We start from the raw sequence: 138,818 nt of genomic DNA, 5'->3' as shown, positions 1-138,818 counted from the left end.
TGCGTGTGTGTTGGGTGAAACATGATTGAATAGGAAGGTAACACACAAGGGAGGATCCCCATAGGAAATCCAAAGAACTGGGACGGGAAAAGGGAAATGGGGTTGGGGAGGGTTGGGAGAAAGGTGATCTTGTCTCCTTCATCTTCCTGACTGGAGATACTGGGGGAACGGTGTACTAAGTTCTTTCCCGTGGAAGATGGGAGCATCTTCCCGGGGAGCTGGCCTAGTCCAGCTGCCTCGCGGCTGTGTCTGCCCACGCTGGGCTGAAGTGGTCAAGAATGTCCGCTGAGGATTTTGCACATAGCCCCTTGTGCTCCTCCTTCACCAAGGCCCTTTACGTGGTCTTTGCTCCCAGCAGGTCATGCCTGCCATTTTCCTTGATGATGTCCAGGCTGGTTTCCATCCAGGGACATGAAAGGTGGCCCCAAAGCTTCCAGTGTGATGACAACTTTGATGTGCAAATTGCTCAGGCAGAAATTGTCAGCTTGCCAGCCAGGGGCTTCCCAGTCCTGAGGGGTCACTGATCCCCCAGCAGTGTGGCCTGGGCAGGGGTGGAGAAGGGGTGACAGCCCCCGGGCAGGACGGCCACCACCGCCATCCCCCTCACATCGCCTGTACTTCCAGCCTTATGCTGCCTAAGCCCTTTACTGCTTTCCCTTAAAAAGCCAACAGAAACCTAGCAAAAGGTTAATAGGTTCTTTTGGCTAGAAATAATTAAAATACATCAATCCAACTCAAAAGCACCTTGATATTCCAAAAGCGGTATTTTAAAAACCAATCAAGAAATTGGTCAGCTGCAAGGAAAAGACTTCACCTTTTTATTAGCTCTTATGTAAGAAAGAAGCCTTATTCATCCCTACAGCCTAGGTGAGAAGCTAGACTAGGAGGCCCCTGTCTAGGCCAAGGGAGACAGGAGGGTTCAGGTGCACGGACTGTGCGGGGAAGCCGGTACCCTGTACTGAAAAAGCTGTGGAATGTCCTCACTCCCAGTGCAAGGGGGTACTTGGGGAAGCCACCCTCCAGCCTGGGCTAAAGATGGCCGGTCTGTGTCCTGCAAAAAGGGCCTGCCTTGGTGTCAGCCCTGGGCACCCCAATGCCCCTTCATCCCTTGTCGGGGGCCCTGACCTGCTTATAGGCCAGGGTGATCATTTGAAGGGATGACAAGTCCTGCCTCGCCAAGCCCCATCTGAAAGGGCCTCCCAGGTGCACGTGAGCGTCTCCTGGCTTGATTTAAGCCCACAATGTCTGTTGGAGCATGAGAGGCGGCAGGTAGGGGTGGTAGAGCCACGGCCACCTGCGCTTCCTCCCCCTGTTTTGCAGGTGCTGCCCCTGAGTGTCTCCTCTGCGTGCTCAGCCCCAGGCTGTGTTCCTCTAACTCTACACGCTGGTCCTCATCGTGGACTCAGGGCCAGGTGGCCCTTGAGACATTGCGGCAACTCTCATTTTCTCAGTGATGAACCGCAGTTACCTGCACCATGGCTCTCCATGGGCGGTCCCCGGACCAGTAACATCAGCACCACCTGGAAAATTGTCAGAAATGCAGGTTCTCCAGCCCCACCTGTATGCCTTTCTTCAAGTTGCCTTAGCCAATTACCGCAAACGTGGATAGCTGGAAACAAATGTATTCTCTCAAAGCTTTGGAGGCCAGAAGTTCAAGGTCACGCGATGTTGTCAGGGCCGCGCGCCCCATGAAGGCTCTGTGGGAATTCCCTCCCACCTCCTCCAGCCTGTGGCGGCTGCTGGCGACCCTTGGTATTCCGTGGAGAGGGCCTCCAGTCTCTGTCTCTGTCATCACGAGGCCATCGTCTATGTGTGTGTGTCCAAATGTTCCTCTTCCTATAAGACCACCAGCCATTGGCTCATCGCTACCCTCATCCAGTGCAACCTCATCCTAACTTGCTTGTATGGACAGAGACCCTATTTCCAAATAAGGTCACATTCACAGGGACATGGGTTAGAACTTGAACATATTTTGGGGGGGACACAATTAAACCCACACCACTACCACAGACTATTGAATAAGGATGCTGAGAGCCTGGGAGGGCCCTCATCCCACCACCCCGGCCAGCTGCAAATCTGATGGTAACTTCTCCATCTGCGTGAGGGAGAGACTTCCACCCCGGGGCATCGGGATGGCTGCGCACCCAACACCTGACACTGGACACACTATCAACAGTGGTGTATTCACCACATGCACTCACAGCCCAGGAGGAGGCCACTGCCTGCCACACAGACCACAGGGGGAACAGTGTGAACAACCAGGACCTGGGAGAGAGGCAGGCTCCGTGGTATCGAGAAGATGGGGTGTCCCCACTCCATCTCCATAGGAAGATACAATCGGCTCGTTAGGAACATTGCAGGGGCTGGTGGGCCATGGAAGCCGCTCTGCAGGGGTAGCAGGACTGCGTCTGGTCCAGCGACAGGAGGGCAAGTTGGTTGGGGGCCGTATCCATGGCAGCAGAGCAGGACAGGGCTGCATCTGGTCCTGTAACAGGAGGGCAGGTTGGCTGGGGGCCGTATCCACGGCAGCAGAGCAGGGAGCACAGCGCGTGGTTGGACCACTCCATTCTCTCCTGGGTTCACCCAGTGTCAGGAGCAAAAAATCTTGAATTTTAATTTCAGGCTTTATATTGTATTATTTGTAAAACAGACCTCAAATCCTTCACCCATTCTCTGCTACCAGCCTAGCCTGAGCTACCATCACACCTCCCAGACAACGGCCTCATTCCACGTTCGTTCCCCGCAAATCCATCCTTCCCTTAATGGGCAGAAGGATCTGTTGAGAGTATGGATGAGATCCTGCCACTGTCCTGCTCAAAACCTGCCAGCAGTCTTTGGTTGCACCTAGAAAAACCACCCAGCCCCTGTCCCACGGCCTGGAGGCCCATGGGGTGTGGCCCTATCTGCTGTTCCTCTTCCTGCTTTCCCTGCTCAGCCTTCAGCCCAGTGTCATTGCTCAGGTCCTTGCCGGGCCCCCAGCTAAATTTAGCTCCCCTTGGGGTGCACTGCCCCCCGTCACCCTCCTCTTTCCTTTATGGCATTTTCTATACTCTTCTGCTTGGTGTCCATTCCCCGTGATGTGTCTGTCCCAGCACCTAAACTGGGCTTGGCCCACGGGAGTTGCTCCCTGGTATTGGTGAGCTGACAGAGAGGAGGGCCGGGGCTACTTTTTGACTTGGGCCTTGCGACTGAGTGGGGACCATGAGCAGAGCACAGCTCTCCACCCCAGGGCAGCAGCCTGGACCTCGGAGTCACGGCATGGCCTGTGGGTCAACCCTGCCCGCCTTGGCTGTGGGGCATGGGCATGTTATTTAATTTCCCATGCCCAGGGTCCTCATTTGTAAAGTGGGGATTGTAGGGTTTGCATAACAATTTAATTAAATGACAGAAATTCTACTCAGATCTTTAACGAGTCTGCTGCAGAGTTGGAGGCCACTAAAAGGTAGTTTCCTGCCTTCCTCTGTCCTGCTTCAAACTAAATAACAGATGACTACAAAATCCAGGACCGCCCAGGGTCATCTTCCAGAGGGCCAGTCACTGAGGCTGCAGGTGAGGGAGTTTTAACCCTCCCCCCAGCCCCTGTCTCCCACACCCACTGGCTCACTTTCCATCAGCTCTAAAAGTTTCTTGACTATCCAGGGGCCACAGCTGCGGCTGCCTGGGCTTTTCCATTCCTGAGACTAAAAGAATGTTCACAGCTGCAACCTGCACCAAACCCACCCAGTGACCCCAGATGAAAGCCCCCTGCACCCCATAGAGAGGCAGAAGCAGAGAGAGGGCCTCCAGTCACTCCGTGCTCCAGGGTCCAGGGCCCAGCTGGGGTTTCCGGCTCCCCTGTTGGCACCTGTTCCCCTCTGCGTCTCCGGCAATGACTCATTCCCAGGGACAGAGCTGCCTTCCCGGGGGATGAGCAGGAGCTGGAGGAAGCCAGAAGCGAGGCTGGGGGCAGTGGTCCGCCTCCTCACCCCTTGTGCCCAGGGGTCAGAAAAGTGACCTGCCACCAGCGGCCGCCTATTGGCATGTGGGAGGTGGCTGTCCTCCCAAATGCTGCAGGACATTGCTGATTAGGCTGCTTCGATGTGGGCGTTGTTTGACTAGGGGCATATTAAATGGCAATGGAAACCAGCGAAATCAGCCCTCCAGGAGACAGCAACGCGGAAAGTACCTGCTCCATTAGGCTCAGCCTGGCTCTTCTCCCAGAAAAGCAGACTGGATGAAGGCACTGGGCCAGCTTAATGAAACCCAGCAGCAGTCCACGTATTCTTTTTTTTCTTTCATTTATTTAATTAAAAAGCTAAAATATATATTTAAAAATAACTTTAAAACTACTGAAAGCACCTGTGCAAAGGTGGGGGAAAGTCAATTTGAGTAACCAGGAAAGCCACAAAAGGACCCACTGCCCTGTGTATTTTTGTAATTTTTGCTCCTATCTCTGCAAGTAATAACTCAAACATTGCGATCACATGCAACTAAGGTAAAATGAGGTAAACTGCTCTGCAGTGAGTTCTTCTACTCAGAAGGCAGTAGGCGATCATGCTGGAAGTCACATGATCAAGGCTGCATCTCCCATCATCCCTCTGGGCAGTGATATGGGATAGTGGGTCTCTTTGAGGACTTCCAAGCCTGAGCGGGGGATGGACAACATATGATTCATTGCTGGCTTGGATCCATGTCTGTGGTCAGCTTCACATAATTGGATGGGAAGAGCCCCACTTGTCCATTGACTTCTCCTTTCCACCAGTCAGGGTCCTCCTTGTTGAGGATGTTGATGATCTGGCCCTTGTTGAAGGCCAGCTCATCATCACTCTGCGCGGTGTAGTCGTACATCCCAATCACCTGGCACACTGCCGCTAACGCTGTTGACTTAGGTGGCTCTTTGGAGTGATTTTGCTCGTCCCAGGGCTTAGAAGCTTTACATAATTAGCTGGGAACCAGCCTATCTGGCACTTTTTCCCACGTGCTTGCAGCTCTCCTTCCCACCATCCACCTGGGTTCTTTTTTCAGATCAAAATCAGCTGACCAGGGGCGAGAGTGAGCTGCTCGGGGCCGGTGGCGGTGTATGAGGAAATAACCTGGGCAATTTCAGGTTTTTTTCCTAAACTCCCTGATTTCCCCAGCAGTTCTGGAGCCCTCTGAATCTTTAAGCCTCACATAGTTAGAAGGGAAGACTCCAGCCTTGTCGCCCACTGTTCCTGTCCACCAGTCACCATCTTCTTGGTAACCAAAATCACATCTCCTTGCTGAAAGGTTAAATCTCCTTGCTCAGAACTCTGGTAAGTGTACATGGCAATAAATTCTTCTCCCGAAATGACTGGCTTAGCAGTCCACGTATTCTAGGCTGTGTGAGAAGGGGGCTTCAGGGGCAGAGACGGGGTTCCACCCCTGGCTACACAGTTTCTCCAGCCTTGGATGCATACTCTCTGTGTGACTCTGACAGTGTTTGTTACGTCCCAGAGAAGAGCAAACTTCTGAATTCGCTGCACACCCTGCCTGGGCCAGTCCTGGACAGAACGATGCTGGGGGCCACTCTGAGCACAGACTCTGTGCCCATCACCTTGACTGACAGTCCTCAGGGGTTCTCCATCTCTTCTCTGCCTCCACACCCTCCCAGTGATCAGGAACAGTTCCCCAACCTCCCCCACCCCCCAGCAATTCTTGATGGAAGGTAGATCAGCATAATACAGCCTGCAGTGGGGTGTGTTTTAAAGCAGGGGCGCCAACCCCCGGGCTAAGGCCTGGTGCTGGCCAAGGCCACACAGCAGGAGGTGAGTGGTGGGTGGGTGAGCGTTACCGCCTGGGCTCTGCCTCCTGTCAGATCAGCAGTGGCATTAGACTCTCGTGGCAGCTTGAACCCTATTGTGAACTGCGCATGCGAGGGATCTAGGTCTCGCACTCCTTATGAGAATCTAGTACCTGCCTGATGATCTAAGGGGGAAGGAACAGTTTCATTCTGAAACCATCTGCTGCCCCCTCTCCGGCCACCCATCCGACCCCAGTCATTGGAAAAATTGTCTTTCACGAAACCAGTTCCTGGTGCTGAAAAGGTTGGGGACTCCTGTTTAAAATCCTTCTGAATTCTCACACCTTCCATTATAGGTCTTCCTCCAGGAGAATCAGACCACAGCTCTTTGCCCCAGGCCCTGTGTGAGCCCCGGCTCTGGTGTGTGGCCTTCCAGCAGGTGAAGAGATGCCCTCGCTCCTTGCCCCTAGGGCCATGCTGTCATCATGGTCTGGAAGACCCCGTGGTGTCCTCAGTACCAGCAACAGCGTCCCAGACCATCTGGGCCCAAATCTTTCCAATCCTGGTAAGAATAATCGGGAACCCCAGGAGAAGCCCCCCGCTTCTCTCAGAGCCTAGAGTGAGGCGTGGCGAAGAGGCCTGGTCTGGGGCCCTCTGAGAGGAGGGGACCCCTCTGGGGTGGATGGTGTCCCAAATCTGCTCTCCCACCATCCAGCCACTTGGAACTAGGAGAAAAGCTAGGGCGACAGGAAACATGGGCCTTCTGTGAAACAATGGAGCCTCTCCTCTCGGCCCCTTTACCCTGCAGGTGGCACCCAACTGCAGCCTGTGCTGGCATCCTCAGGGCTAGAGCTCTAGCAAGCATGGCCTGCTGCTGCCTCTAGAGACTGCAGAACACAGCCAATAGATGATTTCATTATGTCCAGGTTCTTTTCTCATCTCCAAGCGAGGAAAAATCATGCCGCTTTTGTAAGGAAATTACGGACACATGGGAAGCTTCAGAAAATCAGGGCTGAGAAAGGCATGTGACAACCTGCTCAGACACGGCCCACTGCCCCTGTATTTCTGACCAATGAAACAGTACGCAAGGGGGTCTTATTTGAGACTCCCTGCCCAGACTGAGCACAGAGAGTGGCATGCTCCTGACCCTTGGGCAGCATCTGCTCCCCCAAGAGAAGGGCCTTGGCCAGAGGCAGCTGCATAAAGAAATGGGGCTGAGGTGGCTATGGAGCCATTTGATGCCTGTGTCTGCATCTGTTTCCCAAAAAGGTTATGGGTGCACTAGGCACCCAGACTGTGAGGTTTCAGGAAATAGTTTCCAAGTCTGCCCTCACTTCTGACAGCAGCTGCAAGCTTGGAGGGTTCCCCAAGCTACCTCCTGCATTAAGAGTTTGCTAACAGGATTCACAGAACTCAGTGAAAGCTATTATACTCATTGAATACAGGGCAAGGGCACTGACAGAAATGAGCCAAAGGCAGAGAAGCATGGGGCGTCAGGGAGGATCTGAAATGTGAAACTTCCCACTGTCCTAAGGATGTGTCACCCTCCTGCCATTGATGTGTGACAAATGCATGGAGAATTGTCAACCAAGGAAGCTTGCCAGAGCTTCAGTGTGAAGAATTTGTATTGGGGCCTCACTACATAAGCATGAAAGAACGATTGATTGATGGATCACATGCGTAATTGAAATCAGGCACCAAGGCCACTGATATTGTGTAACTCAAAGCCACCATGGTTGGTCTTTCCTGCATGGCCAGCTCTTATCCTGAGACTGTCAGATGTGGCTGGCTCTATGCTAAGGTTCCATGTGGCCAGCCTTTGCCACCAACAAAGACACTCCTATCAGGTATGCCATCAGTCACCTCCTAGAGCTGAGGGAAATGGCCAGAACCCCTCTGTGGGCAAGGCCGCATTTTTTCCTATGTACCTGGCTCCAGGCTGCACTGGTAACAAATCCCATGAGGCCCACTGACATCCATGCAGACATACTTGATACTGGGTCTGATTGTATCCCAGGGTCATGCCGTGAGAACAGACACAGAGAAAATGGCAGAACCCGGCTTCCACAGCCAGTGATGCAGAGCTTACCAAACGAAGGTTAAAGAGGAGGTGAAGGATGAGTCAGTTACAACAGGCCCCACCCAAGGGGACAACTCCACCAACCCCCCTGCGGGGCACCCATGCTCCCTCTGGGGCCTCAGCCTTGACTTTTAGTCTCTGTATGTTTTCTTCCCTCCTTTGCCCCACACATCCTTGGAGATCCTTTCTATTGTCCACAACTTGAATGCTGACTTAGCACAATTGAACCAGTAGTTGGCTAGGTGGGTTATTTTCTGTTGCCCCAGTGTGCTCTGTCTTGAAAGTGGGTTCTGCTCTATTTTTTTGGAGACAGAGTCTGGCTCTGTTGCTCAGGCTGGAGTGCAGTGGTGGGGATCTTGGCTCACTGCAGCCTCAACCTCCCAGGCTCAAGTGATCCTCCCATCTCAGCCACCCAAGTAGCTGGGACTACAGGTGTGTGCTACCATGCCTGATTAGTTTTTGCATTTTTTGTAGAGATGGGGTTTCATCATGTTTCCCAGGCTGCTCTTGAATGTCTGGGCTCAGCTGATCCTCCCACCTTGGCCTCCCAAAGTGCTAGGATTACAGGTGTGAGCCACACGTCTTGTCGGCCTCTGTTCTTCTGAGCTCATGGTTTCACAGGGGAGCTACTGAAAGGTATTGAAGAGTAATGTCTCTTCCTTTGTTCAAGGTTCTGGAAAACCCATTCTGGCTTGGCCATTGTGAGCATATGTACCAGGTTAGGTTTACCTGCACATAACAGAAAACCCAGTAACCATCATTGTCACTGTCATTGTCATCATGATCATGATCATGGCCTATACTTATAAAAGTGCCTACCATAGTAGAACCCCAAGAGTTAGAGGAACAGTTAGGTCCTCTAATTGCAAGTCACGTAAACACGCCATAACATAGAGACCATTTCATGCTCGTTTTACAGATGGGGAAACAGATACAGAGAGGTCAAGTAACCTATCCAAGGTCTTGATACTAGTGAGTGAAGGTGCTGAGATATAATCCAGGGTGTTCAGCCTCAAAATCTGTACTCCAAACTTTTCTGTTACAACCAAGAAAATAGTGGCTTAAATACTTAAGGGTTTATGTCTCCATAAACAAAGTCCAGAGAGGCAGGCTGGGGCGATCATGGTGGGGCCACTGTCACCAGGGACCCAGGCTCCTTCTGTTCAGTCATCCTTGGAAGGGGCTGGTATTCCCTCATTGCCTCATGATCTGAAGTAGCTGCTGGAGGACAAGCCATCACACCTGTTTTCCAGGCAGGAGGAAGACGTGAGGGGGAAAAACAGGCAAATCTTCTGGATGAGTCAGCTCCCTTTAAGATACCATCCTTTTATATAGCCTATTAACCAGAACTCAGTCATGAGTCACACTTACTGCTAGGTTGGAAAACGGAGCAGTAGAACTGGGGCAATTGCTGGCATGGATATAACGCAGCTCCAGTCCAAAGACAGAGGGGAGAATGGACACTGGGAAGCAACTTGGCAGCAAAGCCAAGAAAATCAGTTTCTTAATTGTGTTTTCTTTCCTGAAACGTCTCCTGGGGGGCAAGAGGGAAGAGGCCCCATCCCTTTCTCCATCTGATTTTTGGAGCTCTTCATCATTCTAGACCTGCTTGCCCCATAGGACTTTCTCTTACAGTTCCCTGTTCCAGGGCCCCTGAAGACCAGCCCTGCAATGTGTGCATAGGGCGTCCTATTTGGTGCTGAGAGAGACAGGGTCTAGAGCATAGAGTTGGATTTCTGCACAGTGAAAGCAGGACTGAAGTCCGGTCTTTAAAGATTTCCTCCTTTTCATGATATGGCCCACTGTCATTGTCATTGTTATCACTGACAATGATGACATCTCTTCAAGATTAATAGGTTTCAGACTTATAGTGTTACCATCCTGAGAACAGGACCTAGACACCTGTGAGGTTCCAATTATTGACCTAAACGGTTGACAATTGGAGGACCTAGCTGTTCCTCTAACTCTTGGGGTCCTACTTTCACCTGAATGATGGACTGATTGGTTCCATCAATCAAATGTGTGAAAATGACAGTGGAGCTTCCTGCTCTTTAAAAGTTGGTGGTAGAAATCATAGCTGTCATATTGATCTTAGCTTTGCCACCTACTAGCTATATGATTTAAGTATGTTATTTTACCACACTAAGCCTCAGTTTCCTTACCTGTAAAACAGCAATGACGAAAATGTCTACCAGTAGGACATGTGAGCATCTAGCACATAGTAAGTGTCCAATAAATGTGAGGAGGAGGATGATAATGATGATCATGATGGTGGTGATAGTGATGGTGGTGGTGATGGTTATGATCATGGTGGTGGTGGTGATAGTGATGACAAATGGTGGTGGTAATGATGGTGATAATAGCAATGATGGTAATGATGGTGGTAATGATGGTGATAATGATGAAGGTGGTGATGGTGACAGTGATGATGATAATGGTAATGATGGTGGTGGTAATTACGGTAATGGTGATGGTGATGATGGTAATGATGATGGTGATGACGGCAATGATGATGATGAGGGTGATGATGGTGATGGTGGTTACGGTGATGGTGATGGTGATGGTGATGGTGATGATGGTGATGATGGTGATGATGGTGATGAGGGTGATGAGGGTGATGAGGGTGATGAGGGTGATGAGGGTGATGATAATGGTAATTATGGTAATGGTAATGACAATGATGGCAATGATGGTGATGATGGTGATGGGGATCACGATGATGCTGATTTAGGACCGGAATCTCCTTCAGTGGGAAATCTGTCTACTTCAACACTTTTGTGACTAATGAAAGAAAAAGTATAACTCTGGCTAAATTTATACGGGTTAAACAAAGCATTAATTAATAAATGCCCATTTGTCATTGTCTTATTATGTTCAGGTTAGTTAATTGTCCTTGAAGAAAATGCTGCTTTAGTGATCTAATGCTCTTTCTTAGACACTGCAATAGTGTTGCCCCTGAAAAGTAATAATCTTTTGGTTTTGTTATTGTTTCCTAGGATAACTTTCTTTGGGATCCTTTTGATATAACTAAGAGCATCTGTGAGGATAGCTGAATAACTATTAGGCTGAAAAAAAATAGTATTAAGGCAGGGAAAATACTTTAGCTGTGAAACTAAACAATACATATATGAAGTCCTTAGCATCATGTTAGGGCTGTTAAATATATGTGATGTGACATTACAAAGTAATTTGAGATGATTTCCTTAGTATGCATGATGGAAATGATTCATAATTACCCCAAATACCATTTCTTAGGTATTGTTTTTATGCATGTATTAATTATGGCTGTGGTTGTTTTTGTTTAGAGATGCTTTGTACTCCAGTCTGTCTTCTTAGGCACAGCCTTGCCTGTGATGGGGCAAGTCTCAGGATGTGGGTTTCTTGCATTGGCCACTGGTCCCACTGGGTGATGATGGAGGTGTCATTGGTATAGAAGGTAGAGAATTTGTGATGAAACTTGCATCTTTTGAAAAGTTTTGTTTTGTACAGTGCTCTGAAATTTGTCTTTTATATATGCGTGACGCAATCTAGTTGCACATGTTGCAGCTAAAAGCGGAACCAACTAATTGAACATTTTCAGAGTCTGACGGAAATGGTGGGTGCCAGCATTCCTAGTCTATCGTCCAGTTAGTTTGGAGGCTTGGGTAAGTGCCAGGTATGGTAAGAAATGACCACTTTCTCCCAGAACTCACATCTAGCCTTCACTCCTGTGATAGAAACAGGGATTTGTTGAGGGGCTGCGATAGGTAGGAATTCTGCTAGCAGACAGGGACACAGGACAAGGGCAAAGTCCCTGCCCTGAAGGAGATCTTTACCTACATGAGTTTCTTTTCATGCTGCTTTTCTGCAGACACACACATTTTCCTCTCAGCTATTTATCCCTTTGCCGTGCACACTGATATCTGGGAGGTTAATCAGCTTGAGGGACACATGGTTCATTTTGGAAAGCAGCTGCAATTGTTTGCAAAGAGGTTTCTAGACCTGTTTTTGAGAATATTTAAATAGCTGAGCCAAAAGCCAGTGTGACTGTCCTTCCTGCCCTAGGTGAGCGTGCTGGGAAGCCACCGAGGACATTGATCTTGGCTCTTCTTTGTATCAGTGATTGAGAAAACAACCACTATGCTGGAGAGCCGCTGAACGCTCTCCCTGAAGGCAAAGATTTGCTTTATCTAAAATTTTCCATTGCGTCCAGGAGCAAATCTGCATCACAGCAATTTACTATTTTCTGCTCCAGGAACTGGAAAACACAAACAAGCTTGAGCTACGTTAGCTGCTTCCACGAAACGTGCTATCATCACTGAAACCACATGTATTTTTTTTTTTTCAGGATTCCAGGTTGAGGGAAATTTGCTTTTGATTGTTTAATTGCATTATTATAGATTTTTAGTGGCATCTCTGGCCTCCATCTACTAGCAACCTCCAGACAGTGTCAAATGTTCCCTGGGGGGCAACATCACCCCCAGGTGAAAATCATTGCCCTAGAAATAATGAAGATCATTATTAGTCCTCTAAGCACATTCCATGTTCTCAGTACATCCCTATTTAAAGACTAACACAAGAGGGTTTCTGGTGACTTGCACAGGAAACTGAGTCCTTATGCTACAAAATGTTGGAGTCTTTCTTTTAAGTGACCCTTGGCAGTGCAGAATGCTGATGTCAAAATATAATCACAAACTCATTCCGGGCTTCTGGGTAGAGTTCCAAATCCTCCAGATTATATTAGTTCATTATAGCAGACCATGCTGGGGCTTTTCCAGTTGACAAATTAGATTTTTTTTGAAAGCATGGCAGTTGGATTTATGAAAATATTTAGGATTAAAGGGGAGGATGAGGGAAACTAATTTTCTCTTGTCATGAATGCCCTTAATTGAATTTTAGAAACTGTTTGGAAGAGCAAGGCGAATGCTAGACAGAAGGTTGTAAAGATGTGCAGATAGGTCGAAGTAAAAACATATCCGAGATGCTTTAAGGACCCAGAGAAAAATCAGCCACAATGAACACTTACTTTAGCTAATTTTATGTGTCAACTCGGCTGGGTCATGATGCCCAGATATGTGGTTAAACATTATCCTACATGTTTCTGTAAGGATGTTTTGGGATGAGATTAACATTTAAATCAGTAGACTTTCTGAGTCAAGTGGACTGTCCTCCATTATGTGGGTGGGCCACATCCAATCAGTTGGAGGCTTGAATAGAACAGAAGACTGACCTTCCCTGAGCAAGAGGGATTCTGCCAGCAGACAGCTTTTGGACTTGAACAGCAGCACCAGCTCTTCCTGGGCCTCCAGCTTCCTGCCATCCCTGCAGATATGGGATTTGCTAGGCTCCATACTCTCATGAGCCAATTCCTTAAAATAAGTCTCTTCCTATATGTGTGCATGTGTGTGTACACACGGATAAACATGTACACACACACACACACACCCTACTGGTTCTGGAGGACCTGGCGAATACAACTGTGATGAGGATGTCTCAAGTTCGCAAAGCCTCATGGTTCGCCACCACCAACCACTCCCTCCCTCCCTCCCTGTTCTTCAGGCGCATATGGCTGCAGGCACCTCCTGGGAGGGTTACAAAATGCCTGTTTTTTTGTTTTGTTTTGTTTTGTTTTTGTTTTTATACTGCAGAGGACAGCAGGATGCCAAATCTTAGGGGAAAAGTTTACTTTCGAATTTGTAAAAAGCAGCATTTAACCAGCACAGCAGCTGTGAAGACAAGAAAAGCTGCAGAACAGCAGAATAGCATGGGCTGCCGAGGCAGAGGCAGATGCTTTAACAATAACCAATGAATGACAGACCCACTGGGTCTGGCCATATCTCCCCATGGCTCTGCTCTCTCGCCCCAATCCCTGCCCTTTCTCAGGCTGCCTGCGTGGCGCTCATCCAGGCCTGGGTGTGCCCTCTGCTTGGCTGGTGGTCATTCCACGGTCTCCTTGGCCAGGTTCCTGTCCAAGCCATGGGCACATCACACCCTGTAGCTTCACTTCCTGATACACACACGGGGGTTCACCTGGTGCCCAAACCTAGTAAGTGGCAGGAGGCACCTGAACCTGAGCCCCGCCTGAGCTTCCGGGTTCTGCGGCCCAGGCACTGGCTCCATCAGGGGCCGGTTCTAGTTTGAAGAACTGGAGCTAAGGAGGTTCTTTGAAATGGTGTCAAGGTGGCAGAACTTCAGGACACATTCGAGTAGGGTCCCTGTTCTCCTTCCTCCCTGGACCCAGAAAGGAAATGTCCCAGGGATTCTCTCCCTCCAGGAGGGGTCTGCGGAGAGAGGGGGTGGCCCCAGGGACCTAGCCTCTGGGTCAGGGCGGGGCAACAGGGATGTCCCAAGGGCACATTGCAGGCGCAGGGAGGGGCTGCTTGCTTCTCGGGTGGTCGCAGGGGAGAGCTCAGGGCTTGTGGTCCATGGGGCAGCAGATGAATGAGTCAGGGGCACTGGAAAACGATGTACTCCTCTTGGTAACCCCTCCAGTCTTGGATCATTCCAGTAACACTTGTAAACGTTATGAAGAAATTTATCAGCGAAAACATTCAAGGCGCTGTGCTTTGTGCTGGGGCCACCGGAGTCCAGAGACTGCGGTGGATGGCATGCGGGAACCAGAGGCACGCACGCGCCACTGACCTCTGGGTGACAGGTAGCCCCTGGAGGGTCCTTAGGGCCCAGCACCCTCCTGCCCATCCCTGCTCCGCCAACTCTCACCTGGGCCCCTGGCCTCCTCTCCATCTCCTCATTGTTTCTGAACACAATCTTGATTGGCATTGATCCAACTATCCCTTTCTGGAATCTTCTTGCCAACTGCAAATCTCTGTACCCCTCTAGCACCCTTTGTCCATACTGGGACCCCTGTCCTCATGATCCCAGTCACGCCTCTCATTTACTGAGCATCTGTATTAACCATGAGGTTAGCGTGTATGACTTCTTTTCATGCTCACAAAACTGAGAATGCAGAGGTGCAATTGGGTAGGTGGAGACTGGGGTCCAGAGACGCTGATGGAGGAGCCTCTTGCTCCAGCAGGGCTGAAGTTTGAGCCTGGGCAGGGGTGACTCTAGAGCCTGTGCTTGCCCCGGTGCAGTGCCATCCCCCCTCTCCCTTCCTCAAGCCTGCCATTCACCATCTGGCCTTTACCACACATAGGTGCTCACGACCCTGTCTTCCCCGGCTCTGCACAGCAGAGGACAGCTTGTCCCCCCCACACTGTGTCCCTAATCCAGGGGCAGCAGCTAAGCAGAGCTTCTTGCTCCCTGTGGGGGTTTTTAGGTCACCATTTGTCCTCCTTACAGGTCTCCTTTCTCCGTGTTTTATGCCTTCTGTTTAAGCTCAGCCTTTCCCGGTCCTTACTGCTATCATCTAATCACCCCCGGGATGTGCTGCTTCCCTGAGGATTTCAGTATCAGTTTCATAGTCTCTGGGGTCTCAGCATCCACACTGACCCTTCCAGGTTTTCTCATTTCCTTGACTTTCCTCAAATGGCTCCTTGCCATCCTGCTGACTAGCTCCCCTGAATTTCTCTGACTGCCAGTCTCTCTTGCCTCCTTCAGACCCCCGAGCTGCCCTTTCCATGATATCTGTCCCTTCTGGGCTAGCAGGTGATAAGGTTTGTTTGGTAATTGAACATAAGCCTTTACGGTGACACTGCCTGCGTGCAAGTCCCAAGTCTTCCAAGCCTCAGTTTCCTCATCTTGTAAATGGGCATGACGATATGGGGATCCATCTCCTGGAGCAGATGGTGCGCGTCTGTGGCTCAGACAGTAACGCACGCCTGCACAGAAGGAGCACCTGGTGTGAGTCAGCCATCCCTGTCCCCTGGGCTGGGCCCCGGGCTCAGTGATTCTGGGCACTGTGGGAAGCGCTCTTGATCCTTCGGCCCATGGCCATGCTCTGGCCCCGTGTTAATCCCCACACTTCACTGCAGGCAGCCTCTACCTCTTCCAAACTCCCCTGGTCATGGCTAGAGAAAGTCCTAAGACTGGATGCATCACTTCCACTACAGATCCACTCTCCTGTCTCAGCTCAGTCTTTCCGGGCTCAGTAATCTTGCGAATCATCTGTTAGTGGCCTTGCATCTCAAACAGCCTGATCTTCTCAGCGCCCTATTCTGCAGAAGCTTTCTCATACGTCTGTTGAGAAGGCTGGCTGTACATCTGCGGTGAGTGCTCTCTGCTGTCCTCTTCCCAACCTCAGTGTGACTTTCCTGCGTCCACATTGACTTCTGTCCCTCTCGCCTCCCCTCAAGGGTGACCTTCCTGCTCTGGCTCATGAGCTCACCCTCTGTGGGGCCCCGGGACCTCTGCTGTCAATGAACATCATGCAGTTGTTCTCTTTCTTATGCCTTAAATCACTCTGGGGCCTTTGCCCACAAGCATGTCCAAGTCTCCCTGTAGCTCAGGCTAAAAACAACTTTTCTTCTTCAAACCTCCCCTCCCCTCCAGTGAAGGTCTTACCTATAGCCTCCCATTATAGGCAAACTTTTCCATTCCTAATTTTGCGAAATCTGGCTTCCTTCTCTCCACTTACCAGAAGCCCCTGCTCTAGGGCCACAGGGTGATGGAATGCAGTCACCTGTCTGCAGCTCCCTGTGTCCCATCTGCCAGAGCCCCTGGCATTTATGACCTTGTGTGTGCTGGTGTACCTCTCCAACCTTCCCTCACCTGGCACCTCTGCACTCACGCCTTCAGTGTGTCTCCATGGTCTCTCCATCAATGAGTCCCTGCCTTTATCAGCATCTGCAAGCAGATGGATCCCAGATGGCTCTCCAGCCCTGGCATCCCTCCAAGCAGTGGTCTCACCTTGTCAAAGCCCTGCACAGTAGCTCTGCTTGGAGGCCACGTGGGCACACTGGAGTCTGCCCGGAATGGTCTCTTGCTTCCCACGTTAATTCCTTCTCCATTCACGCTGGCTTTTCTTAACACCTTCGCCAACATCCTGGCCATCCAATCTTGAAACCGCAGCATGCTCTTGACCCCCTTGCCCTTCACATCAAACCACATTCTGTGTTTTCTGTTATTTAGTCCCTGGACCATGGCAGGGTGAGGTGTGATGTGTTGTGGGATCAGAATGATCTGGATTCAAGCCTCAGCTCTGCCATTTGCTAACAGTGACTTTTAAAAGAAACATCTTTATTGAGATGTATTTCCCATACCACACAATTCGCCTAAAGTGTATAATTCAATGGCTTTTAAAAAGCATATTCATGGTTATGTGCAAGTATTAACATGGTTGATTTTAGAATATTTTCATCACCTCAAGAAGAGACTCTGTACCCTTTGGCCATCACTTCCCTACTCTCCCTGCCCCCCACCAGCCCTAAGCAAGCACTGTCTCTACAGATTTCTGTGCTGTGGACATTTCATATGAATGGCATCACACAAGTCATCTTTGGTGACTGGCTTCTTTCACTTAGCATGATGTTTTCAAAGTTCATCCATGTTGTAGTGTGTATCAGTCCTTCATTCCTTTTCATGGCTGAGTGGTACTCCACTATGTGGCTATACATTTTGTTTATTCATTCTTCAGTGGATGGACATTTGTGTTGTTTCTTCCTTTTGGCTATTATGAATAATGCTGCTATAATCATTTGTTTACAAATTTTTGCATGGACATGTTTCATTTTTATTGGGTGTATATACCTAGGAGTGGATTGCTGGGTCATATAACTCTATGTTTAATTGTTTGAGGAACTGTTTTCTCACTTGAGAAACTGTTTTTCTCACTGTTTTTTCACTTGGGACTGTTTTCCCAAGTGGCTGCACCATTTTGCACTCCCAACAGCATTGTACGAGTTCCAATTTCTCTGCATTCCTGTCAGTACCCTTGTGCCATAGACTTTGGTTCTAGCCATCTTGGTGAAGTGGTATTTCATTGTGGCTTTGATCTGCATCTCCCTGGTGACTAAAGATGTTGAACATCTTTTGATGTGCTTATTGGCCATCTGCTAACAGTGGCTTTGACACTGGATGCTGAACTTCAGTCTCCTCCTGTAAAATGGTACAACCACCATCCATGGAGCACAGTGGCAACACCGCGACTCTCTGGGCTGAGGACACATGCGACAGCAAGTAATCCCACAGCCACTGGACCCAGAGACAGGCAGCCTCTGCAGCCAAGGGTCCTGTCCCTTCATGTCTCTGCTTCCAGTCTTTTCTCTGTATGTCCTGCAGCCAGGCTTGGGCTGCTGCACGGCTAGAGATGCTTTATCATGAAACCTGCAGCAGGTGAAGGTTCTCCCAGCAAAGTTTTTACAGAAAAGTGATGCACTAAGTGAACTGTTCTTCAAATGGTGTGAGCTGGGAGTGAGGTTTCTGGCTTTTCAGCACATGGGTGATGTTCTTGGGTGAACGATGTTTCCCCAAAAGATATGGTGAAGTCCTAAATCTCAGTGCCTCTGAATGTGACCTTAATTGGAAACAGAGTCTCTGCAGGTGTAATTAGTGAAGGCGAGGTCATAGTGGAATAGGGTGGGCATTCATCTAATGACTGGTATCCTCAGAAAACAAGAGAGATTTGGAGACAGACACACAGACAGGGGATGGCCATATGACAGCGGAGTCAGAGACCAGAGTGATGCTGCCCACAAGCCAAGTAACGCCAAGGATGGCCACAGCCGCCAGGAGCTGGGTGAGGCCAGGAACTCCCACTGAGTCTGCGGAGGGCATGTGGCCTGGCCAACACACTGATTTCAAACCTCTCCAGAACTGTGAGAGAATACATTCCTGTTGTTTTAAGCCACCCAGTTTGTGGCTTAATTTGTGACTTTGTTAAGGGAGCAATAGAAAACTGACACAGGATAATGATGTTCAGGAATGATGTGGAGAGCCCTGGGGTGGTTCTGTTCCATGCTTGTTGGATGCTTGGCATTTCTGTCCACCACAATGTATTTACTGAGAATGGACTCTCTGCCCAGTGACAGAAAATGAGTATGGCCCTGGTTCCTGTCCTCAGCTTAGCATGGGAGACAGGAGGCAGGAATACAAGCAGCAGCTTCAGAGGCAACACCAGGCAAGGCCAGGGTTGTTGGAGGCGTGGGCTCCAGCCACTCCCAAGCCGGGGCTCTGAATGTGGCCCCTGGTGCTCTCTCTGGTGCTCCCTGACAAATATGGCCCTGGGTGAGAAAACCTCAGGGCCCTCCCATTCAAATTCCGATTTGATTCTGGATTGCCAGTGTAATAGTTGTGATTATTTTCTCACAAGGGTTACAGGAGACCTTCTGATTAAGGCAAATGTCTTGTACATCAAAAGCTGCTCACTGTTACCCCTGGGCTTACTATTCATCATTCTCTCTTAAATCTGTTCCCAAAGGGCCTACCTGGCACAGGCCAGCTGCTGGGCCCAAGTAATATGTTTTAATCAATGGTATTAAGCTTTTTCCATGTTCTGACATTTTAAGTAGATAGACTCCAGTCACCAGGTGTCCAACAGTTCTACTTTTCTATCTGGAAAATAAGTTTTGAAAATACCTATCATGTACACATTTGTATTTCTACTGAAACCATCTGGCAACCCTGGTAAAATGTAAAAGGGAATCTCTGATCTATAAGAAAAAACAAAGCTGGAGAGAAATGCAGGAGCTTTATTATAAATCATTAATATTCTTGAAGTTAACAACTGATAAACTCATTTAGGCAAACATTTTGGATTTAATGATCTAAAGCTCACAGATGCATGCCACATCTAGCTAAAAGTACATAAAATGCACACCTCTGGAAATAACAGCCCTCCCTCCGGCTGAAGACTGAGAAGCATTAAGGATGCTTCTGGATTTCTGCAGCGGCAGGGCAGGCGTCTGCACAGGCCTGAGCTGGTGTTGCTGGAGCGTGGCATCCCCTCCTGGGTGCTGCTCCGAAAGGCAGGCTGGGAGGTGCTTGCTGGGGTGTTCCATGGCAGCGCTGCCGACCAAGTCTGGGTCTCTAAAAGCCACCCTCAGTTTATACCAACTGATCAGGAAATAGGTGGAGACAGGGCCTTGAAGGGTACATGCCGGCTTCCCTTAAGTTGATTAGATGGGAAACCAAACACCGTCTTTCAAGTGTGAGGCTGTGCCTTGCTCCCTCAGGACGGACGGGCGCTGGGTCTGACCAGGTCTGCCTCTGCCCTCACCAGCTGGCAGACGTGAACTGGAGAACAGCACCAGAAAGGCTGGTGGTTGGCAGCTGTTTATGGCACAGTTGCTGACCTGCAGCAGGTCGGCTGCACGTGAGCAGGACAGTCAGGCCCTCCACAAGCACTGTTCTGGAGTTTTGTCTGACTAGGTGAACCCTCTGGCTTTTCAAAGATGCAGGGTACCCTACTGCCACCAGCCAGTGAGCAGACTAGGACATCTCTAGACAGGAAATGCATCTAAAAATCGGAGGACAACCTGATGCACCCAAGTGACAATGGACCCAGGCAGCTGTGCACACCGGATGGGAGGCGTTTGGAACAGTTAGACTCATCAGCGGATAGGTTTTTCTAGCACAAATGGAATGTGGTATCTCATGTCCCTAGGGAGACAAAGGGCAGGTTTCTTATCTTGTCTTTCCAAGCTTTCAACTCTCTGGCTCAAGTGTCCCAGAATGAACTAGAAGTCTATTCCTCCACCCTGGTCCGTGGTCACTTCCAGAACTCTGAAGTGGCTCAGGAGGTGACTCCTGAAAGGCAGCCCTTGCTTGATCTCCTGGTGAAGCCTGTCTGGGCTGAGGCGATGCTGGGCTTGCCGTGCCGAGATCTCATGCCAGAAGTCCTCCCTCGGAGCTACCTGTATCCAGCCTCATTCTTTGGCATGTTGACTCCTGGAATTGAGGGGCTATTTCTAAGATGCATGCTTTTTTGGCTTTTCTCATGGGTGCCTCATCAGCCTGCACAGGATCCCCCATCTCACGAGAGAGGGAAATTTGGCATTGCTGTTCCCTGCCTCTAAGGTCCTTTCTGAGGGGCCGCCCAAACTCATTCCCTTAGTTCTTACTCTCCCACAGGTGTTAAGATTTTATTGACCCATATTAAAAAGCATGCAATGACTGAGGTTTTCTCTTAACCTTAATCTCATCTTCTCAAATGTGTGCCTTCTTGTTTTTAAGACCATAGACAAGGACGTCAGGTGACTGCTGAAATAGAACTAAAGCTAAAGTTTTTCTCGGATCTTGGCAAATTCTGCGAATGGCACCTCTAGGGGCACAATGATCCTCAAATGATATCCAACCGGACTCCCCATGAACAAGGTTTGCGCTGGAGCTGTTTCTAGTTTTAAACATGGAAATGTAAGGCAAAGGACAGAGCACTTGATTTTGCCTTAGATTTCCCAGCAGAGTAGGATTTGGGAGAAACTGCTGGTTCTCTCTGTCGGGGAAATACCAAGTGCAGCAGAGCCGGGGCCGCGGGGCAGGCTGGTGGGCTCCAGGCTCACTTGCGTGGCTGCTGGATGTGCTGGGTTCTTGGGGAAGGATGCTTGTCCATGGAGGCATGGGGCTTCTGGTGAGCCACCTGCGCAGCCGCCGGGGGGAAATCTTTGTCACCCTGTCAGGATACACGGAAAGCTCAGGTTAATCAATAGGAAGCATGGGGTTTGTGGGTGAGGAAGCCCCAGGCCAGCGCCCACCAGCGTCCTTGCAGGAAGCATGGGGTTTGTATGTGAGGAAACTCGAGGACAGCAGCCACCAGCGTCCCTGTAGGAAGCATGGGGTTTGTGGGTGAGGAAGCCCCAGGCCAGCGCCCCCCCAGCGTCCCTGCAGAAAGCATGGCGGCTGTATATGAGGAATCTCCAGGCCAGTGTCCACCAGCGTCCCTGCAGGAAGCACGGTGGTTGTATGTGAGGAAGCCCCAGGCCAGCGTCCACCAGCGTCCCTGCAGGAAGCATGGGGTTTGTATGTGAGGAACCTCCAGGCCAGTATCCACCAGTGTTCCGGCAGGAAGCATGGCGGTTGTATGTGAGGAAGCCCCAGGCCAGTGCCCACCAGCGTCCCTGCAGGAAGCATGGGGTTTGTATGTGAGAAAGCTCCAGACCAGCGCCCCCAAGCGTCCCTGTAGGAATCATGGCGGTTGTATGTGAGGAAGCCCGAGGCCAGTGCCCACCAGCGTCCCTGCAGGAAGCATGGTGGTTGTATATGAGGAACTCCCAGGCCAGTGTCCACCAGGGTCCCTGCAGGAAGCATGGGGTTTGTATGTGAGGAAGCCACAGGCCAGAGCCCAAGAGCGTCCCTACAGGAAGCATGGCAGTTCTATGTGAGGAAGCCGCAGGCCAGCACCCACCAGCATCCCTGCAGCAACCATGGGGTTTGTATGTGAGGAAGCCCCAGACCAGCGCCACCAGCGTCGCTGTAGGAAGCATGGGGTTTGTGGGTGAGGAAGCCCCAGACCAGCGCCCACCAGCGTCCCTGCAGGAAGCATGGGGTTTGTATGTGAGGAACCCCCAGGGCAGCAGACACCAGCGTTCCTGCAGGAAGCCCCAGGCCAGCGCCCACCAGCGTCCCTGCAGGAAGCGTGGGGTTTGTATGTGAGGAACCCCCAGGGCAGCAGACACCAGCGTTCCTGCAGGAAGCAGGGCGGTTGTATATGAGGAAGCCCCAGGCCAGCGCCCACCAGCGTCCCTGCAGGAAGCATGGCGGTTGTATGTGAGGAAGCCCCAGGCCAGCGCCCCCAAGCGTCCCTGCAGAAAGCATGGCGGTTGTATATGAGGAAGCTCCAGGCCAGTGTCCACCAGCGTCCCTGCAGGAAGCACGGGGGTTGTATGTGAGGAAGCTCCAGGCCAGCGCCTACCAGTGTCCCTGCAGGAAGCATGGCGGTTGTATGTGAGGAAGCCCCAGGCCAGCACCCATCAGCATCCCTGCGGGAAGCATGGGGTTTGTATGTGAAGAAGCCCCAGGCCAGCATCAACCAGCCTCCCTGCAGGAAGCATGGTGTTTGCATGTGAGGAAGCCCCAGGCTAGCACCCACCAGCGTCCCTGGAGGAAGCATGGGGTTTGTATGTGAGGAAACCCCAGGCCAGCGTGCCCAGCATCCCTGCAGGTAGCATGGGGTTTGTATGTGAGGAACCTCCAGGCCAGTATCCACCAGCGTTCCGGCAGGAAGCATGGCGGTTGTATGTGAGGAAGCCCCAGGCCAGTGCCCACCAGCGTCCCTGCAGGAAGCATGGGGTTTGTATGTGAGAAAGCTCCAGACCAGCGCCCCCAAGCGTCCCTGTAGGAATCATGGTGGTTGTATGTGAGGAAGCCCGAGGCCAGTGCCCACCAGCGTCCCTGCAGGAAGCATGGTGGTTGTATATGAGGAACTCCCAGGCCAGTGTCCACCAGGGTCCCTGCAGGAAGCATGGGGTTTGTATGTGAGGAAGCCCCAGGCCAGAGCCCAAGAGCGTCCCCACAGGAAGCATGGCAGTTCTATGTGAGGAAGCCCCAGGCCAGCGCCCTCAAGCGTCCCTGCAGAAAGCATGGCGGTTGTATATGAGGAAGCTCCAGGCCAGTGTCCACCAGCGTCCCTACAGGAAGCATGGCGGTTGTATGTGAGGAAGCCGCAGGCCAGCACCCACCAGCATCCCTGCAGCAACCATGGGGTTTGTATGTGAGGAAGCCCCAGACCAGCGCCACCAGCGTTGCTGTAGGAAGCATGGGGTTTGTGGGTGAGGAAGCCCCAGACCAGCGCCCACCAGCGTCCCTGCAGGAAGCATGGGGTTTGTATGTGAGGAAGACCCAGGCCAGCTCCCACCAGCGTCCCTGCAGGAAGCATGGGGTTTGTATGTGAGGAACCCCCAGGGCAGCAGACACCAGCGTTCCTGCAGGAAGCAGGGCGGTTGTATATGAGGAAGCCCCAGGCCAGCGCCCACCAGCGTTCCTGCAGGAAGCAGGGCGGTTGTATATGAGGAAGCCCCAGGCCAGCGCCCACCAGCGTCCCTGCAGGAAGCATGGCGGTTGTATGTGAGGAAGCCCCAGGCCAGAGCCCACCAGCGTCCCTACAGGAAACATGGCGGTTGTATGTGAGGAAGCTCCATGCCAGCGCCCACGAGCATCCCTGCAGGAAGCATGGTGGTTGTATGTGAGGAAGCCCCATGCCAGCGCCCATCAGCATCCCTGCAGGAAGCATGGGGTTTGTATGTGAAGAAGCCCCAGGCCAGCATCAACCAGCCTCCCTGCAGGAAGCATGGTGTTTGCATGTGAGGAAGCCCCAGGCTAGCACCCACCAGCGTCCCTGCAGGAAGCATGGGGTTTGTATGTGAGGAAGCCCCAGGCCAGCACCCATCAGAGTCCCTGCAGGAAGCATGGGGTTTGTATGACCGGAAGCTCCAGGCCAGCACCCACCAGCGTCCCTGCAGGAAGCATGGGGTTTGTATGTGAGGAAGCCCCAAGCCAGCTCCCACCAGCGTCCCTGCAGGAAGCATGGTGTTCGTGGGTGAGGAAGCCCCAGACCATCACCCACCAGAGTCCCTGCAGGAAGCATGGGGTTTGTATGTGAGGAAGCCCCAGGGCAGCGCCCACCAGCGTTCCTGCAGGAAGCAGGGCGGTTGTATATGAGGAAGCCCCAGGCCAGCGCCCACCAGCGTCCCTGCAGGAAGCATGGCGGTTGTATGTGAGGAAGCCCCAGGCCAGCGCCCACCAGCGTCCCTGCAGGAAGCATGGCGGTTGTATGTGAGGAAGCCCCAGGCCAGCGCCCACCAGCGTCCCTGCAGGAAGCATGGCAGTTGTATGTGAGGAAGCCCCAGGCCAGCGCCCACCAGCGTCGCTGTAGGAAGCATGGGGTTTGTGAGTGAGGAAGCCCCAGACCAGGGCCCACCAGCATCCCTGCAGGAAGCATGGGGTTTGTATGTGAGGAAACCCCAGGCCAGCGTGCCCAGCGTCCCTGCAGGAAGCATGGGGTTTGCATGTGAGGAACCCCCCAGGCGAGCATACACCAGCGCTCCTGCAGGAAGCAAGGCGGATGTATGTGAGGAAGCCCCAGGCCAGCACCCAACAGCGTCCCTGCAGGAAGCATGGGGTTTGTATATGAGGAAGCCCCAGGTCAGCACCCAGCAGCGTCCCTGCAGGAAGCATGGCAGTTGTATGTGAGGAAGCCCCAAGCCAGCACCCACCAGGGTCCCTGCAGGAAGCATGGCAGTTCTATTTGAGGAAGCCCCAAGCCAGTGCCCACCAGCGTCCCTGCAGGAAATGGGGTTTTGTATGTGAGGAAGCCCCAGGCCAGCGCCCACCAGCGTCCCTGCAGGAAACATGGGGTTTGTATGTGAGAAAGCCCCAGGCCAGCGCCCATCAGCGTCCCTGCAGGAAGCATGGGGTTTGTATGTGAGGAAACCCCAGGCCAGCACCCACCAGCATCCCTGCAGGAAGCATGGGGTTTGTATGTGAGGAAGCCCTAGGACAGCACCCACCAGCGTCCCTGCAGGAAGGATGGGGTTTGTATGTGAGGAAGCCCCAGGCCAGCTCCCACCAGCGTCCCTGCAGGAAGGATGGGGTTTGTATGTGAGGAAACCCCAGGCCAGCGTGCCCAGCGTCCCTGCAGGAAGCATGTGGTATGTATGTGAGGAAGCCCCAGGCCAGCACCCACCAGCGTCTCTGCCGGAAGCATGGGGTTTGTATGTGAGGAAGCCCCAGGCCAGCGCCCACCAGCGTCCCTGCAGGAAGCATGGCAGTTCTATGTGAGGAAGCCCCAGGCCAGCAGCCATCAGCATCCCTGCAGGAAGCATGGGATTTATATATGAAGAAGCCCCAGGCCAGCACCAACCAGCCTCCCTGCAGGAAGCATGGTGTTTGCATGTGAGGAAGCCCCAGGCTAGCACCCACCAGCGTCCCTGCAGGAAGCATGGGGGTTGTATGTGAGGAAGCCCCAGGCCAGCGCCCACCAGCATCCCTGCAGGAGGCATGGCGGTTGTATGTGAGGAAGCCCCAGGGCAGCGTCCACCAGGGTCCCTGCAGGAAGCATGGGGTTTGTATGTGAGGAACCCCTAGGACAGCACCCACCAGCGTCCCTGCAGGAAGCATGGGGTTTGTATGTGAGGAAACCCCAGGCCAGCGTGCCCAGCATCCCTGCAGGAGGCATGGGGTTTGTACGTGAGGGACCCCCAGGCCAGCATACACCAGCGTTCCTGCAGGAAGCATGGCGGTTGTATGTGAGGAAGCCCCAGGCCAGCACCCAGCAGCATCTCTACAGGAAGCATGGGGTTTTTATGTGAGGAAGCCCCAGGCAAGCGCCCACCAGCGTCCCTGCAGGAAGCATGGGGTATGTATGTGAGGAACCCCCAGGCCAACATACACCAGCGTTCCTGAAGGAAGCATGGCGGTTGTATGTGAGGAAGCCACAGGCCAGCATCCCTGCAGGAAGCATGGCAGTTCTATGTGAGGAAGCCTCAGGCCAGCGCCCATCAGCATCCCTGCAGGAAGCAAGAGGTTTGTATGTGAGGAAGTCCCATGCCAGAGCCCACCAGCGTCCCTACAGGAAGCATGGCAGTTGTATGTGAGGAAGCCCCAGGCCAGCGCCCACCAGTGTCCCTGCAGGAAGCATGGAGGTTGTATGTGAGGAAGCTCCATGCCAGCGCCCACGAGCATCCCTGCAGGAAGCATGGGGTTTGTATGTGAGGAAGCCCCAGGCCAGCATCCACCAGTGTCCCTGCAGGAAGCATGGGGTTCGTATGTGAGGAAACCCCAGGCCAGCGTGCCCAGCATCCCTGCAGGAACCCCCAGGGCAGCATCCACCAGCGTTCCCACAGGAAGCATGGCGGTTGTATGTGAGGAAGCCCCAGGCCAGCACCCACCAGCGTCCCTGCAAGAAGCATGGCGGTTGTATGTGAGGAAGCTCCAGGCCAGTGTCCACCAGCGTCCCTGTAGGAAGCACAGCGGTTGTATGTGAGGAAGCTCCAGGCCAGCGCCCACCAGTGTCCCTGCAGGAAGCATGGAGGTTGTATGTGAGGAAGCCCCAAGCCAGCGCCCACCAGGGTCCCTGCAGGAAGCATGGCAGTTCTATGTGAGGAAGCCCCAGGCCAGCGTGCCCAGCGTCCCTGCAGTAAGCATGGGGTTTGTATGTGAGGAACCCCCAGGCCAGCATACACCAGCGTCCCTGCAGGAAGCATGGGGTTTGTATGTGAGGAAGCCCCAGGCCAGCGCCCAGCAGCGTCCCTGCAGGAAGCATCGCAGTTCTATGTGAGGAAGCCTCAGGCCAGCGCCCACCAGCGTCCCTGCAGGAAGCAAGAGGTTTGTATGTGAGGAAGCCCCATGCCAGAGCCCACCAGCGTCCCTACAGGAAGCATGGCAGTTGTATGTGAGGAAGCCCCAGGCCAGCGCCCACCAGTGTCCCTGCAGGAAGCATGGAGGTTGTATGTGAGGAAGCTCCATGCCAGCGCTTACGAGCATCCCTGCAGGAAGCATGGGGTTTGTATGTGAGGAAGCCCCAGGCCAGCATCCACCAGCGTCCCTGCAGGAAGCATGGGGTTTGTATGTGAGAAAGCCCCAGGCCAGCGCCCACCAGCGTCCCTGTGGGAAGCATGGGGTTTGTATGTGAGGAAACCCCAGACCAGCGTGCCCAGCGTCCCTGCAGGAACCCCCAGGGCAGCATCCACCAGCGTTCCCGCAGGAAGCATGGCAGTTGTATGTGAGGAAGCCCCAGGCCAGCACCCACCAGCGTCCCTGCAGGAAGCATGGCGGTTGTATGTGAGGAAGCTCCAGGCCAGCGCCCACCAGTGTCCCTGCAGGAAGCATGGAGGTTGTATGTGAGGAAGCCCCAAGCCAGCGCCCACCAGGGTCCCTGCAGGAAGCATGGCAGTTCTATGTGAGGAAGCCCCAGGCCAGTGCCCACCAGCGTCCCTACAGGAAGCATGGGGTTTGTATGTGAGAAAGCCCCAGGCCAGCACCCACCAGCGTCCCTGCAGGAAGCATGGGGTTTGTATGTGAGGAAGCCCCAGGCCAGCACCCACCAGCGTCCCTGGAGGAAGAATGGGGTTTGTATGTGAGGAAGCCCCACGCAAGCTCCCACCAGCGTCCCTGCAGGAAGCATGGTGTTTGTGGGTGAGGAAGCCCCAGACCAGCGCCCACCAGCGTCCCTGCAGGAGGCTTGGGGTTTGTATGTGAGGAAGCCCCAGGCCAGTGCCCACCAGCGTCCCTGCAGGAAGCATGGGGTTTGTATGTGAGGAAGCCCCAGGCCAGTGCCCACCAGCATCCCTGCAGGGCAGGCATGGACTGTGAATGAGTAAAGGAAGGTGGAAGTCTGTCACTTGTGGGTGTTTGTTAGGGGTCCTTGGCAATCAAAACCAGGGAATAGCAGGTGGCACTGAGGCCCACACACTGGCAGGACAGCAAGAATGCTCACTGGCTCTGCCCCATGCCGTGAGACACAGTAACATGCGCCTCCCACAGAACTGACTTGGATGCTGCGAGCTTTCTTCTGCTACATCTGTATTTGTGAATATTTAAATTGGGGGCAGGACAGAACCAAATCCAGGATCTTAAGTTCAGATGTGCCACCACAGCTGTGAGCCAGGCCTGGGACGCTGGCTGGGAAGGAAATGCACAGGGCGCCTACGAGACAGAGCCAGGTTTGGCCTGTCCAGTCTCAGGAGGGACTCGCTATTTTCCAGAGGGATCAATGGGCTTCTGTGCCAACTGTGGGTGTGGCCAGGGTGGGGTCCACATGGGCAGGCTGGAGCCACACTTCTCTGGCTGGCAGGTTGGCTGGCTGCGGTCACAGCTCCACCAACAGTGGGCTGTCCCCAACACTGGCACTTTCTTCAGGCATCCTCTGATAAGAAAGTGAACGTTCTGAGAACAGCAGCCCTGTGGACGGCAATACTATGGGGTTCACTGTGGGGGTTCGCTGGCGGGGGTTTGCTGATGGGAGTTCACTGGTGAGAGGTCTGCGCTTAAGTCACAATGTTGGATCTCACCAGACGGCGGCTCTGGAAAGGTAAAGGATGCGATTCTGGCCTGCGGTCTGCAGAAGCAGCCTCTGGGGAAATGCGGCAACAAAGAGAGCCATGGCCACAGAGGAGATGAGCAGTGGTGCTGGGTTATTCCAGCTAGAGTTTAACAAAACCAGAAGCAACCAGGAGACTCCATGCTGCCATGCAAAAGCCTCAAACCCACCGCAGACGCTCCCAGACTTACCCGGGCGATGACCCCAGAGATGAACACAGTGGGTTTAGGTGGACTGGAAAAAAAGAAGGGAAAAGGCAGATTTAACAAAGCACTCCACAACAGGGGACACGGTGGCAGACAATGTGTATGTGGATGAGCCAGGCTGGAGGGTGCGGAGGCAGAATGGGAAGCAAACGTCTCCTCTGCGTTATTTGTTGTAATGATCACACTAGGAGCCTCCTTCTCCTGAGGCTAGTTCAGCCCCAAGTACGAGAGAGAAACAGACTGCAGCCAACTGCAAGTGAACTGCCTTCAAGCACTTTCTATTTGTGTTTTTTTAGAGACAGGGTCTCTGTCACCCAGGCTGGAATGCAGAGGCACGATCATAGCTCACAGCAGCCTCCACCTCGTAGACTCAAGTGATCCTGCTTCAGTCTCCCGAGTAGCTGGGACAACAGGTGTGCAGCATCATACCTGGCTATTTTCTTTTATTTTTGTAGAGACAGGGTCTTGCTATGTTGCCCAGGCTAGTCTCAAACTCCTGGCCTCATGCCATCCTTCCACCTTGGCCTCCCAAAGTGCTGGGATTACAGGGATGAGCCACCGTGCCCAGCTTATTTTTGTTTTTTGGTTAAATCAACACATTTTAACTATGGGCAAGCCCAATTATTTGGATTTAATGAGATCGTGAAACAGGCGCTTCCCTAAAGCAGGGGAGAAGTAGCTTTACATGGTGTGGACTTGGAGACTTTCTCACTGCCTCCTCAACCCTAGGCTTCCCCTTCCAGTGTCCTCACAGGGGAGATTCCAGAGCCAACACAAACCTCGGGTCCCCATCAATCCCTGAGCATTACAAATATAAGGTCCTTGGGAAACATGTCACCTCTTGACATGTTAACTCACACTGAGCTCACCCAAACTGTGGAGTATTGAGGGAATGGATGCAGTACCAAAGCAGTACAGCTCAGTGTGAAAAAACAGACAAGCCCAAACAGGCTCAAATCGCCAGCAGGTCTACCACCTGGAAACACGCACTGTTAACGTGGGGCTATCCTCCCAGGCTTTCCTTCTATGGACAGATGTACGTGCTTGTCTTCTTCTTAACTTTTTTCTTACAAAAATAGTTAAACTGTTTTGTAATCTGCCTTCTGAACTAAGGCTATGGCAAGCATCTCTCCATGTAATTATATACTCTTCTGTACATTTATTTTTTATGGCTACGTGTGCCATTAATTTAAAAACATCAGGACACAGTTTGAGGTAGTGGACAAGGTGTGTGCACTTCCAAATGCCTCCACCAAGAGGTACAGACACTCAAGACCAGGAGGTGAATACAAGGTCAGCCCAGCTGGGACAGCGCGATCGATCGGGGACACTCACAGAGGTGGGTGGAGGGGAAGCATCTCCCTCTTGGCTCAGTTTTGCTTAAGGCCAGTCCTGCTGGGCAGAGGGGGTAGAATTTATCCCCTGAGCTCACCAGCCTGTCTCTTCCCAGCTCTGCTTCTCCTCTGCTGCCAGTGGTCTTTTTTAAGGAATCCACTTGTCTTAGCTTTGTTTTGCTGCAGGCAAAAGTCCCAGCATTCCGAAAGTTCACTGACTGTTTACTTCCCCAAAGAGTTTACCAAAAACACCTGAAATTCCCCCAAGTAATTTCTGTTACTTCGCGACATTAAGAAACTTCAAGTTTTACTAAGCAGCACAGAGATGCCCCATACATTACCTTGGTTTTATTTAGTGTTTGTTGTGTGGTTACCCAGGTTGGATTTTTTTCCCCTTCCTTTACGTACATGATTTAGCTATAGGATTAATAGCCGACCAGAAATGAGTAAGCTCAGCTCAAGTTTAAAAGTCCCACCACGTGGTATAACTGAATTCATTTGGATTCTTAAAGCACATCCTGCTGTGATGGCTGATACCATCCACAGGGGAGGGCTTCCAGGGATTCAGGGCCAAGGAGTTTGCATCCAAAGCTCAGGAACTGTGGTCTGAATTCTAACATTTTAGAAAAGATTTGGAAAGGAATACACAAATGGCAGCACAAAGTTTCTTAACGTCGTTTGGAATGTTCTTTTAAACATCTAGGAACAGCCTGAAGCAGGGATGGCCCCACTCTGGTAGCGAATCATACAGTATCATCTTCAACAAGGCACAGCCGTCTTTCCGTAGCAGGAGTGCACAGTGGCTTCCACTGTCTCCATGTCTTATTTGTTTTTTAACCTGTTGAGGCTCTGCAAGGCGGAAATGCAGGACATCACCCCACTCCAGAAACTTGATATAAAATGTCATCCATAGAGAGTCAATCTAGTAAGAATACATGCATAATAAAGGGAATTAGCTTCCTCACCAAACTGAGCCCTAAAAGGTGGCTGAGGAAGCTTGAGTAATTATATACATATATAAACACCCTCCCCTCTACAGACACACACACAAACACACCTTGTTTTATGGCATCTGCTTATTGCACTTCACAGGTAATGTGTTTCTTTAGGAATTGAAGGTTTGTGGCAACTCTGCATAAGCAAGTCTATGGGTGTCCATCTTCATTATTATTATGTCTGTTATGGTGATCTGTGGTCATTGATCTTTGATGTTACTACTCTAATTGTTTTGGGGCACCATGAACCGTGCCCATATAAGATGGTAAACTTAATCAATACTTGTCGTATGTGTTCTGACAGTTCTACTGACCAGCCATTCCCTGTCTCTCTCCTTCTCTTCAGGCCTCCCTATTCCCTGAGACATAGCAATATTGAAATTGGGGCAATTAGCAACTCTACAATGGTCTATAATGGCCTGGAAGTGTTCAAGTGAAAGGAAGAGTTGCATGTCTCTCACTTTCAATCAAAAGCTAGAAATGACCAAGCTTAGTGAGGAAGACATGTCGGAAGCTCAGACAGGCTGGTCTCTTGCACCAAATAGCCAAGTTGTGAATGCAAAGGAAGAGTTATGGGAGAAAATTAAAAATGCTACTCCAGTGAGCACTGGAGTGAGTGACAAGGAAGTAAAAGAGCATTATTGTTGATATGGAGAAAGTTCGAGTGGTCTGGATAAAAGACAAGCCACAACATTCCCTTAAGCCAAAGTCTAATCTAGAGAAAGGCCCTAACTCCCTTCAGTTCTATGAAGGCTAAGAGAGGTGAGGAAGCTGCAGAAGAAAAGCTGGAAACTAGCAGAGGTTGGTTCATGAGGTTTAAGGAAAGAAGCCATCTCCAGAAGATAAAAGTGCAAGGTGAAGCAGCAACTGCTGAGGAAGAAGCTGCAGCAAGTTCTCCAGAAGATCTAGCTAAGATCATTGATGAAAGTGGCCACACTAAACAACAGATTTTCAATGTTGACAAAACAGCCTTTTATTGGAAAAAGATGTCATCTAGGACTTTCACAGCTAGAGAGGGAAGTCAATGACTGGTTTCAAAGCTTTCAAGGGCAGGCTGACTCTTAGTAGGGACTAATGCAGCTGATGACTTTAATTTGAAGCCAATGCTCATTTACCATTCCAAACATCCTAGGGCCCTTACGAATTACATAAAATCTATTCTGTCTGTGCTCTATACATGGGATGACAGAGCCTGGATGATGGCACATTGGTTTACATCAAGGTTTACTGCTTATTTTAAGCCCACTGTTGAGACCTACTGCTCAGAAAAAAAGATTCCTTTCAAAGTATTACTGCTGATTTATAATGCTCCTGGCCACCCAAGACCAAGTATAGAAGGAGATTAATGTCATTTTCATGTCTGCTAAAACAACATTCATTCAGCAACCCATGGATCAAGAAGTAATTTTGACTTTCAAGTCTTATTATTTAAGAAATAAGTAATTCCACTGGTAGATTTGGGCAAAGTAAATTGAAAACCTTCTGGAAAGAATTTACCACTATAGATGCCACTAAGAACACTCATGATTCATGGGAGGAGGTCAAAATATCAGTATTAACAGGAGTTTGGAAGAAGCTGATTCCAACCCTCATGGGTAACTTTGAGGAGGTTCAAGACTTCACTGGAGGAACTAAGTGCAGATGTGGTGAAAACAGCAAGAGAACTAGGATTAGAAGTGGAGCCTGAAGATGGAACTGAATGGCTGCAATCTCATGATTAAAATCCTCAGGGATGAGGAGTTGCTTCTCATGGATGAGCAAAGAAAGTGATTTCTTGAGCTGGAATCTACACCTGGTGAAGATGCTGTGAACACTGAAATAACAACAAAGGATATAGAATATTACATAAACTTAATTGATAAAGCAGTGGCAGGGTTTGAGATGACTGACTCCATTTTTGAAAGAAGTTCTACCATGGGTAAAATGCTATCAAACAACATTGTATGCTGCAGTCTTTCCTGAAAGGAAGAGTTGATCTATGTCACAAACTTCATTGTTGTCTTTTTTTTTTTTTTTTACAGAGGGAGAGGGTCTCACTCTGTTGCCCAGGCTGGAGTACAGTGGTGTGATCTCTGCTCACTGCAACCTCTACCTCCCAGGTTCAAGTGATTCTCATGCCTCAGCCTCCAGAGTAGCTGGGATTACAGGCACACACCACCATGCCTGGCTAATTTTTGTATTTTTAGTAGAGACAGGGTTTTGTCACGTTTGCCAGGCTGGTCTCGAACTCCTGGCCTCAAGTGATCTACCCACCTTGACCTCCAAAAGTGCTAGGATTGCAGGCATGAGCCATCACACCAGGCCTGTTGTCTTATTTTAAGAAACTGCCACAGCCACTCCAACCTTCAGCAACCACCACCCCAATCAGTCAGCAGCCATCAACACTGAGGCAAGACCCTCCACCAACAAAAAGACTGAGCCTCACTGAAGGCTCAGATGATCATTAGCATACAGAATTTTTAAATTTTTAAAATTTTAAATTAAGTTATGCATTGTTTTTTAGACGTAATGCTACTGTGCACTTAATAGGCTACAGTGGAGGGTAAACATAACTTTTATATGCACTGTGAAACCAAAAAGTTGTGGGACTCACTTTATCACAATATTTGCTTTATTATGGTGGCCTGGAGCAGACCCTGCAATATCTCTGAGGTCTGCCTGTATATATTCATTATTGAAATGCAGACAAGCAAAACAAGTTAAAATCACTCGTACTTCTGTATTACTGTATGTATGTATTTATAAAGATTGACACACGCACACAACTACTGTCCCATCACAACTGCTGAATGGCCAGGGAGACTCTGGAGGCTAAAGGAGATCCCCAGCAATGAGGGTGGTCTACCCTGTGAGTATGCCACCCTTTGTAGAGGTGGAGTGGAACTCCAGGACGCAGAGGCGCCATCCAGCAGCAGGGCGCCAGCCTGGAGAGGCCTCCATGTTGGGTGTTCCTGACAGGCTCCTTGGTTGAGCCCAGCCCCACTGTGTAGTAGCTGCCACGTGAGGCTCTCGGGGGACCTGGCTATCAGGAGTCTGTCTCCAGCACTGGTCCCCTGTGTGCACTGAGGACGGGAGTCTGGAGCCCAGGGGCCTGCCACAGTCCCGCCCTTCCTCCCTGCCCTCGGTGCTCCTCAGAGGTGGTGTCCTCTGGGCGTCTCCTGCATTGATCACGACAAGGGTGGGGTTTTATGCCTCGAGTATGTCCCCGGAGAAATGTGTGTGAACAGTGATGATATGAGATCATGACAGCTCTGCTCTAGCCTGAGTGCTGGAAAACACACACGGAAGCCGAGGCCTAGAAACCAGCCTCTGACTCCCAGGGCACGCTCTTTCCTTTCCTAAACCCACATTTAGCACCTCACTCCCATGTGAGCTGCTCAAGACACTGTCCCATCGCAACTGCTGAATGGCCATGGAGACCCTGGGGGCTAAAGGAGACCCCCAGCAGTAAGAATGACCCTCCCCCCACAGGCCCAGCTCATTCCAGGAGTGTCCAGGGCCATGGTTGCAGGTTGCAGAGTCTAAGAGTCCACAGGAGGCATTCACAGATGGCGCTGTCCTTGTGAAACCCCAAATTCACGGAGATAGCTCCTTTGTGGTGAGTCATGACTGAATCTGCTGAGCTTTAGTGGCTTGGTGGATTCTGCTCATAAAGACAGAGGATGTCAATGAAAATCATGCTAGGCTCAGCATAAGAAATGTGCCTCTGCCAACCATTGGGTGGCGGGGGGTGAGGTGAGGCCCGCGGGGTGCGGCGATGAGCCAGGGACTGGTGTGCTTTGTGCTGCATCCTATACAAAGTGGCTAGTCATTCTGCTGGATGTGGTGCTGGTGACTTGGCTGAGTGATGGCAAGACTGAGGGTCTGGTGCCGCAGTCAAAGGGACTCAGGATGGAAAGGCCGTGAACTTGCCCTTGTGCACACCCTGAGGGCTGACCCCGAGCTCAGGAGCAGGGACAGGGAATGTCACTCAGTGGCAAGCTTAGGTCAGAGCAGTCTTTTGGGGCACAACCAAAACAGTGTGCATTCCACCTAATTAACTTGGGGAAGAACAACATAAAGGCCTGAGACTTCATCCTGCACTGCTGTGCTCCAGCGCCCCCATCTGTTTGGCACTGGTAAGAAATAAGGCACTGAAAGAAAAGAACCCCGTGTGTCCAGCACTTCCGCAGGTGAGGTCCTTGCTTTAAGACTGCACTTTTTACACAATATTCAAGAATTGTGTTGCATGAGAAAATCTTATCGAGCTGCAAGAGGCGACTCGGCGGGAAGTGACAGGACACCAGACTGAGGGTCTCCTTTAGCTCTGGTCTGCTCAAGGCAAACGTTCTTCCTAAAGACAGTCCAAGCTCTCCCTCCCTTCTAACTTCGCTTTGAAACCCCAGCCAGCTCAGCAACTAATTACAAAAAAGTTATGTACCATTTTAGCCATTTTTAAGTATACAGTTCAGTGGCATTAAGTATATTCATATTATTATGCTATCATCACCTTTATCTATTTCCAGAACTTTTTCATCATTCCCAACAGAAAGTCTGTCCCCATTAAACACTAGCTCCCCATTCTCTCCTCCTCCCAGCCCCTGGCCATCACCGTGAGTTTAACTGCCCTAGGGATCTCATGTAAGTGGAATCATACAGTACTTGTCTTTTTGTGTCTGGCTTATTCCATCTAGCCTAATATTGTCAAGGTTCATTTATGTTGCAGAATGTGTGGGAATTCTGTTTTAAGGCTGAATAACATTCCACTGTATGGACAGACCACATTCTGCTTATCCATTCATCTGCTGATGGACACCTGGACTGCTGCGAATGGTGCAGCTATGGACGTGGGTGTATAAGTATGTGCTCGAGTTTCTACTTTCAATTATTTTGTGTGTAACTCAGAAGTGGAATTGCTGGGTTATATGGTAATTCTGTGTTTAACTTTTTGAGGAATCACCAACCTGTTTTCCACAGCGGCTGTTCCATTTTAGATTCCCACCAGCAACGCACATGAGTTCCTATTTCCCCATATCCCTGCCAACGCTCGTTGTTTTCTGTTTTGTTATATTCTGTTTTTTTGGATAAAGGCTCTATTCTAATGGGTGTGAAGAAGTATCGTACTGTGGTTTAGATTTAGCAACTAATTTTAAGAATAAGCTTCCCTGCCACAGAATAATAAATATCAATCTGTATTGATCATTCATTAAAGGTCTTTATGAACCAAAAGTCGCCCCCAAAATTCTTCTCTAAAACTGAAAAGGCCATAATTGGCTGTAAGGACATATGGCAGCTGCCCATGAAAAGATGGCAAAAGGCAGGCCTCTTCCAAAATGTCTAACAGCGATATGTATTTTCATGTAACTTGTCCCGTGACAGAGCGTATGTTGTGTTGAAGGTTTTCATCAAGTTTGGCCCAAAGGCTTCAGAGCCCAATCCTTTTTTCCAACTATAATGAACAGCAACTTAAATTGGCAAATAATTATTTATGACGTTTATAAAGTAAAAACAGTTACTAAACTCTTTGAGATGTGGTAGCTTAAACAAAATCTCACAAGCGAGAAACCCCAGTCAAAGGTCTGGGTGTAAGGCTGTACATGCAAAACACACCTATTTTAAATGCCATTAGGCTTCCATGCAAAGTATAACCTACATTTCTCAAGTCTAAGAAGTATGATAGCTGCTTTGAGGATTTATTTAATCTGATGAAAATCATTCTGACAGATGCTGTTTTGAAGATGCAACATTATTTTCTCTCAGGAAACAGAGAGTGAAAACTATCAACCCTGCCCGCCCCATATCCTCAGGCCTTTCCAGACGTTAAAAACTACACTTATTTAAATTTAAAGGAACTGCAAGCCAGGCAGAATTAGCCAGGATTAGAATCCAGATAACACTTCCTATACACTAGCAGAAACTGCAGCTTTTTCACACCCAGACGAAGCAGCCACCTGATGTCCGTGCATGTGGGTCTCTATTGTCCATCTGGCAAGGACCACATCAAACTCTTAAAAGGACCCTTTGTCCTTAACAAAAGTTCGCTATTACTTATTTTCTAAATTTTCTTAATGAAGATTTATACCTTATTGGCATTCTGTGGAAACTGCAGACAGACAGGATACAATGCCGGAAACGCTCAGTGACTGAGTAACCCTGTGGAATGCAGATATCATCAAGACTGAGTTCGATGGTCTCATCTTTAAAGGAATGTGGAAAGGGCTGAGAAACCCAAATTCATAGTTTTAAAACTTCCCTAAACTCCCAAACAGCAACTATTTAACTCAATATATTCAAGTTACTGCTACCCCAACATGTAACTCATATAAAAATTGAGAATACTTAACATTCTTTTGTGTTCTAAGGCTTTACACCCTCCCTCATCATCGCGGTGCTCTGACAGCCTGGTTTCTGCCCCAGTTCTGAGAGGTGTAAAGCGATGCACTCTGTGAGTTAGGGCTGGACAGGAGGTTCCCTACCAGGCAGACGGCTGCTGCAATCTATACCTTCATCCTTTCGCAGTTGAGAGCTTAAGGGCCTTCAGTGGGGGCCGCCTGGATGTCTCCCAGGTGGGCCGGATTCTGTCTCCCCGCACTTAGTCCAGCGCCCATCCCAAGTCTAACGCTCTTCCATAAGACAGTCCTTTGGTATTTGAAGAAGGCTACCACAAGCCCCCAGAACATCCCTTTCCCAGACTCAAAGCCATGATTTCAAATTCCTTCACTCTCTCAGCTATTCTCCCAACTGCATTCCAGTGTGGTTTCTAGAGTTTTGCCTAGAACTGTATGCGACACCCCACATGTACCTACTCAGTCCCCACAGGACACTGATATTGCAATAATACTTTCCCCTGGGCTACAGAGAGCAGGTCAGCCAGGAAATGAATCCGGGCTCCCCAAAAGGACCATTGCTAATAATATTCAAACAGGACTGCTACTGATAGGCAACTTGTGAACAAAGTAATTTGTATCTGCTGCCCTGCTCCAGCCTGGCTCACCACAGCTAGTTTTGTGGGGTCCTTACCCTTCTTCCCTTAACCCTGGAGAGCTTCTGCACTCTTAGAAAAATGCAGTGCCCTTCTTCACCCCAAAATAGGATTCTGTGCAACAGGGAGGGTCCGATGTGCATCTGACTGGTCAGCCTCTTCCTTCCCAAGCATCCTGGTAGGGATTAGGGTCAGCTTAGTTACCACGAAGGTGCATTCTGGGATGGGGAGAAACATGCACACACACACACACACACACACACACACACACACACACGTGCGTAGTAGTAGTGAAACTGGGAATCTGGTCAAATCTCTGATCCCGCTGAAAGTAATCAAAATGGCAGCAAAGGCATTACTGGAGAGTTGTATGTAACAGAATCATTTTCATGTTAGTTTTGACCTGGGTTCATGGAAGTCTACTCAAGTTATCCTCTGCAAATGCTGTCTCCTTTTCATGTAAATGTACTCTATCAGCAGGAAGCGTGTACACAGAAGGCAGGGACACATGGCCTTTAATAAGCCACTGGTGCTCTATTTTCCCTAAAGGATAGAAATGATCTCAGGTTGATAAAAGCTACTGTTTATCAATCACCACTATGTACTATGGACCAGGTGCTGAGTTAGGTGCTCCCGTTAGAAGTGCTGTATCTAACTCTCTTGGTCCTGTGAGGCAGGAACTGTCCATTTCACAGATTAGAATGGTAAATCAGAAAGGGCCAGTCATTTGCCCAAGGGTTGCACAGTAATAAGTGCTGGGAACCAGACTTGGAACGAGGGCCGTATAGTGCATGTAATCTTGGCTCCAAGCCCAGTCCCCTCATTTTAAAGGGCTCAGCAGCCTCGAGTTTTAGCTTGTCTTCTGTATATGATTTAGAGATGCAGAGTTTTAAGGTAAGCAATCTAAATGTAACCTGAGAGTCCTTTATTCAACCAGACAGTACAATATATTCAAATCTACCTAAAGATTTACTTTCTGACTTGATAGTGGATTTTTTTTTCTGAAAAATGATCACTTATGTCTCTAGCATTTAACTAGCATACAAAGCACTTCCACATAAATCATTAGCTCATCTGAGTTCCTTCGGCAGGTGATGTTCTATTTTATGGAGGAAGAAACGGTGCCTCAAAGAGGCTGGAACCTTGCTTGGGGTCCTGGGGGTGGAGCCCGGGAGGAAGCACAAGGGCTGTGCTCTTCAGTCGGGTTGTCTGAGATCTCCACCATCTCAGACGACTCTGTTCCTCAGTCTCGGGAACAAAATGCAGGGGAGGCTTCAAACCATTCAACAGATTCAGAGGCAGCCGACAGGGCCAGAGACGATTCAGAACCACAGAAAGGAGGGACCGTGGCAAATGGACACCATAAGTGTGGGCTAGAGTGTTGGATGATCCGGGTTCAAATCCTGACTCTGCCAGGGACAAGCTGGTGAGCTGGTGGTTGACTTTTCTGAGGCTTGGTTTCCTTGTCTATAAAACTGGACAGCAACAGACCCTACCTTCTTAGGTGACTGTATATATGTGCATACACACACACACACACACACACACACGCACACACACACAGCAGAAAGCAACAGATTCTAAACAGGGTCGAAACAGAGTTTCCGAATTTGCTTCTAGGCTGCCCGGCGGGCTATGTGCTTTCCTGAGGAGGGTGGGCAAAGAGACTGCTTTTCCAGGGTAATGACCTTGAGAACTGGGCCGCACCTCAAATCAAACCCTCTGTCAGTGCAGAAGAAGAGGCCCTTGGGCCTCACCCACTGTGTGCTGATGAAAGGTAGTCACAGTGTGTGCTTAGCACTTGTGTAACAGAGAGGACACGACACTAGAGCACTGCAGTGGGAGGACGGGGTACCCTCGATCAGCTTCTGCCCATACAAAGTGAATGGGGCCGGGGGCTCTTCTCATGCACTGATGAAGGGGGTGACTTAGGTTGTGGCCCAGCACATGCGCTCATTGACCGGGAAAAGCAGTCTCCTCAGAAAAGCACAGAGCCTGCAGGGCAGCCTAGAAGCAAATTCCAAAACTCTTGTTTTGACTCTGCTCAGAATCTGTAGCTTTGTGCTTCCAGCATTTACAGAAAATATATTCCCACCTGGGGTGACTTTTTAAACATTTCCTAGTAAGTCGATGGAAAACAAATCCGTTCCTGCCATTTTTAGTTCTTGAAATACCTTCTTGGCTTGGTCTTAATTTATTTGGGCTACTGATTTTCTGGACAGCAAAATAATAATTAGCATGGCTGGTGAGCAGAGGGAAACGTCTCACTCGACTGCACCCAGACATTTCTGGATAACGTCATTCTTCAGAGTGTGACAGTCGAGGCTGTCTCCCTCCTTCAGCCTGGCTTCAGCACTGACAACATTTCCACAAGATGGCACTGCTGGTCCTCTCAGCCCGCGAACGCTCTGGCCAGCTCAGCCACCTCGAGGAGAAATGGAAGCCGGCCGGGCACTGTGGGCGAGGGCTGCTGGCACCTGGGCACGAGGGTGCCCCTTCTCCCCAGGAGTGGCTAACTGTCACATGAGTCTGACCAAAGGCATATAAAACTCAACTCCAGTGTCGTAAACACAATTCTAAACCCGAGAGAAAATAATCTGGAACCTAATTCCTTCTAAATTTGGCATAAGAAATTTATAACATTTTTCAAAAGGGCACAACCAGAGGTGCTTTTCTAGGGGAGAATGCTTGAGCTCATGTTCACATTGGTCTAACAGCACCTTCTTTGCAGTGAGATGCTGGTTTCATACAACTGGAATCAGCCTTCAAATCCTTCAGTGAAGAGGCTGGGACAGCAATCTGCCCCTTCCTCAGAACTACTGCTTCCAGGACACTGTGATTTCAGGACAAAACTTCATCCCAACCTGTTCTTCTGGGTCTGGGCCAGGTCTGGGTCTGTGTGGGAAGGATGCTCTCATTTGGCGGTTCTGAAATATTTCTCTCCAGGTAGCATTCCACCCACAGATATTTGGCTAGCTGTTGATCCAGATGTCAAAACTTCACAGAGTTTTTTTTTTTTTTAGTTAGGAAAGGCTAAACCCCCAAGTTCTGAGTGTGTTGGGTGAATAGGGCTCATCAGTAGATGACGTGTTCCACACTCTGCATGTAGTGTGAAAGCCACAGACTGGGAGTCTGGTTTAAACAGGAGGGAACCTTCATTTTCCCTCTAGACACAGCTCCAGAAAGCTCCTGTGTGCCCAGCACTCTTCCCATCCCAGACCACTTCAGCTTCTGGCGTGTGGATCTTCCCTCCCCCTCCTCCTGCTCTTCCTTATTGTACCTCTTTCCCTGGATGCAAAGAAGGGGAAATAACAACAGGAAGTGTTAATTACCCTTCTCACATCTTATGGATTTAATACGTAGTGATGGTCCTGGGCCACTGAGAGTCTCAAAATTCATCACATATACAGGAGCGACCGCATCTGAGGGGCACAGCCCAGGCACCACTTCCTGAAAGTGAGCCAGGGAATAGGGGGTGTGGCGGGGGAGAGGCCTCAGCCTGCTGTAGAAATCCCAGACATTCTGCTGCCATCTCCACAGGAGTCATAGGCGATTCAGAACCACAGACAAAAGCAGTGTCATGGCACGTTTGAGGGCTTGGGCTTAGGAAATAGATGGTTCTGGGGTTGAATCTCAGTTCAGATGAGCAGCTTCTCAAAGCCTCAGTGTCCATCTGTAAGATGGGAATGATTCCTACTTTGTAGAATAGGGAGTTTAAAGAAAATAATGTATTCACTGTGCTTGGAATAGGCCTCCACTGACAAGCTCATGTTTAGTGGCAATAAGTAATGAATTAGTTTCCTATGTAAAGACAGTCTAGAAATTGCTTTTTGTCTTCTAAAGCATAACACTTCCTTTCTCTCTCTCTCATTTCTTTCAAGACTGGGGAATTTCAGAGTTTCTCAGGGCTTCTTTGAAGAATGCCAGCGGGCCCACCTTGAGTTTCTTCACTCCTTTGTTCTAAGCATTGCGCTGTGCCATGGCACAGGGTTTCAGGGCATTACTATGAGAAAAGGTTCCCCCAGCACCAAAAAGTGGGAATCCCTGTCCACCTCCACTGCCAGCAGCCTGAACAATTCAAACAGTATAAAGCAGCAAAAATGACTGCTTCCTTTCCTTAATGAAATGTTCCAGAGAAGGTAACTTTTAGGAAGAATGTAGGTTATCATTAAGGGCAAGGGGAAAATTTAAAAAAAAGGGTGCATGTTTAACTACATGGCAATGTGGAACACACTGGGGGGAAGCCCGCCTAGGCTTAGCTCTAAAGCTACATTGTTGGGAGACCTTGGCTGTAGGTGGGCCATCTCTAAAGACACTAGATCAGGCATTGGACATAGTCCTTTGCAGTATTCAGAAAGGCTCCTGGCACTGCCCTAGGAAGTGCCTGCTCACCGTGCTTTATTACATGGTTAGCTCGTTAAAAGACAGATGCGCGGCTGTCCAGCAGGGCCTGAGGACAATTGGTATGATTATTAGTCTGTATAACGATCATCTATGTATTAAAAACTTTACATGATGCTTGATTTCAGTATGTAACATTTACCCCAAAAACGGTTCCATCTTTGATTCTGAACACGTCCACGCTTTAGAGTCTTTTTTTGGAATTTCAATTATGGGGAGGTGCTGGTGACTGCTTAATGCTGATTAGACAGGTGCTTTAAAAATCACTCTATTTATTGTCTATATTTTGAAATGCAATCTTCAGGCTCAAGGGTCATGTTATAAATGGTATAATTTTTGGGAGGTGGGTGTCCATGGTTCAAAGTACAAAGTATTTTAAATAGGATAAAACTATGGTGGCTCTAAAAAGGAAAATGATCATGTAGGTAGAAAAAAATCCAACAAGACAACTGTCATTGGAATTCCTATTAGAAATAAGTACACATTAATCCAATACAGATACCAAAAAACTCATCTGGTCTGAGTCTACTTCCATCTCCAGAAGCACAGGTGGCTGACCTTAAATGGGACCAGCTGTCACTAGGATGTTTTTGTGTCGAACCCAGCAACAGAATTAGAGAGATGCCAGAGTTAACTTGCACTGAGGATACTTTCCAGGCAGGTGTCTCTTAGTCACGGAGCTACTCATCTAGCAAGAATCAAAGCGTGGCCTGTGAGAACCACGCACAGTGTGGACTCAGGTCAGGGACACTGCATCATGGACAAGGGCTTTCTGATTCCTCTGTGGCTGAATTCACCAGGAATTATGTCCTTAGTCCGCCTTTCCCACACACAGCAAGGGAGGAAGTTGGTGAGCTGAGAGCACAGCTACTCACCAGCCAGCCAGCCAGGCTGATGCAGTAAGTGTCCTCAGTGGTCTCTGGATCTGCAAATTCAACTGCTACCTGACTGGAAATGCTAGCTCTGGGGACCCTCCTAAGGCCCTTCCTCAGATCATACCAAGCACTTGGGCCTTTTCCAGACTTAGCAAAAAAAAAAAAAAAAAAAAAAAAAGAGAGAGAGAGAGAGAGCAGGGTCAAGTAGACAGAAAACTAAATTCACAACCAATTCTGCTTACTTTCCAAAACCAGCTAGTGAGTTGGGATAACTTACACTCAACCCAACAACCCTACCACCTTCACCCACGTTTATAGCAAACACCGCAGAGTATTAGAATAGAATGGGAGCACAGCAGGGCAGGCTGTGGTATAGACCAGCATCAAAGGCCCCTAAAGTTTGGGTTTCGAGAAATGCACTGTGAGCCACTAATTAAAGTCTTCACTCACTCCCTGATATTGACTATTCATGATGCCCTGATCTCTAGTGACTGGGTCTCTCCTGGGTAAATTAATATTCAGGGCCCTAAGGTTTATTGTGGTTTATTTATTAGTTGGTTTCATTCATTTATTCACACACATACTATACATATATATGTAGAGTGTCATTCTATCTATCTATCAATCATCTATCTATCTGTCAACAAAAGTTCTCTGAAAAAGGAATTTGGAGGAAAGAGACTTTATTCCAGTGAACAGTTTGCAAACCAGGGAGACATAGCCTCCAATATAAAATGAAGGTATGTTCCAAAGAACAAAGGAAGGCTTGGGTTTTAGAGCAAAAGTTCCCACCCAGGTTCCCAATCAGGTCTGTTTATTCAAATTAAAAAAAATGAAATTTGCTTAGTTCTGATTGGCTGATACGGCTGAGTACTGGTTGGTTGGTTCAGGTGAGCTCTAAAAGTCCCAAAGATAAAAAGGTGCAGGTTTGGGGGGGATCTCAGCATACCTGTATGACCCCTAGTCGGCAAATGGCCACTTGGCTCTATTTCAAATCTGGACCCAGTGAGCCACTAAGGATCTATATTGGAAGACTGGCCCTTCCAGGTTCACATTTGTTCACATCTACCTACCTACCTACCTACCTACGTACCTATCTGTCTGTCTGTCTACGGTGTTTATAAGTATCAAGCATGCCTGAAAATAAGGAAGCATTTGCACAATCTCTGGAGCATCTCCTACTTTTTCCTGCCTGTCCAGTTGCTGGAGGGACATAGGAGCTTGTCTCTGCTTCTTATCACTGTCACCTTCTTCCTCCTCTCCACTAACAGGCATTTGGTGTTCACACACTGTATAGGACGCTGGGTTAGGGACTGAGGTGAAGACTGGTCCCAGAGGGCTCCCTAAATAGCAAGAGGCCAACAGGCCACACCTGTGAGGTTTACCAGAAGCTAATGCGAAAGCAGGTCACCATGGGTTTCTGGAAAAGTGGGCTGTCTCTATTTTGATGTGGCCGGTCTCTGCGGCAACCACATGAAAACTAAGAATGTCCTTATTGACAGGAAAGACTTCCACAAGACTGATCCTCCATCAGGGATGAGAATTCCCCCAGAGCTATTCCTGAGGACATGCAGGGAACCACAGAATCTCTGTGAACTTGGTGAATGAGCCTTTCCAGAGAGGAATGAAAGGGCAGGGGCAGGAAGCAAGGGGAATGTCCAGAGTGTGCTGCACTAGGCCCCAGGCCCACGGCTCTCACTCCTTCCTGCTTCTCCCAAAGGTTCCCTGGGGTGTCCCCTGCCTTGAGGCAGCTTCCTTTGCTTTCCACGAGGACAGCCAGATAATATGCTTTACCGCCAGCAAATCTCACCAGTGAAGATATCTACGTGCCCTGTTATTCACGAAGTGAGGAGGCAGATGCTGGATGATGGACAGAGCAAGCTGCGACCCTGAGGGCTCCTCTCTGAGCTGAGATGCACCTGGAGGGCACAACCTCGAGCATGACGAGGGTAACCAGAATGGGGCCCTGGGTGGGCCCCTCCGCGGGCAGGACGTGACATACTTCTAGGGAGCATTAGGGCTCAATGGAAACTTTCCACTAAGACGTCAGACGGGAATTGATGTGTAGTGTATAATCCTCACTTTGAGGTGCTATGTACGCGTAGACATCTACATGAGAGCCTTCCTTCTTCCACATGGCTGGGCAGATAAGTCCACCCATCTGACTTCTGAGGCCCACTGAGAAGTGACAGAAAGTGCAAGAACAACACAGGTGCATTTCAGGAGAACTGCCGCCACCATCTCTAAGGACAGCTGTAAGCCACCCTGCAAATGTTAATGAATTAGAATGCAAACTAAGGTTGGGGCCAAAGGAGGAGCTGGAGGCTCTTTATTCTCCTTTTCACATCTGCTGGGACCTGTAGGAAGGGGAGTTGTTAGGGATGGGAGAAGGGAAGGACATTTTCAGCTGAGGCACAGGTTCTGGTGGGGAGTTCTCACTGGCACTGTGGAGCTCCAGGGGCAGCATGGATGTGTGGGGCATGGCAGTCAGCGTGCATGGATCTGTGCTCACCACCACTGTGCCTGGGCGCTTCCATCAGGTAAATATTCACTGAGCAACCACCCAGTGCCTGCCCAGTGCTGGGTGCTGGAGACCCAGGAGCAACCACCCAGATGGGGCCGGCCCTGCTGCGGCATGAGGGTGCTGGGCTCTCTGCAGCATTATAGGACTCAAGGCTGACTTGACCTGCTTTGCAAACTAACCCAGGGCCCTTGTTTCTCTGGGTCACGTGCTATAGGTAAGATGGCCCTACTGTTTTACATTCTGTTATCTCAAACCAGAACACATTGGCTGACCAGCACAAGGCAGAATGTGTGAAAACAGAACTTTCCCAGAAAATCTGGGCCATGGGGCCCCTACTCTGAATAGACGGGTGTGAAATGCCTGTGTCTGGGCTGTTCCATGCATCTGATGAACAAGCTGTCACCTTAGAAACCAGAGGGAAGAAGCCCACAGAGAGGTGAACACCCAGGAGGCAAACTGTGGCATCTGGCTGGGGTATCCGGGTACTTGGTCAAGACCTGAAGCAACCACTGGCTATGAGGGCTTATTTCCCAAGGAAACAAAAAACGCAGTGTTTAAAGTGAGATACATGCATAAAGCACCCAGAGAAGTCATCTGCCTCTGTGTTGCTTGTTTAATAAAGGCAGGTGAAGATGGAACAGGAGCACTAACTCAGAACACCGATTTAAAAGAAGTCAGCTGTATCATGGAGAACGCAAGTCAAAGAGGAGTTCTTTTCAAGCTCAAGATGCAATCTGCTGCTTTTCCTCAGCATTTGCCTCAATAAGGAACCAATTTGAATATTTTTAAACCCAGCATCTTTATGGTTCAGTAACGGGGCTGAGAGAGAGCCCTAAAATGGTTTTCAAGGATATAAGTACAAACATACTGTGCATTGTAGTTTCCAATAATGATTGCAATGTCAGATGACATGTATTTGTCTTCTATCAGTTTCTTAAAATAAATAAATAAAAAAAAGGTTGAGGGGGGCGGGGGCGGGGGGCGGGGGGTGGGGGGTGGGGGGTGGGGGGCAGTGGGTGGTGCAACCAATCCCCTGCCATCTCGTCTCTGACCAGTAAAGGGAGAATGAACTTCATTCAGGGCAGCAAATTAGGCCTCAAGTTATCCCTAGGATGATGGTTATGTCCCTGATTCCCTGGGACGGTCTGGGTTCAGGCATTGGTCCTGGTGTTATTACTAGCAGTGCTTTCTTTCACTCTCAAAGCATGTCAGACTAAATATGCTGCATGGTCACTCCAAGCTGAGACACAGAATTCTGGTATGATCCTCAACTTTTCCGGGACTCTTAAGTTTCATTTTTCATGGAAGAAATGCTCGGATTGCCTGTGCTTGGTTCCACCTTGATACTTGAGCCAGCTGATAAACAGCAACTTCAAGGCTGGCTCATGTTCTCTTTCCATCACTTTCCTTCCCCTCCAAGGGCAGGACTTATACTTTCCCAGCTGTGTTCCCATAAGAACTTCCCACTTATCACAACACGGCTTTAGGCTTCTGCACGCATGACTCCCCTTCAAGGTCAAGGACCATGGTAGAATTTGTTGTGTGCCCAGCGCCTGGCACATGGTCTGGTGCGCACACATACTCAACAAATGCTTTGAGCACCAAATGACATCACCGGTCAGCAACCCTCAGCTTAGCACAAGTTTGTGGTCATGGCCAGGCAGTGCATGAACCAGGGTGCTTAGCTGGAACTGTTTGTTGCTCATTTCTTAGGAATGAGTAACTGTCATGCCCTGCCGGCCTCAAAGGCTTGCAAAAGAGTGATTAGAGATAGTGGATTTATTTTTGTGACCCGACAATCTGGCTGAGCTGGATCTGCTGGCCATGGGTTGACATCTGGAGTCCCCACGCAAACGGGCCCTTCCTCCAGCTTTTGCCAGACTGACCTGGAAGACTGGCTTTTCTCCCTCTTCAGAGGGAGCTCAGGCTAACAGGTACTTCTTCAGATCTTTTCAAGGCAAACTTGAGAATGGTGATAGAGCCATGAGCTGAAGCGTAAATGATAAGCACAGTTAGCTAGAGGCGGTAAGGAAAAAAAAAGAGGGATGGGGTGTTATCAATGACCACATTCACGAGCCTGAATTAACGAATTCAACAGGAAAAACTCATCTACCTTCTTTATGGCAACTCCTGGCAGCTGCCAACAACAGCTGGATGGCTTTGCAGGACTCTTGTCTAAACCAGAGAAAGACTAAGGATCAAAGGTAGCTCATCTTGTTAAGAAAGCATGTCTTTTTAATAAAGTGCGATGTCACTCATGACCAAAAAAACCCTTGCAAAAGGGACAGTAACATGCAGACAGATGTGCACCCTTACCCTGAGCATAAACGATCTGGCATGCCTTGCCTCCTCAGCCAGAGTCTCAAATGCCTGAAGAATCTGGGTCTTAAGTTTTCAACTTTCGTCTCCTTACCTAAGGCTACTCCACAATTTCTGGGTTTAGTCATCTGCAAGTGAGTGCTGGGAAACAGCCTGTTTCTGTTGATTACCCTTATCACCAAGCACCTAGGAGCAGGAGCCAGCTGCAGGGCTCTGTGAGGAATGACTCACTCTGGGCAGTAGGACACACCTTACAAAGCAGGGGTGCTCCCAAAATAGGGAGCTTACTTGTTGGGACAGAGTAAGATGTTTTTCCCTTTAGAAACAATATGGATGATGCTTAGGTTCCTAAACTGTCTCAGAAGACACGTAATCCAAGCGTAGGCTGTGAAATGCTAGTGTGCTGAGTTGGGGCTGAGAGCTGGGCCTGGCTGGCTGTGGGCTTCTACAGAGTAGTTGCAGCTCTGTGCACATGAAGGGGGGTGTCACCGACTCGCATGTGGGCAGGTCTGTTTGCTGCGCATCAGGTGCTTTAAGCTTTGGAACAACTGTGCAGGATTCTATTTTAGTATTCTGGAAGCATCATTGAGGAAGTAGTCCAGTATAGTTAGCTCTAAAAAAACTCTTTACTCTAACAATTAAAAGAAATATACCAAAGGATCCATAAGGGATGAATAAATTATTAAACTATTAAGAAGTTGCTATAAATATGCAGTGTTAATTCAATAATTCATAACGGACTGGTACAACAAGATTTTTTAAGGCTCATAAAATACTGCTGGCTTTGGCAGTAGCTAGCGTCCTGGGGCTCATGCCAATTGCTTCTTTACACAGCAGCCTGGGTGTGGGGGGCACAGGGAGCCTTCCCCTGGCTGGCTGCCCGGGACTCCGGGTAGAGGACAGCGCAGGGCATGGCTTGTGAGGGATGTGCCTTCACTGCCTCTCCAGCCTTGCTGGGCGCCAGGCACTGGCTTGTCTCTATGGCTTCACAAAAAATGCAGCAGCGGTGAGGAGGGGGAGAATTCACAGCACCATGCTGTGGAGAGCAGCATCCCGAGGGCTGGGCAACCTCTTGCCTGAACCCGGGAACAGGGCGTCCTGCCTGTCAAATACCAGCCAGCCTGGTGACCTTCATCTCCACAGGTGCCTTTGTACCCCAGAGTTTCCTTTATAGTCCCTGATCTCTTTTACCTGGAGCCCTTGGGGCTACGTAGGTTTCAGAATTCAGGATTTTTCAAGTTTTATAAAGGCAATATGTTATAAAAATCATATATAGTGAACAGTTCTGGAGGGGCTTGGGCAGCACCCCATATTCAAACCCATTAATTTTTCTACAGCAAAATGTATGGATATTACACTAAGTAGGATTTAGGGACCATAAATATCCTCACATCAGCTCAATTTTTGCCACCATGAGTTTCAGTGTGAAAACATAAAGCCCTTTGCAGTTTTCTGAGTGCTCTGGAATGTGTATTTGCCTTGGAGACATGGGCACTTTCCGCTCACCACTTCCTATGTGTCTCTGTGCTGTCGCCCAGTCTGCTGCCAAGAAAGGGAAATGGATTAGAAACAGGTAAGATGGTAAAACTGTCAGGAGGTAAAAAGATTACTCCTGGATTACATGGAGATGCCATGGTCAGCTCTATACACTTATCTGTATAGAGTAAAATTGGATTCATTCAATTAAGTGAAACCCTTGGCAAAGCAGAATAGAACAAATGTAATCAGGGAATTTTCCCCAAATTGTATCTTGGCCTTTTCTGGGTTAATAGAACTGAGCACCAACACCTGTCTTCTGTTTGTGCGGCCTTTCACTGATTCTAGAGCCTGTTGCCTGTGATCCCTCAGTCTTTCCTGCACAGTGTACAGGGCCAGGAGCCCACAAGCATCACTGACCTCCTTTTCATACAGGTGAGAAAGCAGCTTAGAGGTAGACAGTCCCTGTGGTCGAGAGAATGGGAGGAAGTGGAGCCAGGACAAGCACCTGGGTCCTCAAACTTTCTGGCTAGCTTTGGTCTTCCCACACCTGTCGGATGCACAACCTCAGAACTGTGGCCCAAAATACATTCTGCCTGGCTCTCATCCTGCAATGCAATTTGAGAAACCTGTGGTCAACTAAATTCTGGAAACACTACTTCCTGTATCCTCCTCTGAGAGACTGAAATGCCCCTTAGTGTACTGGGGCTCTGAGTCATCTTAAGGAAACCAGATTAACTTCATTTCACCCATTTCCTGAGTGCATTTGAATCAGGAAGCCTTTTGGGCAGAACTTCCATTAGCATCAACCCATCGTGGCCCACACTACACAGGGTTGTGACACATGTATTAAAGGCTGAGTTTCAATTGTATTCCATATTTTATGTAGAGGTGAAGGTGGTTTACACATTTTGGAAAGAGTTTTACCTCGGAGGCTAAATAGGGGTCACAGTGATCTAGTGGGAGGCCCAGGCTAGGGAATCCATTTCTCCATCCTCCTTTTCTCCACCACTGGGTCACGTGCTGTTTGGTCACTGGAAAGACAAGTCTGTGTGGCAGAAGCCTGGGCTCTCTCCACTGCTGTGTGAGAACAAGGCTGTGCATTTGGCCCCAGCCTTTCAGCTGCCTTGTCATTTGTGATGAAACAGAAGCAGTTCCATGCAGGGCCACATGCCCTCATGGTGTGTACTATCTGGGTGAAACCTGTCAGACAACGGGCATTTTTCATAGAGAAAGGAGAACTCAACTTTGGTCTAAGATGCTCTCTGCCCTCCTGCAGTTTTCCTTTCCTACTCAGTATCATCTTTCATGGGGAGAGAAGCAGATTTAAATGTAAGGTGCAGTCATACCTTTGAGTGCTGATTTTCTTTTGTTATGATTTGATATATCTATGTGTTGGAAAATTCCAGAAATTATGAAATCCTTGGTTAGGTGGGTATGCTGGACCAGGTGTGCTTGGTGAGACATTAGTTCCATGAGCCATAAAAAAAAGTGACATTCCTTTGGGGATTTACTGCCCCTGAATCATGTGAGAGCCCTAGAAACAAAGCATTTCTCAAACATGCATCATTTTAGGTAGATGAGAAAGAAGCCACAGTCACCTCCACCCTCTGGACTGCAGAGAGCTTAGCTCACGTCGGCATTTGCATCCAACAGCACAACATGGAAAGCAGTACACAACAAGAACAGGCAGAAGTGTCTTCATAAACACATTTTGCCTAAATATTCTGTATTAACCACAGCCATCCACTTACAGGGTGTTAGGATAACTTTTAGTTCTAGGTGCTTGACTATAAAATGATGGAGATACATCAACTACTAATGAACATACTACTAATAATAGCTAGTATTTCTTTCTGACTCTGGGCCCAGAACTATTCTACGTACTGGAGACACATTAACTCATGTAATCTTCACAACAGTCAGCTTAGGTAATATTATTAATAATCACAGTTTACAGATAAGGACACATGCACAGAGAGGTTGAATAACCTGCCTAAGGCTACACAGTGAGTAAGAGGAGAAGCTAGGAACCAAACTCACAAGTGTGACACCGAAGCCTGGGCTCCTAACTGCAGCTGATGCTTTCAAATCCAAACCTCAAATGCATTAACACCTTATATGGCTTGGGCACAATCTTGAGAATTTATTCAAATGTTACCTAGTTTGTCAGAAAATCAGACAGAGACGGACTTGTTAAGACAAACTCACTTTACTAATCAGTGACGAGGCAGTTGAGAAACATTTTACCTGGAAGAATTTCTTGTCTCTTGTTTATGAGACAAAAATGATGATGGGATTTGATAAGGACACACTTTTACTAACCTAGAAACAGTATCCAAATTTAATACATTAAATTGTACCTAATGAAGAGGCCAACAGATGTGTGCACCTGATCCTATGCTGTAGGTGGGAGCACTGCCCTCGAGAAAAGGGCTCAGCATTCCAGAAAAGCCCAGAAAAACCTGATGCACACGGCATGCTTCAGGTCCATCTTCATGAACAAAACGAACATCCTGTGTCCTCCCCTAATTAGGTAACCTGGTCACACGCTTCCTCCTTTCTTGATCTGAATCCCCACAACTATAAGAGGGAAGGATGGCAGGCTAAGTTCAAAACCCACTTGGAGAAGTCAGAGGGGACTGGCCTTAAAAAAAGCCATGGGTCTGTCCCCAAGTCAGTCGGCCAGTTTGCAACGTCTGAGGTGGCTGGGGCTCAATGTCAAATGAATAATGAAAACTCAACTGGGCGTTTACATTTAAGCCAAGTGCTATGAAGGGGAAGGCCAAGGTGCTAAAGGAGCACACAGCAGGGGTTTAAACTGGTTTGGAGGGCCAGTGAGATTTCAGCTGATATCTGAAAGGTGTAGCTTAGTCAGCTGAGCAAGTGTTGAGAGGCAGACATGTGGGTGGGTTCGGGAATGGGAGAACTGCCCAAGGGTGCATTCTGCCTTTTCTCAACAGCAGCACAAACTTGAGTAATTTAAAGATTCATATTCAAAACCCCGTAACAATGTGGCCCCAGCACTGAGCTGAGGGCAGGAGAGCTGGTGGTGTGATGCACGGGTGACGTGGTACATAAACTATGTGGTGCAAAGGCAGTGTGATGCATAGGTGGTGTGATGCACGGGTGCTGTGATGCATGGGTGGTGTGATTTGTGATCAGTGTGGTGCACAGGCAGTGTGATGTACAGGTGGTGTGATGCACGGTTGTGATGCAGGAGTGGTGTGATTTGTGAGCAGTGTGGTGCACAGGCGGCGTGATGTACAGGTGGTGTGATGCATGGGTGCTGTGATGCATGGGTGGTGTGATTTGCGATCAGTGTGGTGCACAGGCGGCGTGATGTACAGGTGGTGTGATGCATGGGTGGTGTGGTGTGTGGGTGGTATGGCACACAGGTGGCGTGGCATAGAAATCATGTGATGCACAGGTGCTATGGTGCAAGGACAGTGTGATGGATGGGTGGCACTGGATGAGCACTGGCTCTGCTCATCATCCAGTTCTCTTTTAGATTAAATTCTCCATGAATCACATTAATTTGGTGCCTCACCCCATGCTGTCGCTACCTCCAAGTGGCTCTAATTCTTATTTAGGCTTGAAGTTCTTAAGAGTTGGATGCTACACTGAAGAGTTGAATCATCCTTTAATATTAAGTACACAGGAATTTCATGGGCAATACAAACTTGAGCATTGTTACAACTCCAGGCAGATATACCAACAGGCAGATTATAAAGGGCATATGCTGTCAGAGCAGAGAAATAACTTGGGAGAATATAAACTGAAATGACCACTTTGAGGAGGAAAATTTTAAAACCAAATTATTAATTCTTCTCTACTCTGGAATTGCTTAAAAGATTTTCTATCAAATGGCTTTCCTACATTTTCAATACGACCCACAACAAAAACCTGGATCATTTTACATTGTGATGCAGTGGGCACAAGTGCACACACACACATACACAGAGACACACAGACACAGAGACACACAGATACACACAGACGCACATACACAGACACACATGCACACACACACACACACACATGCAGACACACACATACACATGCAGACACATACACGCACACAGGCATACACATATACACATATCAGACACACACACACACACACACACACACATCTCCCTAAACAAACAATTCTGCCCCTTGTATCCTGGGATGCACTAATCCCATGTAATATGGGATCTGCATGGTCCCATCCCTGCTGATCTCCATCCACTCAACTGACTTCATGACCCACCAACGGGCTATAGCGTACAGTGTGAAAAGCACAGCGACTCTGAAACCATGTTATTAATGATAACAGTTTCCACACTTCCACTTTTCTTTGTCATCGTAAGCAATGGGGGAAAGTCCTTGTGCGGTTGTGCAGGTGGACTCCTACACTGCAGGTCCATATAGGAATGGGTTCGGGGTCAACAGATAAGGCTCTGGACACTGTGAAATGTTCTCAGCACCTCTAACTAGGGTGCAAGAGCACAGGAGCACAGCCGTGCCTGTTGTTGGGTGAGTGATTTTTCTGACAGAGTAAAACCTTATTTCGTTGGATTTCACTAATTTGAAGTTCATGTTCATTGGGTCAAAGGTTATAGGCAACATAAACAAGATAGTAGAAAGAATATTAAAATCAAAAGACCCTCAATCTACAAATAATTGATACGTTCATTACCAGTAATCCTCCCTTGTGCTTTCAGTCACATCTCCTCTACGAGGAATTCACCTGGCACCTCTGGAATAGACAAGCATGTGCCATGGCTTGATCATGAAAGTACCACCACATTTCTTTGTATTTAATAATCTGGATTTTTAAAAATCTGACTACCATTCACTATATTCACTATATTAACACAAATAGCTGAAGTTCTACTATATGAGGTATGCATTATAAATGTTTTTAGGTTTGCTATTCAGGACGTGTACATGCATTCCTATAAAAACCCAGGTGAGTTACTGCGGAAAGATGAATAAAAGTCCGACTATGCTATGCTGCAGCCGTGGAGCTCATACAGTGTGACTGCTGCATGGTGTGGTGTGCCAGACCCAAACGCAGGACACTCCCAGAGGAACGAGGTAGGTAAGGGAGCCCAGTACATCAATCCCACCACTGGGGAGAGCTTGGAAAGGATTTTCAATTCCAACCTCATTGCTTGGGTGTGTTCAAAACATCCCAATGTACTGCCCAGAGGGTTGCCTCGTGGTCAGATGGGTTTGGCAAATGGTTAAACAGGGCTGTGTGGCTTTCTCCGAGGCATGGTCTCCAGGCCAGGTCACAAGCTAAGGTGCATAATGAATTTCCAGGAGAGAATCCTAGAGGCTGCTTGCCTCCGACCACATGACAGGAAGCCAAGGAGCAGGCTTGGAACTCTGCTGCACAGCAGGGCTCCCACCCTTCACAAGGGCATTGAAAATGCGGGCAATGGACCAGAGGCTGACAGTTACCCACCTGGAACATGTCCCAGGGGATACCCCCAAAGGGAAGAGTGCTGGGCACTGCAGCCCCTCTTGTATTCTTTAGGGCAATGATGTCCTGGGACCCAGGGCATCGGTATGGATTCACCTGGGACTGGTCAGAATGCACATTTCTATATACTACATAAGCCTTCCTCAAACACAGAGGCCCAGCGATCTGTGTGTAACCAGCCCCAGGTGATGCTGGCGCTGCTCGAGGCTGATTGCCAGGCTCTGTGATGAGGGAGAAGTGCCCACATAAAGGGGCTGCCTGGGAGTTTCCGTCACCTCCACCTTCAGAAACAAAACAGGGAAAAATCACTTCCTCAGCAAACGACCCCTCCCCTTCCCTCGGCTCCAAAACAATCCAGCCCCGAAGCCTCAGGGAGAGGTGGCTAGGGCCCTTCTGAGGGCCTGCTTTTGGCCGGGGGCCATAAGGAAGTCTTCACAGCCTCAATCACACCAAATCCCCTGAAAAGTCCTGTAAACGGATATCACAGGCCCATCTCCAAGATGAGAAGCTGAGGCTCAGGGAGTTGCAGTTATCTGACCCAAGCCACAGAATGGCCCTGGCAGAGGCAGGTTTAGCTCCTGTTCTCTGTGTTCACCCCACTGCACTGAGAGGCCTCCTGGGAAACGTGTCCACAGCCCCAATACAGACAGAACCATGAGGGGGCCACAGAAGCCTTTCATGGGGCTTAGAGGCCACAGAGCGCTCTGAGTGAGGTCAGGAGGCCTCTGGCATCGGGCCTGGAAGCGTGGTGGGATGATGGGTGTGCTCTGGAGGGTGCAGAGGAAGGGATGGGGGTCCACACCAATGGAGGGGCTGGTGGGAAGCACAGAACTTGGGAGGGTGGCTGGAGAAGGTGCCCTGAAGGCAGAACGTGCCTTGACTTCTGCGGGTGACAGGGCAAGCAGGCTGGGAGTGTTCTTCAGCCCTGCACCTGTGCCTGAGTCCCAATCACCGGGTGTTAAGGGACACCGTGGAGTCAGTGAGAAGCAGGTATGAAAGGGAGGGGCAAATGGAATTGTTTGGGACAACTGAAGGTATCTCAGGCATCTGCATCAAGCTGCCCAGTTAGCAATACCAAGCTGAGCCAGGGGAAGTGGTGAGGGCTGAGGGGTTGTCCGCAGAGGCACGGTGTGAGAAACTGTGGCTGAAATGAATTTACCCTGGAGTGTGTTGTGTGAGGACAGAAGAGACAAAGAGAAAAGGCAGTGCAGCTAATAAATAACAACTGAGGTCTTTAATTAAACATCAGTGAATCTAAGACTTGAACTCTTGAAACATCTGAAGTTGTCAACATGAAATAAATATGGCCATGGGGTCCACACTTCCATGTTTTGAAATGAGGGGAGAGAAAAGGGTTTTGCTCTTCTGTACACAGCAAGGGGAAGGTAGGTGTGAGCAGACCTCGGGATCAGCAGGGCCAAGAGCAGCGCATGGCTCCCAGTTGGTGGCTGAAGTCTGCCCACCCGGGGTGGCCTGGGCTTTTACCTTCATCAGAATTTCATTTGAACTTTGCCCTGATGCCAAGCGATCCATGTCTGCATCCACCCTCTATGAAGGCCAGCCTCAGACAGGGTGGGACTGGAGACAAAGGTGGTCTCACCGGGGCGTAACTGCCCTGGTTTGAGGAAGGAGCAGTGTTTACAGGATTCTCCTAATGACTGCCCCCACACTGGTCCTCTGAGGACAAACGCGCACCTGCCTCCAGCGTTTATGCTCTGTGAGAGCCGTAACTTCTACGCTCTCTTACTCTATCGGCATTAAAAATCCTCTGAACTCTGACAGCGCTTCCTGTGTTTCCTGGAGTCGGTGCTTCTCACCACCCTGCCCTCCAACTGTCTATCCCCATCTTCCTGATGAGACCTCAGCCACCTTACTCTGGGTGGGACGTCTGTTTACTCTTTCTCACACAGTGCTCTGAATAGAGCCTCAAGAACTGCTGATTCGCTGGCTTCATTAAACCCAAGTTTGGGACTCAAGAGCACGTTAGTTTTTCATTGAAAAATGACATGTGTCTAGCATTTGCAAGCACTGCGTGGGTACAAAGTAATATACTACATAATCCTTCCTCAAACACAGGACCAGGCAGGGCAGGAAGGACTTGAGGCAGGCAACCACTGTGTGCCAAGTGAGAGGCTGTTCTGGCTGAATTTCACCCCCGTCCTTCCCAGCAACACATTCCTATGTTGAAGTCCTAACTCCCAGAATCTCTGATCGTGACTCTACTTGGGGACAGGGCCTTTAAAGAGGTGATTAAGTTAAAACAACATCATTAGGGTGGACCCTCACCCAATATGATTGGTGTCCCTATAAGGGGAGAGCAGGACACAGACAGGCAGAGAGAGAAGACTATTTGAGGACACAGGGAGAAGACGGCCATCTACAAGCCAATGAGAGAGGCCTCAGAAGGAACCAACCCTGCTGACACCTTGGTCTTTCAACCTCCAGAACTGTGAGACAGCAAACTTATGCTGTTTCATCCACCCAGTCTGTGGTACTTTGTTAAGGCAACCCTAGCAAACTAACACAGCGACACACACAGCATGTGCAGAAAGAATTCGGATGGGGGAAGCTCCTGTGGGCTGGGGTCATAAGGGAAGGCTTTGAAAAAGCCGCTTCAGTGGGGCCTGGAAGGACCGACACAATTCAGGGTATGGAGGGACTGGGAGACCCCTCCACATAGGAAGGGCAGGAGAGGTGCGGAGGAGGACTGAGCACAGTGTATTCTGCCGAGTAGATTCCGGCCTCTCAGGTCCTGATTCATGGAAAAGGTAGACATTGATGTCTGTGAGGAGGGCTGGATGGGGTGGGGGAGACTGGGCAGGGCCTTAAATGACCAGTTACAAAGGGCAGGAACCCATAGGACCAACATGGCACAGGGGAGAGAGTTCTAGACTAGGGCAAGGGAAGCCCTGTGGGTCTACACATTAGCCTTGAAGCTGGCGGGAATGCCCTTAGCTTCTCAGGGCTTCTGCTATTCAATTGCAGAATGACTACGTTGAACTCTTTCAGTGGTTATCAACTTCTCCGTCTGTAACAGTAGATCCTGTTTTAAAACATCAAATCTGAATGGAACCTCAAGATATCAAGTGGATCTAGGTGGGGCTCCTATTGAAGTGGGGGAGGGAGAAGCCTGAGGTGGACCCCAAGGCATCTACTCATTAGTGCAGGCCTCTATACGACACATGTACCCATGAACTAGGCTGAGGGAAAACCAACCAACCAGCCGACCAACCAGCCAACCAATCTGCCTTACATCTTTATCTCCGTTGACATCTGACTGATATTTAACATGCCCTCTCAGGATGAACTCCACAGGCAACCTTCCCAAGCCAAAGGCTCCATAATCGATTCCTAGGAAGCAAAGGTTACAGGGTGGGGAAACTGGAATCTCAGCAAGACAACCTAACATTGGAATCGAAGGTCAACTGACTAGGGCAAGACTGAGACAAGGTGACCAGCAAGAGGTTCTGTGGCTAACCAAGTCTAGGATCTGTGGCAGTCAGAGCAGTTCCTTGTGGGAGTTATGTTCCAGGCACGACAGCAAGACTGGGCTGGGCAGCAGAGGAGGAGATCACAATGACTGATTTTCAAGCCCAGGAGGAGCAGGGAATGAGGGAGGCAGAAGAGTGAAACAGAGAACCACCAACAACAGCCATTCATAAGGTGCTTTATCTTGCTCAAGGCTGGCATCTTCTCATCTGAGAGGGGTTATTGTTTTACCCCCATTTTCCAGCTAAGAAGCCCCCCCTGAGAGCTGAAGTGTTTTCCACAATCACACAGGCAACAGGTCCCAAAGCTGGTACTCAAACCCAAGTCTCCTGCCCCAAGCCCTGTGCACTCTGTCCACTAGAGGCTGAGGTAAAGCTGGACCAGCAAGGAGCTGTCCCTCCAGCCAGCAGGCATGCCTGGTGTGCTCTGGCGGGGAAGCGGGGCTGGGAAAGTGGTGCTGTGTTTATTCCTCATTCTGGTGATGACAAAGGCGGGAACATGCAAGTTCTCTAATGGACAGTGAACAGAAGAAAGCAGAGGTCTGAGAACTGAACGTCAGGGAGCAGTCAAGATCCCATCAGGCTGCCCATGTATTTCCTCTTAATATTTGACAATGAAAAGGGTAATTAGGACTCGCAGCAAAGCAGGCTTGCAATGGAATCACTTAAACTAGGCCGTGGGGTCTTTCCACATGGAAAGGGCATATGGGGTGTAGAACCGTGAGAGTCACGCTGAGATCCACACCTTTGGAAAGTTGTCTGATGTAATAAAAAATTGGAGTAGACATATATGTTTTGACATAACACAGATCTAGGAGATATAAGGTAAAGATTCTTAATCTAATGGGCCCAGAAATAAAATTCAGGACACCCATGAACTAGGCTGGGGGAAAACCAACCAACAAACCAGCCAACCCCACATCTTTATCTCCACTGACATCTGACTGATATTTAGCCAGCCTTCTCAGGGTGAACTCAGCAGCATCAGCAGTGCCTGTAACTTTTTCATCAATAGAAATCACAGATTTTAATAGTTTTATATCACATTCCTGTTGTTGCAGATACCTAGAATTACCGTTGACATTCATCACTACTCTAAAGTGATGGCAGTGATCAGACCTATCAGGAGAACTTGTTATTAAATCTTAAAAAAATTACAATTTAAAGTAATATTTTGATAACTGTACCTCATACTTCTTACGGCAAGAAAACAGGTAATACAAATAAAAACAAAGTCAGGAAAAATATACAGAAAAAATTCAAAAGGATTTGAAAAGTGAGGAAGCATAGATATGCAGATACATGGTGATATGGGGATCTGTGTCCCCACCAAGTCTCATGGTCGAATCATAATCCCTAATGTTGGAGGTTGGGCCTGGTGGGAGGCGACTGGATCATGGGGGTGGATTTCTCATGAACGGTTTAGCACCACCCCCCTGGTACTGTCCTCACAGTTGTGAGTGAGCTCTCGTGAGACCTGGTTGTTTAAAAGTGTGTAATACTTCCCCTCTTGCTCTCTTGCTCCTGCTCCCACTATGTGAGACGCCTGCTCCCCCTTTGCCTTCTGCCTGATTGGAAGCTCCCTGAGGCCTCCCCAGAAGCACAAGTTGCCATGTTTCCTGTTCGGCCTGCAGAACCATGAGCCAATTCAACCTCTTTTCTTATAAATTACCCAGTCTCAGGTATTCCCAGGTATTTGCACTGCTATAGGGCAAAAATGGACTAACACATACGAATATACAGATATGCACGCCATAAGGGTCTCTGTGTCTTCCAGAGTTGTGCCACAAATGTGACTTAAATTTGCTTGTGCCCAAAGTGCAGGGAGTTATATGGACAGTTGCTGAGTTCCTGTTTTTGGAGGAGAGGAGGAGGCCCCAAATGTAAAATGTTGGAGAGGTTAAAGACACAGTAGCCTGATGTCCCTTGGGTTTGGTCCTTGGAAGGATGCTGCTGTACTTGCACTAGGGAGTATTTGTGAAGTAATAGGAATGGCAGCCAGATTACAGGGCCCAGGACAGCAACAGGAGCAACTTCCAACCCATCAGGCTGATGCCCCACCCACCTCCAGGTGCCACTCACTCCAGTTCTAAACAGTGCCTGGCCACACCTTGCACCACTCCACCCTTGGGGACACGGAGTAGAAGCCTGAGCTGCCAGTGGCTTCCTACAGCAAAATCTTCTGAGCTTGAGAAACGCAGGCAAACTGGCAATGTCTTGTGGGTCAATTACCAGGCAGTTCCTGAAGACCCAGCAAAGGTACTTTTGAAGAAGCTGCTGGGTCATTTCTAGGTACATAGCACCTCTCAGAAGCAAAAGAAAAATGCTAAGAAGAATTAAACAGTTGTTAGGAAGTGAGTGAGTTAACTAAGGTCTCAAGGAAAACAGGGGTGAGTCTTCCGATGCCACGGAGAGAACGGGCAGGCTGCTGTAGGCAGGGAGGCCGTTAGCCTCATTTATCATTCATGCCTCCTGGCCCTGGGAACTCACCATGGAATTCCAACAAGAAGCTGGCACTGAGGTATTTATCGCTTTCTTTGCATGTCAGCTTGTCACATGTAACAATTAATTTGATGATCCCAAATTGGACCTGACAGGAAACCTCTCGATGATACACCATGCCTAGATTTAGCAGAGATAAACACTGCTGTTAATTTCTCCAGCAGAGGATGTGAGTATCAACCCAGGGCTGCTTTCATTAATTTCTATCTCACACAATGTGGGCCCACCTCATTATTGGCATTGCTCCCTTTAGCTGATAGCTGTGGCCAATTTTAGAAGTGTGGTGTCCTAGGGTTGCCTGCCAATCATTTCCGATTTTCAAAGTGATGAGAACGTGACAGGGGACACAGACATTGAGCTCCATCGGTGAAGAAACAGTGGGCAGAATGAAGCTGGATAAGCCCTGAAACTGCTGGTAAGAAGATAAAATGCGACTAAGAGAAATTGTGCTTTCAATGAACTTTTCAGGAACACATCTATCGTGCAAAGTAAACTCCTTTGAAGTCTAGATATCTGTGGGTAGTAAGAAAAAATAATAATTTTTCTCTCCCTCCACCCCTATACTAACTGTGATGGTTAGTACTGAGTGTCAACTTGATTGGATTGAAGGATGCAATATTGATCCTGGTGTATCTGTCTGTGAGGGTGTTGCCAAAGGAGATTAACATTTGAGTCAGTGGGCTGGAGAAGGCAGACTCACCCTTAATTGGGTTGGCACCATCTAATCAGCCATCAGCAAATATAAAGCAGGCAGAAAAACATGAAGCAAGAGACTGGCCTAGCCTCCCAGCCTACATCTTTCTCCCATGCTGGATGCTTCCTGCCCTCAAACCTTGGACTCCAGGACTCCAAGTTCTTCAGTTTTGAGACTCGGACCTGGCTCTCCTGGCTCCTCAAGCTTGCAGACAGCCTATTCTGGGAACTTGTGATTGTGTAAGTTAATACTTAATAAACTCCCCTTTATATGTATGTATCTACCTATTAGTTCTGTCCCTCTAGGGAACTCTGAGGAATACAGATTTTGGTACCAGGAGTGGTTCTAGAGGAACAGAATATCAAGGATGGAGTTCTTTCATTGGTTTTGGGGTTTCTGGAGTTGGTTGCTTAATATGATTAGACCCCAAAATGCTAAGGACTCTGCTTCTAATAGTATGGAGAACACTGATAGTCCTAGGCGGAAACTGTTTAGACTTATGCAAGATAAATGCATTTGGCACTCCTGATTCACCACTTGTGAGAAGCAAGGAGTTCATTGACTATATACATAATACCTTTGACCATATGTGGAGAACCAAGGAACATAATGCAGCTTGTTGGTTGCTCCCAAGTTCAGTGGACAAACTGATGAAAGAAAATGATGAACTCAGGGATTCTGTCTCCGGGCTTCAGAAGCAGATACTGAATCTCAAATCTGCTAAGATTGCCCTGAGTGAGAGTCTTACCTCCTGTAGAGAAAGAGCTGAAATTGTGGAAAAACAGACACAAGCCCTTATGATGAGAGTGGCTGACCTGAAACAAGGTGCATGCACAGCCTCGCCAGGTGTCTACTGTTAAAGTGAGGGCATTGATTGGAAAAGAATGGGACCCTGCAACTTGGAATGGGGACATTTGGGAGGACCCTGATGAAGCTGGGCACACTGAGTTTGTAAACTCTGATGAACCATTTTTGCCAGAAGGAATTTCCCTATTCCCAGTAGTGGCAACATCCCCTTCCCGACCCATGCTGCCACCAGCCTTTGCACCTCTGTCTGAGGAGATAAACCCTGCACTGCCTGAGGGAACAGTGATGACCTCTTCTGAGGCAGTTGCCAGGCAAGATAATGTTGACTCTCCTCAGAATCCACCCCAAAACCTCTGTTTGCTAATTAGATACCAAGGTGGCAGGGGCCAAGTGGCAGCACTCGACCATCAAAGGCAAGGTGGATGCAGCTACCACAATGAACGGCAGAGGCAATGAGGCAATCAGAATAGTCTGACTAGTGTAGAGCTATGGCATTGGCTAATTAATCACAGTGTTCCTAGAAGTGAAATTGATAGGAAGCTTACTGCATTCCTACTTAATTTATACAAGCAGAAAGCTTCTAGGTGAAATGGAGAAAAGACTAATTTGAATTAGAAAAACAGAGAATCACGGCTCCTCAATCAATTTCCAGACTTGAGCCAGTTTACACACCCAGAACCCCTTGAATGAAGGGGAGGCTGTGTCCCCTTGAGGAAGGACCCTACTACATTACCAACAATTTATGCAACAAATCTTTCTCCCATCTTTCCCCAAGGTGACCTCCGGCTTTTTACCAGAGTAACTGTGGATTGGGGAAAGGGAAATGATCAGACATTTCGGGGACTACTGGACACTGGCTCTGAGCTGACGTTGATTCCAGGGGACTCAAAACATCATTGTGGTCCTCAGTTAAAGTAGGGGCTTATGAAGGTCACGTCATTAACGGAGCTTTAGCTCAGATCTGACTTACAGTGGGTCCAGCGGGTCCCTGGACTCATCCTGTGGTCAATCCCCCAGTGCCAGGCTGCATAATTGGCATAAACATACTTAGCAGGTGGCAGAACCCCAACATTGACTCCCTGACTAATGAGGTGAGGGCTATTATGGTGGGAAAGGCCAAATGGAAGCCGTTAGAGTTGTCTCTATCTAGGAAAAGAGTAAATCAAAAACAATATTGCATTCTTGGAGGGACTGCGGAGTCAGTGCCACCATCAAGGACTTGAAAGACGCAGGGGTGGTGACTCCCACGACATCCCTGTTCAACTCTCCCATTTGGCCTGTGCAGAAGACAGGTGGATCTTGGGGAATGACAGTGGATTATCATAAGCTTAACCTAGTGGTGACTCTAGGTGCAGCTGCTGTGCCAGATGTAGTTTCATTGCTTGAGCAAACTAACACATCTCCTGGTACCTGGTATGCAGCCATTGACTTGGCAAATGCCTTTTTCTCCATTTCTGTCCATAAGGCCCACCAGAAGCAATTTGCCTTCATCTGGCAAGACCAGCAATACACATTTACTGTCCTACCTCAGGGGTATATCAACTCTCTGGCTTTGTGTCATAATCTTATTCGGAGAAACCTTGATCGCTTTTTGCTTCTGCAAGATATCACACTGGTCCATTACATTGATGACGTTATGCTGATTGGATCCAGTGAGCAGGAAGTAGCAAACACATTGGACTTACTAGTGAAAACATTTGCATGCCAGAGGATGAAAAATCAATCCGACTAAAATTCAGATACCTTCTACCTCAGTAAAATTTCTAAGGGTCCAGTGGTGTACAGCCTGTCAAGATATCCCTTCTAAGGTAAAGGACAAGTTGCTGCATTTGGCCCCTCCTGCAACCAAGAAAGAGGCACAACGCCTAGAGGGCCTATTTGGATTTTGGAAGCAACACATTCCTCATTTTGGTGTGTTACTCTGGTCCATTTATCAAGTGACCCGAAAGGCTGTCAGCTTTGAGTGGGGTCCAGAACAGGAGAGGGCTCTGCAACAGGTCCAGGCTGCTATGCAAGCTGCTCTGTCACTTGGGCCATATGACCCAGCAGATCCAACGGTGCTGGAGTTGTCAGTGGCAGATAGGGGTGCTGTTTGGAGCCTACGGCAGGGCCCCATAGGCTAATCACAGCAGAGGCCACTAGGATTTTGGAGCAAGGCCCTGCCATCTTCTGCAGATAACTACTCTCCTTTTGAGAGACAGCTCTTGGCCTGTTACTGGGCTTTGGTGGAAACTGAACATTTGACTATGGGTCATGAAGTCACCTTGCGACCTGAACTGCCTACCATGAACTGGGTGCTTTCTGACCCATCTATCCATAAAGTGGGTCATGCACAGCAGCATTCCATCATCGAATGGAAGTGATATAAATGTGATTGGGCTTGAGCAGGTCCTGAAGGCATAAGTAAGTTACATGAGGAAGTGGCTCAAATGCCCATGGTCTCCACTCCTGCCACCCTGCCTTCTCTCCCACAGCCTGCACTGATGGCCTCACGGGGAGTTCCCTATGATCAGTTGGCAGAGGAAGAGAAGACTAGAGCCTGGTTCACAGATGGTTCTGCACAATATGCAGGCACCACCCAAAAGTAGACAGCTGCAGCACTACAGCCCCTTTCTAGGACATCCCTGAAGGATGCAGTGAAGGGAAATCTTCCCAGTGGGCAGAACTTCCAGCAGTGCACCTGGTTGTGTACTTTGCATGGAAGGAGAAATAACCAAATGTGTGATTACATACTGATTCATGGGCTGCAGCCAATGGTTTGGCTGGATGCTCAGGGAGGTCATTCCAAGCGGTCTGATTCACCGTTTGTGAGAAGCAAGTTTATTGACTTTATACATAATACCTTTGACCATATGGTCTGAGCAAGGAGACCATGGGCATTTGAGCCACTTCCTCATGTAACTTACTTGTGCCTTCAGGACTTCCTCAAGCCCAGTCATACTTACATCACTTCCATTTGATGATGGAATGCTGCTGTGCATGACCTACTTTATGGCTTGATGGGTCAGAAAGCACCCTGGATGGCTAGGGACTTCAAAGAAGCATGATTGGAAAATTGGTGACGAAGAAATTTGGGGAAGAGGTATGTGGATGGACTTCTCTCAGTGGTCAAAAACTGTGAAGATATTTGTATCCCCTGTGAGTGCTCACCAATGGGTGACCTCAGCAGAGGAGGATTTTAATAATCAAGTGGATGTGATGACCCGTTCTGTGGACACCACTCAGCCTCTTTCCCCAGCCACATGTCATCACCCAATGGGCCCATGAACAAAGTGGCCATGGCGGCAGGGATGGAGGTTACGCATGGGCTCAGCAACATGGACTTCCATTCACCAAGGCTGACTTGGCTACAGCCACTGCTGAGTGCCCAATTTGCCAGCAGCAGAGACCAACACTGAGCCCTCAATACGGCACCATTCCTCGGGGTGATCAGCCAGCTACCTAGTGGCAAGTTGATTATAATGGACCTTTTCCATCATGGAAGATGGCATCATGGCAGAAATTTAACCTCACTGGAATAGACACTTAATCTGGATATAGGTTTGCCTATCCTGCATGCAATGCTTCTGCCAAGACTACCAGCCGTGGACTCGCGGAATGCCTTATCCACTGTCATGGTATTCCACACAGCATTGCCTCTGACCAAGGCACTCACTTTATGACTAAAGAAGTCTGACACTGGGCTCATGCTCATGGAATTCACTGTTCTTACCATGTTCTCCATCATCCTGAAGCAGCTGGATTGATAGAACAGTGGAGTGGCCTTTTGAAGTCACAATTACAACACTAACTAGGTGACAATACTTTGTAGGGCTGGAGCAAAGTTCTCCAAAAGGCTGTGTATGCTCTCAGTCAGCCTCCAATATATGGTACTGTTTCTCCCACAGCCAGGATTCACGGGTCCAGGAATTAAGAGGTGGAAGTGGAAGTGGCACTACTCACCATCACCCCTAATGATCCACTGGCAAAAGTTTTGCTTCCTGTTCCCACAACATTATGTTCTGCTGGCCTAGAGGTCTTAGTTCCAAATGGAGGAACGCGGCTACCAGGAGACACAACAATGATTCCATTAAACTTGAAGTTAAGATTGCCTGGACACTTTGGGCTCTTATTACCTTAAGTCAACAGGGTAAGAAGGGAGTTACAGTGTTGGCTGGGGTGATTGACTCAGACTCTCTAGATGAAATCAGTCTACAACTCCACAACGGAGATAAGGAAGAGTATGCATGGAATACAGGAGATCCATTAGGGTATCTCTTAGTCTTACCATTGCCTGTGATTAAGGTCAATGGGAAACTACAACAGCCCAACCCAGGCAGGACTACAAATGGCTCAGACCCCTTAAGAATGAAGCAGGGAAAAAACCACAACCTGCTGAGGTGCTTGCTGAAGGCAAAGGGAATACAGATTGGGTAGAAGAAGGTAGTCATCAATACCAGCTACGACCATGTGACTAGTTCCAGCTCCAGAAATGGGGACTGTTAATTGTCATGAGTATTTCCTCTTTCTTTTGCGAAAAACATGTTTGTGCATGTATACACTTGTACTAAGAAAATATCTTTATTGTATTTCCTTTTCCTTTATTGTGTGACATAAGATTTATTGACTTCATATCAGCAGTTAAGTATTGCTAATCTTATGTAATAGTATATGGGCTGGGGATCAGTGCGTTTCTGGTAGTACAAAGGATAGTTGTATTATGTTAGGCGTAATTATGATCTTATTGTATTTGAAGATTATGTATGATCTCAGGAAATGTGTATGGGTTCAAGCTGACAAGGGATGGACTTGTGGTGGTTAATAATGAGTGTCAACTTGATTGGATTGAAGGATGCAATATTGATCCTGGGTGCATCTGTGAGGGTGTTGCCAAAGGAGATTAACATTTGAGTCAGTGGGCTGGAGAAGGCAGATCCACTCAATCTGGTGGGCACCATCTAATCAGCCATCAACAAATATAAAGCAGGCAGAAAAACATGAAGCGAGAGAACGGCCTCACCTCCCAGCCTACATCTTTCTCCCATGCTGGACGCTTCCTACCCTCGAACACCGGACTCCAAGTTCTTCAGTTTTGCGGCTCGGACCTAGCTCTTCTTGCTCCTCAAGCTTGCAGACAGCCTACTGTGGGACCTTGTAATTGTGTAAGTTAATACTTAATAAACTCTCTCTCTCTCTCTCTCTATATATATATATACACATACATATGCATATATATATACATATACATATATACGCATATATATACATATACATATATATGCATATATATACATATACATATATACACATACATATATGCATATATATACATATATACATATATACACATATATACATATATACACATATATACATATATACATATATACATATATACATATATACATATATACATATATACATATATATATGTTCACGACTGCAAGTGGTCAGATGCTGGCTGCTATACCCTGCCCGGACCCAGATGCCACAGGAATGTCACCTTAATGAAAACTATATGGGGGAAAATGACAACATCTAAGTGACAACACTTCACCCACCAACAGCAACGCCCTTCTCACACCCACCACCCAACCACTGATACTCATGCCAAATCTTTCTTGAAATTACTATTCCCCACCATCCTTTACAGACTGCACTTAAGAAGGAAGGAGCCCACAGAACCGAATATCAATCACAGAAGCTGCATAGCAAGACATTCAGTGTTCGATGTACCGAAAAATCCTCTTTACACGTCTTTATGCTTCTGGCCACTGCAGCCGCAAAGTCCAGCCATTAGAAGGGACAGCCATCTTTCAGAGTCATGTCCCTTGATGAAATGTCAATGCCAAAGAAATATAGACAGATATGCCTTATGTATTTTGCCATGCCTCCTCCCTCTTGCCATCACAGTCTCCTCTGAAAGAGTAAGCAACTAAAAAAGAAAAGCTAAATGTTCAGTCCCTGTAAAACACCATTTACAATAACAAACTCACACTGATAGAAGAGGGAAGATACTGTATTAATAGCCCATCAGGTCAAAAAATTAGAAGATAAGAATGATAAAAACCATGGCAATTAATTCAATGCCCTATATATAGTCTATCCTGTAAATATAATTTGATTTGCACAGAGCTGCTCAGCTGGCTATTAGTGCAGCGGTCAGCTCAGGTCTTCTAGGCCGGTCCTTGCTTTGCAGCATGATGCCTTGTAAGAACAATTCAGTGGCTACAAAACCTTGGAAATAGTACTTAACTCCTTTGGGTCATCCAAGCAAAACTACTCTCGTGAAGCTAATTTCATTGGGATATTGGGGAAAGAAATAGCAGAGAAGGGATGGAGGCACATAAGAAACAATCATTAAGAAGACCCAGGCAAGAAACAAAACAATTCTTGAGCATTTTAAGTAAAGAAAAAGGCAGCATGTTACAGCCACTAATTAACACATAGCCCTTTCTGAGGAGAGATTCTATCACAGGCTCCAGGCCAGATACTAAAGCAAAAGAATGTGTGAAACCAAACTCCTACCTCATTAAAGATCTCTGGTCTGAGTTGGCCCTACATGTTATTATACGCCATTATCTTAATCTTCATTACAATGCTGAGTTGTGACACCTTCTATGTTGACAGAGCTCCTAAGGATACAGTAGGAGACTCGCACATCTTGCTCTGTATCTTAGGGGACTGTCTGCTATCCAAGTGTACTTGCCAGGTGTCTATTTGGAAGATTATTGAAGTAAATGCCAAAATACCAACGGTGCATTGTTTGGGTGCAGAAAAAAACATATAGCAAAAAAGTAAACCTGTGGGATGTGTTCAAGGCACCATACAGCAAAGGCAATCCATTTCCTTGTGCTACCCTCAAAATGTTATACAATAATTTCTGGTAAAAACTCTAAATTAAAACGATTTAAAAGCACAGCACCTCTAATCCTGTTTAAGCCTGAAATGATTTATAAATACCTACCCAGGAACTATTCTGCCACCAAAGGAATGCAGATGGCCTCAGTGAGGATTAATCCATCTCTGGAAGGTTCTTGAGGACTGACTTATCCTTTCTTATTTTCTCCAGAGTCTAGCAAGGTTCCACGTCTATAACAGGAACCCCATGAATATGGGACTGCTATTAATTCACGCTGTGCTTTTAGTTCTTTTCAAAGCTTACAGATATTCATATTTTTCCCTCATTTTCTTTTCTCTATAAAAGTCCCATAAAAGAGACACATGCACAAATCTTTCACTACAGATGAGGAAACAGGCACCAAAGGTTCATGATTTACCAGGGGCCACCCAGGAGCAATAGGCCAGCACCCCAGGGCCCATCAGCTTAGGGCTTTCCTAGATTAAATGCTTTACACACATTTCAGGTAGACCAGGGGAGGCTGGCTCTTGTGGACTACGTGTACCTAAATTGCTTGATTTAAGAGTCATAAATGTGGTCCAAGATTTTCAAAAAGTCATAACCAGCACATGAACTAACAGACCAAAGATTCAGCCTAGGTGGGGTCAAACTAAAGCTGCAGAGGAAACATTCCTCCTTTCTGGTTCTGTGTCCCTAATGGATGAGGGCTCCAGTGACTTGGAGGGAAGAGTGCTGGTGCTCCCCAGGGCCTCTCAACCCGGGTACGCCGCCATCTGGACAGAGTCAAGCTCTGACAAACCCAACAGCCGCCAGGGGGTGTAGCTCTCTCCTCCCCCCAGGAGGAGAAGGTGGGGGTTCTGCAGCTGTGTGCTGACCTGAGCTTCTTCCTCCCCCCCTCCCCTTCAGGCTCCCCTCTGACCCAACACCCCATGGGCTTGGCCTCGCTAAGGCTGGGAAAGGGCTGCATTTGTTTCTATCTCTGATCACATTTGGAATCCCTGGCAAAGTGAAAACAAACCTTCCATTCTTCAGCCGTGTTTGTTTTGGGCCCATTTGGCACCACCCTTCCCATTTTAGGATTATTTTTTTTCCACTTATAGTCATCATGAATTTGGTAGAGGTGAGTCATTGGTTTTAACCCTGGCTCCAGCTTCCTCTCGTTTGTACTTTTCCAGTCTAATTTCCTTTATTTGCAGCGCCTTGAAAGTCTCCAATTGCTAGCCTCTGACATGGTTACACCAGGTCCTGAGCTCAGGCCGTCTCCAGTCCTGAGGCATGTGGGCTCTTGCACGCTGGGCCAGGGGTTTCTGAGTGGTTGTTGTGTTCCTGGTTCTGAGGCTCCTGCCCACAAGATCCGAAGACTCACCAGGGCAGCTGCTGACCTTCAGGTGGAGGCAGGGAGCCTCTGCAGAAGCCGGTGCCGCCGCAGAGCTGCTCCAACACTGCCGTGGTGTCTTATAAAGCCACAAAGCTTGAGTTGACAATTGGGGTAGAAGGAAAATCACTGAAACTCCTCTGTCTTAAATGAGCCTGATGGAAAGCAGTCCCTAATAATACAATCCTAGTGCTGAAAAGATGTCTCTCAACTTAAACATTTGAAGTAGGATTTTAGGCTTTCTTCTCAATAATTTCCCCACAACTCTTTGGGAAAAGATGACTAGTTAACAGAGCAGAAACGGTGGGCAGGAGACTGAAAGTCTTTGGAGTCAGACACATTTGGATTCACATCTTATTTGTCAAGTTACTTTGGTAATGACCTTAGGCATGTCATTAGTCTTTCTCAGTAGATACACTTGATCATAAAAGAGAGTCCCACCACTTACCCTGTAGGATGTGAAGACTAATAAGACTAAGTATGTAAAGCACATGGTCTAAAGGCAGCTGTATTTGCTGTTATTTGGCTATTAGACTTCCTGAATACTGCTGAATTGCTTAAGTCATACTGGGGACAATCTTCTAAACTTCTCATTCCCCAAGGACCGATTAAGTTGAGACATAATCATAAAGTCAACAGGACACATGACAGATGCTTTCAAAATAGATTCAAGTCCCATGGAAAAAAATGTTCAATTCTGCCTGTTGGACAGTTGTCATTTATACTCTCTTCCGCCTCCCCTCTGGAGTCCTTATAAATATGGTGGCCAATTAGGAAGTTATCATTACTCACCCACAGTGAAAGAATAAACTGTTCATGAACCATTTTCTCCCTTTAACACAGTGTTCATACATTTCTGAAATGTGTAGGCTTCACTTGCATTGCAGAGACTGGGATGGTATGTGTGTCTCAGATAAGTGCTGCTCACAGCGTGGTGGGGAACAAGCAGCACCACTAACTCTGGGAGCTCATGAGAAATAGTCTCAGGCCCACCCCAGCCCTGCTGAGGCAGAATCTGCATTCTGACCAGATTCTCAGGTGATCCGCAAGTGCATTCAAGTTTGGGAGGCTCCTTGGTCACACAGAGGAGGCAGAGGTGTGACGGTGAAGGTGCCGGCCCCGGCCCAGCAGGCTGGGTTCTGACTGCTCTTCAGCCCCTGCCACTTCAGCTTAGCTGAGGGACAACAGGCGAGTCATATCACCCTCCAAGCTTACCCTCGTTACATCCAAAATTGTGAAGGGCCTGAGGTTTTATGTCACTTGCCAGCTAATACGTCAGCCTGTCACTGTGTGTGCATGTGTGTGGAAAAGTGTGTGTGTGTGTGTGTGTGAGTATGAGTGTTCACAACAGAAGGTGCAAGACCTCTGAGTCAGAGAGAGCAGAAAGAACGACATCTTAGCACTAGTTTGCTAAGTGCCAGTCCCCACAGTGATGTGACATGGTGAGGGCCAAGTGTCACTTATGCATGTAGTGGAATCATCACAGAAGAGAAGCCCCAGAATTAGGGAATGCTGACCTTGTACAGGGCTGCTGGTGACCTTCCCTCTCCACTGTCGAGAGGGAGAGACAGAGACTTAGTTTGATCCTGGAATGTAAGCAACTGTTTTAGGGAAGTGGAAGGGAGACTTCTGTAAGCTGTATTGTCCTAAAATGTCTCCTTATACGAACATTATTAACTTGGCTGTAAATGTCTTTGCTCAGAGGACCTGGACTGTGCAGAAACACGACATGTCCATAGGAACTGTCTCTCAATGTGCCCATGTGTCAGGAGAATGGGTGGCTGGCACACAGCAGGCAACAGTACCTGGCCACTGCCCCAGGGGAGCTTGTAGTCTGAGAACCACCCACAATGGAACCACAGTGTCATGAGAGGGGAAGTCCCAGGTGCCTGTGGGAACACACAGGGGTTAGCACACCCTGATGAAGGCAGGGCTGTCAGGAAAGGGTTCCTGGGGCTGGCTTCCAAGCTGAGACTTGATGTTTGGATTGGCTAGTTCTGAGTGCCAGGCAGGGAGCCCTGACAGTCGGCTGTGAGAGGGTGGTGGGGATGGGGCCTGCTGCCTTGCTCCTGATGCTCAAGGGGCCGACTTCATTCTGAGGGTTTAGATGGGGGGGACTGGGGAGAGGGAGAAATACATGTTGATTCCCTGGTTCTGGCTTGGACAACTCAATATCCAAGTTATGAGAGCCTAGTAACAAGATGGAAAGGGGAGCAGAGTTTGAGGGACGAAAATGGTGTGCTGTTTGTAGGCAATCTGCTATGTTTCTGGGAGTATAAATTGAGATATCCAATCTATGCAGTCATCCCTTGGCATCCATGGGAGAGTGGTTCCAGCACCCCTGTGGATACCACAATCCCACAGATGCTCACATCCCTGATATAAAATAGTGTAGTATGTGCGTATAACCTTCACACATCCTCCCACATACTTTAAATCATCTCCAGTTACTTACAATTCCTGATACGATGTAAATGCTATGTAAACAGCTGTTATCCTGTATTGTTTGGGGAAGAGTGACAAGAAAAAAAAGTCTGTACCTGTTCAGTACAGATGCAATCATCCATTTTTTTCCTGAATATTTTCAGTTCACAGTTCGGTGACTCTGCCGTGGGTTGAACCCTTGGATGCAGAACCCACAGATACAGAAGGCTGACTGTCTATGATTAACAGGCAAAGAAAAGAACATGAAGGCAGTCGTAACTTACTTTTTTTTTCTGGATATCAGAAAGAGAAATGTTATTTTTTGTGTTTATTTACTAATATTTGTTTACAAATATTCATTCTTTTGAGAATTATTTGTTCATCTTCTTTTGAATTCACTGGGAATTTGATGTGTTTATGACTGATTTATATGAACTTCCCATTCATTTTCAGTCTGTATTAGGTTTTCAGCTATCACTGCTACTTTTTAGAAACCTTAAGTGTGGAGTTACTTAAAATCCTGGGGGAAAGATTTAGACTGAGCCCAAGGGATAGGCCAAAAAGACAACAAAGAAGACCTCTGATGGACCAAGACTACGTTCTTTTGCCCTATTTTCAGAGCTTCAGGGAAATTAAATATAAACAGATGTATGGACAAGTCAATTCTGAGTTTAAGAAATTAAAGCAGTGCTACTAATTGATAATTTTACTGATTTGTTAATGTCCTTGAGAAAACTTGACCTTCCAGTAAGTCCAAGTAAATAGATACAATCACCAAACTCCTGGGTTCAAATTAATCACACACTAGGAAAAACATGTCTTGCCTTAGATACAACTTTCGATCACGACCACAGCACTGGACAGGAGGCTGCGGGGCTAACCCACGAAGAAGGTCTGGAGAGATACCCCTACATGGCACCCTTGTGTCAAAGTGTGAATGAATTGGGGGGAGAGATGCGGAGAGGAAAAGGCAGGGGGAGAGGGCCAGTCAGCCCCATCCCCAGAATCAGTGACATCATTTATTCTGCTTTTTTCAAAATGAACATTGATGCTGTTCCCCCAACCAGTACAGATTCACCATATTTCCACCTATTGAAATTCTATGTGCTCTTTTAGGTTCAAAGAGTATCAACTTTCTCATGTTAATTAAACAGCATGTTAATTGACAACATCCATGTTGTTAATTGTCCTAGTTTTTTTCTCAACCCACGGAACTTATTTAATATTGCAGGGTATCAACAACCCTTTTCCCACAAAGAGTGTAGGTTTCAAAAATGTCAAAACAATTCCCTCATGTCCACTTTCCACTGAAGCCAGGTATAGCTGAAAGTTAACCTTAGCTACAGAGGTCATGCTCTGCTGTTCTGTAGGTAGGAATGTTAGATAAATGCAATGAATTCATGCTCTTATAATCAAACAAACTTTATACCCAACCACCATCTTTGAAAATAGGCACCCATATCAGAACATGTATATTTCTACTCCATCATCTTAGCTTCCCTCCCCTTCATTTCCTACCTCCCACGATGCTCCCCCAAAAAGTAAACAGCAATTACTTCTCTTAATTTAGATTGGCCAAGACTGCCCTAAATTTCATTATCACTCTGAAACTGCTACAAAGGAATGCTCAACAGATGTCATTTATACTCTTCTTTATTCCTGACTTAGATAAATTCAAAGTGATCTAGTTAGAGGTTTTGTCAAATTCCTGGAATACCAAAGATGTCCCCTATTTTCCAGTGTTCTTTCTTCGGTTGTCCCTACCTAGAATGCCAGAGCAACTACAGCCAACCACATTCTGACTAGTACACCAAACACTCTTGATCGTGCCTAGTTTGCAGGATCCTTAGCCTCAGGCTTGCCCATACATCCTGAAGCCATGTCTACAGAGATGCTACTCCGGTTACCCTTAACAGAAAATTCATCCTTACGGCGACCCCAAGTTAACAGTGAAGCAGAAGTGCTCAGACATCCAGGAACTGCCAGAGCCTGCCTGGCGAGCTCCAGCATGCACTTGTGGGCCCACGAGGACCCTGCCTGCACAGCTGTGTCCTGGGGCAGCTACCCTAGCATCTGTCTTCATTTCCTCTTTCCACATGCATTCTGCAGAAGGCCTTGGCTACCATTAACGGTGGTTACGAAAATTCAATCAGGCTGTCCTCACAGGCGGTTTTCTCAGGAGATAAAGACCCTTCACTGCCCCTTGCCTTCTGTGCTTTCTTTGCAGCATTGCTAAGTCTACTTGCCACAGCTCATCTTCAGCTGTCCATGTGCTTATCATCTGTTGTTCCCAGTGGCATGCCTGCCCTGTGAGAAGAGGGATTTTGCTTTGCTCACTGATGTGTCCCCACTGTGTAGAGTACCTGGCACAGATGAGGCACTTACAGACATCAGGGGAATAAGCAAATGCCCACGTGCAGCGAGTGGATGCTCAGATGTGTGTGCCAGGGAAAACAGCTAAGGGCTGCTGCTGAAAAAATTATGAGGACACGAAACCCTGTCCTATACAAATCTACTACAAGAGTGGGGGACTGAGAGCCCGGTGGGGGGGAATCTTTCTCTACTGAGAGCCCTGGTCGAGGAGAATTTTTCTCTACTGAGAACCCTGGTTGGGGCAATCTTTCTGTACTGAGAGCCCGGGTCGGGGGGAATCTTTCTCTATTGAGAGCCCTGGTAGGGGGAATCTTTCTCTATTGAGAGCCCTGGTGGGGGGAATCTTTCTGTACTGAGAGCCTGGGTCGGGGGGAATCTTTCTCTATTGAGAGCCCTGGTAGGGGGGAATCTTTCTCTACTGAGAGCCCTGGTGGGGGGAATCTTTCTCTACTGAGAGCCCTGGTGGGGGGAATCCTTCTCTATTGAGAGCCCTGGTTGGGGGGAAATCTTTCTCTACTGAGAGCCCTGGTGGGGGGAATCTTTCTCTACTGAGAGCCCTAGTGAGGGGGAATCTTTCTCTACTGAGAGCCCTAGTGAGGGGGAATCTTTCTGTACTGAGAGCCATGGTGGGGGGAATCTTTCTCTATTGAGAGCCCTGGTGGGGGGGAATCTTTCTCTACTGAGAGCCCTGGTGGGGGGAATCTTTCTCTATTGAGAGCCCTGGTGGGGGGGAATCTTTCTCTACTGAGAGCCCTGGTGGGGGGAATCTTTCTCTACTGAGAGCCCTGGGGGTGGAGGAAAGGGAGGAATCTCTCCATGGCTTTGGCTGGTGCCAGTTTTACCTCAGACCCTGGACCTGGATTCTGATCTCTTGTTACCAGCTGCATTGGCTTTGGATCCCAAGCCCTGTGTGAGGGTTCCTGAACCTCACTGCCCAGGCTCCAGGTCCTAACATCTGGCTCAGCAGTGCTCCCTGCACTTCATTCCTTTTCTGTAAAGACCTGGGCCACCTGCTCATCCCCACTACTCCAGGAGACCTCCCTAGCCTGGCTTCTGCCCGGCCACACTGCCTGTGGTGCTGGTCTTTGTGCCTGACTTCCCAACCTCCATGCCACTGTAAACCACATATCTAAGGCAATCTTAGCAATGTCTGACTTAGGGATAGGCAGGTCACCTGATTCTGGCCAATGAGTTTGCTAGGGGGCTTCTGGCGAAGCTTTACTTGCTCCTAAAAAGAGATGAAAGAGGAGATGCCTGTTTCTTCCTCTCAATGCCACTTGTCTGGGTGTGAAGCATGGATCTACTATGGCCAACCCTCTGCCAGCCTGTGGAGGCAGCTGCTCTAGAAGGAGGGCAGAGAGGTGGCCCTGGAAAAGCCCCAGGCACTCACCTCTCCTGTGGTCAACCCCATCCTGAGACTTCTTCAAGGAGTCAATGTGTCCTTGCTGCCTGGGCCTGCAGCCTGGCTGCATGAGATGCCTCTCTCCCCAACCCTGAAGAGTCCTGATGTCCCTGAGGAGTTCAGCCATGGACCTCCAGAAAGTCCTGTCACCACAGTGAGCTTCCGCTTTCTCAGTGATGACAATGTGCAGGCTGAACCTAGCCATGGTTCCCAATTTTCATGCATAAGGACTTCCTTTTTATTGAGGTAACATTCATAGAACATAAAATCCATGTTAACCACCTTAAATTATACAATTTAGTGGCTTCTAATACATTCACTGTGTTATGCAACCACCACCACCATCTAATTCCAGAACTTTCATCATCCTCAAAAGCAATCGATACCCATTAAGCTGTCACTCACCATTCCCCTTTTTCTCCTCAGCCCCTGGCAATCAGTCATCTGCTGCCTGTGTCTATGCATTTGCTTGTTCTGGATATTTCATATAAATGGCCTTGTTGAATATGTGGCCTGGTGTCTGGTTTCTTTTATGTAGCACAGTGTTTTTAAAGTTCCTCCATGACTGTATCGTTAATCAGCACTTCATTCTTTGTATGACTATACCATGTTTTGTTTCTCCACTCATTGGCTGATGAGCATTTGGGCTGCTTCAATTTTTTGGCTATTGTGAATAATGATGGGATGAACATTCATGTACAAGTTTCTGCTTGAGCACTTGTTTTCAGTTCTCTTGAGTGTATACCTAGGAAGGGAATTGCCAGGTCACATGGAAATGCTGTTTAGCTTTTTGAGGGTCCATCAAACTGCTTACCACAGCAGCAAGGGCCTTGTTTTTTGTTTTAAAAATATTTTTATTATGGTTAAAAAACTTATCACAAAACTTACCATCTTAACCATTTTAAGTGTACAGCTTAGTAGTGTTAAGTATATTTACACTGTTGAGAAACAGATCTCCAGATCTTTGTCATCTTGCAAATCTGATACTCTGTACACATTAAACACTAATCCACATTTCCCTTTCCCCCAGTCCCTGGTAAGCACCATTCTAACTTTCTATGAGTCTGACTACTTTAGATACTGCATATACATAGAATCATGCAGTACTTTTCCTTTGGTAGCTGGTTTCTTTCACTAGGCATAATGACCTCCAGGTTCCCCCATGATGTGGCATATGACAGGATATCCCCCCTTTTTAAGGTTGAATAATATTCCTCTGTGTGTGTGTGTGTGTGTGTGTGTGTGTATACCCTACATTTTGTTTCTCCATTCATCTGTTGATGGGCACGTGGGTTGCTTCCACCTCTTGGCTACTGTGAACAGTGCTGCTATGAACACAGGAGTACAGATATCTCTTGGTGACCCTGCTGCTTTCAATTCTTTTGGGTATATGCCCAGAAGAGGACGAGGACTAATTTTTAACACAAAAAACTTAGTGGATTGCTACCCAATATATGTTTCACTTTTGGTATCTAGATCCTTCTGGATCTTTAGCAAAATCTGACATCTCACCTCTCAAGGCCTCCATTTAGGAGCACCTGGATTAAGTGATCCTCAGGTTGTGTCCAACTCTAAATCTGCTGATTCTATGAGAATCCCTTGGGTAGAACACCACCCTTGATACTCCAGCCCATATTAATTCCACAGTAATGACTACAGTCCTGCCTTAGGGGATGTGCACTATAAAAAATCAAAGTAAACATCTGCCGAGAGAGAAGGGAAGGCCCAACAGAACATGTGAGGATAAAGAATTTTCTTCCCAAACATGGCTACTACTGCATTCACCTTTTTTCACCAACTGGAAAATAAGAAGTAATCAAATTAATTGACTATTTTATCTTTAGAGAATCAAAGTCCAAGATAATTATTATTGATTCACCAAGTGTTTTCTGAGTGCTATGCCTTCTGAGACAATTGAAGTCAACAGGGCCTATTTAGATAAAAAGGACTTAAAAACTTCAGGCCTAGTCATTTTAATGTAATAAACTCAATAAGGGCTCTTACTTTGATGTGGTTATTATTACATATTTCATTCTATAAAATCCAAGCACTGGAGAGTTGATTTAAATTCAGTTCATATGTTTATGTAATAAGAAAACACTCCTGATAAATAGTGCAACCTTTCGAGTCACACCATAAAAAAACAAAGGAGCCTCCATTCCAAGAGGATGACTGCAGTGCAGACACACAGAGCAGAGCCTGAAAGGGAGAACTGATAGCCCCATTTCCTTTCTTCCCTCCTTCCACCAGATCAAAACAGTCCTGCCGGTGTAGATGGGAGTGTGACAATCTTAGAAGGAGACTGGGACCTGTGGAGGGAGAGAGAGCAGGAAGGGGCCATTCGGAAGCTCATAAATCACACCTGGTTTCCACATCCGTTATGTAGCCAGAGTTGTACAAACACTGTCTCAAAGCCTATTACCAGAAGCCACTGGCCCTAGAGGAAAGCCTGGCCGCCCGCACTTTCTTTCTTATCCCCAAATCTAAGGAGTTCAGCCAGGATCTCGGACATATGGGTACCCATATGCTGTGTCTCTCTGTGGCGAGGCTTTGATTCACTGCCTGCCAGCCTCAAGCCTTTCTCTGGCATCCACCTCCAGGACAGGAGGAATCAGGCTAGATTCACTGGGAATCCTGACAGTGCTATTACCCTGTGCTCATAGGGCGACTCTGAGCAAAACTCCTTAAAATACTCACAGTGTCATTTCTACTGATCATGCTAAAATACACATATCCACAGGTGTTGGGAGAAATGTTTAATTTCTATTATATACAACAACAAAAGTGGTATTGGGCCATGATGAATTAATCCATGATTAAGGCAGTCCCGTGTGCTTAAGAAGGCAATTATTTAGCTGGGAAAATGAGCTAAACATGAAGATATATTCTATTTACATTTATTTTTTATCTAAACAAACAAAATGAATTAAGCTTTGCCACTATTTACTATGTGGCCCCCAGGCAGACTGTCCCTCACCGGCCTCCTGGTCCTGAGAGCTCCCAGGGAAGCCACGGGGCTGCCACCCAAAGGCCTCCATGCCCTTCACCTGCTTTCAGTGTCTTGCAACATACCCATGACTCCATCTGGTTAACGGGGTAATGAGTTCAATTCTCTAGTATCATCCTCAATATATCCCAAGTGCCTCAAACTGTGCTCAGATGTTGAATTTAGAGTGAATTTAAGCTAACTTTTACAAAATGGACAAGTAGCTTAAAAAAAATTCCTGAAAAAATAACCTCTGGAGGCCGAAGTTACTCTCAATACAAGCACAAGTGAACATAAGCAAAGGGAAGCGCTCCTGCCTGTCGTCATTGGTCTCCATGTTACAAATACCAACAACCTAGTCACATGTGACAAGAAGCAGCTCTCCCCAACAAAACCTGAAATTGCCTGGAAGCCCATTAGAAATTTAGATTTACATCCTGAATCATTAACGAGAAATCCCATTTCAAGGGTATCTGGACCTTGAGATTAGCTAATGATAGTACCAAGTCACTAGAAATAGCAAGACATTTAAAATACTGCTGATTTCATCTTTATCAAATATCTTACCATTCATTTTGTATATGTTTCATAACTTATATAGTGGTAATGCAGTGCACATGTATACTTTTAAAATGAATACACATATACTGGGGATGCATGCAGAAAACATTTTTCTTAATTGATGGAGTGTGTGATCAAATTTGGGGCTACACCACTGTACACAGCACGCCCTTGGTCAGGAAAATGGGCTGCTGCAGTGCTCAGCCTGAGCAACAGTAAACACTGGCATAGGGGAAGAGAGAATCATTTGCCATGTAAGCATCACAGTTAATAAATTATTGTGCTGTCATTGCTGTTGGAATGCCAACAGAGCCAGGTACTGCCAGCTGATGCCTAGTAGCACAAGGTGCTGCTTGCTTGTTGTGGGTTGAATTTACGTTTCCCCCAGAAACAGAGGTTGAGATCCTAGGCTCCAGTACTTAAGGGCATGACCTTATCTACAAACAGGGTTGTTGCAGATGTAATTAGTTAAGAAGAGGTCATACTGGAGAAGGGTAGGCCCCTAATGCAATAGGACAGGTGTCTTTATAAAAAGGGGAAGTTTGGTCACAGACAGGCACACAGGGAGAACGTCAGGCAAAGGCAGCAGAGTGAGGCTGCCACCAGCCAAGCACTATCAGAAGCTGCGAGACACGCCTGCGACAGACCTTCCCCAGCCCCTGCAGAGGGAGTGTGGTCCTGCCAACACCTTGATCTCAAGCTTCTGGCCTCCACAACTGTGAGACGAAACATTTCTGTTTTTAAACCACCCAGTTTGTGCAACTTTGTTATGGCAGCCCTAGGAAAACTAATGTGCTGCTTCTTGGCAGAGAGGCAGCCAGCCTGCCTGGAAGTTCTGCCCACTCTAACCTGGGTGGAGATGAGAATGGCTTTGTCCTAATGGCAGATCTCGAAGCTGCCGTTAGGACAGCCTGCAGCCTCTGGAGAGGCTGCCAGACGCCAACCCTCCCTGGGCAGCCTCGCTCACACAGATGTCATCCTGCATGGGGCTTCACACATAGCGGATGCTGCCAGCAGACTCGGCTGCCGTCAGGGGGTTTGAGGGCTTGTGCTGCTTCTGTCAACTTTCTGCCGCCCAAGTTGCCACAGGCAAAACGCTTCCTTTTACCACTCCCTTGCTGGCACATAAACTGTGACACTTCAGCAATGCCCCATTTTGCCTACAAACTTGGTCTCTGAGTCTCAGTCTGACAAACCTGACAGGAAGAGCTGCCCAACAGCAACGGGAATCTTCCTGATTCTCCTTCCCAGGACAGATGGGCTATTTGTTACTATTTTATGCTGCCATGAAATCAGGCCTGCTTTTTATTCTGAGGGTCTTGCTGTACCTTCCTTACAGCTTCTCCTTGGAAGAGGCATCTCAGTCCATAAGCAGTGACAACCAGTTACCCCCTCAAACAGACATTCCATGTCACTCAGGGCCTGGGCCATGTTGCGGCTCTGCCTTTGGCCAGTGCAGGGCTCTGTGGCCCATGGCACTCCAGCACCTGGGTCAGCTGCTGCTGGCAAGTGGTGGGCCCTGTCTGCCAGCACAGGGCACTCACAATATTGGAGCTGAGCCAGGTACGGTGACTCACACCTGTAATCCCAACACTTTGGGAGGCTGAGGCAGGCGATCACCTGAGGTCAGGAGTTTGAGAGCAGCCTGGCCAACATAGTGATATCCCGTCTCTACTAAAAATACAATAATTAGCTGGGCATGGTGGCATGTAGCCTGTAATCCCAGCTACTTGGGAGGCTGAGGCAGGAGAATCACTTGAACCTGGGAGGTAGAGCTTGCAGTGAGCTGAGATCACGCCACTGCACTCCAGCCTGGGCGACAGAGCAAGACTCTGTCTCAAAAAAAAAAAACAAAACAAAAACAAAACAACAACAACAAAAAAAAAAACTGGAGCTGAGAGCTGGCCGGTGCTCAGCATCCCTGGTCTGCTGAAATCTCCACACACGGTAGAGAACAGGGACACGCCCCTCTTAAAAGGCAGCTGGCAACTAGCCTGGATATAAAAGGTGGCATTAGAACTTAAGGGTGATGTTGAAATTGGTTCACCAAACGGCTTAAAGTTCAAACATGCAGATCATGGCAAAAGATAAAAATTCCCAGGCATATAGGCCTGAGATTTAAAGCTGGCACATTGCTGGGCCATCTTTTAACTGAAGTTTTAAATTTTCTATTTATTATCTTAACAATGAACTTGACTGAGAGAACCATTAAAAATTGCTATAGATCACCATTTGGCATCTGCTACGGGTTGACTTGTGTCTTCCAAAAAAGGCATGCTGAAATCCTAACTCCCAGTACTTCAGAATGTGAGCTTATTTGGAAGTGGGATCTTTATTAATCCAGTTAAAACGAAGTCATCAGGACGGGTCCTAATCCAGTATGACCAGTGTCCTTATGAAAAGGGGAAATTTGGACACAAAGACACACAAAGAGGAAAGATGATGTAGAGACACAGGGAGAAACCATGTAAAGGCACAGGACTGGAGTGATGCATCTACAAGCCAGGGGATGCCAGAGATTGCAGAAACCACCAGAAGCTAGGGGAGCAGCATGGAACACATGCTTCCCACAGCTCTCAGAAGCAACCAACCTGCCAACACCTTGCTTTCAGCATTCTGGCCTCCAGAACTGAGATGACAAATGTGTTATTTAAAGCCACCCAGGTTGTGGCATTTTGTTAAGGCAGCCCTGGGAAACAAATACAGTATCTCTGCAGTAGTTACTGTTTCAGGCAAGCATCATCAGTGAATGCTCAAAGTAGCAGGCAAAAGTTTGATGAGAAACACAATACTCATAGAGTTGCAAAGTATTCCCCCATGAGATACGTATGAATTACAAAGGGTAAAATAGTAAATTGATAGTGGAGAAACTTGGCAGATGCCATCTTAACCAAACAATCAAAGCTGGCATCACCGGCCATGAGATGGGGAGTGTCGTGTACCTCCTGATCCAATGCATCAAGAAGGACAAGACCTCGCTTCTGTGCAGTCCCTGCCCTGAAAGCAGGACCTGAATCCAATCATGAAGGCACATCAGAAAAATTGAACTGAGGAAAATCCTACAAAATAAATGACCTATACTCTTCAAACATGTCAAGGTCATGAAAGATTTTAAAAAGCTGGATAACTGTTCTAGATTAAAGGCGACTAAAGATATATCACTAAATGAAGGTATAATCCTGGACTGAAATTTGTGGCAGTAGTGGGAAAATGGGCCAAGTCTGAAGAGTCTGTAGATTAGATAACACTACTGTTTCAATGTTAGTTTCCTGATTTTGATAATTATACAGTACTTGCTTTTAGTAAACACAGACTAAAGCATTCCAGAGTAAAAGAGCTCTTCAGAAGAAAGTTCGTATAAACAGACAGATGTAGATTTAGATATATGCGAGCGTAAGAAATGGGAGGAGCAGGGCCGGGCGCAGTGGCTCATGCCTGTAATCCCAGCACTTTGGGAGGCTGAGGAGGGTGGATCACAAGGTCAGGAGATCGAGACCATCCTGGCTAACATGCTGAAAGTCTGTCACTACTAAAAATACAAAAAATTAGCCGAACGTGGTGGCATGTGCCTGTAGTCTCAGCTGCTGGGGAGGCTGAGGCAGGAGAATGGCGTGAACCTGGGAGGTGGAGCTTGCAGAGAGCCAAGATCGCACCACTGCATTCCAGCCTGGGTGACAGAGCAAGACTCTGTCTCAAAAAAAAAAAAAAAAAAAAAAAGAAAGAAAGAAAAATGGGAGAAGCAGCAAGTGTGGTGAAATTTTACCATATGAGGAATATGGTGAGGGGTAGATGGGATTTTTTTAGTACTTTTTTTTTTTTTTGGCAATTTTTCTGTATGTCTGAAATTATTTTAAAACAAAAAGTTTTAAAAATCACCACAGATGTAACAACAGCTATCACTTAATACGTGACTGAGATGGTTGAGGTGTTTTTATATGTTGTCTAATTGACCAGTGAATTATAATCACATGAGGCAAATATTATGATTCCCACTGGCACTCTAGGCCTCACCCAGGACCAAGAAGAGGTGCATCTTGGTTGGAAAGGGATGAGGGAACTGAAAGGCTCTTGCCCACAAGGCTCAGCACACACACAGAGCCTGCTGAAGTCCAATGGCAGGGCAGGAAAACAGACACACCTTCCAGGCATTCATATCCTAAGCCACTACAAGTGGGAAGGTTATAATCCTACCTTCAATTAATTTGATATTTGTGAAGTCTTGAATCTAACTTAAGCAGCAATACAGCCCAGGCCCGGTTCAACTATAAATACTAAATTAACTCACACACACACACACACACACATGAATGGGTTCGAACAGAAAAGGCATGCTGTTTTCTGGACTGATGTAAATATTATTTACTTCAGCTTCTAGTGTTATTTCTGTCTCTGTCATTCTTTTACACACCAGGTTTTACTTTACTTAAAAATTAAAAGACCCTCGAAGAAGTGATGTGACCCACTGTAAAGAAACAAACAGTTAACAGAACGAGGGACCAAGCCTGGATGTTGGACTCATCAGATGAAGATTTAAAATAACTGTGACAAATATGTGTGAAAAGACAGGAAATTTCAGCAGAGAAATGGAAGCTATATATTTTTAAAAGCCAAATGGAAGTGGAAATGAAAAACAGGATATCAAAGATGAAGAATTCTTTCACTGGACTTATTGCCACACTGGGCACAAGAGAAAGGAGTCAGGTTCAAAAGAAACCATCTACACTGAAATAGAAGAGGAAAAAAGAGTCGGCGGCAGAGAGGAGAAAAACAGAGCATCCGAGGCCTGTGAACATATCAAATGTTCACTATGGGTATAACTAGAGTCTCAAAAACAGAAGAGAAAAATGAAGCAAGGAAATTTTTGAAAAGACAATGGCCAACAATTTTTCCAAGCTGATGACACCAAACCATAGATAAAAAATGCTCAGTGAATCCCAAGTAAGATACATACAAAGACAACCAAACTTGGTGCATCACAAACACACTGTTGAAAAACAGAAATAAAGAGAAAATCTTGAAAGTAACCATAGGTAAACAGAAACATTACATACAGAGAAAAATGACAAGAATTATGGCTGACTTCTCGCTGTACACAATGGAAGCCAGAAAAAAATGGAATGCCATGTTTAACACATTGAAAGAAAAAATTTTTAACTAGGAATTCAACATATAGTGAAAACATATTTCAAAAGTAAAAGCAAAACAAAGACATTTTCAGAAAGACAAAACCTGGAAGAATTAATCTCCAGCAGACATTTACTATCACAAATATTTTCAGAAAGAGAATAAAACAGAAACCCAGTGCGAAGAAATAAAGGACACCAGACAGAATGAACATTAGATGTGCATAATGAATCTTTAAAAAATAATTCATATCTATCTTTCTTTAAACATCTTTAAAAGGCTACTATTAAAAACAATAACAATGTAAGTGGAAGTTGTAGCCAGTGGTGTGCTGGAGCTGACTTACACTGGCATGTAGAGCTGACTGTTCACATGTCTTCACAAGTCTATGTTTAGTGATGTCATGTTGTTAGTTTAAAATTGGCTGTAGCTGGGTGTGGTGGTTCACGCCTGTAATCCCAGCACTATGGGAGGCTGAGGTAGGAGGATTGCTTGAGCTCAAGAGTTTGAGACCAGCCTGGGCAACGTGGTGAGACCTGGTCTCTACAAAAAAAAATTAAAAATTTGCTGAGCGTGGTGGTGTACACCTCTAGTCCTAGCTACTTGCGAGGCAGAGGTGGGAGGACTGCTTGAGCCCAGGAGGCTGAGGCTGCAGTAAGCCAGGATCATGCCACTGCAATCAAGCCTGGGTGGCAGAGTGAGACCCTGTCTCAAAAAAAAGCAGGTGCGGTGGGGGGCTGTGGTAGGAGTATTCACACCATAAAATTAGCAAATGCTACAAATCGGGCTTTTAAAATTTTTTCTTGGAGGGCCAGGAGATAAGTAATCACCAGCACATTATTTTTTATAGTATTGGTAGAAGTAAAGTATATGACAAAACACAAAGTGGGTAGAGTGGTAATTAGAAGTATACTGTTGTAAGTTTCTTAAGTTGTTTATGAAGTAGTAGACTAGTTTCTGAAGGCAGACTAAGTTAAAATGAGGGTTGGCAAAGCTTTTCTATAAAGGGTGAGATAATAAGTTCAGTCCATCATTACTATTTATTTATTCCATTTTTGTAAACTTGCCTACTTGCTAAAATTTATTTGTAACCCCAAAATCAAACACACGTAGCACCTTCGTGGTCATTCACAGACACAGGCAGAGCAGCGAAGGCTTTTTGTAGTATTTTTTGTGACAATCAACCTGCATTTTCCCAGCTGAGGCTGAAGGTGGTGCTCTGCCTTCTTTCTGTTTTCATACTGTACACAATGTGCTTCTCATGGCTTCCACAGTAAAGACATTCTTTTTATTTTGTTTTGTAATTAATAGATATATTGGGGAAGACACTTTGAGACTACGCAAATATCCTGTTGACTACGTAAATATCGTGTTTTTCCTCAAACTTTTACCCATTAATTCTGACATCCATCAGTGGATCTTGTCTATAACAATTACTGTGCTGTTTGCCTCCTGGTGATATTCTAGTTACCTCCTTTCTTATACATTAAGTAACTGGAGTTCTTCTACAAAAAAGAGCTATCCGTTCTCCTGGCTTGTTAATTCAATTATTTATGTCAGTATGGACTCATGGATATTTATTTTACCGTATGGGTTAAAATCTAACACTATCGGCCAGGTGCGGTGGCTCATGCCTGTAATCCCAGCACTTTGGCAGACTAAGACGGGCCAATCACAAGGTCAGGAGTTCAAGACCAGCCTAGCCAACATGGTGAAACCCCGTCTCTACTAAAAAAATTAGCCAGACGTGGTGGCAGGTGCCTGTAATCCCAGCTACTCGGGAGGCTGAAGCAGGAGAATCACTTGAAACCGGAAGACAGAGGTTGCAGTGAGCTGAGATCATACCACTGCACTCCAGCATGGGCAACAAGAGTGAAACTCCATCTCAAAAACAAAAACAAAAAAACTAATACTATCACTTTGTTGCAAATTATTCCAGCCAAGGCCATAAGGAGATTCTTCAGGTGGGCTTCTATAACATTCTGCCCTGCCCCAAACCTTTCTGGAGAACTTCCTTATGTTCTGGCACTACAGTATATTCCAGGCTCATCTAGTATTTTTCCTGTCCTGGCCTGGAATCAACTACTTCTCCAAGGAACCGTGGTTCCTCTGACTGGGGAATGGTGTTTAGACACCACAGTCTGGGCCCTAGGGATGCTTATGGCTGCATGGGCGTCAGTTCTTTAGGCCCTCTCAGTGAACAAAGCTAGGAAATACGGGTATGACACTAACCCTCTCATCCATATTCATTTCTGTATATCTGTATAGGTATGTTTGTATCTACCATCCATCCATCCATCCATCCATCCATCCATCCATCCATCCATCTATCCACTTAGAACCATATGTTCATACAGATACTTCTAGTTCCCATCCAACAGCACCAAGTTCATTTCAATCTTCTCCCTTTCCTATTTGTAACCTCTTTCTCTGACAGTGAGGAACTTGGCTCTTTGTTTGTTGAATCCTAGTATTCACATAAGGCAATTTCAGAATTGCTAAACCATGCCCCTTAAGAAGCCTGTTTACTAACTGAAGTATACCATTTATGCATAGTTTTTTACTGTCTTTAGCCTTATAGTATCCACTTAAAAATGTTGTTTTCCAAAGTTAATTAGGTAACTCCCTACTCCCTTAAATATGGTTATATCAAGCAATTGCATTTCCCACTCCCTTCAATCCGTCAGTGCTTGTATGCCATTCTGGGTCCCTCCCACCTATTGGTTGATGTGAACTGTTGGCTTACTTGTCAGGTGTGTGAAACAGTGCCATGGTTCTAGGTCAGAACCATGCAAAAAGTCAAGCTCAGGGAAGAATTGTTCCTTATTCCCCATTTCTGTTTCTTCCTTCTTTCCACCCCTTTTCCATCCACCACTTGTCAGTGACCAAACCCGTTCTTTTCTGGTTTACCCCTCCTGTTATCCATTCCTTTTTAATATCTTGTACCAAGCCCAGATCATGGCAGAATGTCAGCAAATGTTTGACATTAAACTGTTTTCTCTAGTGAACCCTGACTCCTAAAGTCCATTCTATGTCTGCACTCTCTCCTTTACATAATGAAACTGGCTACTTTATCTCATGACACTCGACAAAAGGCTTGGAAACCACCACTTTCCTTAATTGGGTCGGCTCGAGATGGAATCAAGCAGCCACGCAGGAAAGTATTAGCTAATAATAATGAAGACTATTACTCTTCCTGGACACGAAGAGCCACCAATAACTAGAACTCAGGTTGATGGAAATTCTTTGGCAGCATTTTCACATTTTGGCTATATTTTTTTTAACACAGCATCTCAAAACAACTTGGTAGCATAAGAAATTACGTTTAAGTCTGTGGAAAGCTACAAGATTAAAGGGAATAAGAGTTGCATAAACAATTGCAAGAAAAATAACTAGTAAAAGTTGCAGGTCTTTTTTTTTCCTGTCAACACAATAACATCTTTAATCTTCCACTTGTCCCTTTTCTCTGTAATCAGTACTTGATTTTCCAATTAATGGGGAAGGAAGCCACCAGAGATGAGTCAGTAAATTTAAAACTAGTCTTGAATGTCTGGCAAGGAAAAGAAAGTTTTGCAAATGTACATCTATAGCTAAGAAGGAAACTGGCATTTGGTGTTAGGTACTCATTTTCATATCTGAACAACACTGGGATCAAAATTAAAGAATATAAAACTTTAGGATCAGGGTAATGTGAATAGGAAAGTCACATGCCATAAGACATTTCCAAGAGGATAATTAAGTGATTTATACATTCTGCAAGTAAGTAGGCTTTTCGATACCTGAAGTAAAACCAGCCTAGTCCCCTGAAACCTTATTGTAAAGTGATAATTAGACCACCTACTGATGGTGAGGCTGCAAAAGGGTAGGATTATGGGTTTGAGGAGCGTAGACAAGGTTATGGGCAACCCCAGAATCAGTAAGTTTCATTTACAGAGAGATCAGGATTGCAGTCTATGTGGATCCAGGGACTTATGTGACATATCAGGGGCAAGGGCTTCCAAATCAAGACAGACTCAAGGCTGAATCCTGGCCAGGCCAATGACCGACTACATATCATTGGGTTGGAAACCTCCTTAAGCTTTGCTTTCTTCATCTCTATAATGGACACAGTAATACCAACTTATAGGTGCGGTGAGCATTAAATTCAATGTGAAGCACTTAGCAAGTGCCCAGCACAAAACAAGAGCTCAATGGGTAAGCAAAGCCTCGCGGAGGAGCGTACGGAATCCAGAAGCTGCCACCAGCACTGGAATGTTGGCACTGCCACTTACCCACCGTGTGCCCTTGGAAAAGTCACTTCACTCGCAGAGCTCTTGAAGAGGGAGTAGTGATTCAGAATGGGAGTAATAGCCAGTAATAAACAGCTCTGAGATAGGGATGATAACAAACTGAGCAGTAGCACAGATCAAATGAATTAATATGAACAGAGCAGTTAGAACAGGGCCAAGCTCATTGCACTCTGCAAGAATGAGTGATGATGATGATTAACTATGATTATTCAATCAGCCCACCAGAGAAATGGGGAGTGGGAGTGCATGGTGGTAAAAGTAAACTATTACACAGAGTACCAGGCCTCGTGGAGTGTGTTAGAAAGAGCTGTTTTGGCAACTTACATCAACAGCTAAAGAGTGTACACAGGCTTACCCCGTTCTGTAAATGCTGTGTCAAGTTGTTTAACCCACAGCAGTAAACAGCCAAGCCAAAGTCAAGAGGACAAGTGCTAACACACTCATCAGGAATGTATCCTAGCAATTTGGCTGCAGGGAACAACAACAACAAAAGCCTTGCTCATGTGCTTTGCAAACCATACCCTGCAGTCGGCCTGCTTCAAAATATCTGGTTCTCTAGAGATAGAGAACAAATCTTTAAGGTAAATAAGATGCTACAATCTACAGTGCTGGGGTGCTCGATCTTTCCTCTTCAACTGTTCATCCTCTGGCATATTTATTTAAATTGATCATCTTCTAGAAAAGCTGCATGTCAACTCATGAAAAAAATCAATAGAAAGAAAACTAGTGGGCTGTTCTGTCCTTATTTCTAAACTTGCTAATAAATTGCTATCTCTCATTGTATTGACACTGTGTTAGGTAGGGAACTAGCTATCTGTACCTTATTCCACTTAAACTCACCAAGAAAAGCAGTGTTTCATTAACTTTCCAGGACCTTTTTTTCCAGGCAAGGCGTTATCTCTTGCCCTCTTTCTTCCTTAGGGAAACAGATGGTTATGAAGAAGGGCAATGACACCCCAGGTTTCCTAGAGGGAAATTACTACACGCTTACACACTCTTAGCCTCGATTCCCAACTCAAGAATGCTCAGAAAATGGAAGGCTTCCTCGTAACTTGTACGGAGGCAAAACTTAACCTGAAGTGACACTAGTCCCTAAATTAAAAAAAATTATCTAATTCAGTTTGAACATCACATATAGATTACAATATGCTGCCTGAGACCCCACTGGGGGTACTATGTGGTATATGCAAGGTTTTATTCTCCTAAAAGCAGTAATATCTTCCTAGACTCCAAAATTTCTCCATTCTAAAATACGTCAGGCCGCAAGTCCTACAGATATACAATTGTGAACTTACAGGAGAGTTGCTGATGCTGTTACGTTCCAAACATAGCTTTGTGAATACAGTAAGTGAGAAAAATAATTCTAGCGTTTTTTTTTTTTTTTATTATACTTTAAGTTTTAGGGTACATGTGCACATTGTGCAGGTTAGTTACATATGTATACATGTGCCATGCTGGTGCGCTGCACCCACTAACTCGTCATCTAGCATTAGGTATATCTCCCAATGCTATCCCTCCCCCTTTCCCCCACCCCACCACAGTCCCCAGAGTGTGATATTCCCCTTCCTGTGTCCATGTGATCTCATTGTTCAATTCCCACCTATGAGTGAGAATATGCGGTGTTTGGTTTTTTGTTCTTGCGATAGTTTACTGAGAATGATGATTTCCAATTTCATCCATGTCCCTACAAAGGACATGAACTCATCATTTTTTATGGCTGCATAGTATTCCATGGTGTATATGTGCCACATTTTCTTAATCCAGTCTATCATTGTTGGACATTTGGGTTGGTTCCAAGTCTTTGCTATTGTGAATAATGCCGCAAGGCTACAGTAACCAAAACAGCATGGTACTGGTACCAAAACAGAGATATAGATCAATGGAACAGAATAGAGCCCTCAGAAATAACGCCGCATACCTACAACTATCTGATCTTTGACAAACCTGAGAAAAACAAGCAATGGGGAAAGGATTCCCTATTTAATAAATGGTGCTGGGAAAACTGGCTAGCCATATGTAGGAAGCTGAAACTGGATCCCTTCCTTACACCTTATACAAAAATCAATTCAAGATGGACTAAAGATTTAAACGTTAGACCTAAAACAATAAAAACCCTAGAAGAAATCCTAGGCTTTACCATTCAGGACATAGGCATGGGCAAGGACTTCATGTCCAAAACACCAAAAGCAATGGCAACAAAAGACAAAATTGACAAATGGGATCTAATTAAACTAAAGAGCTTCTGCACAGCAAAAGAAACTACCATCAGAGTGAACAGGCAACCTACAAAATGGGAGAAAATTTTCACAACCTACTCATCTGACAAAGGGCTAATATCCAGAATCTACAATGAACTCAAACAAATTTACAAGAAAAAAACAAACAACCCCATCAAAAAGTGGGCGAAGGACATGAACAGACACTTCTCAAAAGAAGACATTTATGCAGCCAAAAAACACATGAAAAAATGCTCATCATCACTGGCCATCAGAGAAATGCAAATCAAAACCACTATGAGATACCATCTCACACCAGTTAGAATGGCAATCGTTAAAAAGTCAGGAAACAACAGGTGCTGGAGAGGATGTGGAGAAATAGGAACACTTTTACACTGTTGGTGGGACTGTAAACTAGTTCAACCATTGTGGAAGTCAGTGTGGCAATTCCTCAGGGATCTAGAACTAGAAATACCATTTGACACAGCCATCCCATTACTGGGTATATACTGAAAGGACTATAAATCATGCTGCTATAAAGACACATGCACACGTATGTTTTTTTTTTTTTTTGAGACAGAGTTTCTTTCTGTTGCCCAGGCTGGAGTGCAGTGGCATGATCTTGGCTCAATGCAACCTCCGCCTCCTGAGTTCAGGAGGTTCTCCTGCCTCAGCCTCCTGAGTAGCTGGGATTATAGGCACATGCCACCACACCTGACTGATTTTTGTGTTTTTAGTAGAGATGGGGTTTCCCCATGTTGGCCAGGCTGGTCTCGCACCCCTGACCTCAAGTGATCCACCCACCTCGGCCTCCCAAAGTGCTGGGATTACTGGCGTGAGCCACCGTGCCCGGACAATTCTAGCATTTTCTTTAAACTGCCTTCTTTTAAAACCAGAACTGGGACTGAATCTTTACACTGCTAATCTCATGACTTCAAATGGACAATAATCACTAATAATCACTCAGAAATGTCACCCAAAATGCTGTCCTTCCCTCACGTGGCCGCTCCGTAACTCATACTGTATCAGGTTTTATAGACAATACTCAATGGGGAAGGCCACTTAGAAGCAGACAGGCAGGGTTACCAAGAACATGCACCACTTCCTCATGTGGGTGCCTACTCTTGGCAACTATCCATTTGGAAGCCTAGCCCGCTGAGCACTCCATGAGAACTGGGTTGAACTTCCTGCTACGTTACCTAGCACGGTGCATGATATGGGCAAGCTGATATCCTCTTTGGGGTTCTGTTTCCTTGTACATAAACTGGGGAGAATACCACCTACTATTCAGCACTGCTGGAATGAAATGAAATAAAAGCATGTGCCTAATCCACAGGAATCAAGGTTAGCTTCTTTCCACAGCCTCCTTCCCCTTCCACACCCTCTCCTCTTCTGACTGAGACATCATCTGGAGACAGGCTGTATAAGTAGAGAGCTTAGTGCTTTCTTCTACGTGGACGAGCTCCCGCAGAGGTGTGTTAGTGGTGCCTGTTTGCGTATTGCAAAGTCGAGGGAAATGGATTCCTTTCAAGGTCCCTGAACCCAACTGGAAATCTGAACCTTTAAGGAAAATAGGTGTTGAGCAGGGGAGGAGGGGTCTGCAAGGAGACCCCTGTGCAGGCCCCAGGAGGGTTGGCAGCAGAGGTATCATATAAGGACACCCAGTCACTCATAAGGGCATGGCCTTCTAATTCTAGATCTGGCTGATGATCCGAGGGAGGAAATGCTTTAACCATTCTGAAATCAGAAGTTCTCGCCCCAGCTACACAGACAGCCAGGTCCACCCGAGGTTCAACTAGTGCGGCAATTCTCAAGGGTCTCCATGTGATTTCAGTATGGAAGCCTAAGTTGCAAACTACTGCCCAGAAATTGTTAGTATTTGTTTCTCTGGAATGACAACAGAAACCTGGAGTACAAAAGACTCACAGGTGCAAGAATTTGCCTACTTCGTCCACTCTGGTGGTCCAGCCTTGGGAAGAGGGTGGCTGGCAGCTGTGTCCACCATCAGAAAACCAAGGGGCCACAGGAAGCTGCTCCTGCTTGGCTTGGCTTGCCCTGGCTTCCAGGAAGGGAGGCACACTGGCTAAACCCAGGCACCTGGGCAGGTGGAGGTAGGTCTCTAACTGTGCAGACAGATGGGGCACCAGCCCTGGGTGTGGGGTGGGGAACAGGGTGGGTGCGTGGGAACTGGTCAGGAAAGAGGACCTCTAGGGGCTCTATTTTCTCCCCTGACTGAGAACAAAGCCCCCTCCTCCCTGATTAGGAAGGGAAAAATACACAGAACAGGGCCCCACATAGCCCAGGAGTTATCAGAATCATAGAACAGAGAACAAATGTTAATGTTTAACCGAACAGGGTTTTTGGAAAACATGCTCAAGAGTCGCTAGCATCATCCCACCTGGGGCTTTCCCATTCCTGGTCATCCTTGTCTTTCTCTTCTTTGGTGTCTCCAGTATGTGGGTGTTTCTGCACAATTCGCATTCCACCAGCTTTCACTGAAATGAAAACAGAGAGTGTGGGATTAATGTGGAAATGGGGCTGCCTGTGGATCAGGGGGACCAGCTGGAAAGGTTTTGGTTGCTCAGTGGCCACAAGTCAGTCTGGAGAATTTGGCAATGAAAATGATTAACTAGGGAAGGTCAGGGTTGTCGGGGTAAATTCAAAATGATACAGCACTCAACATAATCTCTTACTACAGATCCACTCAGAAACTTTCCAAGGCTCTTGTTTTTCTATCTGGTCACCTTTCAAGTATTTTGTCAGAGCAGCAGTGTAACGAGGGCACAAACTACATGAAGAGAGTGGCTGCTGCTTTCAGTTCTCCACAGTCTCAACACAAGGGCTCACCTCAACCCTCCCCTGTGAAATTTACTTTCTCAAATATCGAAGATGTTTTTGATGGGGTGATATCGTGATGGGTGACATGGGACAGCTACTGTGCCTTCACAGAGCCCAGGCAAGTGGCAACAAAACTTCTACTGCAGCTTTGCCCAAACTGTGCTGTGAAACCCTACCGCTGGCAGATGTTAACTTAGTTTTAAAAAACAGCTTTATTGATATGTAATTCATGTAGAATACAATTCATTCATTTAAACTCTATAATTCGATGGTTTTGAGTGCATTCAGAATTGTACAACCATTGCCATAATCAATTTTAGGAGATTTTCATCACCCCAAACAGAAACCCCACAGCCATGAACAGTCACCCTCCATTCCACCCCTCCCAGCTCCTGGAAGCCAGTCACCTGGACTTGCTTATGTCGGACATGTGATACAAGTGGAATTATAAACTATGTGGTCTTTGGTGACTGGCTCCTTGCACTTAGCGTGTTTTCAAGGCTCATCCATGTTACAGCACGTGTAAGTATCTCATTCCTCTTCTTGTCAAATATTCTATTGCATGGATGTATCACATTGTGTCTCTCCACTTATCAATTAGACATTTGCGTTGTTTCCACTTTTTTGGCTATTATGCAATGCATAATTTTTGGCACAATGCAGCTGTGAAGAACTTATACATAAGTTTTTGTATGGACATATGTTTTCATTTCCTTGAGTATATACCGAGAAATGGAACTGCCAGGCCACATGGTGACTCTGAATTTATCCTTCTGAAAACCACCAAGCTGTCTTCCAAAGCCTCCACACTATTTCACATTCCCACCAGTGTGTGGGTTCCAATTCTCCACATGTTCCCGACACTTACTATTGTGTGTCTTTTTAATTATAGCCATCCTAGTGGGTGTGAAGTGGTCTCTTATTGTGGTTTGATTTGCAATTCCTTTATGGCTAATATGTTAATACTGTGTTGTAAGGGGTCGGGTAATCTAGCATCTAATAAGAGTGGGAAATGCCAGGTTGAACAAAATTAAATAGGTTTCCCCAAGAGAGACCTTCTTGGCCCTTAGTGTGCTACCTGCATGAGGAAGACTTACAGGAGGCATACAGCATGCCGGCTCTCCCCAGCCTATCTCACCACACAACTTTTTTTTTTTTTTTTTTTTGGCTATAATACCAGTTATCCTCCATCAGGGCTACAGTGTTCCATGAACAGAATTTGGAAATGCTGGCTGGCCCTAAATCCAAAAAGCCAGCCTCGCATGGTGGCCACCAGCATGTGTTTGGGGTCGGCACGTTCCTCCACGCCCTCAGCTATGTGGTCTCAGACTAGTGTCTCAGATTCTCAAAGATTCCCTGCTTCATCTGCAGAAAGGAGATAAACCTCCTCAGACTATTAAGAAGAGAGAGGCGTTCAGGAGAGTGGGGTGCTGGCTAGAAAGCAGGGTCATTTTCCTTGCAGTCACTGGCCCCCCAGGCTCTGGATGCGGGCCTTACTGAGCTTTACCCTTCAAGTCTCTGAGTCTCTGCCACAAGACGGCTAACATCACGATACAGTCAACTTGCCACACCATGTCCTCTGGCATTTTAAACTGAGTGGACCCTGCCGAGTCACGAAAACCCAGGCCAACTTTCTTTATGCTGCTGATGAACAGGAAGGAGAATGGGAGAGGCAGCCTGGGGCTTACATGCTTCAGGTGTACTGGTCTTCAATTTCCCTGGGAGACTTGGCCAGCCCGACTGGAGGGAGATGGTGACGTTTGCTCCCAGGACCAGCACTGCCCCAGCAGCTGGCTGTTAGAAAAGGGCAAAAGAGAGCAAGGAAAATGAAGGACTATGTTTAAACCATTCCTCCGCTGGCTTGGGTTTAGAACTAAAATCTCCCTGCTGCCCGCATCTCTTCTCAACGGAGAGGACATTCTACTTGGGGCAGAGGGAAACAGAATCCTGTTCAGTAATCCTCTCAAAAATCTGCTCTATATCCCATCAATTCATTTTTAATCACTCTATTTTTCATTCCTACAGCTTTTGTCTCAAATTCACCAGGTATTTGATGGGGTCTTATTCTTTTCTTGTGCGTTCAATTCCTTTATATATTTAATCATTTTAGTTGTATATCCAATTATTTGATTTTCTGAAGTCCTCTGGAGTCTAATCCTGCTGTCTGTTTTTGCCTGTGGATTCTTGCTCTTGTCCTGGGAGACTTGGAGGAGGAATCTGTCTTCACTGGGCTTTACCAGTAAGGATCTTATGGGGCCTGTGATGCAGACAGCAACCCTCTGGGGAGATGCTACACGTGTTTTTGTCAGGCCAGGAGTATAGGTGTCTGAAAATCCTTTTCAAGGCAGATTTCTCAGAAGACAAATTGCCAAATGCCAAACAGTACAAATACGAATTGAACTCATGTAAAAGCAAGCCTTTGTTTACAAATTCTCAAGGAGACCTCTGTCCCCATGTGGAGCCCAGCCTGACACAGTCCGGCTTCCTGGCCCTCCTAGGGCCACTGGGCAGGTTTCCCTCTTCCACCTTTCCCCAGGGGTGTGGCCTCTGAGCATCCAACCTTGGCTACTCCCTGCCTCCTGTGGGCCCACCTCTCATGCTAAAGGTCTGAATTTCGGTTCCTTCTTCGTTTTGGGTTTCCAGGAATTCCTTTCACTTCAAGGTCAAATTCTTTTAAAAAAGCAAAAAGCCAAAGACAAAACAGAAAAGACCTACCATTTGCAGGCAGCTTTTTAATCTAAGATTAAAAAGATTTCCCAGCCTATGTAGTTGGCCTCCCAGTCAGAAATGGAGACTGAAAATACAATTATCTACACCTTAGGGTCATTTTCCACTCTCTTGAAACACAGGATCTCAGAGTTATGAATGTTTTGGGCTCAAGGAAGAGCTTAGAAGAACTGTCCCACTAAATGTTTTTTAAAAATTCATTTCCCTCCCTGCTCTATCCCACCTCTTTCCCATGCTCATCAGAAATTGATGAAAGATGCTATTACGGGCTGAATAGTATCTCCCCAAAATTCATAGGTTGAAGTCCTAACTGACATACCCTTAAATTGTAATTGTATTTGGAGAGAGGGTCTTAAAAGATAATTAAGTTAAAATGAGGAATTGAGGTAGGGCTCTAATATAATAGAAATGGTGTCTCTATAAGAGAAAGAGACACCGGGTTGTGCACACACAAAGAAATGGCCTGCAAGGAAACAGCAAGAAAGTGCCATCTGCAAGCCCAGGAGAGAGGCCTCAGGAGAAAGCAGAGCTGCCAACACCTTGATCTTGGACTTCAGCCTCCCAAGCTGGGAGAAATAAATGTCTATGGTTTAAGCCACCCAGTCTGTGGTATTTTGTTAAGGCAGGCCAAACCAACAATACAGATGCCCATTTAAAAATGATCTCTGAATCTTTCCAACTTGGCACACATAAAACTTTTAAACTGTAACTCATAGATGTGTTCATAAAGTAAAAATAAAAAGAGCTGTGCAACTAACTACAAAGAAAACTAATGATGAATGTTAAGGTGACATTTGAAATGATCAAGTCTTCTGAAGCTCCTGCAGGGCAGCCTGTCCACTCCTCCGCTGAAATAAGCACACAATGTCAAGGCTCAATCACCCAGCATTAGCACTTGCATTTAATTTAGTTTCTAAAAACAATTAACTTCATTAATCCCTCTCAGTTATGTTTGGTGATTAATGTAGCAATAAAAAGTGGCAATAATAACAATAATAACTCAAAGCTGAGACAGATTCATTTTAACTTACAATACTGCCAAAAAATATGACAGCACATATTTATTGTGATTGTTGTATCACTGTCTCTAGAACTCTTCATTTGTAAAACTACAAAAGAAGAATTACTTTTGCAGAAATCTTTGCAGAATTATTTGCAAATCAGTATTTTTAGGAGAAACAGAAAAACCTTAGATTTTTGTTGTGGTGGTTGTTATTCAAATGAGAGCTTCAAATGTAAGGAATAAGCTTCCTCTTAGCAGAAGTGCTGTGCAGAGGATAAGAACACAGATGCTGGAGCCAGAACCTTGGGATCAAATCCCAGTTCTGCCTGTGTGTGTGTGTGTGTGTGTGTGTGTGTGTGTGCATGTGCCTGTGCATAAGTGTGTACACGTGTGCATACGTATGTGCTTGTGTGTGTGTGTGGCTATGTGTGGGCAAGTTGCTGAAGCTCTCTGTGCCTCAGGGTCTTCCACCTATGAAGAAAGAGCGAAAATGTTCCCCTCTCCCAGGGCCAGCTGAGGATTACATGAGTTAGGACACATGAAATGCCTCCAACAGGACCTGGCACACAGGATGTGCTCAACTGTTAGCTAGTCTTATTAAATGAGTTTTTAAGTTAGCATTTAGTACTTAAGAGAGGCCTCTGGAGTCCTCAAATCGTTGGTGCTTTTCCAGCTCTTCACCCTCTCTTCACAGCAGTTCCTTAAAGAGCGCTGCCCTACGCGTTGCTGGGGAATGAAGGCCATGCCCTGTAAAGTACCTGCCCAACGTGGTGCTGACCACCACCAGGACCTCCGTCATTACATCACCACCTGAGGAAGCTTTGGGAGAATCACAGATCCAACTTCTGCTCCTCATCACCACTCTGTGGCAGACACCGCTCTAACCACTTGGAGTCCACGCATCTTTCACTGCACAGTAGCCCCACGGAGTAGATCCTGAGGCAGGGAGAAGGGGAAGCCAGCGGCCCCAAATTGCACAACTGGCAAGCGGCAGACTGGATTCCACCCTTAATCATAGGTAAGCCTTTCCTTGCTCAGACTCCTTCCAGGAAACAGAGCACCATGGCTTCTGAGAGTAACTCAAAGGAACGGCCTACAGACAGGGCCAGGTTATTACACTACCTAGATAAGGGAAGGTGAGTTTGAAATGAAAAGCTCTCCACAGAGCAGCTGCCTGCCCAAGTGGGAAGGGGAGTGGAGGAAGCTTTACCTACGGTCACATCTGGGAGGTAAGCAAACACCAAGGAGGCAAATGACTATGTGGGACCCTGGGCCAAGCATCCGTCCTCAGGTGTCGGGATGCCTGGCTGTAAGACGCAGTCACTGGTGGCTTGCTATCTGCTAGTGCCAAATAGCACACTAGAAAATGCTACTGCGGGAAGAAGAAAGGGGAAATACCGGAAGAGTCCCATGAACCAGGGAGTGATTTCCAGCGGGGAGCTAGGAAGGGCTGTTAACTCACACAAATGTTCCAAAAGCATTCACTGCAGGTACTGGAGTATGACTCACAAGTATATGCTACCTTTGTTCTTGCCTGAGAAGAGCTATGGAAATGTTATTCAAAGGGAAGCTCTTCTACCTAAAAGAAGTGACGAAAGCTTCTGAGGACTGTTCCAGTGGAAGGAACAAAACAAAACAGAAAACAACCAGTGCTGCAGGTTATGATTAAACCAAAGGATCTCAGGTAGAGCAATGTAGTGGCAGGTAAGCAAAGGGGTTGGTGAGATTAGGTGGGTAGAACTTCCCAATGCGAACAGGGCAAGGGACTATGGCCTATCTTAGTTAAGAAAAATGACTCCACCAGGAGAGAGGAGAATCACTGGCAAGTGGAGACTCACATCTATGGAAGCCCATGCACCTGAAGGTGGGAACCCTAAAAAGTGGAGAGGATAAAGGGGTGAGAGGTGGTAAGAACGTATGCAGAGAGTGGGTACTGACAGTCTGGCCCAATAACAGACATGAGTTATAGAAGACCCCAATGAGAACCTTGCCCCCAGACCAAGTGGAGCCCTTACAGGAGCTTTCAGGTGTGCATACATAAGGTAGAAGTAATGGTTTGTGCTAAAAAACGAGCTGGAGCCCCAGATACTTTCCTGAATTTGCACTCTCGTTGGCTTCATACTGCAATTCTGTGCTCAGAATCATAGACTGTGAAGGTGAGAAGGCTCTTAAATTACACGGAGCAACCCCGTTAAAGAATGAAGTTCAGAGACATAGTGGGACCCCCCTGGGCCAAACACTCCATCTTCCACAGCAGTGTGTGTTCCATCCTTGACATAGTTTCTGACCCAAAGGACAAAATGAGTACTGACTGGGCCAGGATGGGCACCCTGCCGGACAGCTGACTGGACCCCTTTCAAGCTGGGAGGTACATGGGGCAGCTACATGTATATCCTTGAGTGTAGGGAGGCTGATTTCAAAAAGTTCAGGGGAAAGTAGGATTGGCTGCCTAGAAGTGCTTTGGAAAAGCTGTCATTGGGAATTGGTTGAGGCAAGGACTAGTCAGGTGTTCGCCAGTCTCACTCCCAGCTTCCCTGTAGTTGGATTGGGGGCATCAAACTGGGTCCTGCCCAATATTATGGGGAAAAGTGACTTTGGTGGGCAGCATCATGTCATCACGTCCCCCCACTCTGGAACCTGTGAGTGTGCTGGGCTACATGGCCAGGGGAAATGAGGGTTGTAGATGGAATTAAGGTTGCTCATCAGCTGACTGTAAGCTGAGGAAGAAGAAGGGAAACTGCTATTCTGCGCTTAGAATCATAGACTGAAGGTGAGGAGATGATTCTGGATTACCCAGGTGGGCCCATGTAATCTCAAGGGTCTCTGAATGTGAAAGAGGGAGGCAGAAGAGTCAGGGCTCTGAGTGTGTGATGTGAGGATGTGACTGGTCATTGCTGCCTTTGAAGAAGCTTTCCTTGGCTTGTGGAGGAAGGCGCCACGAGCCAAGGAAAGTGGGCGGTCTCTAGAAGCTGGAAAAGGCAAGAAAATGGGATTCTCCCCTGATCCTCCAGAGGAACCAGTTGCCCTGTGGATACTTAGATTTTAGCCCAGTGAGACCCATCTTGGACCTCTCACCTCTAGAACTGTAACATAAGAAAACTGTGTTGTTTAGAACCACTAAGTTTATTGTGATTTGGTACAGCAGCCATAGGAAACTGATGTGATGATGCATACCACTTGTGGGCCACACCATACGGACCCCAGCACGGCGACCTACACTTGTCCCCTCTGCAGCAGCCACACAATGAAAAGCTAGTGTTATGCAGCAAGGGGTGTCTGGGCCTCTGAATTGCTCTTTGTTAAGAAGACCCCCCACCAGGAGAGAAATAAACCTGGATTAGTTTGGCCACTGAGAATTTAGGTTGTTTGTTACAACAGGAAGTACCATTCTCTATACCTAATATAGTACTTTATACAAAAGTGAATATTCTCTATAGAAACAAAAAAGACTTCTGAAGCTGGGAAGGGAAAAGCAGTCACAAAACCAAGTAAGAATGCACAGGGTACTGGCCGAAATGAAAAGGACACTCACCAAAGACGTTAGAAGTCACAGATAACCAAAAATGGCTACGGAAGGCTGGGTGCAGTGGCTCATGCCTGGAGTTCCAACACTTTGGGAGGCCAAGGTGGGCAGGTCGCTTGAGCCCAGGAGTTTGAGACCTGACTGGACAACATAGTAAAACCTTGCGTCTACACAAAATACACAAATTAGCTGGTTGTGGTGGTGCACACCTGTAGTCCCAGCTACTCAGCACACTGAGGCGAGAAGATCTCTTGAGCCCAGGAGGCCAAGGTTGCAGTGAGCCAAGATCACACCACTGCACTCAAGCCTGAGAGAGACCCTGTCTACAGAAAAAAAAAAAAAGGCTAGGGAAGAGGTGAAATGCCATGGGCCACCTTGACAGAAGGCTTCTGAAAAAACATAGTAACTAAAGGGTCTTGTTTTCCTTGGCATGTTGGGAACAAGGGCAGACCTCTTACCCGGACCGTTCAATTTCTGGTCCTGACTGGTTGACACTGGGACTATGCTTAGCAAATCTGTGACCACACGGTTAATAGAAGACAAATTAGTCTTCCGTTTCTAGCAATGGATAATTTGAAAGTCTTTCTGCAGGGAGATAATTCAGGGAGAATTACACTAGACTTTTGAAAGGCATCCTTAACTCATGTCTGATGTATCAATTAGTGTAAGAGAGAACTAAGTTACTTTCAAGTTACTAAAAAAAGTAACATGGCTTGAAATAAATACAATCGTGCTTATATTTCCATTTAATTCACTTTGAGAGGGGATGTAGAGTCTGCTTTTCAAAGAAAACCACATGTAAGATTAGTAACATTCAAAGCTATCATGTAGCAGATTTATGAGAACTCTACTGACACATGGTTTTGGCTCCACTGGGAAAATGGAGGGGAACAGGGCCAGCAAAATGTATTTAACAAAGAGATTTTACCCATCTCACTGCCACAGACTCACAAAGACTGGCAGAAATGAGTAACAGCGAGGCTTATAATTAGGTCCTCTTTTCTGCTGTGGAATGCTATGACTGCTGTTAGATGAAACAGAAAGAATCTCGCTAATTCTAACTCTGCTAATCTGCATTTGCAATAACTCATCAAACAAGCAGTCTCACCCCATTTCTCTGCAAATATTTTGTAGTCAAGAGCAGTGGTGAGGTCTCAAATCATTAAGGCTGGATTACTTCTACAGAGGACTGCAGACGACAGCACATTTGCCAGGACATGATGCAGTGCCATCCATCACTTGTAAATAACAATACCTGTATTTGCACAGCACCTTTCTCTAACACTCTTCAGAAGCCTTTACAAACTGCCTCATTCATCTTCCAGCCTGGGAGGAGGCACCTGGCCAGTGATGGAGTCGTCTGTCGGGCCGCTGAAGTTCCAAAAGGCAACAGCCTTTCCGGCCGCTCCCACTAGGTCACTAGCTCAGGGGAGTTGGCAACAGACACTCCAAACAATTGGGTCAGGTTTTTTTTTTTTTAGACGAAATATTCGCTCTTCTTGCCCAGGCTGGAGTCCAGTGGTGTGATCCTGGCTCACCACAACCTCTGCCTCCCAGGTTCAAGCGATTTTCCTGCCTCAGCCTCCAGAGTAGCTGAGATTACAGGCACCCACCAGCACACCCGACTAATTTTGTATTTTTGGTAGAGACGGGGTTTCACCATGTTGGCCAGGCTAGTCTTGAACTCCTGAGCTCATGTGCTCTCCCCACCTGGGTCTCCCAAAGTGCTGGGATTATAGGCGTGAGCCACCGCACCCAGCTCTGGGTCAGGTTTTTAAATGGCACTGTCCTCGGTATCTCAATGTTAAGATGACTGGTGATTTCATGAGTTAAACGTGCCAAGCGCTTAGAAGTGTGTCAGCACATTGTGACACTCAACAAACTTCATTAGTGTTTCCACCAGTCTGCTGCCTGAACCGGCCAAGAGGACCACCTGCATCCCTGCGCACAGTACAGAGAGCTCAGAGTTGAGGAAGGTGTGGGCCCGGTTTGCTATGGGGGCAGTGAGGGGTGAGAAGAGGCCCTGGGGAAACTCTGGAGTGCTTATTGAGTATTTTGTGCCACCCCGGGAATAAAGAGATCAAGAAGACCCAGCCCTGCAAGCAAGAAGACAGGCAGAGAGGCGAAGGTTAGTGCACGAAGGAAAACAAGGGGATTGCGGGGAATGTACAGGAGGAGACATGGGCCAGACAGCAACAAAGAGAAGACACAAAAGAACATTAAGATAGTCACTGTAAGAGAATTTTATTATTTCTGATTGAGCATTGAGGCACAAGTCTGTTATCCAATTTAAGCACTTAATGAAAGCATTCTCAACATTTTTAAGGCAGTGATTTTGATTTATGAACTGTGCTCTTGGCTATCCTTGATGATTATCCTTTATTGTAGTGGGCCGCCTTTTTTTTTTTTTTTTTAAACTATCTACCCTTCAGAGCTGCCTACTCTCTGGCAATGCCAGACTAAACAAGAACACCAGAGCTTCCTGCCAGAAAAGGTTCACACATGGTCCTCTGTAACATCTGGGAAAGCGCATTTGAGGGGTGCTGTTGGCATCCGAGGGGTGCAGTTGGCATTTGAGGGGTGCTGTTGGCATTTGAGGGATGCTGCTGGCATTTGAGGGGTGCTGCTGTTGGGCCCCTCCTCTAACTATGGTCTTGGAGACAGATGACAGATGGTGACAGCCACCCGCAAGAGCTCACCCCGTAAGTCTAAAGGGGTTGCCCTGAAGTTACTAGAGGAGTTTACCTGGGGGATGAACAGTGCTGGTACCCTGATGCTGAAGCGGGAAGTGAGACTCACTGCAGCAAACACAGCCCCACCCTGCGACTTGCCCCGAGGCCCAAACCTCGAATTTCATAAAGGAGAAAAACTGAGCCCCAGTGAAGCATGAAGTGATGTCTTCAAACTTAGAACCCAAGCTCACTGCTACACTAGCACAAATAAGCTGCCTCTTCCCTCCTCAGGGGTAAATAAACTACTTACTCTGTAATTCACAAAGCCTAGCTGTTTACTCTGCAATTCAAAGAAAACCAGAGTCCAGCAAGGAATTTCTCCCAGGGAGTGAGTATGTACAGTTTATACCTCTGACCTTAAAAATCTCCATATGGGCACTTTGGAAGGCTGAGGCGGGTGGATCACCTTTAGTCAGGAGTTCAAGGCCAGCCTGGCCAACATGGCAAAATCCGGTCTCTACTAAAAATACAAAAATCAGCCAGGTGTGGTGGCAGGCACCTGTAAACCCAGCTACTCGGGAGGCTGAGGCAGGAGAATCTCTTGAACCTAGAAGGCGGAGGTTGCAGTGAGCCAAGATCGTGCCACTGCACTCCTAGGTGACAGAGTGAGACTCTGTTTCAAAAAACAAAACAAAACAAAACAAACAACTTCTATATGGGTGTGTCTCTGTATGCAATTTAATTACTGTACTTTGGTTCTGTATCATTCCAACAGATATGCTTTAATGTAACCCATGTCCTGGGGAGTGGAGGGCCAGAGCAGGCGGCTGCTGCAGTTCCTGGAGGCAGTCCTGCCCCGGGTGGAAATCAAGGCGCTCCTCCCCACAGTGGACAGGGACCCGCTGTGGTAGAATGGAAGTCAGTTATCCTTAAAGGAAATCCCATTTAAAAAAAACTCCCTTTGAAGTACTTTTTTTCTTAAAACCAATGCAACACAAATTCCCCCAAAACCATTTTCCATCACAGTGGAATGATTTTCTAAAACCCCATGCCTCTTAAGTTCTCTGGCATCAGTTAGACATTTTTCTTTCCCAGTGCCAGTTAGTTTTGTTGTAGAGAGCCTCCGTCACCACTGAAAAATATTGCCTACTCTGGACTGCAACATATTTAAAGAACCGCTCCTATTCATTGTGCTGGTGCAGAGAATTTCCGCCCTATAGCGGAGGACAGCAGAGAAGGATAATGGGACTCTCTTTTTTTTTTTTGAGATGGAGTCTTGCTCGCTTTGTCGCCAAGGCTGGAGTGCTTTGGCTCAATCTTGGCTCACTACAACTTCTGCCTCCCGGGTTCAAGCCATTCTCCTCTCTCGGCCTCCTGAATAGCTGGGATTACAGGCGCCCGCCACCATGCCCAGCTAATTTTTCTACTTTTAGTAGAGACGGGGTTTCACGTTATCCAGGCTAGTCTTGAACTCCTGACCTCAAGTGATCCACCCTCCTTGGCCTCCCAAACTGCTGGGGTTACAGGCATGAGCCACCGCGCCTGTCCAGGAATCTTTATTGTCAAGAAAATGACACAAATGTGCCACCAAAAGAAGCCATGTTTCTCAAAGACTTCTGTTCCTACAAGACTGAGTTTATGACACTAAGGCGTGCTATTAAGACCTAAAAGAACCTCACGCATCCATACATTGAGGTGACTTGGCTTCTGAGACCCAAGACCTTTGATCTTCTCACCAGTATCCCTCCATATGGGCCGACTGCCACTGGAAAGGAGAGTAGAAACGGAAACAGACCCGTCTGGACAGAATCCAAAGTGCAAACAGGAACTGTGCCCAGAGAGAGGAGGAGGTGGCAGAAGCATGAAGGCTGCTTAGATCCCTATGTTCTAAGAAAGACTGCTCTTTCCTGGCTTTAACTTCCTTGGCTCAGAAGTTTAGGATTTGCTCAAAATCAGAAAAAGCAACTTTGGGGGGGAAAAAAAAATCTGGATGTGGAAGAAACTGGCGGTGAAAGTCATACTGAGTGATTAATGATAAAAATTATTTCCGCTCCTTGGTTCTTGAGTCGGTATGAAACGCTGGCAGCCTCTAATCATCACCATGATATTAACACCACTGACTTTTCATTGCTTCTGCTACTTTCTTTCTAGACATCTGTATCCTCTAAGTAAATATTATCCGTCAAAACTTTGTTATAAGTTGTGCAACTGGGTTCGCCCAAGGCACCGGAGCCTGCGCGCAATCGCACAGGTACGCGGCCGCCCGCGCTCCTCAGGAAGAGACGCTTCGCCGCCGCCGGCAAGCGGGGCCGAAGCTCCGGCAGGCTCGTCCCGGGCCTGGGCGCCCGACCTCTCCGCGGCCCGCGCCCCTCGGGCGGGCATCAGGGCCCGGAACCCGTCTCAGCGCTCGCCGGGGCCCTCCCCGCGGAGCCCCCGCCCGGCGCCCCCGGATTCGAGCCCGCCCCCGGCACCCGCGCGTGGAGAGAGAGGAAAAGAGTCAGTACCGGCGGGCGGGTGTCCAGCTTTAGTCTCTAGTTTCCCTTCGGGAGGCGAAGACATGGCGCGGCGGGGCTTCCACGGGGCCGAGGCGGCGGCGCGGTTCTCGGGCCGGGCGGGCGTGCGCGAGTGAGCTCAGGTGTGAGCGCCGGGGAGCGAGCGGGCGGGAGAGCGACGCGCGCGCGTGGGGCGCCGGGGCCGCGCGAGCCGAGTGAGTGCCACTGCCGTTAAGGGGGCGCGGCCGCCGCGCGCCGACGTGGCGCAGCCGAGCCCACCGACGGCATGCGCACTGACGTCACCGCGGCCCGCCCGCCCTGCCGGGCCGCGAGCCAAGCATACCGTGCATGCGCAGCCGGCCGCGCCACGTCGGATGCTGTGGCCGAAGGCGGAGGCGGAGGCGGGGGAGGAGGAAGGAGGGGAGAGAAGGGGTGAAGAAGTGAGAGGGAGATAGAAGGAGAGGGAGGCGGGGTCCCCGACTGGCTGCGGGGACTGGAGTTGCGGGAAGTTAAGTAGGGCCCAGCTGAGGATGGCTCCTGCAGCGAACGCGCTCAGCCGGGCTCCTGGCTACGCGGCGACGGCTGGGTGACGGCGCCCCACAGTGCGGGCCGGGGCCGGGGCGTCCCGGTAGGGAGGCGACCGTCCCCTGAGGCCCTCAGCCCCTGCCGCGGCAGCGCCTAATGAAGCACGGAAAGGAGAGCCCAGATGGCAGCGACGGGGGCCGAGAGAGCAGGAATTTGTTAAAAGACGATGCGAGGGGAGAGCCTGCTTTCCGAGTGAGGGCCAGCGCTGGGGAGCAGAGACGGTGGCTTCTGTCCCTGCCCTCCTCCGTTATGAACCAAAAATAAAATTCTAAGCCCTGCAGCCAACGGATGGACCCTCCCCTCCGCCTGTGGCCTTCTAAGTTATCTTGAAAAACTAGTTCAGGCCTTGATGGGAAGCGGAAGTCAAACATGGCCTCACAAACATCCGCAAGGAGACCCTAAGACTAATAGAGGACTCTGATAAGAAACATTTGCAGTGTATTCCCGGCTTCATCTGCATGATAACACCTTGGCCTCCACAACTCCTTCATGCAACCCGGACATTCCCTTCTACTGAGTCCAGGTCTTTAGATGATAACTCTCAACCAGTTGCCAATCAGAAAACCTTTAAATGTACCTATGACCCGGACGCCTTCACTTCACATTTTACCTCCTAAAGAGCCAACCTACATCTTACGTATTGATTGATGTCTCATGTCTCCCTCAAATGTATAAAACCAAGATGTTTCCTGGCCACCCTGGGCACATGTCATCAGAACCTCCTGAGGTTGTGTCAATGCACGTCCTTAACCTTGGCAAGATAAACTTCCTAAATTGAGACCACTCTCAGAAACTTTTGGTTTTCACCATCATCTTCCTGTTGCCGTGGCTGACCCCTGGCTCTCGTGCCTTGGATCGTGTTCTTCCCGCCTGCCCCAGTGCTTTGCAACTGCTGTTAACTTGCGCAATGCCTTGCTGGATTCGCATTCAGACAGGCCTAATCTCTTTAGCGAAGGAAACACCACCCCTCTCTTGGCTGTACTTTTCCCTTTGACAACAAAACTGTTCAGGGAGGCTGAGCTCCTCATCTCTTGTCACTCCCTCCAGTCCAGTTTGTCTGGTTTTCATCAAGTTCTGCTGCACTGCCCTCAACCATGGGAGGTCCTTTTGTGGAAGTCACTTATAACCTATGTGCTGCCAGATCCAATGGTCATTTTCTACTTTCATTCTATTTGAGCTCTTAGCAGCACTTGATGCAGCTGGCCGTCCCCCTCCTCCTTTGCTCCGGAGGTGCCACATCACTGCCTTACCCTCCAGTTCTCTGGCCACCCTGGCTGCTCACTCTGTCAGCTTGGCGGTTCGCCTTCTAGATTTATAAACATTTGAGTATCCTAAGGCTCAGCATTGGCCTTCTTCTCTATCCAGACTTCCCATAGATAGTCACATGCAGCCCCGTGTGGACGGCTATCATGCAGATGCTTACAGGTGCCAAATCTGCAACCTCATTTCTCTATTTCTGCCCCTCCCCTGAACTCCAGACTCACCACCACCACCACCTGCAGACGCTTATGGGTGCCACATCTGCAACCTAATTTCTCTCTTTCTGCCCCTCCACTGAACTCCAGACTCACCACCGCCACCTTGGCTTCTCTCTTTGTTGTCTAACTCAGTGCTGCGCAACTCTGTGCATCAGGGCACACATGGAGATGCACATAGCATACATTGGTCTTGCATTCCCCACTCCATACACACATTTCAACACCGGTAATAGGATAATTGTTGGCCAGGCTGCAGTCATGATATGCTTGCCATTGTCTTGCATTCACATCCAAACTTCCAAGTGGGTGCCAGCAGTTTAGAAGAGAATCCTGAAATTAATACTGGGTTACTCTTTAAAGAGATAGCACATCACTCACGTTCTTAAAGGTTTAAGGATACCTAACTGATTAATTTCATGAGTAATTTCCTTTTTATGTATGTGCAAAAGTGCTATATAGTTAAAAACTTATGTCTTATGTCTTAAGCCTAAAGAACTATTTCTTGGAAGTATAAAATGAAAATTTTAAGTTGAAAGAACACATTGTGGTATCATTTAATTGGTAGTGTTTTTACCCTTAGTGGTACCTAAAACAAAGTTGCATGTTATGAGCCACAGCATCTTAGACCCAATAACAAATGCTATTGGTAAGGAACCCTGGGGGGTGGGGGAGAAAGCCTTCACAGGAAGGAGCAGAGCTCCAGAGGGGCCCTGGTGGCCCCTGGACTGCCCTGAGGTCTGAGAGGTTGTGTCTCTTTGCCTGTGACCTTTTCTCCAGGTTTGTACTGATTGGGAAACTCTGGTTGTCTTACAGTAGGTAGCTAGTTGGCCTGAGCAGGGCAGGAGAGGACTCTTCCCCCACAACCCACACCACCAGAAATGTTATGTGACCATCAGGTGATGGTCAGGAAGTTGTTACACTGTTTCTCTAAAATAATAATTGGTTGCAGTCAGCGCCAGGGAAAGGCAGTCTCCCAGTAGATAGAAAAAACCTGAAAGTGGTGATCAGCAGCTTCCTGGTAAGGTCTCTTTGCCACACATCGAGAGGCAAAATGGCAACGTTTGACTGGTATATGACCTTCTAGGAACATGGGGCTGGTAAGGGAAGATTGCCTCAAGTGAGCATGTGTACACTTCCAATAAACACACTGCCCCTGCTCACTTTCCAAGCGCTGGCAAGTCACTGCGCATGCAGACAGCCTACCCCAAGGGAAGAATCAGGGCACAAGGGATGCAAGACTCCAGAAGTATGCCAATGTATAAAACCCTAAGTCAAAGGTCAAACCGTGCACTTGATCTCTAAAGTTACCTGCTTGGCCATCTTCCAAGTGTACTTTCCTTTTGTTCCAGATCTAAAGCTTTTTAATAAACTTTCACTCCTCCTTTAAAGTTGCCTCAGTCTCTCTTTCTGCTTTATACCCCTCAGTTGAATTCTTTCTTCTGAAGAGGCAAGAATTGAGGTTGCTGCAGACCCGTACAGATTCACTGCCACTAACGTATTCTATTTGGGTGCTACGTGATTCAGATACATTCTGCTCCTGACAGTGTGACAGCCAAGTTAATTTTACATGTTCAAAGAACTCTTGATTTCCCACCTATCGGCAAATAGCTTCTCCTCTAGAATACAATTCAAGCTACTCATTACAGTGTGGAATAATCTGTCTACTCAATAGCATTTCTAATGAAGGAAATACTGTTAAGAAGGTAGTGAACTTCGCAAAAAAAAAAAAAAAGACATTTATTTTTCAGCTTCCCTTGTAGCTAGGGGTAGCCAAGTGACACAGTTCTGACCATGGAAATCTGCTGGGGGGTTTTGGGGGAAATTTACATTCTTAATATGGGGACTCCCCTTCCTCCTGGTGACTTCATCATTTGTACCACCTTGAATTCAGACAGAAGGCCAAAGGTAGAACAATCATATCGCAACTGTGAGGCAATCAAAGGCATGAAAATCACATGCTAAAGGTGACAGAGCAGGAAGGTCAAAGGCATGTGGGAATCTGAGGGTCCATGGAGGCTCTTCAGAGCTGTGGACTCCTTGTCCAGACTTTTTTGTTGTGTGGGAAACAAATTTCTATTAAATGAAGTCCTTGTGGTTGGTGTCTTCATGGGCAGCCAAATGCAACCCCTAGCACACATGGCCTACCAGACCCTGCATGATGGGGGTCCTGCCCAGTTGTGAGCTCCTCCCTCTTGGCTCCTCTGGCCACACTGGCCTTTCTGAGGTTCCTCTAGCAGGACAAGCCAATTCTTCCCCTTGGGACTTTGTGTTAGCCACTCCCACTGAGACAGCCAAGCATAAAGGGGTCCCCACAGAAACTCTGACTACCTGCACACCAGAAGATGGGGTGGAGCCACAGAAGTTCACGCCCTTTGCAGGGGAGAGGAGCCTGACCTTTTCTCTTCCCGGGCGGAACCTGGGATTCAATCTGTGATGCGGGAAACCGGCTAGCAGGACTCTTTCTTTGCTGAAAGTCCCTGTTTCCTTTTTTCCCTTTTTGCCTAATAAATTCCATTTTCCCCACCCGTCAAAGTGTCTGTGAGCCTAATCTTTCATGGTTATGTGACAAGGACGCTGTTTTTAGCTAGGCTAACAAGAAAGTCCTACAACACCACTGCCGAGAACTGTCTCTTCCAGATCCTCGTGTAGTTAACTTCTTCTCATTCTGGAATCAGCTTTTCAAGGGGCCTGCTCTGTCTTACTGTCTTTATAGCACTCTATCCTCATCTGAAATTCCTCATTTATCTGTCTGCTGGCTTATTGTTTTTCTCCACTGACTAGAATGTCAGCTCCATGAGGGGAGAAACCTAATCCATCTTGCCCACTAGGTATTCCCAGCACCTAAAACCATGGTGGGCACAGAAGAAGCATTCAACAGTTATTTTCTCCCCATAATTCTAGAACATAGATACATTTAATTTCTCACAACTGCTACCTAAATGAAGAGTAGCCAATGATGACTAAACAGAGAATGAAAAATGTATATAGCATATAGATGGCACATGGCCAGTGATCTTTTCTGACATTTGCTTTATCTTGTAAATACTTTGTGTGTGCATATGTGTGTGCACACGTGTGTGCATGCATGCATAGGAGTGTCCAGCCCCTCCAGCCCTAGATGCTGAGGATAAATGTCAGGCATCACCCACTGGTGATACAGATGTACTATGTAGATGTTCTATGTAGATGTACATACTCAGTAGATAAGATGAGAATTGTTGAATGAATAATCTTATTTGCATCTCACAATAACAGTAGGAGTAAGATGTACCAAGGAAAACAAAAACAAACAAACAAAATGGAGAAGAGAAGGATTGTTGGACGTATGTGGGATGCGACTCTGGGGAGTGTGACCTGGGACCCAAAGCTGGATTTTCTAAGCCCCAGCTCCATTCCCCCAAGTGGGGGCTGACTTCTACATAGAGTTTTGGGAACCATTTTCTTTTCTTCTCTAAATAGGCTGTTTTCTCTCTCTCTCTCTCTTTTTTTTTTTTTTTTTTTTAAGATGGGGTCTCTTTAGATGGGGTCTCACTCTGTCACCCCTGCTGGAGTGCAGTGGCACGATCTCAGTTCACTGCAACCTCTGCCTCCCAGGCTCAGATGTTTGTCCCACCGCAGCCTCCCAAGTAGCCGGGACTATAGGCCCATGCCACCACGCCCAGCTAATTCTTCGTATTTCTGGTAGCGGCGGGGTTTTGCCATGTTACCCAGGCTGGTCTTGAATTCTTGAGCTCAGATGATCCACCCATAAATAGGCTGTTTTCTAATCCCAAATGGTGGTAAATTCACTTAGTGCGAATGCTGTAAGTGCTGGAAAAAGTATTTGAAGAAGAAACGGAAAATGCAGATTCTCTTCTCCAGATGTGTATTTTGTGTCCGTGGCTACATCACTAAACCTTTCTGAGTCTCAGTGTCCTCATCTGCAAGTCAGAGATGTGAACGCTAATGCCTCTCCCAGGAAGGTTGTGAGAATTAAGGGCTTTGACTAAACATGATTATGCCTGTACAGCTCCATGTCACCCCACTTACCCCCTACAGGATCCTGAGACACAGGGGGTTCTCTGCCCTTTTTTGATGGAGAAATTGGATCTGTAGCTGGATTTTCTAAGCTTGGTGCAAGGATTGGTAGCTAGTGTGGGGAGACCCAGGAGAACCCAGCTCTTGCTATCTTATCCATTGTACATTTAAAAGTGTTTTATAAGCCATAATATACTAGAGAATGTACTGTTATTACTGCAAAGGGAGTTTCTTTTTATCAGCATTCATGAAATATACGAATAGTCCCAGTGTGTATTAAAATAATCCCACATAACAATCACTTCGATGAATATTGCTTTCTTATTCCAGGCTGGTTTCTGTTTCCTGTCTTCTTGTGCTGTTGTCTGATAGATGAGAATTTTGTATTCTTATTTACTACTTCTATGGCTTGAATGTGTCCCCTAAAATTCATGTGTTGGAAAGTTAATCCCCAATGCAATGGTGTTGAGAAGTGGGATCTTTAATAAGTGACTGGCTCATGAGGGCTCTGTTCTCATGAATGGATTTATGCTGTTATCACAGGAGTGGGTTCCCGATAAGAGGATGAATTCAGCCCTCCTTCCTCTTCTTTCACATGTTCTCTTGCCCTTCCACCCTCCGCCATGGGATGACACACCAAGAAGGCCTTCACCAGATGTGGGGCCCTTGACCTTGGACTTCCCAGCCTCCAGAACTGTGAGAAATAAATATTTGTTTTTTATAAATTACACAGTCTCAGGTATTCTGTTATAGTAGCATAAAATGGACCAAGACAATGACCCAGGATTTCTCTGATTTCTCTTCCATTGTTAATTTTGCTCATAAGGGGAGAGCGTCAGTCATTCTTGACTTTGCTTTGTAACATCCAGGATATTTCTTATTATACTATGTAGTGTAGGCTTTAAATTAATTTTAATGTAATTTTTGACATACACACATACACATAAAACACTTGAAGAGGATATACATACCTCAAAATCAAATAAAAATGATAGATATATTTTACACACACATATACACACATGTGCGTGTGCACACACACACACACAAGTGAGGGATCTTTGGGATTTCATTGGGCCTCAACTTATCACTCAGTGACAGTTTCAGGCATTTTTCAAAAGTAATTCAACAGCTAATAAAGAGCATGGAGGTCCATTTTAGTCACATATGAGGTTATACTTTAGTTAACAGTATTTGAAGAAAAAAATAACCAGGCTGAACCTTGGCAAAATATTCCTCTTATCTTTATTTAAAAGTTAGAAAATAGAAACTGCAAAAAAGTTGAGAGTAACACAACCATGAATATTGATTTTCTAGGGAATTTCGAATGCTTTGTAAGTTATTTGTAAAAAATGTGTTTTAGCAGAGAAATGGGAAGTGGTAAGGAAAATTTTATGTCTAGCTCTTGCATTGAGTCATTATTTGACCTTGTGCAAGCTACTTACGCATTCTGTAATTACATTTCCATATTGGAGGCCATAATACCTATCTTACTTGAAGATTCAAATAGTTATTCAATATTATGTCTTAGCATTTACAGCCCTCGTGCTGTACTATGTGCCTCCTAGAGGTAGTTTTGGCAATCTCAGAGTTTTGATAGCATTAGTGACACCATTTTTCAGAAGGGCTGTTTTCACAGGCTTTGAAGTGAAGAAGGTCTCAAAGAAGAGGCTGTTGGCCTGGGTTATTTTTTCCTCCAAAGGAGCATGTTGTATCTTCTCTTACTGGCCATATGGACGTTTTGACTACATTCAAGAAAGAATTAATTTTTATGAATAAGTTTTTTAAAAAATACAAAAAAAATACACTTTGGAAAACCTAAATAACAGATTAATGTCCAAAGGAAAAAGCAAGTCACCACTTCTCAACAATCCTACCAGCAGGTAAAGTTGACCACTTGTAACATTCTGTTGTATGTCCCTCCAGGCTTCCAGACAAAAATAGACAAGGATTCTTTTTAGCTATCTTATTTTGTAAATTGTCCCTTAATTTGTGTGTGATGTTTTTCTCATAGTTAAAAACAGGAGTTACAGGTTTTTGGAAGGAAGACCATAGTGACCTTTTTTTATCACATTATGTTAATGTGATTATTAACATAATGTTATTAATATAACTAATCACTGAAGATGTCAACCTGATCACCTCATGATAGAAAGCGTTTTTAAGTATGGCCATTTTATTAGATTTAAGTTAATTTATTGGTGAGTTCAGCTCTATAATAGGACTCAATATGAACACGGGCTAAATTCTTTGTATCACAACCTTAAAATTCCCCAATAATTGCTAAGAGTCTATATTAACAAGCCTATGCCTGGTCATGAGTCTGGAAGATACCTCTGGGCTCTTGCCATCTCAGCTTTATTTGCTCTCACTATTCTAGGGTGAGAGATGGCAAGTAATTTCCTTAAAAAAATTTAGAGCTTTTTTTTCCTGCTGAAATTACTTGTTTTTTTTTTTTTAGACCATCTTTCTTCTCAACAAGTGATTTCCTATAATTGATTAATTATTCCATTCAGGGTGAAGTATCTGTGTGTGACTTTGCAGGCTAGAGAGGGTTGTAAATAATGACTTCTGTCGGATCCTAGTCCTCAGTGTGTTTGCAGAAAAGCCAGCTCTGTTCTTGCTCAATTTTAGAAAAGGTCCGAGCTTGGGAAGTACAATTGCTGTTAATCCAGATAAGAGCAAATCCCAAAGCCATCCTTCAGGTTTGGAGGGACCCTCTGGGGCACCATTCACAAGCTTTTCACTGACACAAATTAATAAAATGCCTTTGGCCATGGAAAAAATAAAAGAAAATATACAATTTCAGTAGTTCACTGGAGACTTACAACATGACTATTCATGGCCTTAACAAAGAACCACAGGGCATTTGGGTAAAGAAAAGCTACACTTAGCATTCCAGGCAAGGTTGTGGCAAAGGTATAGCTTGACATCACTCAGCACCAATATTGGGGAATAACATGCTGGGTCAGGCTTAGTTTGGGTTTGGCTTATTTACTGTTCCTCTGTCCCTTAAGAATGTTGTTATTCTCCTTTTCTTTTCCCTTCTCTTTTCGTTTCAGAAGGAGAAACCAACTCCAAGTTCTTATTGGAATATTTACAGGGTACTGGAGGGGCTCACAGTATTAAGGAGAAGACTCTGGCAGCCTCAGAAAGAAAGAAAACTAGGGAAACTCTGGAAACACCAATAAACGACCTCTGTCTAGGACGCTGCTGGTGGATGACTCAATGTGATGGTTCATTTCATGCGTCAGCTTGGATGGGCTATAGGGTGCAGGTATTGGGTCAAACATTATTCTAGATGTATCTGTGAAGCTCTATTTTAGATGAGATAGACACTGAAATTGGCGAACTTTGAGTAAAGGAGAGCACTCGCTATAATGTGGGTGAGCCTCTTCCAATCAGGTGAAGACCTTAGCAGAAAAAAGACTGACTGTAGGCGTCCCAATCTCATGAGCCAACTCCTTAAAATAAATCTCTCTCTGTGTGTGTCTCTCTGTCTCTCTCTCTCTGTCTCTCTCTCTCTCTCTCTCACACACACACACACACACACACACACACACACACACACACACACCCCCTGTTGGTTCTGTTTCTCTGGAGCACCCTGACTGACATGCTCAGTTATGACTTTCCTCTCTTCTGGATCTCCATTCCAGACCTGATGCAGTGAGCATGCAACATTCTTGGACCTGAACCTACTTTGATTCAGGTGCTATGCTGTACGTGACCTTCCTGGGTGTAAGCTGAAGTGGAGAGAACATTTACAACTTAGTGAGCTAATCAAGCAGCCCTGTCAACTGACAACCAGGATGGATGGCCTCATACCATATCACATTTGGCTATATTCTGTTATCTATCATAAGTTACTGATCCTCCTGCCAGGTTTTTCTGAAATTTGATTTCAAGAGATGAGGGCACTCCTATTATCCAGTGTTTTACCCCAGAGCCTATCTTTACCCATTAGGAATGTAACCCCTTAACCTCATACCTTGTGTAACTCCAAGTTGTAGAACACATTTAACATAATTGCATCTGTTCCTAAACCTCTCCCTTGTAGGGAATAGTGTTCATAAATTGTGCCTATTGTTAAAGACTTAAGCTGCAAAATGACCTCGTACTAATTTAGTTCATCATAGCAGATTATATCTTACATAAATTCTCTTGCTAATCAGATTTTCAGAACTCAGTTCTAGTTTTTCTCCTTTCTAACTTGCAAACTGCACATAAACAAAAAGCAATAATGGCTTTTTGTTTATTATTGTTGGTAAGAACACTTAATGAGACATCTACCCTCTTAACAAACCTTTGAGTAATACTGTATTGCTAACTACAGGCATGACGCTGTGTAGCAGATCTCTAGAATGTATTCATCTTGCAAACTGTAAGATACACCAAGAGATATGTCTTCCCCTCTCCCAGCCTTTGGCACCACCATTTTACTCTGTTTCTATGAGTTTGACTGTTGTGGCTTGCTCATGTAAGTGGGGTCTTGCAGTATTTGGCCGAATAGTTTCCCACTGTGCACAGATGTTACATTTTCTGTATTCATCTGTCGATGGACACTTACATTGCTTCTGTTCTAACGAATTCATTACACAACGGGAAGTCTTGCTTTCCACCTCCTTTCCCCCCAACTCCCACCTACCTTGCTGGCCTTTCTGATACTAAAGTCTGCCTGTCCCATGGAGCCAGCTCTTTCCATCAACAGCCCTACGCTCTCTGCTTTGTTTGATCTCGGTTCCCTGGTGTTTGTTTCCACTTCCAACTTTCACTTAGGTGTCTGGAGAGCTGAGTGGTCCTTGAGGGTCCAAACAGCAAAGTACAGGAGCTGAGAGACTGAAAGGAAGTCTGTCCTTATCATCAGCCCAAGTGTGGTGGTCATGGTAGACATCTGCTGACCCTGAGCCTCCCTCCTGGAGTCTCTTTTCTGTTCCTACAGTCCCAAGGCTGTAGTAGCGGAGAGGAGGGAGGCATGGTTGGCTACTAGGCTCTGAAGGTAAATCTAGAAATCTCAAGGCCGGGAAGGGAGTTGTTGATTTCATAGACTTTCTTTTATTCAAGAAAATATTTTTGAGCACCTTCCTTTTGCCAGGCACCTTTCTAGAAAGTGAAGATAAAGTTTCAGCTCTCTCAGAGCTTATACTCTAGTCCAATGGAGGCCGACACAGTACATGGTGATGAGTAACAGAGGTAGGCTTCTGGTATTCTCCTCTAAAACAGACTGAAATGCTGAATAATGATCCAGTTTCTAAAGCTTTCCGATATTAATATAATGTGTTGTTTCTGGACAGTTCCTTGGAACACATTTTAAAAGATGAAAGTCAGGTGCCAAGGCATTCATGCTTTATGTTATGTGCAGGCAAGATCTCTCAGGAAGCAATTTTGGGTAGGGAGAGGCTGGCTTGCATACACTTTATCCCTTTCGGTTATTCATGCCAGAGAGATGGGGCAAGTCTTTTGAAGATAGTCCTTCATTCTCTCTAGCAGGTGTCAGTAAACTGTGGCTAAAGGACAAGTCCAGTCCACCGCCTATTTTTGTAAATAATGTTCTAATGGAACACAGCCACATCACTCACTTAAGTATTGTCTGTGGCCGCTTTTGTGCTACAAAAGCAGAATTGAGTAGTTGCAACAGAGGTGGCATGGGCTGTAAAGCAGAAGTATTAATTTGACCCTCTAGAGAAAGTGTGTAGGCCCCTTCTCTACAACAGTGGTTTTAGTGTGGTCCCTGGAGCAGTAGCATCTGCACCACTGAGAGGTTATAAAGAAATCCAAGTTCCTATCCTACCATAGATCTGCTAAATCTGAAACCCTGGGCTGGGCCCCAGCAATCCATGTTTTCATAAGCCCTCCTGGTGGTTCTAACGCATGCTAAAGTTTGAGAACCGCTGAACATCGCTAATCTATAGTTTCTAGGGGACTATTGCCTGCTAGGAAGTCAGAAGCCTGCAGCAGTTTTGAAATACTGATATTTCCTTATTCTTTTACGTGATTGCTTATAAACTGAGTGCTGTGTGTCATGATGTATTGGGTGATGCATTTCAAGAGAAGCTATGTGTAATGGCGCTAATGATTAAGAATTGTGCTTACAGCAGAAAGGATCATTAACTGATTTTATAACACTTATGAGGACTAATATTTAGCTCATTGATTTATGAACATCACATCAATGTTCCTTTTTAAAGTTAAATCTCTTTCAATTAATTTCGATCACAGTTGAGGAGAAGACGTTGACTGATGGCATTGTGTTCGTGTGCTGTGATTGCGAACAGCTCCTGGTGTTTTCCCAGGTGGCCATGAATGGGTCTGATTTATGGATTCCCCTGAAAGGCACAAGAAAAGCGTGAATGTCATGGTGTCCTTCTTGGCTGGGGTCAGTTGTGATGCTGCCACTGGAGGCTGCTGCCTCTTGCCCACTGTTACCCTCCTTTAAGGAAGAAAAGGCTGGCAGGCAGGGCACACACCAAGTCGAGTTTCAGTTTTGGGATATCTGAGATGTGGTGTAAAGGACAGAATGGAAGGGCAAGCCCCGGGAGCTGTCAGCCTGAGGCCTGAAATAACAGACTTCTCTACTTCTGTGAGTGGATTAGGAAAGAGAAGACTCGGTCAGACTTCTTCAAATTTTCGACTTGGCTGACTCTTGTTTCTGGACACTCAGACTTAAAATATCTTCATGGGCAAGTGCCTTCCTCTACCTTAATTTCAGGTTTAGTAATTATTATTATGAGCTTTTTTTTCTCATTTATATTGCCTGTATCTCCTAAATAGATGGGGTTTTCATGGGCAGCCTCATGATTTTTTTTTTTGCCATATTATCAACTCAGAGAAATGTATGATATCACTGTTCCAACTGATTAGGTAGACATTCATCATTAGGGTGACAAAGAGAAGATTTCACATCTTACCACTCTCACCCCAGTGGTTCAACAACTTTTTAAATGATTGTAGATGACAGGAGAAGTCACAGGTCAGGGGTCACTACTTGGATGGTGATTGCCAATACAACCTTTTAATATAATCTGCCCATATTTATGTTGAAGCGTTTTATACACGTGGTACTTTAACGCTGTGTCAGAAATAATAATGTTCTAGCTGTACTGTACCATTATCGCTAATTTTAATTTTATTCTCAACTAGAGTACATTTGAGTATTGTTTACTACAGGGTTGGTAAACAGTAGTCTGCAAGGCAGGTCTGACCTGGTGCCTGTTTGTGTAAAGTTTTATTGGAACACAGCCATGCCCATTTCTTTACATATTGTTCATTGCTGCTTTTTGGCTACAATGGCGGGGTTGAGGAGTCGTGGCAGACACATTTGGCCCCCAAAGTACAATAAATTGACTCTGGCCGTTTGCAGAAGGTTTGCCATCCCCTGCTCTGCTGCATCACTTCACACACCAACAAAGGCAGCAGCTCAAGGTTAGGCATAGACATTTGTAGACACAAAATCAGATCACAAGTGCCTTCCTTCACATTTTAGCTCACATGCAGGTATCAGCAAAGAAGAGGAAACAAAGTGCTTTGTACTCAGAAAGTATTTCAGATAATGAATCACTTTATGATTTTCCATGATTTATTTTTAACTCTTACTTTTCCAATTATTTATTTATTTATGAAATGGAGTCTCACTGTGTCACCCAGGCTGGAGTGCTGTGGTACGATCTCACCTCACTGCAGCCTCCTCCTCCCGGGTTCATGCCATTCTCCTGCCTCAGCCTCCCGAGTAGCTGGGACTACAGGCGCTCGCCACCACGCTCGACTAATTTTTTGTATTTTTAGTAGAGACAGGGTTTCACCGTGTTAGCCAGGATGGTCTCGATCTCCTGAGCTCATGATCCACCTGCCTCGGCCTCCCAAAGTGCTGGGATTACAGGCGTGAGCCACCGCTCCTGGCCAAGTATTTTAAGGCTTCTATTCAAAACTAAAACGAACTGTTAGAAAAAATGTAGTATCTGAAATATATCATTCTGAATATATTTTTGTAAATATCTAATCACAAATGGTCATTTTTTTAATGGAATAGTAAAGGCCAGACTTGATCTAACACCAGCAACAGTAAACAAGTGGGAGAAAAACAAACATCTCTCCATGAATCCAATTGCGTAAGTGCCCTTGTTCACTACAGAGTGCTTTTCTTGATGATGAAATAAGAATGTCTACCTTCAGAACAATTGTCATTCAGTGGGAGGTATGGAGTCAGCCTGGAGCACCTCTAAAAATAAAAAAATTATGACAATGAAGAGAGCAAAAGGGCCGAGCAGCCAGCGTTGTTGCTGTTTATGTCTTTGTTGACCTATCCATCCATAATCATATATTTTGAGCACCAGCTTTGCACAAGGCATCACCTTAGAGGTAAAAAAGAAAAAAATGAAATAAAAATAAGTCTTCCTCTAGCCTTATCATAGTTCTGCGAGGTCTTGGGTCTTTGGGGAGAACAGAGAGACCCCAGCCCCAGTGTTCACATCGCTTTGCCAATGCCCGCACTTATGTGGGTATCTATCTGCAGCTCCATCATGCCCTGGAATGGCTCTAAGACATGCTTCTGTGCTTCTTGCTGCAGCTCCTCCCAGTGGCCAACAGCAGTGATCTGTCCCCTGTCTAGGGGCTCCCATATACCCACTCTCCACCTGCCAGCAGAGCCCAGTCTGCACCCTCAGGTGGAGGGACAAACAGAAGATGGGCCTGAGACGGGCTGGCTGAGCCTGAATCCAGCATTCTACCTTGATGAATCTCCTACTTTCTTGGCTTGCGATTCCCCCAGGGTAGAGCAAGGGGCTGTGTTCAGAGATGGATGGCTCCTCCAGCTTTAACCTGTTGAGTCTGCACAGGGAGCCATCTCCTGGTTGCAACCAAGTCAGGGCATGGAGTGAGCAAGAGTTAGAGGCCCCACAGCAGGAGTGGACTCCACACCAAGATCCTCAGCTTAGCCTGGGAAGTTTGGATTTCTTTGGTTACGTTTAAGACACAAAACTGATTGAAGAGAGATTCACAATACAGATTACAGAAACTAGCAAATAAATGGAAACATTGCTTTTGGCCCTTGAGTGGCAGGTTAGAGATTTAGCTGGGAACCTGGAACTTTGTCTTGCAATTCTGCTTCTGCCACTTGCTGGCTGTAAGATTTGGGGCAAGTTACTTCACCTATTCATACCCTAGTTTCTTCAAGAGTGAAATGGGAATATGAGGGGCCTGCCTCAGTGGGCCCTTGTTTAAAGAAGCTATGATGTTTAAAGACTATAGAACAATACAGGCAAACTGTGAGCACATGTTAGGCTGGTGCAGCACAGCCTCAGGGAACAGAGAGAAGGCCAGGGCTCTGGCCCTCATCTCTAACTCTGAGTGGTGACTCAGGCTGCTGCCCCAGTGGCCTAAACAGTAGCTGCAGAGGCCTGACAAAACCCAAAAGCTATACAAAGGCTCAGGTCTTGGAGATCAATCTAGGTTTTCACTGGTGAGAAGGGAGAGGCCCTTCAGAAGATCCTAGAGAAGCCCCCAGGATCTGACATCCATGGCCAGTCCACAAACTCTCTACCACTGCTGGGCAAACAGGCAGCAACGGCTCTCCCTCCTTCCTCATTCCCACCAGCCTCCCAGTCCAGGCGTCTTTTTCTCTTTAAAGGTTCCCAGATGTGAATTTGAAAGGTAAGGAAGGAGAGGCAGACAAGAGAAGGGAAAAGATGTGGTTGGAGTTGCCCCTGATACTCACATTCTTCTAGAAAGAACATTCCTCAGCCTCCCACTGTATGCAAGGCTCTGAGCAGCTGATGGTCCAGACTAGTGAAGGCCCAGCTCTGTTCCGATGGGCTGAGATGGAAGGGAAAGATGTGTTAGGCAGAAAGAGAAAATGTGTGGCAGAGGACAGAGGCTGCTTCAGACAACTGCTTGCAGGAGCTACAGAGCATGTACGCACACACATGCACACATGTAGGTGTACGTGCACATATATAGGTACACACATGGGCACACATAGGTGTACACCTGCACACATGCATGCACACAGTCACATGCATGAATGCACACATAAACACAGGCACACACACACAGGCCTTCCGCATGCATAAATACACACACAGGTATACACACACTCAGGCAGAGCTACTTCCAGCTGCATGATGGTAGGCAGAGGCAGTGACAGTAGGAATGTCCAGTTTACTTATCTGCTGGTGAAGACCCAGATCAATTTCCCAGATGGTGACTTTCTGTCCAACACTAGTCCCCTGTCTTCTAGGGTTTGAGGCATTGAGAAATTGACAGCCATGGGCCCTGGAGGTCTGTAATGGTTTAGCAATCAGCTCTCTGGGTGTCAGGGATATGGGGGAGAGCCCTGATTTGTAGAGTTTGCCCATTTCTGTGGTGTAAACACTCCACTCATAAATGATTTCAGGCTACCAAAATGATGTCACTGAAAACACCGTTGGTAGGAGGCACTAGTAGTCCGCTCTTGTAAACAATACAGCTGGCTTAGGTGCTAAGGAATCACAAGTTGGGTAAAGTGAAGGAATGGTTTTCCAAATCAAAAGACCACCATGATACCAAACACCAACAAGAAACAGAACTGACACACCATCTCATCTACTGGCCAAAATCTACTTGTTCAATTGATAACATGTGCTCCAGTCAACTAAAACAATGGAGAAATCTTAGAAAGAAAACATTCCCTTTTGATTTATGACACAATGTATAGTTAACAAATGTAGAATTTTTTCCTGTCCGGAAATTGGCAAAATGATAAATATTACTGTATAAGCTCTGGGAGACATCTACTCTGATGAGATTTTCAGTTGTTTTGTTTTGGTTTTGTTTATAATAATTTTGAACAGCTTTGTATCACACTGAGTTAGGGGAAAGGAGAATTTACTAGAAATGCACCCTAAGTGAGGCCAGTGTATAAGGATGTACCACCTCACATGTGTGGGATAGTTTTGCAAGAGGGATTAATGGTCATCTGAACCTTCAGAAAGACTGGAGTGGGCAGGAGCAAACTCCCCCTTCCTGAGAAATTGCTAAGTCCTTCTGCAAGCAACAGCCTTCTGCCATCATTTGGCAAGATCCTCATCAAACAACTTCTTTCATTCCTCGGCTTCCACCCAGTTGTTGCAGCTCAAATTTTTATTAGGTTTTCTGGATGTAAACTTGAGATGGCTCCCAATGCAAACAGAGAAAGCTCCTGTTACAGTCCATTTAAAAAACTGCCCACTTGAATAGGGGAAGAGGAAACACATTCTGTATTTATTCAAAAGCAATGGAGCCTCAAACAATAAGTGAAGATTATAATATTCTTGAGGGAGGCAAAATTTTCAGTTTCAATATAAACTACACAATTGGTTATCTCTGTACCATTCAGAAAGTATCCCAGCCAAATGAGTGAAATATGCTCTGGACAGCCAAGATCCTTTACAGAACAGCAATCAAAACAAAGGAAAAAAAAAGAGATAAAAATAGAACATCTCTCCCTGACACTAGCCCCCAAGCACAAAGCTATAAACCTATCAGAAGCGTAGGTTTAACATCTCATCCTTCAGGAAAATATTAATGAAGCTATAAGACGATCAGAGCTTGGATTTATGAGGCATCAGCTTCTTTCCAACTCCAGATAAACATTAAGCTCCAGCTTATAAGAGGAAAGGAGTTGATGAGTCTGGGTATAATCACTTTAAGTAAATGTAGTATCCAAAGTCTCAAAAACAAACAACTCAAAAAACAAATAAATACATAGGAAAGGGGCAGCAAACAGCTGGCTACTTTACATGTTATCTGGTCAAGCTTCACACACCTCCATCTGCAAGAGGCTCCTGAGGAGGAAACCAGGATTCACAAAGGCAAACTTCCACCCACATTCTCACAGCTGGTCAGTGGAAGAGACAATCAAACCTAAGGCTCTTCTGCATTTTGCCATGAAAATAGCATACAGGTCTGAAGAAGATAAGAAATTCTTGGAGCAGGAATAGAGGCACCCAGCACTTGCCTCCTCCACAAAGAAGGACCAAAACAGCAAACAGATAACCACACGTTGAATAGTGCATCTAGGATAATACACTGGAATTCAGCAGGGAAGTGGCAGGGACTCTTTGAAGCATGGAGGTGGGGAAAGCAAAGCAGCTGGTCCACCTAAGATTGGTATAAAGCCAGAAGGAACTCCCCATTGCGGGGAAAAGATAGGCAAGAGATTCCCAACAGTCCACATTCCCACCACAGACTCCTGCAATACTGGTCACGAGAGAACCTTGGCCCTCACAGGCCCTGAGACGAGTACAGGGAGCTGCCTGGAGTATGCATGACTGCATTGTCCTAGAGAGGAAATGCTGGGTCCTTCTCATCCCTTAAGACCCAAGCTGCTATGGCATGGCACCATTTTGAGAGTCCAGCCTCCACCAGACTACATTCTGCCCTGGAGCCCAATATCCCCTGCATCTCCACATCCATGGAGGACCCCCTGAGCTGCCCCCATGTCCACCCAGAGGTCTTTAGCATCACAACACCATCTGGACCCAGTGGTTTGGCTGGATCCTCCGCACTCTAGCCCATGCAGTGTCCTATGGCCACGCAGAGAGCAGGCAGTGCAGCGCACAGGAAGGCTACCCTCAGAACAGAGGGAGCCCAAGTGCATGCTCTCCAGAGCCTGGGAGCCACCTGCCCAGGGCTGCTGCCACCAGAAGCACCCCACCCCTCCAGTAGTGGGGCCACTGCACACCTGCATGCTGTCCAGCTCCAGTCTACAGCTCCCAGCGTGAGCAACGCAGAAGACGGGTGATTTCTGCATTTCCAACTGAGGTACTGGGTTCATCTCACTGGGGCTTGTTGGACAGTGGGTGCAGCCCATGGAGTGTGAGCCGAAGCAGGGCCGGGCATCGCCTCACCTGGGAAGTGCAAGGGGTCAGGGAATTCCCTTTCCTAGGCAAGGGAAGCTGTGACAGACAGTATTTGGAAAATCAGAACACTCCCACCCTAATACTACGCTCTTCCAATGGTCTTAGCAAACAGCACACCAGGAGATTATATTCCGTGCATGGCTCAGAGGGTCCCATGCCCAAGGAGCCTTGCTCACTGCTAGCACAGCAGTCTGAGATAGAACTGCAAGGAGGCAGTGAGGCTGGGGGAGGGGCGTCTGCCATTGCTGAGGCTTGAGTAAGTAAACAAAGCATCTGGAAAGCTCGAACTGGGTGGAGCCCGCCGCAACTCAAGGAGGCCTGCCTGCCTCTGTAGACTCCATCTCTGGGGGCAGGGCATAGCTGAACAAAAGGAAGCAGAAATTTTTGCAGACTTAAACATTCCCGTCTGACAGCTTTGAAGAGAGTAGTGGTTCTCCCAGCATAGAGTTTGAGATCTGAGAATGGACAGAGTGCCTCCTCAAGAGGGTCCCTGACCCCCAAGTAGCCTAAGTGGGAGACACGTCCCAGTAGGGGCTGACTGACACCTCATACATCTGGGTGCCTCTCTAAGATGAAGCTTCCAGAGGAAGGATCAGGCAGCAACATTTGCCGTTCTGCAATATTTGCTGTTCTGCAGCCTCCGCTGGTGATACCCAGGCAAACAGGGTCTGGAGTGGACCTCCAGCAAACTCCAACAGACCTGCAGCTGAGGGTCATGACTGTTAGAAGGAAAACTAACAAACAGAAAGGACATCCACACCAAAACCCCATCTGTACGTCACCATCATCAAAGATCAAAGGTAGATAAAACCACAAAGATGGGGAGAAACCAGAGCAGAAAAGCTGAAAATTCTAAAAATCAGAGCACCTCTTCTCCAAAGGAACACAGCTCCTCACCAGCAACAGAACAAAGCTGGACAGAGAATGACTTTGATGAGATGAGAGGAGAAGGCTTCAGATGATTGGTAATAATAAACTACTCTGAGCTAAAGGAGGTTGTTTGAACCCATCGGGAAGAAGCTGAAAACCTTGAAAAAAGATTAGACAAATGGCTAACTAGAATAAATAAGCATAGAGAGTACCTTTTTTTTTTTTTTTTTTTTTGAGATGGAGTCTCACTCTGTCGCCCAGGCTGGAGTGCAGTGGCAGAATCTCGGCTCACTGCAAGCTCTGCCTCCCGGGTTCATGCCATTCTCCTGCCTCAGCCTCCTGAGTAGCTGGGACTACAGGCGCCCACCACCACACCTGGCTAATTTTTTGTATTTTTAGTAGAGATGGGGTTTCACCGTGTTAGCCAGGATGGTCTTGATCTCCTGACCTCGTGATCCGCCCACCTCGGCCTCCCAAAGTGCGGGGATTACAGGTGTGAGCCACTGCGCCCGGCCTGAGAAGACCTTAAATGACCTGATGGAGCAGAAAACCATGGCACGAGAACTACATGATGCATGCACAAGCTTCAGTAGCTGATTCAATCAAGTGGAAGAAAGGGTATCAGTGATTGAAGATCAAATGAAAGAAATGAAGCGAGAAGAGAAGTTTGGAGAAAAAAGGGTAAAAATAAATGAACAAAGCCTCCAAGAAATATGGGACTATGTGAAAAGACTAAATCTACGTCTGATTGGTGTACCTGAAAGTGACGAGGAGAATGGAACCAAGTTGGAAAACACTCTGCAGGATATTATCTAGGAGAACTTCCCCAATCTAGCAAGGCAGGCCAACATTCAAATTCAGGAAGAACAGAGAACACCACGAAGATACTCTTTGAGAAGAGCAACTCCAAGACACATAATTGTCAGATTCACCAAAGTTGAAATGAAGGAAAAAATGTTAAGGGCAGCCAGAGAGAAAGGTCGGGTTACCCACAAAGGGAAGCCCATCAGACTAACAGTGGATCTCTTGGCAGAAGCTCTACAAGCCAGAAGAGAGTGGGGGCCAATATTCAATATTCTTAAAGGAAAGAATTTTCAACCCAGAATTTCATATCCAGCCAAACTAAGCTTCATAAGTGAAGGAGAAATAAAATACTTTACAGACAAACAAATGCTAGGAGATTTTGTCACCACCAGGCCTGCCCTACAAGAGCTCCTGAAGGAAGCACTAAACATGGAAAGGAACAACTGGTACCAGCCGCTGCAAAAACATGCCAAATTGTAAAGACCATCAATGCTAGGAAGAAACTACATCAACTAACAAGCAAAATAACCAGCTAACATCATAATGACAGAATCAAATTCACACATAACAATATTAACCTTAAATGTAAATGGGCTAAATGCTCCAATTAAAAGACACAGACTGGCAAATTGGATAAAGAGTCAAGACCCATCAGTGTGCTGTGTTCAGGAGACCCATCTCATGTGCAGAGACACACATAGGCTCAAAATAAAGGGATGAAGGAAGATCTACCAAGCAAATGGAAAACAAAAAAAAAAAAAACAGGGGTGCAATCCTAGTCTCTGATAAAACAGACTTTAAACCAACAAAGATCAAAAGACTCAAAGAAGGCCATTACATGATGGTAAAGGGATCAATTCAACAAGAAGAATTAACTTTCCTAAATATATATGCACCCAATAAAGGAAGACCCAGATTCATAAAGCAAGTCCTTAGAGACCTACGAAGAGACTTAGATTCCCACACAATAATAATGGGAGACTTTAACACCCCACTGTCAACATTAGACAGATCAATGAGACAGAAAGTTAACAAGGATATCCAGGAATTGAACTCAGCTCTGCACCAAGCAGACCTAATAGACATCTACAGAACTCTCCACCCCAAATCAACAGAATACACATTCTTCTCAGCACCACATCACACTTATTCCAATATTGACCACATAGTTGGAAGTAAAGCACTCCTCGCAAATGTGAAAGAACAGAAATTATAACAAACTGTCTCTCAGACCACAGTGCAATCAAACTACAACTCAGGATTAAGAAACTCACTCAAAACTGCTCGACTACATGGAAACTGAACAACCTGCTCCTGAATGACTACTGGGTACATAATGAAATGAAGGCAGAAATAAAGATGTTCTTTGAAACCAATGAGAACAAAGACACAACATACCAGAATCTCTGGGACACATTTAAAGCAGTGTGTAGAGGGAAATTTATAGCACTAAATGCCCACAAGAGAAAGCAGGAAAGATCTAAAATTGACACCCTAACATCACAATTAAAAGAACTAGAGAAGCAAGAGCAAACACATTCAAAACTAGTGGAAGGCAAGAAACAACTAAGATCAGAGCAGAACTGAAGGAAATAGAGACACAAAAAACCTTTCAAAAAAATCAATGAATCCAGGAGCTGGCTTTTTGAAAAGATCAGCAAAATTGATAGACCACTAGCAAGACTAATAAAGAAGAAAAGAGAAAAGAATCAAATAGATACAATAAAAAATGATAAAGGGGATATCACCACCAATCCCACAGAAATACAAACTACCATCAGAAAATACTATAAACACCTCTACGCAAATAAACTAGAAAATCTAGAAGAAATGGATGAATTCCTGGATACATACACCCTCCCAAGACTAAACCAGGAAGATGTTGAATCCCTGAATAGACCAATAACAGGCTCTGAAATTCAGGCAATAATTAATAGCCTACCCACCAAAAAAAGTCCAGGACCAGATGGATTCACAGCTGAATTCTACCAGAGATACAAAGAGGAGCTGGCACCATTCCTTCTGAAACTATTCCAATCAATAGAAAAAGAGGGCTGAAGTGATGGGGTTTTCTAAATATACAATCATGTCATCTGCAAACAGGGACAATTTGACTTCATCTTTTCCTAATTGAATACCCTTTATTTCTTTCTCCTGCCTGATTTCCCTGGCCAGAACTTCCAACACTATGTTGAATAGGAGTGGTGAGAGAGGGCATCCCTGTCTTGTGCCAGTTTTCAAAGGGAACGCTTCCAGTTTTAGCCACCACACCTGGCTAATTTTTTGTATTTTTAGTAGAGACGGGGTTTCACCATGTTAGCCAGGATGGTCTCGATCAGGAAAGGGAATTCTTATACACTGTTGGTGGGAATGTAAATTAGTGCAGCCATTATAGAAAACAGTGTAGAGATATCAAAAAAACAAGAATAGAACTACCATACAATCTAACAATCCTACTACTGGGTGTTTATCCAAAAGAAAAAAAATCACAGATTGCTTGAGTTCAGGAGTTCAAGATCAGCCTGGGCAACATGGCAAAACCCCGTCTCTACAAAGAATACAAAAATTAACCAGGTGTGGTAACATGCGCCTATAGTCCCAGCTACTTAGAGGGCTGAGGTGGTAGGATTGCTTTAGCCTAGGAGGTAGAGGCTGCAGTGAGCCATATTATGCCACTGCACTGCAGCCTGGGTGACAGTGAGATCAGATCTTTAAACACACACACACACACACATACATGAAAGGAAATTAGCATATCAAAGGGATAACTGCATTCCCATGTTTACTGCAGCACTATTTGCAATAGCAAAGATATAGAATCAATGTAAGTGTCCATCAACAGGCAAATGGATAAAGAAAATCTGTATATATACACAATTGAATATTATTCAGCCATTTAAAAAGAATAAAATCTTGTAATTCATGGTAAATGGATGAGCTTAGAGACCACAATGTTAAGTGAAATGTCAGGCACAGGAAGATATGTACTACATGTTCTCACTTATATGTGGGAGTTAATAAAAAATTTGAGTTCATGGAAGTAGAGAGTAGAATCATGAGTATCAGAGGTTGGGGAGAGTAAAGGGGAGAGGGAGATAGGAAGGGTCTGGTTAATGGATACAAAATTACAGCTAGACAGAATAAGTTCAAGTGTTCTATATTGCTGTAGGGTGACTACAGTTAACAAAAATTTATTGTATATTTTCAAATTAGTAGAAGAAAGGATTTTGAATGTTCATGATATGAAGAAATAAATGTTCGAGATAATGGGTATGCTAATTACCCTGATTTGATCATTACACACTGTATACATGTATTGAAATATTTCTCTGTATCCCATAAAGATGCACAACATATAGAATAAAAAAAGAATCAAACCCAAGTTTTCCTGGCTCAAGATTACTTATCTTTTCACCATGTCAGGAGGGTGCCCCATTATCAAAAGTATTATTTATATAACAACCTTTTAAGAAAATAACTTCCGCTTCATCAATTTAAAAGCTATAAGCATTTCATTTTGTGCACTTTCTAGAAACTTGTACCTTAAAAGCACTGAGGTGAATTTATTTTCTGAGTTGCAGGGGAAACAGATAGAACAGGGGTAGAGAAAGATACAGCCTTGTGTTCACCAGAAGGCTGAGACATTAGGATCCTGAGGCCTTCAAGTTGAGTCGTTCCTCTACCATTTTGGAGCTGTGTAATCTTCAGCAAGTTAGTAAACCTCTCTGAATCTCAGCTGTCCTCCTTTGTAAACTGGAGTGAATAATAGATATCACTGCATGTAATAGGCATCACTGTTCAAAGTGTTTGATTAGATAAACTAGGTCTTGCTTGGCACATACAGAAGGCTGTGATTTTCAGCTATTATTTCTGTATTCATCAATCCTAAGATGCATTTTTTCACAATTTAACATTTTTTCAGTGCATCTGACTGCCTATGGCATCTGTGTCAAATTTTAATGTGTCATTGTGTCAAATTTTAATGATGCATCTCACAATCAGTGGAGTCTTGATTTGATGAATTGTGGTCTTGTAATTATCAGTACTATTATTACCAAAGAGATCTGGCCATAAAATAATAATGAGACTGTTTCCACAAGCTGTAGACAATAAGCACCTTATTATTTTATAATAGCATGGCACAAATTTCCTGCTGGAAGACTCTCCTGGGGGCCTCCATGTAATGGCTAAGATGGATGAATATTGCCTTCTGGCAGTAATGGACTTTCTGTAGATCTGTCTTATGTTAAGCAATCTCAAGATGTGAAAATCCAGATTTCTGTTTTAAAAATTAATTAGAAGGTGATACTTCAAAATAGAAGAGCTTCACAAAAGTATCCATTTGGAGCAGTATTTCTCAATATTTCTTTCCTCATTACCTCCCTCCCCAATAACAAGGCTTTTTAGACATTTTTGTCCTAATCACTCCCCCAGTGAAATTTTAATATTGAAGACATACTGTATACCTATTTATGTATTGTTTGTATATTTTTTCTTAACACATGAAATGATATATAAAAGATGTATAAAAGAGTACCATTTGTTGCACACACCCTGTCATTCAAATTTTCACCCCCTTGAGTACAATATCTCCACTTTGAGAATGCATACATTAGAGACAGACCTTAAAGGACATTTAAAATATCGTATGGCTTTGGAAATTTTAACTTACACTCAATTTTCCTAGGACACATCAACTACAGATAGGAAGGCATACAAGTATATTAGATAAAATGTCACCGTGGGGTGTCCACTCCATGTTGATTACAGGCTAATGTCTGCCTAGTTGTTTTTTAGACCATGCTACCCAACCAAAACACCAGGAGGAAGGGACACGTGTGAGCCATTTGTAATTCCTATAATGGAAGAAAACTTGTCTCAAAGTTAAGTTGACTTTTAAAAATGTGCCTAAGTGTTATTCAATCGCAGCATTTCATTTGTTAACGTTATTTCTACAATGGCTCCCAAATATTTTTTCTTTTCTCACATTATTATTTCTTTAATACCAGAAATCAACACCCTGATCAAAAGTTTCCAGAAATATTCCCTACAGTTGAACCCCAAGGGAAGGATTCTTTATATCCATCATCTTAACGGCCATGGCCAGACGAAAGTTCCCTGGGCCCTCACCTGCCTCCAGGCCCCGGGCCATAGAGAAAGGACTCTTGAAGCAGCACAAAAAGCTGCTTCCTGTTTCCCACTTCCCACTTCCTGCTTCCTGCTTCTGGCTTTGGCTGAGCATCCGAAGGAGGAACAATGCTGGGTTCCTGGGCTATGGTGCTTTTGCCTCAGAGTGGATGGGGGAAACCGTGGCAGAGGCTTGGTCCAGAAGATGGGCGGAGGTACTCAGGGGGCCAGGCTCAGGCCACCCCACCCCACTGCTCAGGAGATAGGCAGTTTAGTTTGATGTTTGAAATACCATTTCAAGAGGCCTGCCACTCCACTATGAGGTAAATAGCCTAAAATGTTAAAAATAAAATAAACATCTCCACTAAAAATACAAAAATTAGGCAGGTGTGGTGGCACGCACCTGTAATCCCAGCTACTCAGGAGGCTGAGGCAGGAGAATTACTTGAACCTGGGAGGTGGAGGCTGCAATGAGCAGAGATTGCACCATTGCACTCTAGCCTGGGCAAAAGAGTGAGACTCTGTCTCAAAAGAATAAATAAATAAAAAATAAAATAAAAATAAAATAATAAAACAAACAAAAAACAGCTTGTGAGAATTTTCATCTGAGTTTTAGCTTAGTACAAGGACTCTGGAAGACTCTGGAGCATTCACCGTGGCTATCATCTGTGTCTTTCTGAGCCTTGGGAAAAGCAAGGTACCTGCTTAGAGGTTTTCTCCTTTCTGGGGCTTGATGACCTTGTGTCACCCTTCCATGCAGTGGAAGGACTGTTCCACTGTGACAGTATTTACTCTGTTATGTACCCCAAACCTGGCTACCTCCATGCCTCACTGAAGCAGGCAGGGCCAGGGCTGTCCTTGACACTCCTTTTTCCTTGTGCAATGCTGTGCTGGGGTCTCTGACTTGGAAGGAGGTTGGCCAAGTTCGAGGTTGGCCAAGTTCAAGGCTCACAAGGATGCCTGTACCCAGCCATTCTGCCAGCAGACTGCAGACATATGAGCCAGCCAAGCTGAGAATGCTGAGCCTGGCCTAGGTCAGCAGAACCTCCCCACCCAACTCAGAAATGACACACTGACACATGGTTGTGTGTGTGTGTGTTTCAGAGTCTCACTCTGTTGCCCAGGCTGGAGTGCAGTGCCGTGATCTCAGCTCTCTGCAACCCCCATCTCCCAGGTTCAAGCAATTCTCTTGCCTCAGCCTCCCGCGTAGCTGGGATTACAGGTACGTGCCACCACGCCTGGCTAATTTTTGTATTTTTAGTAGAGACAGGGTTTCGCCATGTTGGCCAGGCTGGTCTTGAACTCCTGACCTCAGGTGATCCACCTGCCTCGGCATCCCAAAGTGCTGGGATTACAGGCATGAGCCACCACACCTGGCCGGTTGTGGTTTTCAGGCAGTGTATTTGGGGGTATTGTGTTGCTCATTGATAACTAATTGAAACACCTGGAGCACAATAAACATTGAGTAAATGTAGCTAGCATCTTTAGCTTTTTATTCAGCTCCCCATGTAAGTACTGGTTTCTCCATGGTGAGCCTCCGCCCCTTCCTGAGTGACTGTCCTCGCTAGTCCCTGCTGGCCTCTGCTGTTCAGGCTAAGCACAGTCATCACCCAGCTTCATAGGCACTGAACATCCTCTGCATCCTGCTTTTCATTCCTGACACACAGTTCAAGGAAAAACAAACCCAAAGTGGCTTTTCCTAATAGAAGAAAGCGTAGAATATATAAATTCCCAGAACCAGATTTTCACACAACGAAGGCAAGGTGAGAACTCCTTGATTCCAGCCACTGCTGTCTGATGTCTGTTTGACTTCCTTCTATTTCTTTTAAGCAGGGAAATGAACATTAATCTTCACCCTCACAATTGTCCCAGGCAAGCCACAAAGTGCTGAGCACAAGGAGAAGGCTGGCTAAGTATGTGTGGAGTGGAATTGGATTAGATGGGGAGAAACTCTGGTTACCTCTAAGCTTGATTTCTACTTGGGCCAGCTATGTGCCGTTTGACCTTGGCCCAAACAGCCCTCCTGTCTATCTGTGCTGCTTCTTCTGTAAAATAGGAATAATTACGTCAGCTCAACTCATCTCATCCATTGTTGCAAGGAGTAAATTAGATGGCACGTGTGAAAATGCTTTGTAAACTACTGAGAACTGTGTAATGCATTGTAAGGCATTGTCATGATTGCTACTATTTCAAGTCCAATGGGGGAGATTGGATCGAAGAAGAATGGCAGACAGCCCAGGGTTGTGGGGGCAGTGAGGCTGACTTGTTTATCAGTAGAAAAAGCATTCTGACTCATCTCAGAAAAGAATCTTGGCAAACACAAAGAAAATAGTCTGGAGAAAGCTGATGAGCCCACAGTTGGAATTCTGTATTGGGGTTTAGAAATGTGAGCACCAGGATGCTGAAAGCATGAGCACCAGGACACTGAAAACATTGAAAAGAGTCCAGGCAAAAGCAGGGCAGTTACTAGAGAACAGAAGGCTCAACTTGCGAAGAATTCAGTGTGAAACACATGCGCTTTGGCCACCAGGAAATTATACTTGTTTGCCCAAGTTTTTTCCAAGAGGAAGATGCTTCAGGGATATGTAACATGCTCTCGTGGGAAGAATGCTGGTTTATAGGCCTCTGCACAGAGACTCCCCTAAACCTCTACCCCAAGTCTGGATGAAGAAAACAGTGAGAGGTGCACCAGATGAGGAGCCAAAGCTTTTCACAAGAACCATACAATGTTTTACCAGTTAGGGTGCTTTTGGCTGTAAGTAATAGACCAGATAACAAAGAAGCTAAGGTCATTTATTATTTCCTTCACAAGAAGTTCAGAGATAGGCCAGTACCAGGCTTGGTTAACTCAGCAGTGCAACAAAATCCTCTAAAACTCAATTCCTCCCCCCTTCTCTCTCTGCGATCCTCGTGGGCTTGATTTATCCTTTTAGGGTTGGCTTCCCTCATGATGCAGAGATGGCTATGACAATTCCAGGCATGCCATGTAGATGACAACATCTCTGTCCCTTTTTAAGAGTAAGGGATAATTTCTCAGAGGTTCCCCAGCAGATTCTCACTTCCACTGCCCTTGACCATGACTGTGATCTCTTTCCAAGCCGTATTAGTCCGGGTTCTCCTGAGAAACAGAACTAATAGGAGATAGATATATTTATGTACATACACGCAAGTGTGTATGTGTTTGTGTGTGTGTGTATATATATAAAATAAGGAATTGGCTTACATGATTATGGAGGCTGAAATGTCCCCAGATCTGCAGTGCAAAGGCCTGAGATTCAGGAGAGCTAATGATGTTAAGTTCTAGCATGAGTCCAAAGCAGAAGAGAGACGTCCCAGCCCAAAGTCAGGCAGGCAGAGAGAGCAAATTCTCTCTTGCTCAGCCTTTTGTTCTAATCAGGCCTTCAACAGATTGGATGAGGCCCATCCACATTGGGGAGGGCAATCTGCTTCACTCAGTCTACCAATTCCCATGCTAGTCTCACCTGGAAACACCATCACAGACACACCCAGAAATAAAGTTTACCCAAATATCCAGATGCCTCATGGCACAGTCAAGTTGACACAACAGTAACCATCACACAATCTTAAACTAGCCACCAACAAGGGGAGTAAAATGACTATGAATGGCTGAGACCAATCCCAATTCACCCTAGGGCTAGAGGGGGAGCTCAGCCCCCAGAAGCTCAAGGCCTTCCAGTCCCTGGACACAGCTGGGGTTCTGTTGGCAAGTAATAGGGGGAAGAGCTGTGGGGCAGTGACCAAGAATGGCTGCACCCTCTGCTCCATGTAACTCACCGAGGAGGTCCCCAAAATGTAATGCATGACAGGATGTTAGCTAACACTTGCTGGGCATGTACTCTGCACTAGGTGTGGTACTAAGCACTTGGTAGGTGTCATCTCATTCAATCAGTTTAACAACCTGAAGCTCCTTGTATTGGGCTTTGTTGGGAGGTGAGATGGACCTTAATAACTGAATCTTCCTGGAAGAGCCCAGGGTTAATCCTCTTAATATCAAATTGCTTTCCATAAATAACTGATTTGCTGTGGTTCTTGTGAATTCCTTCTTTTCTTTCTAGTAGTTGACTTCACTTTAGACAACTGCAATTTCTACTCTGGCATGATTTCTCAGAGGGGGTCCTCAACAAACATGCCTGGGGTCAGGGAGAGAGTCCAGTGATATGAAAAACTAGCCCAGAATGGAAAACTCCTTGAAGTTCTGCAATTATATATTATTTTTTATTTTGTTTTTGATTTTTTGAATTGAATTTGATTTGTTGAATAAATTAATTCAAGCAATACAAAAGTACTGTTGAGAGCAAGTGTGCCTCCCACCTTAGTCCCTGCCCAAATCAGCTCTCCCATGGATCCATTCATCCTTCCCTTCCTAGTTATTGATAAACTATTGTTATGCAAAAGTCTGTGCCAGGTTCAAGCTGACTCATGGAGTTCCAATGGAGTTATCTTTAGTTCTTCTCTCCCACACAGGAAGCACCCATCAGGTGCCAAGTCCTAAACATCCATCTTGACAAAATCTCTGAAGTCCTCATTCCCTGTTTGTTTATTGTTTCTCCTTGGACTCATTCTGCCAGCCTCCAATGGCCTCCGTGACCACATTGCCTCCTTCTCTGTTGTCTCCGTCTTCTTTAAGTGCATTTTTTATAAAGATACACTACGTTATAGGTGGAATACTGTGTCCCTCCAAATGCACACGTTGATGTTCTAACCCAGTAACTCAGAATGTCACTGTAGTTGCAGGTAGGGTCTTTAAAGAGGCAATTAAATTTAAATGAGGTCTTTGAGGTGAGCCCTAATCCAATCTGACCGGTGTCCTTAATTGTAAGAGGTGATTAGGACACAGACACACCCAGGGATAGACCATGTGAAGACACAGGGAGAAGACGGCTATCTACAAGCTGAGGACTGAGGCCCCAGAAGAAACAAGACCTAGTGACGCTTCGATATTAGACTTCCAGCCTCCAGAACTGTGAGAACATAAATTTGTGTTTGAGCCACACGGTCTGTGGCACTTTGTTATGGAAGGCCTCGCGGGCAAACACAGACTACATACAATCCAGCCACTCACTTGCTGAAAGCTCTGTAGTGGCTTCTGGCTGTTTAACAGTGAGGCAGCACTGGCCCACCTCTCAGGGCCCTTCTGATCTGGCGTGGACCTGCCTCTACTGTCCCGCTTGCTTACCGTCCATGCTCTGGGCTTCAGCTCACACTGGGCTGATTCCCATCCAGGGAACACGGCTGTGCTTCCTTGCCCTTCGCCTTTGCACAGGCTGTTCCCTCTGCAAAAAACGTATTTGCATTTCCCATCACGCTCCTCCCATTTCTACCTGTTGAAATCACGTCCATCACTCAAACCCAGCCACAGTGCCATCTCCCTTAGAAAGGCATATGCTTTCCCAAAGCCACAATCTAGTTGGGTCCCTCCTTTTCACCTCCTTCATTGTTACAGGTAGTCAGACAGCATGAGCAGGGCAGAAG

At 46.6% G+C, this 138,818-nt stretch overlaps 1 protein-coding gene and 1 long non-coding RNA gene across 2 annotated transcripts; one reads left to right on the top strand and one right to left on the bottom strand.

Annotated features, from left to right (window-relative positions):
- Window positions 1-19,367: 19,367 nt before the first annotated feature.
- Window positions 19,368-111,008, bottom strand: DAP (death associated protein). Its single transcript, XM_031003233.3, has 4 exons — window positions 107,585-111,008; window positions 94,716-94,812; window positions 28,860-28,902; window positions 19,368-21,306 (listed from the first exon to the last, which is right to left on the bottom strand). Exons 1-4 carry the CDS (start codon window positions 107,637-107,639, stop codon window positions 21,193-21,195), a joined length of 309 nt encoding a protein of 102 aa, XP_030859093.1. The 5' UTR covers window positions 107,640-111,008; the 3' UTR covers window positions 19,368-21,192.
- LOC134757623 (uncharacterized) lies at window positions 107,607-116,860 on the top strand. Its single transcript, XR_010131806.1, has 3 exons — window positions 107,607-107,787; window positions 114,196-114,348; window positions 116,715-116,860. It is a non-coding gene; the product is annotated as an uncharacterized lncRNA (long non-coding RNA).
- The last annotated feature ends 21,958 nt before the right edge of the window (window positions 116,861-138,818 follow it).

Source organism: Gorilla gorilla, chromosome 19 (assembly GCF_029281585.2).
Source record: "Gorilla gorilla gorilla isolate KB3781 chromosome 19, NHGRI_mGorGor1-v2.1_pri, whole genome shotgun sequence".
Classification (NCBI taxonomy): Eukaryota; Metazoa; Chordata; class Mammalia; order Primates; family Hominidae; genus Gorilla; species Gorilla gorilla.
Note: the sequence above shows the minus strand (reverse complement) of the source record. Positions and strands in the feature narration are given on the sequence as shown.

Coding starts and splice junctions, on each gene's coding strand:
- DAP (XM_031003233.3), bottom strand. CDS start 107,639: ATGTCTTCGCCTCCCGAAGGGAAACTAGAGACTAAAGCTGGACACCCG. Junction 94,813..107,584: donor AGCTGGACACCCGCCCGCCG/GTACTGACTCTT, acceptor TTTTCATTTCAG/TGAAAGCTGGTGGAATGCGA. Junction 28,903..94,715: donor CAGGAATGGGAAAGCCCCAG/GTGGGATGATGC, acceptor CTTTTTTTCCAG/TCCACCTAAACCCACTGTGT.